This window comes from Dendropsophus ebraccatus, chromosome 1 (assembly GCF_027789765.1).
Source record: "Dendropsophus ebraccatus isolate aDenEbr1 chromosome 1, aDenEbr1.pat, whole genome shotgun sequence".
In the NCBI taxonomy this organism is placed as follows: domain Eukaryota; kingdom Metazoa; phylum Chordata; class Amphibia; order Anura; family Hylidae; genus Dendropsophus; species Dendropsophus ebraccatus.
Genome location: NC_091454.1, coordinates 146,270,808 through 146,380,166, shown reverse-complemented (window position 1 = coordinate 146,380,166; position 109,359 = coordinate 146,270,808). Strand labels below are relative to the sequence as shown.

At 41.4% G+C, this 109,359-nt stretch overlaps 2 protein-coding genes across 3 annotated transcripts; both read left to right on the top strand.

The window, feature by feature from the left end:
- Positions 1–201: 201 nt before the first annotated feature.
- CSK (C-terminal Src kinase) lies at positions 202–60,020 on the top strand. Of its 2 annotated transcripts, XM_069981476.1 has the most exons (13): positions 202–285; positions 28,332–28,408; positions 30,243–30,356; positions 33,901–34,013; positions 45,089–45,308; positions 51,362–51,455; positions 51,759–51,824; positions 53,169–53,268; positions 54,808–54,898; positions 55,012–55,085; positions 56,373–56,568; positions 57,091–57,177; positions 58,107–60,020. In XM_069981476.1, exons 2-13 carry the CDS (start codon positions 28,394–28,396, stop codon positions 58,287–58,289), a joined length of 1,353 nt encoding a protein of 450 aa, XP_069837577.1. In that variant the 5' UTR covers positions 202–285; positions 28,332–28,393; the 3' UTR covers positions 58,290–60,020. The 2 variants fall into 2 exon arrangements, with proteins under 2 accessions (XP_069837577.1, XP_069837587.1); XM_069981486.1 differs by lacking the exons at positions 202–285; positions 28,332–28,408; positions 30,243–30,356; positions 33,901–34,013 and adding an exon at positions 39,822–39,926.
- Positions 60,021–68,734: 8,714 nt separating this feature from the next.
- On the top strand, positions 68,735–105,757 carry LMAN1L (lectin, mannose binding 1 like). The gene is made up of 13 exons (XM_069956434.1): positions 68,735–68,927; positions 71,000–71,154; positions 71,920–72,027; positions 73,182–73,243; positions 79,119–79,218; positions 80,820–80,943; positions 81,694–81,749; positions 86,946–87,063; positions 88,192–88,379; positions 89,819–89,886; positions 91,328–91,469; positions 92,146–92,267; positions 104,560–105,757. Exons 1-13 carry the CDS (start codon positions 68,765–68,767, stop codon positions 104,594–104,596), a joined length of 1,443 nt encoding a protein of 480 aa, XP_069812535.1. The 5' UTR covers positions 68,735–68,764; the 3' UTR covers positions 104,597–105,757.
- The last annotated feature ends 3,602 nt before the right edge of the window (positions 105,758–109,359 follow it).

The following is a 109,359-nucleotide window of genomic DNA, read 5'->3' as shown; positions in this document are numbered from 1 at the left end:
TACGCTCCGTGCACGCCCTCTGACCCACACGCACCCTCTCCCCTGCCTGCTATTAACTCCTGCCTCCCCGTTCTTGTACAGCCTACATCTGGAGCAGGGACGGTGGGCTCTCCCCCTGCTCTGCATGCATTGTCCCTGTGCTCTCCTGCATGGTGCAGGGCTCCCCTGGCTCAGCCCACCCCGTCCTCTGTGATCCCATCCCTCCCTGGTCTCTGCCTCACCCCCCAGCGCTGCTCCACACGTCGCCCCAATTCAATGGGAGATCGTGGACATCTGTCCCTCCAGGTGAGACTGCATGGGTGTGTGTCCGTGACTGACAAGTGCCATCTGCGTGTGACACGGTGCTAAATATAACCCCTGGCAGTGTGATGGTATATAGCATCTGATGTGTATATATATATATGGATACATTGTATAGGCACTGCCATGCAGGCTGATCCCCTCTCCTTACACTCTGGAACAGCCTGATGGCAGGAAAGTTTACACTCAGGTTGTCAGTTGTCAGGTCCCATTACATAGTTGTCAGGTCAGACAATGGTCCCTGCTCTTATTATAGAATATTCTCTCCTCTGTCGCGGCTGGTACGTGTTGTGTGTGCGGACCACATAGGTGAGGCTTGTCCCGTATGTCAGGAAGCGATCACAAAGCCAAATCTATAAACTGTTTCTTTAATACAATGGTCTTTCTGGTGCTAACACCTTTGGCTGAATCCAAAATAGAAAAGTACATCGTTCTTTGTTCCAGAATGCAGCTTTATGCCCGGGTCTGACAGCGTTCTCTCGTCCTGATCTCAGTTGGGATCACTACCGTGTCAGTAAGCCCAGGGGGGATTGGAAATTCGCCCATAGGTATCATTTCTATATGCAGCACAGTGATGGCTAGAGTTCCCATTGGGGTTCTAATATTATTTTTTTCTGATTTTAAGGCCGGGTTCACACTACTGTTCATTATGTTGTTTTGCTTTGTAATTGGAGCAGAAAACCAGGTATCAGTAGGCTTGTTGCTTACTGGATACCCAATGGACCCACTGGTTTTCAATGGGGGCCTGTCAGGTGTCTGGCTAGGTGTCCACCATAAGGGGAACTACATTAAAATATTTGCAACAGTGTTAATGATTGTATATGTTGTGTTGATGTGCGGTGCTGTATATGGGCCTCTTATCTTAAAGGGGTTGTCCAATATACCCTATAAGGGCAAAAATAACTCCTTGAGGGGGGCCCACACCCAGTATGCCCCTTCTTGAGGCCAGAATGGAGTATGATTGGCTCCTTCACTGGCAGATAAGAACCATTCTAACATACAATGACATCCATGTGTATGTATGTCCAGAAGCCAGACCTGCAGTGATCAGCTGATCCCTGGACTGGATTCAATTTCCAAAGGCATTCTCTTGGTTGTACCTCCTATTTAAGTTCCAGCATTGTAACATTTCTTCTAGCATTTCCATTGCCCGTTTGCCAGTGTAAATGTAACCTCAATGTAGCCTCTGTCAGGGTGGTCCATGTCGAGGTTTACATTTGTTTGCGTTATTGGGTAGCCCAGCATGGAGTGTATAAAGTAAGCCACACATTATAAGTGAGCATAGATCCAGGGCTGTTCATGTACCAACCAGTGGAATGTCCTAGACTAACCCGTTACCCATCACCATTGCCACTTATGATTGCATTGCAAGGGTTGGCTGCCTGTAGCCACATGTAGTGATGTATATTAAAGGGGTTTTCCGGGATTTTATTATTAATGACTGATTTTTAGGACAGGCTATCAGTAGCAGATTGAGGGTCCTTCTCCGAGCACCCCTGCTGATCAGTTGATTGAAGGGACAGCTTTTCTGCAAATACTACGGCCACCTTATTCCTCTCCGGGCAGTAGGGATAGGCCATTAATATTGACCTTCTAGAAGGCATTGTAATCCCAGTTACTTGTCTTGGGAACCTTGGTGACAGGGAGTAAATTACTTTTGGAACCAGTAGTTGTCAGTACAAATAAATTAACTTTTTGTTGTTAAAAACACCTAGATAAACACATGCATTTTAAAAAGGTTTTGATGCATTTATAAGAACAAAACACATATTTATTATTTTTTTTTATACTGTACTAGCCTACATTTAGGGTATACGTCAGCAGCATTTTGGCCGAGCAGTACACTGATGCATATTACCCGTGCCATGTGCATTAAATTCTGTGGACTGAACATAGTCTACTTGTGGTTGCGTTCTGTCCGGTTTCATGCATATACTATAATTTAGCGGCACTCCAAGGTACAGACAAAACACTATACACTTGGGAATGGGCCAAATGTAGTCACTAGTAGACCACTTTCAGTTCATTACACTCAATAGACCCTGCAGAAGTACGCCACGTCTGCTGTATGCTTATGTATCCTTTGGATGTAGACTAGTTAGTAGATTTGATATGCAGCAACAAACTAAAAGCATTAGTTTGGGTCATCAGAGGCGCGATCAGGACCTAAAGCTGGAATAAGGACACAAAACTGTGGCTGTATGAATCCGGCCTTAGGCTATGTGAATACAAGCATAGGTTTCCGCTGTTATCTGCTGTGTTATCAAATACACGTTGAAAATTCCAAAGGTTGCTCTGGATTTTGACAATGTTTTCCACATTCAATGTACCTATGTGCCCCTGTGACTGGCGCATTGGTTTCTGCAAACCCTGTAGGGACCGTTATAGCAATTTCTGCAACAAATCTATGGTATGCAAATATACTGTTGGTGTTGTAGCTGGTATATAGTTCTATATCAGCTCTGTGCCTCTTACTTGGAGTACTAGACAGGGGCTTTTTGCGATATGTGAATAGACCCCTTAATTCAGTTAGATACCATATTCACACCGGAGACTTTTGATGCTTATTTTCAGAAGTGGATCGTAAGTACAGGAAAATATACATTGTAAAATATTCAATTACTTATATATCAGATGTGTGACTATGATAAGGTTTGATAGGAGTGTTATTTTTCATCCTGCCTTTTGTAAAACTTTTTTGGGAAATATCATGAATTTCAAGTCTTTTTGTGGATTAAATTTTAAATGTACATTTTTATATTTATTTATATATATTTTTGATGAAAAGACTATTGAAGAAACGCCAGAAAAGAATGCCATACCAGTAGCATGTTGCATAACATACGTTATATTATAAGTTTGATGCATCCTTGGACATTGTTGTCTAACTTTATACCACCTTTTGGTTGGCTTACTTTATGCAAATATTTTAAGCTAAAATTTTCACAATTTTCATGTGCAAACTTGCATTTAAAGCCATACAGTGCTTTCCAATGAGATTACAGGCAACTTGACAGGAGTTCAGAAAACCAGATCACCTTCCTCGGCTTATGGTCAGCAATGTAGTTTCTGGGATGAGATGACAGTATAGTCAGTCCTTATGTAATAAACCTGGCTGCGTTACAAAAGCTCAGCAATGCCAATTGGGTTCCAATATTTTTGCCAGAACAGACAAATTTTGGGGGTGATTTTTTTTTTTTTTTTTTAGTAGAACAATTTTACTAGCTCACTATGTAAGATGTGGGAGCTTTTCTGCATAGTCTATAACCTTTGACAGATTCCAGAATTGAGGTCTGACTAGCAGTGCACACAATCTCCTACCATTTGTCCTTGTGCTGAGATCTGTTCTGCACACTATCAGGTATCCAGTTGTGTAGTAATGTTTGCTTGCCATTCAGGGAACATTTGCACTTTGTATTATCTTATCGCCAGTAATTCTGAAATCCTTACATAGTTTGTTATATTGTGTCTCTATTTTATTGCTACGGTGTCGCAGTGGAAAGAGGATTGTAGAAGTGATGTGTCTACACATGCATGGAGCTTGCGTCTAGTAGAATGGATCTTGTTACTGTGTCCCTTACCATAGACACACCCTGGGCTCTGCTGTAACTCCACCAGTATCCCCCATTACTTTGTGATCGAATGTTCACCGTTCCTTGCAGATACCTCCTCCTTAGTATCCCCAGAATGCAGGCAGAAGGCCTCCTGGGTCGCCTCGGGCAGCCTTTTTCAGCCTTGCTTCATGCGATTACCACAATGGCAGGACAGTGTTTTATCTTGAGAAAAGAGGAGGTCTGTGGCTGTCAGTGTGCTCTCCCCGGGGATGTGTATGTCACTCACTAGCCGGCTACTCTCTGAAATTCCAGCTGTCCAGCTTGGTTGAGGCTAGAAAGGCTGTCATTTTTGTTGAGTTATTTTTGCTTCAGACTCTCTCTGTATTTTTTTTCTATTCTCCAGTTTCTGGCCTGAAACATTTTATACTACATGAGTGTGTTACCATCCTGTTCCAGTTTGCAGCGTGGTTTGTTTTCAGTACTTGTATAGGACAATCATAGTCGTAGGGTTGTATGGAGGGTCTCGCGGCTCATTTCAGTCCTTGCCTCAGACTGGTTCACAGTCTAACTTCCCCTATTTCTCCCACACGTTCACTAAGGCCAGTCTCATAAGGAGTCATTGTAAACCCCCTTCACTGTAAGCTGGTCGGGTCCAGAAGAGTGAAGGTGGCAGTGCATGGCAGCACCATTATACTTCTTAAAGTGTCCCTGTCATTTAGGAAAAACTGACATGCCAGACAAACCAATCTCTACAAATTTCTGAGAGAGTGTGGTAGCATACTTCACTTTCCGACTCCATCTAGCTGCGCTGGACAAGCTCCATTGTAAGCCTATCGAGCATGTCTTGTTGAGCGGGATGGAAATCATGGCCAGCTGGGAAGTTGAAGTATGCTTCTCCCTATGGTATCCCGATGGAGATTGGTCAGCGTCTGAACTAGGGCTCGGTGATTAATCATAAAAAAACTAAACGGAATATGGCCTCAATAAACCGACTTGATCTTCTGTATGATGTCTATTATTTTGTAATCATTCCCCATTTATTTATAGCCTCATTATAACGCTTTCCCAATTGTCTCATAATATTTCTGCATACAGTCTATTTACAAAAAGTAGCAGTGACCTCTAACCTGTCACCTGACATTCCTTGTCTATGTATACTGTACATCAGTGCCCCCAACCTGAGGTTCTCCAGCAGCTGTGAAGCTACAACTCCCAGCATCTCCTTGCGGGCATGCTGGGAGTTTTAGTTTCATAACTGGTGGAGAATGTTGTTCTATAGAATGTATTTATTGGATATAGCCTCTGCTTCCCCTATGTATACAGCACCACGACTGGGCTTTGTAGATACTGACCCCTCTCATCTGTTATCTGCAGTTTGCTATGCCCAAAGGGTGTGGCTTGCAAAAGGGGAGTGGCTTATAAAAGTGGATTGGTTTGATAATCATTCAATAATCGTAATCAAGGTTACATGTTCAATCAATTGCGATATTGCTTTAAACCATAATTCCCCAGCCCTGGTCTGAACACTCAGACATGTCAAAATTTTTCTAAATGACACAGGGACACATCACTTTTTGTGGTTCTGTCTGTGCAGAACCAAAATATGCTGAAAAAAAGCAGCGGCATAAAGGTAGTACTACTAGTTGACCACTCCATACAATAAGGGCCCTATTACACGAGACGATTATCGTGCCAAAAATCATTATATCGTTCAAATTTAAACAATAGTTTAAAATCGTTTGTATATAACCTAAAATTATCGTTAATCGTTTGCTGTAATTCCACATTCGTTCGCTCAAGTTCCGCAGTTGTTCACTAATCGTTCAGTGTAATTGCACATTGTCCATTGTTTTGCTGGGATCAGAAGGAGTAAACAACCATAGTAACAATCGCATTAACGATCATATTAACGATTATAGTAACAATCGTAACTAACGACTATTGTTCTGTGTAATATGGTGAACGATTTTAGGTTAACGATAAACAATCTTGTTTGCGATCGTTAATCATTAAAAATCGCTCCATGTAATAGGGCCCTAAGCTGATCACAAAGTGCCTCCCTGCTCAGACCCCCAGCAATCTGCTATCTGTGCTTTCCTGCAGCATGACCACATGGAAAATGAAGCATTGCAGTGCACATTCATATCTATGGGTTGTCTGTGTAATGCAGGACAGGACAAGATTTCCAGAGAAAGAGGTCCTCTCTGCAACCACTACAAGAGATAAGGATCCCCTATCTGTTAACTGAGGCTTCCCTTATATAATAAGGACAACCCTTTTAAATAAGCTGGAGGCATTTTGGAATCGAGTATACTTTTCCTTTCTTACATCCACTGCTGCGTTAGGTGACAAAAGTGCTCTGAAATGGTGGTGCGATCTTAGCTTTAGGCTGCTTTAACAAGTCGTGATATATGGTCTGTAAGTTGGCTGTATATCATGGACTGGACTGTTCAACTCTTAGGGAGCTCCCTGCATCATAATTCATTATAATACAGTGAGCTCCGAAACAGCTGAAGCTCTACGCTACTGAAATGATACCGCTGTATGAGTTCAGTAGTGGAGTGCCTTAAAGCGACTCTGTACCCACAATCTGACCCCCCAAACCGCTTGTACCTTCGGATAGCTGCTTTTAATCCAAGATCTGTCCTGGGGTGCATCAAGAGCAGCTCTGTGTGGTATGAATTCTTCAAAGGTCACAGAGCACGCTCAGTAATGTTTCAAATACATCTCAAGGGGACAGATTCTGTCTATTGTCATCTATGTCCATGAGTCTTGCTGTAAAGCATGTGACTAAATGCTAAGAACAGCCCAGGCAATATGCCAGCCCCCATAACAATGTACAAAAAGTTAAATAAAAAGCTTACAGTCAGAAAGTAGAAACAGATTAGAATAAATAAATAACTTTTAATATCTGGCTCTAATCAGTCAAAGAAAATCTGAGAGACACATGCTCATTAAAGGGGTTATCCAGCACTACGAAAACATGGCCACTTTCCTCCCTACTGTTGTCTCCAGTTCAGGTGTGGTTTGCAATTAAACTCCATTTACTTCAATGGAACTGAGTTTCAAAACCCCACCCAAACTGGAGACAACAGTAGCACTGGATAACCCCTTTAATTGTTTCAGAGCTCACTGCATCATAAAGAATCAAAGCACGTGTGAATATACTCTATGCTGCACTGGTTTCATTTTGAAATCCCTTCCCATTGATTTTAATGGAGAACTTGCTAAAATATTCTTTTGGTCCCACCCCCTTGAAAAAGTGACATACATGTCACTTTATTTAGCGAGGTTCTGCCTGTAAGCATAACTGTTTTAGCTTAAAGCTATAAAATCCACATCCCATTTAAAGTTTTGTGCATTTCAGCAACGTTTTTTGTCATAATGCTCAAATTAAAAGGCATAAAAAAAACCCTCCAAAATGTAAAAACAAAACAAAAACCACAAACCAAACTAAAATCGAATTGTTTATTGAGTTGGTAATGCTGATCACATTGCAAAGTCCAGACAGACAGTTTAGGTTCTGATTATATAAGGAAAAATGTCTGCCACTGTGTGACTGTGCAGCAGTGCTAGTCTTCTCCTCTTGTACCCCATTATAAGTCAGCATGGTCTGTCTGCATCACTGGTTTCAGCGGTCTGATGGATCAGACCCATAGGGCCTTGGGGTCCTATAGGGATTTGGATGGATTCTTATGAAAATGTGAGATTTGGGCTGCTGCATGTTTTCATGTCCTAATAGAGAAGAAGAGAACTCCACACCAGTATTCCCTCACAGGCCATCCATTTCATCATACTAAGAAATAAATGAATGAAGTAAAGGGTGGAAGGGGTTTTAAGAGGAAGTAAAGAAATTCAATTCAATGGGCAGAACTTGGATATAAACAGGAACGGACTAATGAGATTACCAGGTTTCCCCTATAAATAGTTAGTAATGCACAAATAGGTGTAATATGACAGGAATGCAATTGGTCACGTCACAGGATTTCAGGATTTGCATTTTCACCAGGTACTAAAAGGGTGACCTTGGCCTCAGAAACTGTGCAGATTTCTGTTGCAAAAAAACATCGGAAACCCCACTACCTTTAAAATTAATTGAATTCGGGGCTTTGCTTACACAATGCAGACCATGATTAATACAGAGCAGAAATATCTGTTCATCCAGTACATATCATCTGCTGTTTGTCCTGCAGGAATTAGTGTTTTCTTTCCAGTCTGACAGAGTTCTCTCTGCTGCCACCTCTGTCCATGACAGGAAATGTCCAGAGCAGGAGAGGTTTTATATGGGGATTTGCTACTGCTTTGTACAGTTCCTGTCATGGACAGAGATGTCAGCAGAGAGCACTGTGTTAGACTGGAAAGAAAACACCACTTTCTGCAGGACATACAGCAGCTGATAAGTGAAGACTTGAAATTTTTAAATAGAAGTACATTACAAATCTATATAACTTTCTGACACCAGTTGATTTGAAAGAAAAAGATTTTCAGTGGAGTACTCTTTCATATTGTGAAGGAACCCAAAGACTGGAGACCAGAAGTTGTACTGTGGAGCCCTTTAAGAAAAGCTTTTCTTGTGATGTAAAAACATCAGACATAATGAATCACACGCGGGTGTGCTGCACACGTACTGCAGTAACATTATCGTAGCGTGGATGGTGAAAATGCCACTGGTATAGGTGGGCCTCAGTATGACAGGTTTTAGGTATGTGACAAACAAAGGCTAGTTATAGAGCAATGTGCAAGGTGTGGGGCCAGGAAAGTAGGCCATGAGAATGCTGGTGCCTTGGAGGCACTGTGTAGGCTGTGTGTAATACTTCAGTAGCATTAAAGGGGTAGTGCGGCGTTTAACATTTATTTACTAAATAACACATATTACAAAGTTATACAACTTTGTAATGTGTGTTATTTAAGTGAATGGCCCCCTTCCCCGTGTTCCCCCCCCCCACCCCGGAAGTGTGGTGCGGTATACTTATGTATTCGCTGTCAACCCTGGCCGCCATCTTGGGTTGACGACGTTGTGTACGGGAGGCCGGCTGGAGCAGTCCGGCCGGACTCCCGAAGATGACGTTGTTAACCCAAGGTGGCAACCGGGGTCTACAGCGAATACGTAAGTACACCGCACCACACTTTCGGGGTGGGGGGAACATGGGGAAGGTGTCCATTCACTTAAATAACACACATTACAAAGTTGTATAACTTTGTAATATGTGTTATTTAGTAAATAAATGTTAAACGCCGCACTACCCCTTTAAACCTAAGGACCACATTTTAAAGAAGTACATGGCACAGCAGGAAATGGTATAATTTAAACAAAATAAATAAATTTCCTGTTATACATAAATAGTTCAACATTTTCTGAAAGAGTAGACGATATATTAGATTTAGATGGAAAAAAAACTGCAAAGCTATGGGACCTTTTTTAATGGCAAGAACAGAGACCCGACTCTTCCCACTGAATTGCCCAGTGGGTCGTCAGGAACACTCAGCCTCCTTTTCATTCTCCATGGATCTTGAGAGATAGTAAAGTACAGTGTCTGGCTTAGAGAATGAATGAACGGATAGAGCATGGGCTAACCCATTGCTCCATTCAGGGTGCGAGAGTCAGGTCCCTCCTTCTGTCAGGCACTTATCTCTCCGTCCTAGCTCCTACTTCTAAGGAGTTAATTTATTGATGACCTATTCTTGGCTGGTGGGTACAAACACCTGGCCCATCCGCTGTTAGCTAGAGCTGCTGAGCCAGTACACAGAATGAGCTGGAAGCACACCTTTCTGTACACTGGTACCACTATTATAAGTCTCTGTCACAGTCAGTTTTCTGGTGGTCTTATCCGTCAGTTTTGGCGCACATGATGTTCACTATATATTTGTAGTGTAGATAGAAAAGCAGGAAAGAACACAGATATGTGGTCCAATTTTATGGTCTGTGGATTGTTGAATGTGCCAGAAAATTTTGTGCCGAATTGGCACACTTGTTTGCCATAAGTCACTGGCTGTGTGCCACATAAATAAATCCATTTGGAGATTTCAAAGAAGTCACTGCTCCACCGTGAAACGGTGCAACCATTTTAGTAATCTGGGCCAATATGTAGTGGCTCTGCTTAAAGTGCATGTAAGCAGAGTGGCAGTCACCTAGTGTAGGGCAGCACACTGGCTGAGCAGGGTGTCAGGAAGCCAGCAGGAGAGCGGCCAGGTAACTATTAGCCGAGCAGCGGTGGGTTAAGTGGGACAGGGCTTTACATATTCGCAGTGAAATGAAAAATCCGCTGCGAGTGTGTAAAGCCATAGAAAATGACAGGACACAGGATCGCAGCGGATTTTGCTGTTGAAGTTGCAGTGAAATCCGCTGTCATACAGTACATGTAAAGGCACCCTTAAATCTTATGATCCCCTTAAAGTGTTCACTTTTTGGGTGTTATTTTTAGAAGTAAATTTTTCTTGTATGCAAAGAACCTCTGTACTGATAGAAGCAGTTCCTCTTTTTTTCTGTTTCTTTTTCTATAATTTGCATCTCGAGGTTCTCACCATCCAGCCCCTACTTCCTCCTCCACTACCCTGCTCAGTGGTGAGAAATACCAGAGGACACATCCTGTGTCTGTCTGTACAATAAAGGCCCCACCTAGACTTCTCTACATTGCTTTCTGCCAATAGCCTTGTCACTTGTGTAAGGCCTTCATTTTTTTTTCTGTGGTGCTGTCAGAAAGGAAAAAAACACTTCGGAAGTAGTATGCGTTTTTAATTTAACCAAAAGCATTAACAGTTATGAACTTTCCTTGCCTATGAACCTGACTGACCTTTCACATGCTACTATGTTTGCATGGTTTAAAGAGGATGTACCACCAGGTACATCCTCTTTAACCTGAAGCCACAGATCGAACGGCGCCGGCACGGGGAAGCCGGTGCCGCGGTCCGTTTTCCGGACAGAGGCCCGGTTCCCATGCATGGCGCCGTTCTATGCACCGGAACTGGCTGGTGCTCAAGCACTGGAGGTAGGCCTGCCCGTCTCCAGTGGGAGGGAATTACCTCCCCTGTATGACACGGCTCCCTTAGAATGAATGGAGCCGCGTCATACAGGGGAGGGAATTCCCTCCCACTGGGGTAGGCCGGCCTACCTCCAGTACTTGAGCACCAGCCGATTCCGGTGCATAGAACGGCGCCGTGCACGGGAACCGGGCCTCTGTCCGGAAAACGGACCACGGCACCGGCTTCCCCGTGCTGGCTCAGTTCGATCCGTGGCTTCAGGTTAAAGAGGATGTACCTGGTGGTACATCCTCTTTAAGCATGGGTCTTCAAACTGTGGCCCTTCAGCTGTTGCAAAACCACAATTCCCATCATGGCCGGACAGCTAAAGCTTTGGATTTGGCTGTCCAGGCGTGTAGGGAAATGTAGTATTGCAACAGCTGGAGGGCCGCAGTTTGGAAACCCATGGTTTAGTTTATGGTACAAATTTGCAGTGATGTATGCTGGCACACAGAACACATTTGAAATGTATACTCGAGTTAATACAATCCCTGTTATATACATAAATTATTAGGACGTGTTTAACTGAAGGAGAAGGTCCTCTATTTTTCTCTCCCCTTAATAGGTGGTAACTGCTCAGGTTTAGCTGTCAGATCTGGAAGACCTTAGGCATCCATTGAGGAAAATAGATGCTCGCTTCATGGTAAACTAGTGCTGACACTGATGTTCCCCTGGCAATATTAACAAGTCAAGGGGTCTCCAAGGAAGGAGACTTTATGTGATCAAATCTAACAGTACCTTCTGCACTGGAGGCAACCTTTACAGTATAAGTACAAGAAGTCGGGTATAAACCTATTTTTGCATCTTCTGTATGATAAATATGGCAGGAAGCACAGGATGCTGAGCAGACAGACAGACAACTATGTTTTCACTCGCTGAGCTGTGACAATGACACGCTGTGTTCTGCTCTCTCAACCAGAAGCCTGGCAGATTAAATTGTGCACTGTGACTAATAATGGAAATATGACCCCGTTCAGCTCCTCGCCATTGAATGTGTATATGGATCCTTATAAGTGGATTTCGTTCCTTTCACTACGTTCTAGTCTAAATTACACACCTTGTTTCATGCGTTCTCTCCAGCTGTCTTATCCAGTCTAACAAAACTTTGAAGATTATGTAGTCTAATACTTCCTTCTGTAGTTCTTGTTCGCCATGGTAGGCCTCCTGGGGCACATTTATGAAAATTGTACCGTGATCTTTAAATTTACAGCGTCAGATTACCAATGAACACATCGCATTTAGGCCTGTAGTCCTGAAGCTCGGAAGTAGGAATGAGCGAGTCTACAGTAGAAATAAAGTGAAGTGGTTCGTTCCTATGTGTATTCTGCTGATCGGGCTGTGGACTTTGAGGTGTGCCCCGCTCCCTGCTGCTCCTCCTCCCTGGGTGCTGGAAAAAGATGGATCCAGTCCTGGGAAGCTAGGGCCAACTCCTTGCAGTACACTACAAAGCTAGAGGTACTGCGCTGCTCTCTATCTGTACTCCATGTACAATGCTTTTTACCTGTCTGTTGGGGTCCATTGTCTGATGTCAGGACCTTCTCTACGCCCCAGATAACCCCTTTAATCTCTGCAGTACGTTCCCACATAATTCCTCACCTCTCAGTAGCCCTAAGCATCAGGGCCCGGGCTCTGTCAGAACAGCAATAGTGGGAGATTGCTAATAAGCATGGGGCTATGGAGGAACAAAGCACTGGTCATTCACGGGTTAATGGACTTCTGAAGAGCATTTGTACATTAACCAGATTGGCCCTAAGGGGGGGACACCTTTGTAAGGATATAGCATATGTCATCAAGTTATACGTATCTCTAATATACTGATAGATTTACAGCTTCCATTAGGGAATGACTATGGCAGAAAAGAGACACAGAATAGTAGTTGATCAGATTGCAGCTGCTGTCTCTTTCTTTGCATAAAAGGGTATAATCACTGAATGTTACCACCGCTATCACACCCTAACTTTTCTCCATCTCAGGGGTAGGTGGCATGGCTTTAATTTCAGAGCTGGGGCTTGCAGACATAGGGCAGCCAGATTACCATATTATTGTCATAGACTTTTTATTACAGTGTCTGCTCTTCTAAGCTTTCATGGTGCAGAGCTTTATGAGCATATACAATACAGTAGGGCTTCATTCTCATGTCCGTACGCATGTACGGAGCTGTAATCCATGCCGAAAAAGGCACAAAACAGGTCCTAGGGTGAACCTCCAATTGCAGCACGGATCACTATCTTCTATACAGTGTTCTGTGAATCGGGAAGCATTACGGATACACATCCATAATGCGATCCACAATTACGGGCCAGGCTAAAGACGTGTGAAAGACCCCTAATAGCCAATGCCAGAGATAGCACCACATATCACATGATCTCTAGGTGCTGGCTAAATGCAAAAGCTGCTGGATGGAAAGCCATGTATGTAGGGAGTTATGTCACCCCAGGTATTCTACATGTTCCATGGGGCCTGCAATGTCATATGGTGCAGAATATAGTGGAAACATTTACCACAACACAAAGGTGCTACAAATTGCAGTGAATAAATGGGATTCTATAAGATGCAGCATATTCACATAAGGAAAAATCTGCATGAATTTCAAAACATGCGGTAGATTGCAGGTTTACCGCTGTGGAAAAATCCACAACATAAAAATTGCTTCATTTGACTATACCCTAAGGCTGAGTTCACACGTGTTACTTGATCAGTATTTTTAGAGAAAATCAGGAGTGTGTCCAAACTGCAGAAAGAAAAATACTAATCTTTCAAATATTCACAGTTTGTTCCACTGCTGCTGATTTAGGCTAAAAATACTCACCAAATACTATGTGTTTGTGCACACAGGCAGAAACCTCACCCACCTGCACTGCTGTGGCATGGCTTTCTCCCAACCACAGTCAGCAAGCTCCAATAATTTCATTGGGAACTTTAGGCTATGTGTACTCACCATCAAAATGACAGTGGATTTTGGTGGACGGCCGTCATTTTAACTGCAAATATCGGCCATTATTTCAAAAACAGCAGCCATTGGTTTAAAATAATGGCTGTTATTTGCAGTTAAATGATGGACCTCCACTAAAAATGACCGTCATTTTGAACACAGCCTTTGGGTGGGGTCCCACATAACGAATCCGCAGCGGGTCCCTTCACTGTCACTTTCAATAGGATTACATACTCTCAACGGAATTATCATCCCAATGCGAGTATGCAAAAGGCAGCCTCCTTAACCCTCTGTGGCCCAGTGTGCTCCGGCATCTGGATGGGCGGCGGGCAGCACACTGACTGGCTGAGTGGGACGTCGGGGAGCTGAAGGAGTAAGCCAGAGTGCAGACGGGTAATGTAATAACAGGGCAGCGGTGGGTTAAGTGGGTAGGGGCAAAAATTGAGTACATAGGAAACGACAGCACACAGTATCGCAGTGGATTTTGCAGCATGAAATCTGCTGCGATACTGTACGTGTGAAGGCACCCTTAGCCTCTGTTCACAGGGAACAAAACTGGCGGCCCAAAATTCCGCCAGCCTCCGTGTCATAATGACAGTCCGCCAGTTTTGCTCTGTGTGAACGGAGTCTTAGAGTGGAACCGGTCCGAAAGAAGTGACATGTGAACGTGAGATGTATTCTTTTTTGGAAGTGTTTTGTTTTTTTAATCTGAAATCAGAAATCTGCATGGCTTCCATGTCACAAACCGCATGATTTACACCTTTGTGAACATACCCTAAAGACTTTCTTCTTTACGTTGCTACTTTACAGTGCCTTTTTTGGTTCGGAGCTGGAGCTGTAATATGGCAGTATGTTTCTGATTTTTACGTATCCTGTAAGTTTAACATTCGTGTGATTTTGTGTAAGTGAAAGCCATATGCGACAACATGAAGTAGAATTCGCTAAGAAATTATAGGATGTTAATAGAACAAGTGAAGTTTTCCAGCTAGATACTGAAGCAGAGGAGGACCGGTGTGCAGTAAGCAGTGAGAAGACCATTGCATATGTTTAAGGGATGTATTAGGGGCAATAGTAACCATTATAGACATCCAGAGAAAATAAACCACAAAATTACCCATGAATAATAAAATGACTTGAACCAAGGTGAATGTCATGTATTTGTAATATATATATATATATATATATATATATATATATATATATATATATATATATATATATATATATAATAGAGAGAGAGAGAGGGAGACATGCAAAATAAATGCTACATTTTCTCAGATGCATGGTGCTCCATTTTTATTGCACATTAAGGGTACGTTCACACTTACCGAATCCGCTGCTTATTTTCTGTTGCGGATCTGCAGCAGATCCGCAGCAGATTTCATTTAAATAACCGAACACGGCATCAAATTTGCTGCGGATCCTGTAGGTGTGAACGCACCCTAATACAGAATTTTGTGGTCTTTTACCTAGTAGATATTTTGTATTAGCTTTATAGGTCTTTTTCTGCTGTAGAAGGTAAGATGGCGGGCATCAGTTAGCTGCAGGAAGTAGTGGTTATGATATCCGTCACTTGTCTGCCCTTAGAGAACTGGTACATATGTTTCTGTAGGAGTAGAAGCACAATGGGTGAGTGTAGGCTTGGGAGCAGTCATAGGGGAATGCAGTTAGACCAGACCATCTCACACCTCGCTTCCTTAGGGCTTGTACATAATCTTTTCTCTTTTATGACTGCTGTACCATAGACATTACTTAGCGATTACTTTTCTAGACGTAAATTGCCTCTGAGTTGCAGTCAGTGACTTCATTGACTTCATGTCTTTACATGATGTTAAAGGTTTCCCTTTAAGCATCTTGTATTGTGTATTTCTGGAGTGTGACTGGCAGTGTACTAATAGGAAGAAACATGAAGAGAAACCAGTGTATTTTTATTTTTAACTTTGTTGGCTGTTTATGGTAAGTTGTGATTTATGTGACAGGAAATGGCTTGGGCTAAGGGGAAGCATTGCTTCCCCCCATAAAGTTTAGCAGAAGGTTCCTCACATCTATTAACATATTTTTACATTTTTTTGCAAGTAAACAATATTATTGCTCAGTCTATATGCTGGATTAAAAACAACATGCTTACAACATATGTAATGATTAGGTGCCACCAGCGTGAGATCACAATTTTGTGGCCTTTAGTGGTGTAACAATCCTACCGATGAACTTTGAGGTTAGGGGTGAATACTATTCGTGTAAAAGGGGAAAGTAGTTTTGGCAGATGCCAGAAAAAAAGCTTTCTGCCTAAAAGCATTGTGCAAACTGTAAAGTCTAGTGATGGAGGTTTAGTGGACTGTGGGGGGGAATATTTTTAGTGCTATGGCATACAATAATACACTTGGCTACCTTTGGACCCAAAATTGTTCCTTCAAACACCATAAAATGCTCCATTTTGTACAAATTTGGCTGAGCCCTACATCTGTTTTTATGTGCTGGCGTTTAGAACCACTCTGAGATAATTGGGAATAACATTCAATCATTTTTCAGAAAAGTTTGGAGAAGGTTTGTTCCAGTTTCAGTATGAAGGGGTCCCTGTGCCGAAAACGAGATCCACAGAAAATGGTGTGATGTGAAAGAACTGGACTGGTGTGTGCGCCAATTCTCAACCACAAGCCGTGTAGCGCCTTAGAAGTGATCAACTGATTAAAGAGCATAGCTCTATATTTTTTGTTAGTGGCCACTGCTGGTTATTGCAGTACAGTCCAATTCAAGTGAGTACGACTGAGCTGTAACACCAGGTGCAACCAGAACAAAGGAACAGACTTGTGCCTAGTAGACAGTGATGCCATCATGATGCTTGCTGGAGAGCTGCAGCCCCTTCATTCAGCTGATTGGTGGGAGGGCTTCTAGTCAGACCTTCACATATGTGTTATTGATCCCAATTTTAGTAAAAAGCCTTTACAGAAGAAACTGTGAATGGGATCATGCATATGGATATGATGAGTTGATGGCCATGTTTGTATTGCTGTACCTGGTTATGCAGTACTGCTAGACTACTTCTAGATTTTTCTCTGTAGGGTGATCAAAACCTCAGCAAGTGATTTTATTGTTTTGCTTCAGTATAGTAGCTACCAACATTTATTTAAAATCGCTAAAAAATCCTCAAAATTGTATTGCTGGCAATACGCTTGCCTAGCGCACCTTTTGGCCTGCATTCTTATGGGCTGGTATTTCAGAACAAGAATTTTTATTTTATTTTTAGCCTGTATGGTTGTAGCCATAGTCTTAATATACATTTTGTTTTAGTATTCAAGCTGAGCCACAACTAGGGAGATTTGTGATTGGGAAAAGGTAGGAGTATTTAGGAATAAATGCTCTTAAAGGAATGTATTTTCCTGTCTTTTCTTCCTAACCTTTTATTGGCTTTTTGGAGGTAATATGTCCCAGAAAAACTAAAAACTAAAACTAGACGGCCAGCCTCCTGGTTTTGCTCTACTTAAGAGCAGTCAGGGCTAGATTCCAGTGTGGGACAGTCCTTATAAAGATGACTAGAGATGAGCGAACCCGGTTCGAGTCCGTCCGAACCCGAACGGTTCGGCATTTGATTAGTGGCGGCTGCTGAACTTGAATAAAGCTCTAAGGTTGTCTGGAAAACATGGATACAGCCAATGACTATATCCATGATTTCACGTTCACAGCATAGGAGGACCTTATCATGACCGATTGTGGTCTGCGTACCTTTATTGTGTAAATTGGTCACCAGTTTGGTGCGCACACTGATATACCTTTGTAGTGATCTCCTGATGCAATGTTGCTTATAGTGGAATAGTCACTTCTCGTTCATGATTTTTAAGACGCGGTCTCTTTTTATTGCATATCTAATCAACGTCAAGTTTTAGTTTTTCTGTGACATATTTGTTTTACACTAAAAGAAGAACCACCTAAAACTGATCATTTTGGGGGAATTATTGGAATTTATTTTTAATCATATTCACAAGTAGAAATTCGTAAAAGAAAAGTGTTGATGTGATCCTCTTGTGGTTTCTTTTTATAGCAGAGATATCAGTCAGAGTGTACATATATATCGGTGCCTGTGCGCTAAGTAACTGGTAAATGTAATTATGCTGGGAATGTGCTCTGATGGCTGTCTGTGTCAGCTGCTCTAAAACCAGATTACACAGGCTTTCATAGACTGCAGCTAAATTGTCAGGCCTGATACAACAAGGAGTGGCCCTACCCTACACTCCTTGTCTATTCTTGTAGAGTAGACCCACTTATATCATGGCAAATCATGGGCCTGAAATCTTGTGCATGCTAGACGTTTGAAATGCTAAGTTCTCTAGGCTCCCACCTGTCCGTATATTAAGAGCAGGAATTGCTTAAAGTTAGTATCTAATGAACCCCAATGGCTCATGCCAGCCACAAGTAGCACTTGCTGCTTTTTAAACTCTCCCTTCTTAGCATTTGGATTGTTGGGCTTAGTGTGCCCTTAGTGGTCATCATCATTGCCTTAGTAAGTAACCTTTTAAAGAGTTCTATTGATATTCAGTCATCAGAAAAGCCCTTTTCTAAAGTTTTGTTGGGGATTTTCCCAGTTACCTTCATATAGAGAAATCTAAGTCTGTAACAGATCTGCAGTGTATCTGCCATGTGCGAACATAACCTTGCTGAACACATGACATGAACAATCCTCTTAGGTTTGTGTCTTCATTCTGTCTGATGACCAAAGTGCCTAGAAATAGTCTTCTACAGCAGGAATGGGGAACCTTCGGCCCGCCAACTGTTGCACGACTATCATTCCTATCATGCCTGGACAGCCAAAGCTTTAGCTTTGGCTGTCCAGGCAAGATGGGGATGGTAGTTTTGCAACAGCTGGGGGTCAACGGTTCTCCATATCTGTTCTACAGCTTGCCTTATACTTGAATGCCTCTTAAAGGGAATCTGTCACTAAGTTTATGCTGCCTTAAATGAGGGCAGCATATACTAGTGACAGAAATGCTGAACAAATAGGTGTATTACTTCCAACATTCTGTTCAGCCGTTCTCCTAATATGCAGGAGAATAGGTTTCTTGTCAAACCCCTCCCCTGCCCTCCAGCTGTTGATTGGAAGTTAACTGCCTATACACAGCATGGATAGATAACTGCCAATCAGCAGCTGGTGGGCGGAGTTTCTGCTCATGAATATTAAGGACTACTGGGCTTATGCACATAATGGAGAGGACTACTTATTGTCCCTGTTATTCAGGAGGATCTCTCTGGATCAGCTGCACAGAACAATGTAAGTGATACATCATTCTGTTCAACGTCACTGTCACTACTTTATGCTACCCTGAGAATGGACTGCCTAAAACTGCTGACAGAGTCTCTTTAACAGCTGAACAACCTCCCATCTCCCCGTATACAGGAAAATCCGCAAGTGGCGAGTAAGGTTATCAAAAGTATAAAGTGTATGGGGACCTTACTCTTTATTCCTCAATAACCAAAATGAATGGGTCATATTGTTCTTTGGCCACTAATATCACAATTTATCACTAATCCCCTATTTGCAATACTTTTTAATCATCATTCAGAAATAAGATACTAAGTCAGTCCACCCTAGTGTATTCATATTGGATGTTAAGTGGAATGGTTGAGAACCCAGGGCACGTGGTAATAGAATGTCACACGTTTCCTTTTTGTAGCTCCATGAAAAGAAGTAGATGTTGCATATGTAGGGATGGCTTGAAGCTGGTGCAGGGAAAGCACAGGTTAAAGAATAAATTATTGCATGTGTGTTATGTGGGTTAGATCATAATTTGGATTGCTGAAAGTTATGATTGTCCAAAAGTCTGTTTGATTCTTCTCAGTGTTTCAGGAAGACAAAAGGTTAAAGCGTTGTTCATGTCACAAGGATGACCTTCCATCTCTTGCTGTGTTGGCACACAAGGCATGTAATTGTTGTGACTTCCTACTCATGATGGCTATTTCATACCATTAGTGGGTGAAGTATTTCAGTATGAAATGCAACGATGGCTGCTCTTCTGGCTTACTATGCTTATGCAAGATTATTATCAAAGCAAATGTTCTCTAGTTAGGGATATTATTAATAATAACAATGTGGGCTAGACACGTTGCAGAACCCAGGTAACCCATGTTTACAAAGCTGGCTTGTTTATTCTGGCTATGTTCATTATGTTCATGTTACCTACATTTTTTAAATTAAGTCATTTGTGATCCAATTTTTATGCACATCTTAATTATAAATAAGCACAATCTAATAAAAATAATACACCTTATCAATGATACAGGTCATGTCTTATTGAGTACACATCTACAGTGCAGGGAGAAAAGATGTTTTTCAAGAGAAAACATTTAAGAGCCTATCCACAGACTGTCATACACAGGATAGGCTATCAATCGTTCATGCTGCCAACATTTCAAAAGTTACCGATCACATTGGGTCTCACTTTTGAGATCCCAAGATACAGCCTCCTGGAGTACGTGGCAGCATGTGTCTCTCCCCAGCTGTCAATCAAATTGGACTTCGCTCCTTAAAGTCTATGGAGGGAAAGAGTCGGATGGTCTCTCAGCCAGGTAGTGGACCGTATCGCTGCATGCTCCCCCTGACTGTTTCTTGAGATCACAGCTGGTCAGGAGTGAGACCCAAGTGCGATCAGTAACTTTTGACATGTCTGATGACATGTCAAAACTTACTCCAAATGACAGTAACACTTTAAAGGGAACCAATACCCCTTTAATGCAAAGCGGAGCGCTCAGGCTGCCAATCAAGCGTGAGTGGCTAGGAAGAGGGGGGAGGAAGTGTGACTGCATGCCACTGCTTTTTCACCCCCATGTCTAGTCGCTGGGGTGGAGCATTAAAGATGATTTTTTTTTTCCAATTGCCGCTCCATACGCGGAAAGTATTTAAATCTTCGTGGGACTGTACTGTTACAGCCATACGGCTATGTCAGTACAGTCTCTCTAAGTTTTTAATACTTTTGGCGCTCCCAGCATCATAATACTACATGCAATTCCACTGTGCAACTTCACGGTTCGCGCAGTCTGTGATTCACTACACATGTGCATGAGGCCTCATAGCTGATACATTTTTTTTCTACCATTAGGCCATGTTCACATGGCGTAAGACACCGGCCGTTACGGGACCCAGCTAGGTCATGAAACGGCCTGTGTCAGAGAAGATCATCCCTGCAGTATCGGTTGGATGATCTTCACCTCAGATGCATCCGTGTGCGCCCACATCCCAATTCACTGCTGCACACGATGGAGCATGCGGCCAGAGCACTGACAGGTTCCTGCAGGCGCTATTCAATGTATAGCGGCCACAGAAAAACTGACATGTTAGTTTCTTGCGGCGCCGCTAGGGATCCCGGCCGGAGTATATACTACGTGTATACACTCCGGCCGGGATTCCATAGACTGCAGCACTACGTAAGTTCTATAGTAATCACGGCTGTTGTTGCAAATCGGCAACATCGGCCATGATTATTACGTAACTGACGTAGTGTGAACATAGCCTTACAGGGTATGTTTCTTCTTGAGGTTTGTGTAGAGGCCATGTTTCCTTCTGCTATTGCTTTCCCCTGTTCTTGTTGCCAAAATTAGCTGAATTAGGAACATAGATTTACCATGGCATGATCATTTTACTGGGAAGTTACTGTGAACCCAGAAGCTATTGAACTGCTTCTGCTTAGACAGCTGTAGGAATTTAAGGAATGGAGAACATCCGCCCCTACTAGCTGACCCTTCAAGCTTCTATCTACAGTATGCTTGAGAAAGTACGCCGAATGTTGTATTTTCTGTAGCTTAATGGAGAAAAAAAGTTTTTCTTTTTATTTATTGAACTGCAGATGTTATTTATCATTGAAAACACTACCTGGGCATTATGTAGAATCTTTTCTAAGAAGAATGGAGCAGACAAGACTATACCCCTATCCTATTCTATGTACTGCCCGCCATTCTTTTAGTCTCTAAATAGGTGCAGCTACTAGAGGTGCTACTGGCGTCTATCAGATGTAAATGTTTGCAGTGGGAATACCCCTTATAGTATTTCACTAGGTCAGTTGATAGCATCTTATACTTCTTCAACTTTGAGGTATATATCGATTAGAGGTGCGGCCAATTTTTATATATTGATTAAGATGAAGATTTGTGCAACTTTTCTAGGATCTTTGTGTTTTCCTACATACCATACTATTTTGGTGTATGAAGCCACTGGTAAAGATCTTCGCAGAGGGATGGCTGTGTCTATTTTTGTAGTTATCCATAGTCTATTGTACTCTATATTGTTTACTGTTCTCTCAATGACGTGTTCTACTACAACCATACCTGTCTAGAGGTTTGCCATTTGTATTAGCTGATAGTGGGTTTATTTTCTCCACGTGTTCAGAGACTGCTTTGATTTCAATACAATGGGCCTGATATAAAACAGAGCGATTGTACGTAAATGTCAGACAGCATAACAAACATATCACAAGCTCCATTTAGCAGCTGTTTGATGTCTTTATCAATTAGAAATATCACTTTCCATGGTTTATAAATATGACAAGTAAGGAGCAGAGCAGTTAACCTTTCAGAAAGTGGTGTGCGAGAGCTCAAAGAGAAATGTTTCTACTTAACAAAAATGAGAAAAAAAAACATTCTACCTGATGACCACTTAGGATTATGGTGCGTTTACACAGACAGATTTATCTGACAGATTTTGGAAGCCAAAACCAGGAGCAGATTATAAACTGGGAACAGGTGATAAAGGTAAGACTGAGATTTCTCCTGTTCTCAAATCCATTCCTGGCTTTGGCATCCAAAATCTGTCAGATAAATCTGTGTGTGTAAACGCAGCATTAGGGGGAAAATGTCTCCTATTAAGGGCGGATGGGTTTATACCTTAAATATTTGTTACGTTACTTTGGATCAACAGTGGAGAAACAAAATTTGAAGGTTTACCCATACCTCTTCCCTCATGTCCTTCAGTGGCTGAGATTGATCTATAGCTGTATTTCAGACATACTATATAGCCTTGCACATGTCTTTGCTCTATTTTTATGTTTACATTCCACCAATACAAATCTTTATTCATCATCTCCAAATGAGACCTATAAAACCCATTGACCCGGCTACCACTGGCCTGCCATGGCATATTTATATCCAAGGTTAAATAGCATGGCATCTGTCTCCTTTTAATTCCACCCGTTCCACTTCTGCCTGTTATTTACGTGATTACTATCCCCTCCATGTCACATTTCCTGCTATGGCCATCTGTAGTCTGTGTTACTTTCCTTTTTTTCCCATCAATCCCTCTTGTCCTCCTCTTTGGTGTATGCCAGCATTTTCTTCATCCACTTTTTTCCTGGTCTCTTTCCGGCTTCCACAGTATTCAAATAATGTCCTAAAATAGCATCAAACAGCTGGGACTCTTAAATATTACTCTTTGCGCCTCAAATGTCTGCCGAGTCGGGGGAGGGGTAATAATTATCTGCTGTGCAGCTGAGCTTTACTGTGTCTTGTCCTTTGCATATAGGACTCTCTGGGGAGCCTCTTGCTCGGTCATCAGCCTCTCTTATTAATAACCCCAGATGACATCTCAATCCATGCTTTTAGTTCATGCATCATGTGTTCCTTGCAGGGTTGGACAAACGGGGCTAGTGGGTGCCTGAAAACTCAGCTCAGTTATTGATGCCTTGTTGCATGAAATGGTAGCCGTCCTTCAAACCATCTCCTTCCATTGGTAACATCTGTGTAGGACATTTGAGCAGGTTTGCGTTTACACAGGCAGATTTCTCTGACAGATTTTGGAAGCCAAAACCAGGAATGGATTTGAAAAAAGGAGAAATCTCAGTCTTTCCTTTATGACCCCTTCCCTGTTTATGGTCTGTTCCTGGCTTTGGCTTCAAAAATCTGTCAGATAAATCTGCCTTTGTAAACGCACCATTATCCTCTTCAATATTGGTGAATACTATAGACAGGTGACATAACAGGTTAGAAACAATTCCTAATGTGTCACTGTTTTTATACCTTTTAACCCTTAGAGGACCCGGCCAATTAAATTTTTTTTCGTTCTTTCCTCCTTGTGCTTAAAAGCCCATAACACTTGCATTTTTTCACCTAGAAACCCACACAAGCCCTTATTTTTTGCGCCACTAATTGTACTAATTTGCAATGACAGGCTGAATTTTTTCATAAAGGACACTGTGAAACCAGAAAAAAATTCAATGTGTGGTGAAATTGAAAAAAACAAACAAAACGCATTTCTTTTATTTATTTATTTTTTTTTCGTTTTTACGCCGTTCGCCCCGGGGGTAAAACTGACTTGTTATATATGTTCCTCAAGTTGTTACGATTACTATGATATATAACATGTATAACTTTCATTGTATCTGATGGCCTGTAAAAAATTCAAACCATTGTTAACAAATATATGTTCCTAAAAATTGCTCCATTCCCAGGCTTATAACGCTTTTATTCTTTGGTCTATGGGGCTGTGTCAGGTGTCATTTTTTGCGCCATGATATGTTCTTTCTATCGGTACCTTGATTGCACATATGCGACTTTTTGATCGCTTTTTATTACAATTTTTCTGGATTTGATGCGACCAAAAATGCGCAATTTTGCACTTTGGGATTTTTTTTGCGCTTACGCCATTTACTGTGCGAGATCAGGAATGTGATAAATAGTTCGGGCAATTATGTACGCGGCGATACCAAACATGTTTGTTTATTTATTTGTTTATTTTTATTTATAACATGGGAAAAGGGGGGTGATTCTGACTTTTATTAGGGGAGGGGGCTTTTTATTAATAGTTCATATAATGTAGCCAGCTCAGCACCTTTGTATAGCAAGCCGCTCCGCACGAGCCCCCACTCCAACACCGTGTAAGGAACAATGAAGAAAATTCACCTGGGCTCAGCGATGCAGTGCTTCAATATACTTGCTTTATTTGAGTGATCCAAAAAACAACGGAGACATGTAATGCGCTCTCTCAGACCCACACTTTTTATTAATAACACTTTTATTTTTACTTTTACACGTATACTAGAAACCCCCTGGGGGACTTCTAGTATAAGTGCACTGATCTCTCATTGAGATCTATGCTGCATTAATATGCACCATAGATCGATGAGAGAGGCACATCGGCAATTGAGTGCCGAGCTGGGATCAGCGCCGTTACAGCGCTGACCCCGGACGGGGTAAAATGTGTGGATCGCTCCGAGGAGCGATCCTCCCCACTAGACACCAGGGAAGTGCTGCAGTAAGTAATCGGATGCAGCTGTCAACTCTGACAGCTGCATCCGATTACTTAATTAGCGGGCACGGTGATCAGACCGTGCCCGCTAATAGCCATGGTCCTGGGCTACGAGTGGCACCCGGGACCGCGGCAGGTCAGAGCGCGGCCCCGCTCTGAGCACGTGGAGGCGGCCCTGGACGTACTCAACAGTAGATGTGATATAAAGCAAGTTTGCAATTTACATTTACATTATTTTTTGTTGTTGTTATCATGCTGTAAAACAAAGCTGAACTTACCAGAAACCCAGGTCCAGTCTCCAGAAGGCAGATTTTCTGCTGGTTGTAAAAAACAGACTAAACTCAAGAAGTCCTGGCCGGTACAGAGAGTCACAGCTTTATATCACATCTACTGTTGATATCGAATTTGAAAGTTACAACGACAGTGATACTTTAAGGCCCTATTACACACACAGATTTATCTAACAGATTGTTAAAGGGGTATTCCAAGAAAAACTACCACAGGGTAGGGAACAAGTAAGAGATCGCAGCAGTCGTTATGAAAACAGCTGTGGGTACGGCATATGACCCGCGGCTCCATAGGAATGAATAGAGCTGTAGGTCATGTGCTGTACCTGCGCCTCAATTCATAACAAAGGAGCCACAGGCTGATATAGGGATTTTTTTTTTGGCGGGGGGGGGGGGCAAAAAAAAGTCGTCAAGGTGTAAGAACCATGCTACCGCTGGACACCCAAGGTTCTGAGGGGTGATAAATAACACTACTGGCAGTCTGGTTGTCTAGTCTGGGTTTGGTGAATGTCAGGTAGACATTACCTGTCTGGATGATTTATGCAAACTGTAAAGTTTAGTGCAGGAGAGACAATGCAGTGGTAGTGGGGATGGCTGTTTCAGGGGTTGGCCTTGGTCCCTTGGTTCCAGTGAAGGAAAATCCTAATGTGTCAGGTAACATACCAAGACCATTTGGACGCTTGTATGCTTTTAACTTTGTGGGAACAGTTTAGGTTCAGCCCTTTTCTTTTCCAGCCTGACTGCTCTGCTGCACAAAGCAAGGTCTGTAAGGCATGGTTGGGCAAACTTGGTGTGGATCAACTTGGCAGGTCCACACAGACCCCTGACCTCAATCCCATCAAAAACCTTTGAAATGAACTACAATGGACAATGTGAGCTAGGTCCATTATTGTCTCGCCCCACTAGCACGCCTTGAAAGTCTTCCCAGAAGAGTGGAAGCTGGTATAGCCACAGAGGGGAGAAACATCTTTAGGTCTTCATAGTGACAGCTTGGCATTGGAGGACGTATCAATTAAGTATACCTAGTAAATAGGTTTTATTTGAACGGGGGGATCATAGATAATGGCAACTAAGAGGAATTATAGAAATTTGAGTATTGGCAATCTGTTCAGTCTTATTTTGATATTTTAGCCTTTAATGTTGTTTTTATCCCTGGAAAAACCCCTTTAGGTGGACATTTTTACCTTTCTGTGTCAGCTTTAGCAGCAGAATGTGTACACATAGCGTATCACTAGATGTAAAAAGTAACCGATCTAAGATTTTCACAGTAATCCAGTAAACTGTGTGATTTAACATTTTTATGTCCCTGGCGTCTGTCTTTTGTGCTGTATTTTATTCCTAGGAGTCATTTATTCCTAACTGCGTTAACTAAGCTTTTAGTCATGTAATATATTTTGGTTTTGTACTTGTTACCATGACCAGACGTATTCATGTATGCACAATATATACAATGGTCCAGTAATGAGATATAGTCATGTATCAGTCAACAATATTTTATTTTTTTACCTCTACATAAAAGAAAATCTGTTTTTGGATGAAACTAGTTTTTGTTGTCTTTAAAGGCAACCTGTAACATTGAAAATCTGACGCCATCTTGTTATAGAGCAAGATGAGCTGAGCAAATAAATGTGTAGTTTTAATAAGTTCTTGTAAAACTTGTCATTTATCTCTTTAACATTTGTTACTTCTGTTCTTATTTGTGAAGTGGGCGGTGCTACTTTTCCCCAGTATGTGTGTCAGTCACTGAGTAGGACCACCCACTTGACTACAAACCTCAGAATGACAAGTTATCCTTGAACAATATGTCGACCTGCTCCGCTCCTCCTGCTCTATAACTTAATACTGGTAGATCAGACTGCATGCACAATGTGACATGTTCCCTTTAAGAATACCCACTATTGTAATACAGTATGTGTGGGTTGCTATAATGTTCATTTTACTGGCTGTCAGGCATGTCATAGCGACTGATTTACCTAATCACTAACTCTACTACCAGATCAATAAGCCTGGCTATACTTAGATATAATATTGCTAAGAATACTACAAAATCAAACTGCCATCTATGTGGGTGTCTGCTAACTTTCCACACTGTGTAACAAACCCACTTCCTGTAATGTGGCTGTAGCTAAGTAGTCTGAAGTGTTTGGTGATGGTAATAATGTGCAACCTTTTCACCTTGTGCTGCATATCTTCTCAGCTTTATCCTATTTCATGTAATGTTAATACCTTTACCTATGGGCATAGTGATGAATAGTTTGTTATTCTATACATCTGATATAAGTGGAGAGACCGTTGCAGAAGACAGATTTGATATATCATGTTCTCGAGTATTTGTCCAGCACTAGGCTAACCATATGTATGAGAGGGTGTATGAGTTTTTGAGGTGTAAGTTATGTTCCCTTGTTTAATAATGATCTAGCCGATTTGCCAGGTAGCCATGGAGGCCCCATGTGATCAGGTATGTGGCACCATAAAAAGCAGGAGGAGATGCTGACGTGCAGGGGAGTCACTGTGCGGGGAAGGACTGCAGTTGGTGGAAGATTTTGGAGGTTGGGGGAACTTTGGTGTCTGGTGCCTCAGGACCAATCAGTACTGCTCCTGAGGCAATCCACCCACACATCTTCCTTACCCCAGCATCATCACCAAGCACCACCCTGCATGCGCTGTTGTTGGGCCAGAATGTTTCTGACTGCTATAGATATGATGTTGGGAGAAGGAAGGTGGGTGGTGTCTGGAGCTGCGTTGATTGACACTAAAAGCAAGAGTTTTTGTTGTTTTTTAAACTCCTTGCACATACCCCCTCAATGTGCGCCGCGTACTGCATATTCACAAACACTGGTTTAAGGGATCGACTAGTGCTCTGGGGTTGTTAACTTATTTTGCCTTAGAAGCTACCTAGAAAATACTAATAATTTTGTTGTCTTTGGAAATCATATGGAAACTAAATTTTTGTAGTTGATGATACTGTGTTAACTTACTTTTTGTGTTTTTTGTTCGTTTTTTTTTTTTTTTTTTTTCCTTAGGTCTGATGATACTCTGCAGAATACCGTCCCTGTGAGTCTCCTTTACAAACATCACTCGCAAAATGTCTGTGGTGCAGGTGAGTTTGAGGGTCTGAAATAAAGACCACCTAACTAAACCTCTTTTTTATTTATAATTTTTCCCCCTCAATATATAGTAGTCTGCAGGAATTACCAATGATCTTATTGGATCAGATGAATCTTGGCTCTTTTACCCCAGAGGGAGCCAATCAGCATTATTGTGCTTATATAGTCCCCAGCTGCACATTATAAATCTTCTGTGCAGCTCCCTTATCATACCAGTCGCAGCTGCAGCAGTAGGTCAGTCATGGCTTTGTGTGGATGATTTACAGGCAGAGAGACTCGTTAGTGGCCTCTCGGCCTGTCAATCATCCCCACACTGCGTGCTGACAGGCAGAGAGCCATGACTAGTCACAGGCAGCTCCCCAGCCCAGATGACTAGTCATCTAGACTAGACCCCTCTCCCAGCCTTGCGCACAGGACTAAAACTACCTTTTCCCTTTGTAAAGCTAGAGCCGCAGACGTGGCTGGTATTCTCCGCGAGCTGCACAGTAGAACTACACTGTGCTGCTGGGAACCATATTAGCACAATTCTGCTGATTAGGTTCCTTTAAAAGAACCTTATTTTCAACATTAACTATTAATATACACTCACCGGCCACTTTATTAGGTACACCATGCTAGTAACGGGTTGGACCCCCTTTTGCCTTCAGAACTGCCTCAATTCTTCGTGGCATAGATACAACAAGGTGCTGGAAGCATTCCTCAGAGATTTTGGTCCATATTGACATGATGGCATCACACAGTTGCCGCAGATTTGTCGGCTGCACATCCATGATGCGAATCTCCCGTTCCACCACATCCCAAAGATGCTCTATTGGATTGAGATCTGGTGACTGTGGAGGCCATTTGAGTACAGTGAACTCATTGTCATGTTCAAGAAACCAGTCTGAGATGATTCTAGCTTTATGACATGGCGCATTATCCTGCTGAAAGTAGCCATCAGATGTTGGGTACATTGTGGTCATAAAGGGATGGACATGGTCTGCAACAATACTCAGGTAGGCTGTGGCGTTGCAACGATGCTCAGTTGGTACCAAGGGGCCCAAAGAGTGCCAAGAAAATTTTCCCCTCACCATGACACCACCACCACCAGCCTGAACAGTTGATAGTAGGCAGGATGGATCCATGCTTTCATGTTGTTGACGCCAATTTCTGACCCTACCATCCAAAGGTCGCAGCAGAAATAGAGACTCATCAGACCAGGCAACGTTTTTCCAATCTTCTACTGTCCAATTTCGATGAGCTTGTGCAAATTGTAGGCTCAGTTTCCTGTTCCTAGCTGAAAGGAGTGGCACCCGGTGTGGTCTTCTGCTGCTGTAGCCCATCTGCCTCAAAGGTCGGCGTACTGTGCGTTCAGAGATGCTCTTCTGCCTACCTTGGTTGTAACAGTTGGATATTTGAGTCACTGTTGCCTTTCTATCAGCTCGAACCAGTCTGCCCATTCTCCTCTGACCTCCGGCATCAACAAGGCATTTCCGTCCACAGAACCGCCGCTCACTGGATGTTTTTTCTTTTTCGGACCATTCTCTGTAAACCCTAGAGATGGTTGTGCGTGAAAATCCCAGTAGATCAGCGGTTTCTGAAATACTCAGACCAGCCCTTCTGGCAACAACAACTATGCCACGTTCAAAGGCACTCAAATCACCTTTCTTCCCCATACTGATGCTCGGTTTGAACTGCAGGAGATTGTCTTGACCATGTCTACATGCCTAATTGCCGCCATGTGATTGGCTGATTAGAAATTAAGTGGTAACGTGCAGTTGGACAGGTGTACCTAATAAAGTGGCCGGTGAGTGTATTTTATTTAATTAAACTTTCTTGATTCCGTAGACACCCTGGCAAGCTGGTACAGAATGTGTCGCTAACTATGACTTCCAGAGGAGAACAGAACAGGATCTTCCATTTACGAAAGGAGAAGTCTTGACAATTGTGGCTGTGACCAGGGTACAGTAAAATCCTGTTATTGCTATAAGAGCAACTAGATCTAATCTAAATCCTCCTCACATTATGCTGAACAGAGCTGTGTACACTGGGCCGACAAAATGCCAAGTAAAAACTGCTATTGCCTTTATAATAGAGGCGGCTAAAAAGTTATGTAGATGGCACAAAATGTGTGTTTGTGCAGAAATGTCAGACTTTTTGCTGGGGCACCAACTAGTGTCAAATGGACAGGCAAGGGACACTACGTAGCATGGAGGGAGCATCCTCTCCTTCATCCTCACATGTGCCAAATTTATTGATATTAATAAATCTGCCACAGGGCACTTTTGTTTATGACCAGCATACACATATGCTGCTCTTAATAAATGCCTTCTCCAGAATGTACAGCCTTTTTATAGGCTTGCCCAGAACAGCTTACATAATATGTATAATTTCAGTAATGTTCTATGTAGGATATGTTGTTAAACACTGCAGTTTGGTAACTACATAGTTTATCAAATCATATCAAGTATATCAAGTATAGCCTAAGCAAGAAGTTAAAGGGGTACTCCGGGCGGGGGCTATTTTTAGGGTATGGCCGGGAAAGGGGTGGATAGAGGCAGTCGGTCACTTACCTCCCCGATTCCAGCGCCGGGTCCCGGATCGTGACGCTCCGTTCTCCCGTCCCGCATTCTTGTCTGAGCTGCGGCTTGAGACATGACGTCTTAAGGCAGCTCATCCATTCAGTTGTCTGACCTCTAGCACCTGAGATCTTATATTTCCCCTATTCACTTAAAGCGACTCTGTACCCACAATCTGACTCCCGCAAACCACTTGTACCTTCGGATAGCTGCTTTTAATCACAGAGAGGTTGTGCCAGCCTAATGCACGCACAATCTAGGCCACTCTCGTAGGGCACAGGCTGCCGGTTTTAAAGTGACTCCGTACACGCAAACCACTTGTACCTTCAGATAGCTGCTTTTAATCCAAGATCTGTCCTGGGGTCCGTTCGGCAGGGGATGCAGTTATTGTCATAAAAACAACTTTTAATCCGGCAGCGCTGTGTCTAACGGCCGGGGCTTACATTTGTATATGCATTAGGCTGGCACACCCTCTCTGTCCTTCCTCCCCACCCTCCTCATCATTAGGAATGCTTCAGGCAGATTGCTTCCTATTCCCCAGCTGTGTGTATAATGAACATGGGCTGGATCGTTAATACACCTGTGCAAAGCTCAAACAGCAGTAAATGTTCCTTGATCATTCCTAATGATGAGGAGGGTGGGGAGGAAGGATGGAGAGGTGGTGCCAGCCTAATGCATATACAAATGTAAGCCCCGGCCGTTAGACACAGCACTGTAGGATTAAAAGTTGTTTTTAGGACAATAACTGCATCCCCTGCCGAACGGACCCCAGGACAGATCTTGGATTAAAAGCAGCCATCCAAAGGTATAAGTGGTTTGGGAGGGACAGATTGTGGGTACAGAATCGCTTTAAAGTAATTTCAGCAATTTCGAACAGCACTTGTGAATGAGGCCTAAGATCCTAATACTTGCCTAGCGAGACTATTACTGTCTAATATACGCACCCTTTGACCAGTGTCATAGTAATGAAATAATCAGAGCTATACACTTTAACCGCTTTGATCAAAAGCCTTTTAGAAAAGGTCTCTATGACCACAGGTAACAAGGCATAGGACATTTTGTTCCACGCGGTCTGTAAACAAGTCCTAATGGGGAGGATTGATTAGGGTCCATTTACACAGAAAGATTATCTGCCAAAAATTTTAAGCCAAAGCCAGAAACAGACTATAAACAGAGATCAGGTCATAAAGGAGATTTCTCCTCTTTTCAAATCCATTCCTGGCTTTGGCTTCAAATCTTTGGCAGATAATCTGTGAGATAATCTTTCTGTGTAAATGGACCCTTATGCTGGGTTTACACGGAACAATTATCGTGCGAATTTGCACGATAACGATCGAATTCGAACACAAATCGTACGTGTAAACGCAGCGAACGATCGAATGACGAGCGAGAAATCGTTCATTTTGATCTTTTAACAGGTTCTTAAATCATCGTTCGTCGTTCGCAAAAAATTCGCCGATCGTTCCGTGTAAACAGTCGTTCACTGATTTTTCCTATGTGCGAGATAGGCTTAAGCGATCGCAAAACGATCGGAAAACGAACTTTCTGTACGATATATCGTTCCATCTAAACGCTGATCGTTATAAAAGAAAAATCTTTACTTAGAAATCGTTAATCGTACGATTGGGTGAATTATCGCTCCGTGTAAACCCAGCATTACTCCTCCCAATTATTAACCAGGAACCAGGGGTCTGAGCAGTAATAGATAGGGATTTAGAGGATACAAGGGTTACAGAAATAGGTAAAGAATGCCAGGTATGTGAGGAATATCTGGGGAACTCTCATGACTGCTACTAGCTCACTTAAAGGGGTAGTGCGGCGCTCAGAAATTATTCACAGAATAACACACATTACAAAGTTATACAACTTTGTAATGTATGTTGTGTCTGTGAATCGCCCCGTTCCCCGTGTCCCACCACCCCCACCCGTGTACCCGGAAGTGTGGTGCATTATAAATTACCTGATCCGTGTCGAGGGCCGTCCGCCATCTTGTGCCAAACGTCATCTTCGGACGGAGTCGCTGCCGCCCCCCCCCCCCCTCCGCCGCGTCACAACTGTGCTCAGCCGCGATTGGCTGAGCACAGTTATGCTCAGCCAATCGCGGCTGAGAATCGGATAACGCTGCAGAGGGCGGCCGGCATTCGGGACAGTCGGAGCTGTTTGCTGTACGCCCAAAGAAGACGTCACTCGCTGAAGATCAGAGACGGGTGTTGGCATGTGACAGGTGAGTATAGCGCACCACACTTCCGGGTACACGGGTGGGGGTGGTGGGACACGGGGAAGGGTGCCATACACAGACATAACACACATTACAAAGTTGTATAACTTTGTAATGTGTGTTAGTCTGTGAATAATTCTTTACCGCCGCACTACCCCTTTAAACTCCACCTTTGCAACCATATTTTTGTTCCAGTGTATCTGAAATGAGAACTGAAGCAATTTTTTCAGAAAGTACTGCATTGTTTCATACCTACAGCTCCTCTTTAGACCTGTGTGTCAGCTGAAACAAACTCTGATCCTCAAATAATGCTCTCCTCTCTGTTCCCTTACTTCTTACTGACTTGCATATTGTTGGTTAGTAACATGTTGGGGATATATGGAAAGTGTCTGACTGCAGGCTAAGACTATATACAGTGTACTATACTTTAAGGGCCTCCTTAGGGGCAGTGCACAAAATGATGGATGTGATATATTAAGCCCTTTTGCAAAGTTTCTTAATTTAGAATTTTTGATTTTGAACAATAAAACTTTTTTTTTAGGTAGATCTTCCATTTTAAGCTGTGAACTTATGGCATAGATATGGAGCAAATAGAGCAGTGTCATACAACCGGACCCTTGTTATATGTAGCATAAATAGCCACCCATATACAATAGACTGTTCTGGGTTTGTGATGTGCTGTATTATGATTGTGTATGTTTTCATGCAGGATCCTAACTGGTACAAAGCAAAGAATAAAGTTGGCCAAGTTGGCTTTATACCTGCTAACTATGTACAGAAGAGGGAAGGAGTAAAATCTGGAACAAAGCTTAGTCTAATGCCGTAAGTATATCCAGCATATGGTGCTAATATTTTACAATAATTCTTGTACTATGAATAGTATCCCATCATTAAAGAAGAAGTCCAGGCACAGACTTTGTTTTCAAAACTGCCGGGGAGGTGGTGGGGGAACGTAACAACATGCACTTACCTTCCTGGCTACAGCACTGGGGTCCTCTATCCTCCGCTCCAGCTCCCGATCCCTGACCGCTTCTAGGTTTAAGTGGGGACCTGGGACATGGACAGAGGACCCCAGTGCTGGAGCCTGGGAGGTAGGTGCATGTTATGTTCACCCACCTCCTCCCCTGCATTCCTGGATTTTTCCTTTAACACCGAACATCATTCCATATCATATCAATAGATTTGTCTATAGTATAAAACAGTATTTTTATTCAATCTCAGACAAGCAAATATATAATACAATATACCGAAAGCAAAAATTGGAGTGGCAACAGTTAGCTGGAATTCTATAATTTACTGAAATATGTTATTTTCAACCAAAAACAGGGTAAATCTATTTTATACTACTAAACTTTTCTAAAGGTCTAAGGCATTGAATGGCTCGAGGTCACTGTCTTTGGTAGTCTAGGATTGAAGAAGGGGTTAATGGTCAGATCTTGGTATCATCATCTTCTGACCACTGCAGTGGTGTGTTACATTTAGCTATCCAAGTTAGGCTGGTTCCATACAAATGTAATATGACTTTTGTCATGGCTATACTAGACCTTTTATAGAACCGTCTGCTACAACGAGGAGAGACACAGGGAGAGAAATGCAACACCTGAGAATATGCCTTGTACGGTCCTCCTGGCGTAGCGCTCCACTTCACGCTTTTTAAACTCTATATTCACTTGGGTCATATAAGAGACTGTGTGTATACAGCACCGAGAATGGAGTGACTGCAGCATACACATTTGGCATGATTTATCAAACGGTGTAAAATTTAGACTGGTGTAAACTGCCCCCAGCAACCAATCACAGCCCAGCTTTCATTTTGCCTGAGCGGAAAGCTGAGCTATGATTGGTTGTTGTGGGCAGTTTGCACCAGGGCTGTGGAGTCGGAGTAGTAGAGTCGGAGCTAGTTTTGGCTGGAGTCTGAGCTAGTTTTGGCTGGAGTCGGAAATAAATGTTCCGATTCCAGCTTCAAAAAAATCTTTTGGAATTTTACAAGTTTTGCTCATGAATATATATTATGAGCAACATTCTAATAGGACACTGGCCCTTTTACATAAGGGGGGTCATGGAAAAGTTGGAAGAGTCCATTGTGTGGGGGGGAGATCTGTGCCCGTCTCTTCCTGGATGCTGGATGACTGTATATGAGCAGCAGTGTAATATGAAGATATCCTGTGTAATAATGAGGAGGAGGAGGAGACATAAGTAGTGTAGCTGTAACCTCTGTCCTCAGTGTGGTGTTTTCTCTCTGGGAGAAGATTGTGTGTTTTTCTTCAGTGTTCTATGGCTGTGTGTGTGTGTGTGCACGTGCGCGCGCTCGCTCGCTTTGGCTGCAGTAGGCTGTGTGTGTATGCTATGGCTGCAGCAGGCTGTGTGTGTATGCTATGGCTGCAGCAGGCTGTGTGTGTGCGCGTGCTATGGCAGCAGTGTGTGTGTGTGTGTGTGCGCGCTATGGCTGCAGCAAGGTGTGTGTGCTATGGCTGCAGCAGGCTGTGTGTGTGTGTGCGCGCTATAGCTGCAGCAGGCTGTGTGGGTGTGTGTGTATGCTATGGCTGCAGCAGGCTGTGTGTGTGTGTGCGCGCTATAGCTGCAGCAGGCTGTGTTGGTGTGTGTGTATGCTATGGCTGCAGCAGGCTGTGTGTGTGTTTGTGCATGCTATTGCGTGCCCCCCACAGTGACCTTCTATATCACTATGTGTGACCTCTAAATCACTATAGTTCTGAGTAGTTCAGGACATGGAGGCTGGAGACTGGCTGCATCCACTGCACACACAGGAGAATCTGCTTTATACACAGTATTCCTTTATTCCCTCAGAAGTCGCCCCAGGATCATGTAGGACATTAGGGAGAAGCTGCTGAGCCAGTGTGATAAATAACTCCCCTGGTATATGACCGGCCATTTATGAAGGAGTCTGAGTCTGTTCTGATAAAATTCAGAAGTCTGAGTTGGAGTCGGAGCTGCGGCTTACCCACTGCACAGCCCTGGTTTGCACCAGTGTAGATTTTACACCTTTTGATAAATCTCTCCCATTTGTCTTCTGAATGTTGTTTATTGTAGTCACATACAGGCCCAGGCTGACAAACATTAAGACCATGATGAAGCACACCTGAGTTGGAAAGGACTGTAGCCTTTTTGCTTATAAGCATGGGTCTGTATATGACTACAATAAACAACATTTGGAAGAATGTTTTTCAGTCTCTGTGAAATTTATTATGGGGAGAGAAGTCCTTGTCCCTGCTACTTGTAATGATTGGTGGGGGGTTTGGCACCCAGGCCCTGTCTGATCAAAAAAAGCAATACTATATCTACCATATTGGTGGATACAGTATTGTTTAATATTTCTCCTGTCACATGGTTCCCCCATACGGCACTGCTTGTAATATTCCATTGTCTTGGTATCATATTTTTCTAATTTGATCAAGGTCTGTCCACTGACCACCAATCAGATCCTTATCCTTATCCTTACAACTCCTTTATTGACCGTATACCTAGACATTGACTTTATAGCCTATGTACATCTGTCGGCTAAATGTTATAGACACTGCTGTCTGGTGGTGGTTTTGCAAAATTTATGCAAAAAATGTTTTATTCCACATCGATACTTGAGTCAAGAGGTCATGGTGTAACGTATATCGGGCTCTACTAGTAACACATTTTGACAAATTTGCAGAGAGCCATTGTTGTTCCGTCAAGCACATTACAGTAATGCCTATATTCAATCAAAGTGTAACACTTAGTTAAAAAAAATACTGATTTGTGGCTAAAAGTCTGACCCAAGCAGAACCTGAGATGTCATTACACTTGTGCCTACAGTGTCTTCACAATCAGAACACTTCTAATTGGTAACAAGGATGATCAGATAAACATAGGTTCCTGTATCGCCCTGCTGGGTTCTCTGGCAGGATGTGCAGGGGGAAGAAATGACAGTAACAGACAGTGGTCATTCATTCGGCTGTCATTTGCAGAATTACTCCTCCCTTGCACCTGCAGAATTGGTGTTGCCCTAGATTGAGACATGTCATCTTACCTGGTTTCACTGGGAGTCGCATGTCTTTTTAGCCTTCCTCACCTGGTCAACCTATGATATTAACTTTTTCATCCATCTGCCAACTGTGGAAAGGGTGCGTCATGGGCTCTGTCCACGTGATAAAAATAATAAATACATAAATTATTTTAGCCATCATCTATTGACTAATAAAATGGTCTACAACCTGTATGCTTGCCCTAGTCTCACCTGGATCTTGTTCAGTTCCAGGGAGCAAGTAAATATAAAGTTAAAAAAATATATATTTTTTTTAGTTGGTCAATTGGTCAATTCAAAGTTATTAGAAGTGCAACAGAAATCAGTGACATGACCTCCAGAACAGTGTTCTGGTTTTCCTCAATATCAGGTGGCGGCCATCTATCACATGATCTTCACTGCCATAATGCTGGTCCTCTTCAACTCTCTTAATAGCTTTGACACTGGTTTGCAGCCTCTAGCTTCCATTTCTCCCCACCCGTGGTCCACTTCATAACCTAATATCCTTCCACAGCCCTCTGCACAACAATGCATATTGTTGCAGTACTATTTTGGCACCGACACTATACCATTACATGTACCGTAAATCTATTAAATTGTAGTCAAAACGGTGATGTGCATAACTGCTGTGCATAACGCAGTGTAGTAAAAAGGTTTGTAGGAGGGGAGACATGAACAAATATGAACACAGCCTAATGGGCACAGCACATGATTTTTTTTTTTTAGTGGGATCCAACTTGCCAATGGGATGAGCTGGGCGAGAATACAGGAGGAGGAGTGGAAGAAAGCAGACCAGGGATGCAGGCTGCTAGAAGGAGGAGTGGGGGGGATGCATGTTGCTAGAAGAAGGAGTGGGAGGGAACAGGCCTGGGATACAGGCTGCTAGAAGGAGTGGGAGGGAACAGACTGGGGATGCAGGATCCAACTTGCCAATGGGATGAACTTGGCGGGAATACAGGAGGAGGAGTGGAAAGAAGCAGACCGAGGATGCAGGCTGCTAGAAGGAGGAGTGGGAGAGAGCAGGCTTGGGATGCAGGCTGCTAGAAGGAGGAGTGGGAGGGAACAGACTGGGGATGCAGGATCCAACTTGCCAATGGGATGAACTTGGCGGGAATACAGGAGGAGGAGTGGAAGGAAGCAGACCGAGGATGCAGGCTGCTAGAAGGAGGAGTGGGAGAGAGCAGGCTTGGGATGCAGGCTGCTAGAAGGAGGAGTGGGAGGGAACAGGCCAGGCATGCAGGCTGCTAGGAGGAGTGGGAGAGAGCAGGCTTGGGATGCAGGCTGCTAGAAGGAGTGGGAGAGAGCAGGCTTGGGATGCAGGCTGCTAGAAGGAGGAGTGGGAGGGAACAGGCTTGGGATGCAGGCTGCTAGAAGGAGGAGTGGAAGGGAACAGGCCAGGCATGCAGGCTGCTAGGAGGAGTGGGAGAGAGCAGGCTTGGGATGCAGGCTGCTAGAAGGAGGAGTGGGAGGGAACAGGCTTGGGATGCAGGCTGCTAGAAGGAGGAGTGGGAGGGAGCAGGCTTGGGATGCAGGCTGCTAGAAGGAGGAATGGGAGGGAGCAGGCTTGGGATGCAGGCTGCTAGAAGGAGGAGTGGGAGGGAACAGGCCAGGCATGCATGCTGCTAGAAGGAGTGGGAGGGAGCAGGCTTGGGATGCAGGCTGCTAGAAGGAGGAATGGAAGGGAACAGGCCAGGCATGCATGCTGCTAGAAGGAGGAGTGGGAGAGAGCAGGCTTGGGATGCAGGCTGCTAGAAGGAGGAGTGGGAGGGAGCAGGCTTGGGATGCAGGCTGCTAGAAGGAGCAGTGGGAAGGAGCAGACCTTGGATTCAGGCTGCTAGGAGGAGTGGGAGAGAGCAGATGGGGATTCAGGCTACTAAAAGAAGTGGGAGAGAGCAGACTGGGATGCAAGCTGCCAGAAGGAGCAGTGGGAAGGAGCAGACCTTGGATTCAGGCTGCTAGGAGGTGTGGGAGGGAGCAGACGGGATGCAGGCTGCTAGGAGGAGGAGTGGAAAGGGAGCAAGCTCAGAATTCAGGCTGCTCGGAGGTAAAGAGGCTGGGAACAGGCTGTGGATTCAGCCTCCTCAGAGGAGGAATGGGAGGGAGCAGGCCTGGGATTCAGGCTGCTAGAAGAAGGAGTGGGATATAACAAGTCGGAGAGGCAGGCTGCTAGTATGAGTTGTTGGAGGGATGCAGGCTGCTAGGAGTGGGAGCGTGCAGGTTGGGGGAAGCAGGCTGCTAGGAAAAAGAATTGGAGAGAGCAGGAAGTGTTTCTTTACTATGAGCAGCATATGCTGGGGTAATAGAGGATTACAAGAAAGCACCAAGAACACAAGGAGGTAGTGAAATATCTATATTTATGCATATATCCACATTTTGTAGCACTTTTATACTTCTTAATATCCAAGAAAACCTCTTTAATATTAGTGACTAAATTTCAGGTATTGCCAATCACATCCTTGTTCTTACTGACATTATTTATACCTTCCCTGCATTTGCTCACCTGATTTTATCTTGACATTACATTTGCAGCTTGTCTCACTTTCAGTTTTGCCCTTTGAGCCTCATTTGCATAAATATTGGAGAATATTTTCTCAAATACTTCCTGGTGCTGTATTGTATGTACACTCTTATTGCTGTATGTCCGTGCTGATACATGATACATATACAGGAGCGATAGCAATGTCTCAGATGCCAGTATATTCCTCTACAATTTCAGTATCCAGGTAATTGTTTGGTTTGTTCTTTATGTTTTTGCTGTGTTTGGAAATTGTTTTGAAGTTGTTTTTTTTTTTTATAGCAGTCTGAAACTTCCTCCATCACAATGGTTTGTTGTATATGTGTAGGGAATCATAGGCACAAAAGTAGTCATCTACTTTTTATTTTGGTCTCCTTAGATATTTTGTGTATTTTCCTAATTTTTTAAGGTTTCTGGATCATTGGTAGTGGCAGTTTTGCTTTTGTCCCATTGTAGCGTCTCCTTACTCCCCATTCCATCCCTATCTCTGCTTTATTAACAGGCAGCTGATCTTCATTTCCAAATCTCACACCTGGGCACAATTTGTATGCACAGTACAGTTATGAGATTTGGAAACACGGTTCAGCTTTCAGCTGACTATCAATCAAGGATGGGAGAGGGAGCGAGGAAAAAAAAAAATTCAGCGGAGCACCGCACGTGCGAGGTAAAAAAAATAATCAGCACATTTCATTACCCCAAGAACACTATTCCCATGGTAATGAGCATGGCAATGGATGCATAATGCCATGATGGATAACCCCTTTAAGGAAAACCTATTTTGATTGTAGCAGAGATGTGTTTTTACCTTTTAGGAGGACAAGGACCCTAAACGTATTGCTAAAATGACACTAACGTTTAAAGGGCAACATTGAATTGTCTTAGAATGGCCTAGCTAAAGCCCAAACCGCAGTCTATTTGAGAAACTGCGGCATGATTTATAGACTGCCATACATTAGGCAACACATCTAGCTTAGTGGGGCATTCTTGAGCCTTAATTGTACGTTTAAAAGTGATTGGCTGAGCTGGCATTTCCTCTGTTTTGAGAGAAGTCCAGGAAGCGCTAATCAATATGGTCTGTCACCAGTGTGGGATTGGAGGCAGGTGGATCCAAGTTTTACAGGTTCTTTTTGTTTTGTCTTCATTTTTTTTTGTACAATAAATACATATTGGGATGGACATGTGTAAATCAAATGATACAAAACTCCCAAAAATCCATTATGATTCAAGGAAGCGATGTTACAGAATACCAAAGGGGGTGAATATATTCGCAAGGCACTGTATTACAGTTTTTACACTGATGCTAAAGCACTTACAGTATAAAGTAATACTTACGTGTCCCGGCCCTCCTGGTGTCCTGCTGCCTTTTCTCCACATTCTCACGCTCACCACGGCTGCTGCTGACACTTCTAGCCTTGTCTCTTCGGTGACAGGCCTCTCAGCCGATCACTGGCCTTGGAGCTGTCCCGTCTTGGTCATTGATTGGCTGAGCAGCCTGTCAGTGGCAGCTGTGGTGAACAGGCAATGTGGTGAAAAGGCAGCAGGACAGTGCGGGAGCATGGGTAAGTATACATAAAAGGCTGCACAACCAGAACAAACAGGTGAATTTAGATTGTAAGCTCTAATGGGGACAGGAACTGATTTGAGTGATGATAAACTATGTAAAGTGCTGCAAAATAAGTTGGCACTATAACAAAAGAATTATAAGGTGATACCAGTAGATTGAAAATACAGATGAACCTTACTGCTTAGTCAACCCCTCCGTGGGGAATGACCTTAGCACAGGTCACAGAGCATATTAGAAAAAGAACATATTCTGGATCCAATCATTAAAAACAAATCTATGCAATACATGCCGTTAAAAAGAACTAGAGAAAATACTCTTCTTAATATATCTATGATTATTTACTTTGAAATGAAGAATCCATAAACTATGCTGAGAGCATATAATATAAGCGGTGTTATTCAGACAGTTAATTAAAGTCTGATTTTCACATTTGGCAATGACCTCTGGAAACTAAATGAATTAGGGAGGCATAACATCCAACAGCTTTAAGGGGAATGTGTCATCAGAAAATGGCTTATTGTTTAAGGGTAAATTCACACAGGCAGGTCAGCTGGGAGTTTAATGCACAAAATCCGCAGCTAATCCGCAATACACGTATTACTATTATTATTATTATTATTGTGTGTATGTGCATTGCGGATTAGCAATTGTGTATGTGTATTGCGGATTAGCTGCGGATTTCGTGCGTATAACTCCCAGCATATCCGCCCCTTGTGAATTTACCCTAAATCAACATTATATGTTAAGCTTATTTTTAAGAATTTTTCGTGTGTTTCTATTTCTCCATTTTATGTTTTACTGTCTATATTATAAAATACTGCAGAAATCTTGCAGTTTTTATTCTCACCACTAGGTCTGAGCTGAAACTTCCTGTTCTGTTTGTGGTGATAAGAGAAGGCTGCTGTAAATTGATCTGTACAGCATTACAGCGATAGGTTACTCAGGTAGCTAGATAGGATCAGTAATAGCAGCTCCCTGTGAAATGACCTCTACAGCGGTCACAGACTACGCTCAGTAAGGTTTCACATTCATCTCAATGGGACAGTCTTTGTCTATTGTTGTCTATGTACACTACCATTCAAAAGTTTGGGGTCACCCAAACAATTTTGTGTTTTCCATGAAAAGTCACACTTATTCACCACCATACGTTGTGAAATGAATAGAAAATAGTCAAGACATTGACAAGGTTAGAAATAATGATTTGTATTTGAAATAACATTGTTTTTACATCAAACTTTGCTTTCGTCAAAGAATCCACCTTTTGCAGCAATTACAGCATTGCACACCTTTGGCATTCTAGCTATTAATCTGTTGAGGTAAGCTGGAGAAATTGCATCCCACGCTTCTAGAAGCAGCTCCCACAAGTTTGGTTGGATGGGCACTTCTGGCGTACCATACGGTCAAGCTGCTCCCACAACAGCTCAATGGGGTTCAGATCTGGTGACTGCACTGGCCACTCCATTACCGATAGAATACCAGCTGCCTGCTTCTGCTGTAAATAGTTCTTGCACAATTTGGAGGTGTTTTTAGGGTCATTGTCCTGTTGTAGGATGAAATTGGCTCCAATCAAGCGCTGGCATGGCGTTGCAAAATTGAGTGATAGCCTTCCTTATTCAGAATCCCTTATACCCTGTACAAATCTCCCACATTACCAGCACCAAAGCAACCCCAGACCATCACATTACCTCCACCATGCTTAACAGATGGCGTCAGGCATTCTTCCAGCATCTTTCTATTTGTTCTGCGTCTCACAAACGTTCTTCTTTGTGATCCAAACACCTCAAACTTGGATTCATCCGTCCACACTTTTTTCCAGTCTTCCTCTGTCCAATGTCTGTGTTCTGTTGCCCATCTTAATCTTTTTCTTTTATTGGCCAGTCTCAGATATGGCTTTTTCTTTGCCACTCTGCCCTGAAGCCCCAAATCCCGCAGCCGCCTCTTCACTGTAGATGTTGACACTGGTGTTTTGCGGGTACTATTTAATGAAGATGCGAGTTGGGGACCTGTGAGGCGTCTGTTTCTCAAACTAGAGACTCTAATGTGCTTATCTTCTTGCTTAGTTGTGCAACGCGGCCTACTACTTCTTTTTCTACTCTGGTTAGAGCCTGTTTGTGCTGTCCTCTGAAGGGAGTAGTACACACCGTTGTAGGAAATCTTCAATTTCTTAGCAATTTCTCGCATGGAATAGCCTTCATTTCTAAGAACAAGAATAGACTGTCGAGTTTCAGATGAAAGTTCTCTTTTTCTGGCCATTTTAAGCGTTTAATTGACCCCACAAATGTGATGCTCCAGAAACACAATCTGCTCAAAGGAAGGTCAGTTTTGTAGCTTCTGTAACGAGCTAGACTGTTTTCAGATGTGTGAACATGATTGCACAAGGGTTTTCTAATCATCAATTAGCCTTCTGAGCCAATGAGCAAACACATTGTACCATTAGAACATTGGAGTGATAGTTGCTGGAAATGGGCCTCTATACACCTATGTAGATATTGCACCAAAAACCAGACATTTGCAGCTAGAATAGTCATTTACCACATTAGCAATGTATAGAGTGTATTTGTTTAAAGTTAGGACTAGTTTAACGTTATCTTCATTGAAAAGTACAGTGCTTTTCCTTCAAAAATAAGGACATTTCAATGTGACCCCAAACTTTTGAACGGTAGTGTACATGAGACTTGCCATAAAGCATGTCACTAAATGCTTTTAAAAGCAGCTCCGACAAGATGGCTGTCCCCATAACAATGTACAAAAAATGAAATATAAAAAAATTACAGTCAGAAAATAGAAACATAAAAGAAAATTTCCAGTATCTGGCTCTAATAAGTAAAATAAAGTCTAGGTGATACGTGTTCTATAAGTTATGTTATCTTTCATGCTGTTTATTCCTCTGTGCTATAGTGTTGCATTCCTACCTACTTACTGATATAGCTGAGATAACTGAAACTATGCAATGAAATCATCACCCTTACATTGTCAGCTATAGGGGCTAAAGTGCTAAGAATCACAACTAGTTGTAATGCAGGTTGTCTGAAATGCCTCCAGTGAAATACAGACAATTCTAACTCTTCTACTAATTCTGTTAATAGATTTCTTTCTTTTTAGAAAAAAGAAGAAATGCATGTATTAATTTTTCAATATGTTAGGTCATCTGTTTATTACATAAAAATGATTTACCACTTGCTGTAAGTTCCTCTAACCTTTTGCTCTGTGTATCATCAGAAATTTAACATTGCCATTTATGGTTTAAGCATCAGTAGCACTTCAGTTCCTGAATTAAGAAAAGTATGGCATGCATTTTTCAGGGTGTTGGGTTGTGATTTATACCATTAATTTTATTAAATTTAAAGGAGAAGTCCCATGAAATAGAAAAAAACTGAAGGGCAGGAGAACATAGTATTTAAAGCATACTGTCCTATCCTCTTGCCCCCTCATCACCTCTCCCAGGTCTGGCTGACAGCCGCCAGTCTCCTGCAGCTCTTCCAGCCACAAAGTTACGTACCCGTTGAGCAGCTCCCTGCTCAATCAGTCAGTGACTGAGCAGGCAATCACTCAGCCGTGCCGTGACTTCGAAGCTGGCAGAACTTTGTATGTGGCCTACCCTGATTTCAGCCAAAAATGAGACCCGGCCTGCCTTGCTCTCTCTTTTTTTTTTTTTTTTTTTTTTTATACAGGACTTCCCTTTTAATTGGTAATATAAGACAATGTGTACCTTTTTATTGTCTATCAGCAATTGAGCTTAAATGCTCAATCACCTTATCACCCAACAATGCAGCTGAACTCTTCTTTTCTTTTTTGTCATCGTGCAGATGGTTTCATGGCAAGATTACTAGAGAACAGGCTGAGCGACTGTTATACCCTCCAGAAACGGGCCTGTTTCTTGTGCGAGAGAGCACAAACTATCCCGGAGACTACACACTGTGTGTGAGCTGCGAGGGAAAAGTGGAGCATTACCGAATTATCTACAAATCTGGAAAGCTGACTATTGATGAAGAGGCCTACTTTGATAACCTCATGCAACTTGTGGAGGTAAGGGATTCAGAAAGATAACTCATCTTAAGGGTGTCTGTGCCCTAGGCCTGCAACGGCTCTCCTTTCTTCCTCCTTGCCCTCCTCATCAGGACAACCTCCCCTGGGCAGGAATACACCTATTCATCACTTGTCTAAACAGTGCTCATGTGCCTAAATGATCCGAAGCATCACATGTGCACTGTTTAGACAAGCAATAAATAGGAGAAATTCTGCCCAGGGGCGTTCATAATGATAGGGAGGGAGGGGAGGAAGAAAGGAGAGGCGACAGAGACAATCTAGGCCACCCCACATTGACTCGGCTGCTGAAGATTAAAAGATAATTTTTTTACCCTAACCAACACCCCCTCAACCCCCCCCCCCCCCCCCCCCCAATCTCCATATCGGGCCCCAGCTTCTATATTATGGTTAGACCATTCAGCCCTTATAAGCACTTTTCACCGCAATATGTTATGTTATGTATTATTATTTTAGAATGACTTTCCTATGTGAGATCCTATAATAGGCGCTATAGCTAACTTTAAATTTAGTTGCCCTCAGCCATAAAGGAAGAGCACTCACTAGAGCTCTATACAGCAAGATCACAATATTCCTCTTCCTACTGGTTATACCTCTAGCTATACAGCCCGGCATATGATTTGCTTTCCCTACCGCCTGGTTGCACTGGTGATTCATTTTAAGGCTGTCAGAAATCACTACCCCTAAAACCTTTTCTTCTGAAGTCTTTGCTAACACAGTACTGGAAATCCAATACCTGGATTAAGGTAGCACAAGAAGAATTTTTTTATGGTGTTATCCCTAATGGATTAGTCCGATATACACTATGTAGATAAAATGCAGGTAAATAACTAACAATACAAATACAAGAGAAGATTTCCTTCCCCCGTCTTACAACTGTTCTACTCCTGAAGAAAGGCACAGCAGAATAAATTCTGCAAACCTTTTTCTGCAAGAGCTAGCATCATTACATATAACCATGTGGTGCTAACATCTTCCTGAACATGACTAACCTCCTCACCCAGCTTCCTGTGCCAGGAACTGAGATAGCTGAAACGATAGTGCACAGGCAGTTCCTCTATGTGCTGAGCTCTGCTGCTATCACAGTCTGTTACATAGTTATTATACTTAAAGTCCCAGCTTATTCAGCCAGTCTGTCAAGTGGAAGGGATATAAACTGTATTGTGTTATAGGAGAGCCACATACTTGGCACACAAAAAAGAGAGATATTTCAATATGTGCAGCGAAGTTTCTGTTCCACTTACAATATATATAACTAAATGGAAAAAAAATCCCCAATATGGCAGGTACAACATGTTTTGAAAGGGTTGTTTGCTTTGCACAGTCCGTAACCAGCAAAGAGCTCTTGAAAATTATTTTTTTTTTTATACCAAACAATGCATTTAAGTGGAATCTGTTAGCTTGGTATCATGTTTGGTCACGTCAGCTAGTTGATAGGGCAATAAAACAAATAATACTGGCCGCCTTAGTTGCTTTCAAAGTTAAAGAAAATGTTTTTCCTTCTTCCTTCTAAGTTTGTGTGTTAGAGGGCATTCGAAGCTGCTGCTCATAACTCATGATGCAGGGAATCCTGTTTACAGGGAGGTGTTCAGTGCGTGAAATACGGCCAGCATATGTACAGTGTTTCACGGTCTGAACATAATTGTGTGTAACTGGCCTAAGGGATGAAATGCCCAATTCATTTGTTGCCCGCACCCACTGTCTTTTTGTAATCTTTTGACACTCTAATGTGTATGAGCAGCAGCCTATTTGTCCCTCAGAGCAGTCATTGGAAAGAAGTATTGTTATGTTACCATAAGTTGGCGAGTTTTTAATCGCCCTCTCTTTTTACTTAAACCTTACATACATGCTCATGTGATGAACTATGTTTATGGAGTAGATTGGGGAGATGTCTGCATGGCTTGTGAGCGCGGTGCCTTATAACTTCAGAATGCAGAATGTGTGTGCTCTAGCAATCTGTATGAGCAGAGAAAGCAGAGTACTTGAAAACATTTGTGTACTCAGCCATAACTGTTCTCAAGGACCACACGCAGTAGTTTTACTAGGGATAATTACTAGGTACTAGTAGCCTTAAACTTTATCCCCTTTGCCTGTCTTGGACTTTTAGGCTATGTTCACACTCCGTAAAAGTACGACCATTGTTGCCATCAGCAACAACGGCCGTACCTTTCACGTGTGTGCACATTGCCTCTGCTACTATGGGATCCCGGCTGGAGCGTATACACATAGCATACACTCCGGCCTGGGATCCTGCACGGGGCTGCAAAGAACTGAAATGTCAGTTTTCTGCTGCCGCAATTCAGTGAATCGCGGCCGTAGGAAACCCTGTCAGTGCACACAGTGAAGCGATCGGCCAAAAGATCATCAGGCCGGGATGATCCGGGCAGAGAACGGACGGTCTGTATACGTTGTGTGAACATAGCCTTATTTATAGTGGGTGTTTTACAGGTATAGTTGACTATATTGTATTTTTACTAAGGTGCAGCGATACTGGCTAATATATTGTGCATATGAAAATATATTTATTTCATTTCTGCTTTTTCTGTTGTAAAACAAATGGCACAACTTTCAAATGAAACTTCATCAGCTTCCCTTTTTTAGGGTACAAACCCACTTGACGTATTTGCTGCGTGAATCAGTCTTAAAATAAGCAGGCAAAACGCAGGTTGGCTTTATACGATTGTTCTGCGTTAAAATACGCAATTGCGTATTTTTGAAGCGTGAAGCTTGTTGTTAGCAAAGCATCAGTTGTTAACAACCTGTGCGAAAAACGCATGTAGCTTCACACTTCAAAAATACGCAATTGCGTATTTTAACGCAGAACAATTGTATAAAGCCAACCTGCGTTTTGCCTGCTTATTTTTAAGACTGATTCACGCAGCAAATACGTCAAGTGGGTTTGTACCCTTAAAGTGCAATGAGGTCATTGTGATGAAGGGACTTATAACAGAAAATTCAACTGTATTTTTTAAAGCGTCACCGTCATTTAAAAATAGAAAATAAAAAATTTAAACATGTCATTGAGATGTTATCATTGGTCAGGGTAAAAGGTTTATTGGTCGTGGTCTGGATGCTGCAATCCCAACCTATCACTAGAGCGAGCAGGGTGTAGTGCTCCACCGAGTGCTTTTTTCCCCCCTATTTTTCTCCTCCGTGCAGGAAATGGGGAAAATCCATAGTGGATATGGTATGTGTAAATGAAGTTTTAAACCCTACCTGTCATGATGATTCCCCACCCAATCGGAGTGCAGTTGCTCCTGCCACCGGAAGTTTGGTTAACATTGGATAATCCCCATGACAGGTCTGTTCTGTGCACAAGCCCTATTAGATCAGACAGGCAGACAGAATCTGAAGCAAGATTATCATTAAGCTCTCATGAAAAGGACTGTGGCCCATATTATTGCATGGTCTAAAAATTAAATATAGGCCTTAGGTGTCCTGTCCAGGAGGGATTTTCCATAGATAAACTGGACATCATTGCATACAGTTTTACTTAGTTGACTGCCCTGGAAGTGAAAGAGGATCTACCTATAGTTTTGCCCAAATTCACTTTAGTTGGGAAGTCTCTTGAAGGGAAGATTGAGAGACTTCTTGCAAATCTGACTATGGTTTTGAGAAGCTGAATTTTAAGCTTAGTGTAGCTTTTACAAAAATAGGCAGAAGCAATAACCACAATCTGTTGAAAAAGTGAAAATGTGAGAAAAGCTAAAAAGGAGCAGCAACTCGCTTTGCTCATCCCCTGTTCTTGCACTGGTTGACACCCTTGTACTCCTCCTGGTGCAGAAGTCACATGAAATCTGCTGCCAATGGGTGGCATCAAAGATCACAGGCCATGCTCCTGGTATTACCGATTAGTGATGTGAGCCATAATGCCAAATGTGTGGCCTGTGACCTCTTTTGACATTAATTGTCTCTAACAGTCTTGTGATGTCTGGTTTTTCTTGGAAAAAAAAGTATAGAAAGCCTGTTTTTTTTTGCCATCAGTTGTGCTTAGTTTCTGATAAAACTAAGCCAGATGCCTCTGATATATGTGCACCCAGCCTTATTCTCAGTTCAAATTAGGGAAGTGCATCCACATATAAAATGTATATAATACAATATGAGCAAATAGCCCCTATTATGGAATATCCATACACATGGCTAATACTTAGATCCTATACTATGATGACAACTTGCCCGTTCTTAAAGAACTCTGATCTGTGATTGTTGCCCCCCTGACAGATCTGTATAACCAATCCCTGCTAACAGATGTCCCCAATGATTGGAGAACGGACAATGTTATACCAATCCACAAGAAGGGGAGTAGAGAAGAGCCCAGTAACTACAGGCCAGTGAGCTTAACATCTGTAGTAGTGAAAATGATGGAAACTCTTGTAAAAAAGAAGATAATGGATCACCTAAGAATCAACAATTTGATGGATCCAAACCAGCATGGCTTTACTGCAGGCCGATCATGTCAGACTAATCTCATTGATTTCTTTGATTATGCCACAAAAGTGCTGGATGAAGGTGGTGCTGTGAATATTGCCTCAGCAAAGCTTTTGATACAGTTCCCCATAAAGAGCTGTTAGAGAAGTTGTAGAAAATTGGACTTAATCCCTGGATAGTTCGGTGGATTCAGTGGGTTGTTGTTAATGGTATATATTCCGAGCAGAGACTGGTTACAAGTGGTGTGCCACAAGGGTCTGTTCTGGGTCCTATTCTTTTTAATATGTTTGTAAGTGACATAGGAGAAGGGTTGGTAGGTAAAGTTTGTCTGTTTGCTGATGACACAAAAGTGTGCAATAGGGTTGATATTCCTGGAGCCAGTAATATGGAAAATGATTTAGCTTTGCTAGATAAGTGGTCCAAACAGTGGAAATTGAAGTTCAACGTTTCCAAATGTAAAATAATGCACTTGGGGAGGAGGAATCCTCTATCAGAGTATCACATCGGCAGTACTGTGTTGGAAAAGACTTCAGAAGAGAAGGATTTAGGGGTAGTGATTTCTGACAGCCTTAAAATGAGTCACCAGTGCAACCAGGCGGTGGGGAAAGCAAATCATATCCTGGACTGTATAGCTAGAGGTATAACCAGTAGGAAGAAGGAGATTGCGATCCCACTGTGGTGAGGCCACATCTGGAATACTGTGTCCAGTTCTGGAGACCTCATCAAAAAAAGATAAAATAGAACAGGTCCAAAGACGGGCTACAAAAATGGTGGAGAGTGTGAGGCATAAACCATATCAGGAAAGACTTAAGGATTTGAATTTGTATAGTCTGGAGGAAAGAAGGGAAAGGGGGGACATGATTGAAACCTTTAAGTATGTTAAGGGATTAAATAAGGTTCAAGCGGGGAGTGTTTTTAGTAAAAGACTAAGCTCAAGAACTAGAGGACACAGTGAGAGGTTAGTCGGGGGGAAAGATCAGAAGCAATGTGAGAAAATATTATTTTACTGAAAGAGTAGTAGATACCTGGAAAAAACTTCTAGCAGAGGTGGTTGGTAAATCTACAATAACCGAGTTTAAACATGCCTGGGATAGACATATATCTATCCTAAGATAATAAGAAAGAAAATACTAAAATGGCAGATTAGATGGACCCAGTGGTCTTTTTCTGCCGACAATCTTCTATGTTTCTATCCTGGACAACAACATTTGTAAACAAAAAATACATATTTTTATTGTTTGAAAAATGTAAAAAACAATACAAGAGAGGAATAGAGAATTCAGGCTCCCTGGAGGTGGAAAAAAAATAATAATAAGCAACTATGTGTTTAAAAATAGGCACTGGTAGACCAACTATATAAATATATCAGTAAATATATGGACATTAAGTAACGTGATGTAAAACATATTAGTAATATTTTATCTATCTGAGTGACTAAACAAATTTGCACCAACAAAAGGTGCATAAATGCCAAAGTAACACACATGCCCCCAATTATCTCTTCCCCCTCATATATAATACTGTATGATACTATGTTTTGTCGGCCTCTAGTGGATGTATAAAGAACTATCAGGAGTCACAATAACCTTCCATGTTCCCATTTGCAGCACTACACTAATGATGCCGACGGCCTCTGCACCAGTTTAATGAAGCCCAAATTGATGGAGGGAACAGTGGCTGCTCAGGATGAGTTTTCTCGGAGTAAGCTTAACAGATAAATTTGCACATGTGTAATAAAGTAATCTCCAGTTAAAGAATAATTGAAATTAGGAATTTCTGTATTTTTATTTTTTTCCTGTGAGCTTCTTCTGCACTTTCATGCTCTTTGCTAGCACCTTTGTTTTCCAAGAATTCTTGGCTAAGCTTTGTTTTTTCACTTTTGTATTGTGTGAAATTCTGCTCAATCTCCTAATTATTTTGTTTTTTTTTTCTGGCTTCTACATCTTTATTTCTTTGTTGTGTACACTGCCTTCGTCCTCATCACTTAATGTATTTTTTATTTAGGTGGTTGGGCTCTGAAGATGAAAGATCTCACACTTTTGCAAACCATTGGGAAAGGAGAATTTGGAGGTACTTCTCTTTTCATTAAGGGTCATTGAAAAAGCAGTGTGACCCTTAAAGGGGGTTTTGGCACCATCTTTTTTTGTCTTAGGCTGTCTTAAAAATGAAAAAGAACTAACCTGCCCTGATGACCACAGCCGCTGTCCCCAGTCCCTGCTGCCCAAAACTCTTTGAAACACAAACCTTTTAAGCTATGGTTTACATAGCCATTGCCTCAGCAAGTGGTTGGCTTAGTGGGCATTTTGTGTGTTGGAAAGGAAAGCAGAGAGTATTTAGCTGTGGAAATCAGGGACCATCTGGATGGCAATAACAATGGGTGTGTGGTTCTGTACCATTAACCCAAATGGCACAAAAGTATGTTTTTTTTTTTTGTATTTTCCAGATCCAAGTGATTAAAGAATACAGTGGGCTCATATTTAGGAGACACCTGTATTATACAGTGGAGCGTTTTCCCTGCCTCTCCCCCCAACCAGTGACTGCTGCTATCTGCTTGTACACATTGCAGTCATCAGTTACTGGTTAATGGGGGACAATAGAAGCCAGAGATGCTTCCATCATGTGTTTTTTGGCAAATAGTATGTCAGAGCTGTCACTATAAGATAAGCCCTTTAATAGGGTAGCATTTAATGGTGATAGATCTGCTTTAGTCCTTGTTTCCATGTATTGTCATTGTGGATGACATTGTGCAGATCCAGTGATGGTGTTTGTGTGTCTGCTGCAGTTGTATCTTCTTGTTTTAGCAGACAATACAGGAACATGGTATGCTCATCTGCCTGTAAAGCCCATCTGTGACCAGGTGTGATGAATAGCACATTATCTGTGCTCCACTCTTTTATTGCGCTGCCTTTTTTTGTGGTCTGTTTGCCTGTGATTTATTTTTGTGTCATTTTTCCTTGACTTCTTGAAGTGAGGAGCCGTATTTCTAAATCACATGAATGCATCTGACAAAATCTTTGTTTGCCACAGTTTTCTTTGCAAAGACTACAAATCTGTGCATGAAAAGTTCAGCAGGGTAGCCAACCTAAAACACCTGAAACTATATCCAGCACAAGCAATCCTACCACGCTGAAAAAGCCTTACATCACTCTTAGTGCAGCTTCCCTGAAAGCCTGTAGAAGTGGTATCATGCAGTTACCCATACCTACTGGGAAGACTGAGAGAATTAAGCGGCTTATAGATATTATAGATTAGTTGGTGGGCTCCATTGGCTGTGGCAGCTTTTAGACCCCCATGTGACATTCTGCTTTCTGATTGTGACATGAGTATATGGAGAACTAGCATTTAGTTACTGTAAGAGTGTGTGTTTCTAATATTTTTTGATCTTTTGCATTAATTTTTTTTTTTTTTTTGCAGATGTCATGTTGGGTGACTACAGGGGATCAAAAGTAGCTGTCAAATGTATCAAGAATGATGCAACAGCACAAGCATTTGTTGCAGAGGCCTTGGTGATGACGTAAGTGCAGAAGTCTATATATGAGTGCACAGTTCTTGAGTATTGCTAGTAGTGTTATTAAACATCAGTAAATATTGAGACCTCATTCAGGCAGTGAGAGGAAACAATTCCAGCAATTGTCGGGTTCCCAGTAATTTTACATTTATTATCTGTCCTGTGGATAAGTATTTAATTGTTTTAGGGAATTCCTCTTTGAAACTCTGTTTATAACAGAGACTGTGATGCCTACAATGGGGGCCATGAGCGTTTCCATCAAATAGATGGCTATGAATACCGCTGCAAGCTGTGCTGTTTGACAGTCAAAAGTAATGGAGCTCTTAAAGCGACTCTGTACCCACAATTTTACCCCCCAAACTGCTTGTACCTTCGGATAGCTGCTGAGGTCCGTTCGGCAGGTGATGCAGTTATTGTCCTAAAAAAACAACTTTTAGACTTGCAGCTCCGTGCCCTACGGCCGTGGCCTAGATTGTGTATGCATTAGGCTGGCACAACCTCTCTGTCCCTCCTCCCCGCCCTCTTCATCATTAGGAATGAGATTGTCTCCTATTCATCAGCTGTGTGAATACTGAACATGGGCTGGATTGTTTAAGGCACCTGTACAATGTTCAGACAGGAGAAAAGTTCCCGTGGCATTCCTAATGATAAAGAGGGTGGAAAGGAGGGACGGTGGAGTGGTGCAAAGTTAGGGCACAGATATTTTAATCCCCGGCCGTTGGGCACGGGGCTGCAAGTTTGGAAGTAGTTTTTTAGGACAATAACCGCCTCACCCGCCAAACGGACCCCAGGACAGATCTTGCATATAAAGCAGCTATCCGAAGGTACAAGTGGTTTGGGGGGGGTCAGATTGTGGGTACAGAGTCGCTTTAACAGAGGTTCTGAGCACCAAAGTGAACATTGAGGATAAAACAGTTGCTTCTCCATGCAGGTCCCATTGTGTCCAGGTAAACTACAAACTCAAAAATATCATGTTAAATATATTGGGAATATTTTTTTGTAATTTATTCATATTGGCAGCTCAATGTGATAGCCATGTCCTGTAATTTCCTCCCAGCTATCCCTGCCGCCTAAAATATGTCCAATAGAAAATTCACAAAAGGAAGGAGCAATTCCATTTGATCCTATTTAGCCTGCTATTGGACTTAAAACATGCAAAAATATTACAGTATTAGTCCCAGGAAGTCTTGTCCCTTCCTCCTCACTATTTTATATTTGGTGTAATGACAGCTGACTGCGTCAGGATCCTCCCCCCCCCCCCCCCCCCCCCCCTTCCTCCTTTTCCTGCCCTATCGGCAGTAGGACACTAATTTAACCATTTTGAAAGCTGAGCATTCCAACCCCTCACATACAGACATGATGCGTCCTAGTGTATTTGTATTCTGAATGGTTAGAAATCCATTGCAAGATTCCTGGCAGCAGTTTTTTTTCCTCTGAGAACAAAAAACTGGGCATGTTTTCAGTTAGTTAATGGGGTCGGCCAACATTAATCTTAACATGTATGGCCAATTTAACTGAAGGAAATAACTTTTCTTGTGTTTTCAGACAATTAAGACACAAGAATCTGGTTCAGTTACTGGGAGTGATTGTTGAAGATAAGACCAGTCTGTTTATTGTTACAGAGTTCATGGCAAAGGTAAATGTAAAGCAGACGAAGCTCTACGAATATTGATCTAGTTACTGGTGGCCCATATATTACGTATGTAAAGCATTGTTCTGATTTGGTGTTTGGCTTTCTTTGTTTACTAGGGCAGCTTAGTAGACTATCTAAGATCTCGAGGAAGATCGGTGCTGGGAGGTGAATGTTTACTAAAGTTTTCTTTGTAAGTAAAACCAGTCCCTTATTTTCTGTTGAAGTAATGACAAATATTTGGATTGTTGTAGTTGTGCAAGAGCTTCTAATGGTAATGAAATCAATTTACTTAAAAGGAATGTGTCATGAAAAAATGACTTCTTGTTTAAGGGTGCCTTCACACCTACCGTATCGCAGTAGAAAATCCGCTGCGGATCCGCAACAGATCCGCAGCGGATTTAACTAACTAAATAAATTAACACAGCATTAAATCCGCACTTACAAATCTGCTGCGGATCCGCTGCGGATTTGACAGTGCGTATTTAATGCTGTGTTCATTCATTTAGTTAAATCTGCTGCGGATCCGCAGCAGATTTTCTACTGCAATACGGTAGGTGTGAAGGCACCCTAAATCAAGTTTTTATGTTAAATTTATGTCTTAATGGGATACTCCACTCAAACATAACTTGTAATATGCTGCTGCCCATGGTGAGACAAGCAATTCATTCCATACTTATTATCTATTCAGCCCCCCCCACCCCAATTCTCAGCTGCTGCTTTCTGCTAAAAACACAAAACTTTGTGTATAATCTTTTCTTTCTGTCTCCCCCTCCTTTCTGAGACACATGATGTAATCAAATCCCTGACTGGCTTTATCTGCAACATTGTAGCTTCTCATCATCAACTTGACCTGAGATTAACCCTCCCAGTATTACAAAGAAGCTACAGTGTTGCAGATGAAGCCCACCAGGGACTTGTTTACATCAACTGTCTTAGAAGGTAGGGGGAGGAGGGGAGACAGAGAGAACAGCTCACACACACAGGTTTTTGTGCCTTTAACAGAAAGCGGCAGCTCAGAACTGGGAGAAGGAAACTAAATAGACAATAAAAAATATGAAATTTAAGAAGTCTTTGTGTTCTTCATCTGATTTTTTATTTTACAATCTGTTACAAAATAGTCCTTAAATCTTGCAGTTTTAAGTCTGGCTACTAGGCCTAATTTTAATCTGCCATTTCCTGTTGTGTGAAGATCACTTTCCAGCAGTGCCCTCCTTATCACAAATAGAATTACAGTGAAAGTTGAAACCAGTGGATACCATATGATTCACAATAGTTGTTGCTTACAGTTCAACCACCTTCTCCTTGTAAGCACATGTCATACAGCATGTGAAGGAAACTCATTCTTGTGAACATGGTAATCTCCAGACTTTTGTGTCTGGGACCTGGGGTTTCAAGTAAGGCATATCTGCACCCACAGGTACAACATGTAAAGTCCTTGCAGTGCCTCCTTCACTATAAGAGCTTTTCTCTTTTTCAGAGACGTGTCAGAAGGTATGGAGTATCTAGAAGCCAATAATTTTGTGCACAGAGATTTAGCAGCACGTAACGTATTAGTCTCAGAGGACAATATTGCCAAAGTAAGTGATTTTGGACTTACAAAAGAAGCCTCTGCAACACAGGACACCAGCAAACTGCCAGTGAAATGGACAGCACCAGAGGCTCTGCGAGAGAAGGCAAGTGGAGTTTAAACATGGGCTGCAACTGGAAGGCGAAATATATGGCTGGATATATGCATGTTAGGGGCATACCTATAGAGATGAGGCCCAGTGACGGCGGTGCCCCAAAACCCTTCTGCCACTTAGGTATACAAAAATGCTCAGTACATTCTCTCCCGGCCCTGTGTCACATGATACTGCTGTATAACATAAGTCTATGGGGCCACCTCGCTCATACAGACAGTGAGGAGAGCAGCACATTCATCTCAGCGCTCATTCTCCTGATCGGACACGGTCTGAACACTCCCATATATATATATATATATATATATATATATATATATATATATATATATATATATATATGTCTACTTTAAATGTTCTCTCTCTGTTGTGGGGTTTGCTTCCTTTTGTGCAAAGATGTTGGAAATTTCATTATGAAATATCTATTTTGTAGATTCACGGAAATCATAGAAAGTTGTTAATATCCCTATAATTTATTATTGTTTATTATTTATATTACACTGTATATTTTTACAGCTTTTTTCAACAAAGTCTGATGTGTGGAGTTTTGGGATACTGCTCTGGGAAATATACTCATTCGGGCGAGTGCCTTATCCACGCATTGTAAGTATATTGACTGTTTCTTGTAGGGCTTTTGCCAGCCAGTAGAAGGGATGTTTATCTAGCTTGAAGTAACATAAAATTAGAGAATCCGACATGGAGATAGAGGAGCGGCTGCACATCACACCTATGGCTGATACTAATGCTGCTAAGCCTATTTTAAAAAAACAACTTCAGGATGTTGGAATATGAATTGATCAAGCCATATCGCCCCGTGTACCAACGTGCAGGTCTCCTGGTTCACACGGGTCCCTACGGTAACTCCACACCGTGTCGGTCAGTGACCGCCACCCCCGCAAAGCGTGCACATGCAGGGAAGGGAGGCCATGGAGTGGCCCTGCAACCCCCATGTCACAGGACCAGACCCAAAATGCCCCCCATCAGAAGACCTGCACGTGGCACATGAGGCAATATGGTTTGGCCAAATTATATACTAACTTCTGATGTTGGCTTTAAATGTAGCTGAATAAGCTTTCGTGTCAGCCATGGGTGCGATGTGCAGCCATTTCTGTCTTTTTGGCTTGTACATAAAATTAGAGAGGTTGCATAGCTAAAGCTTTACTTTCTGTAATTACTTGTACTTCTGTAGGTACAATTCTTTGCATAAATACTTACAGTTGCTGTTACAATATGCAACTTGTCCTGCAAAGACAATGCGTTATTTGGCTGTGTGGAGGGGGTTAATGAAAATAAAAATTGCTACAGCAGGAAGGGGTAAAAATTTACATTGAACTGCTGTCTGTTAATTGTAAAACATTTTGTTTGGTGCACAGAGACTCTGCCACCCTGCATTGGTCTCTGCACTACCTGGTTCATGTAGCCTGCCCTTATTTTTATCTTGGGATAGCTATATGTTTTTCCCAAGCATGACAGGCATGGCATGACAGCTTTTATGCCTTGTTTTATCAACATTTTTTCTGTTTGCCACATAGGCCCTAAAAGATGTTGTCCCTCGAGTGGAGAGAGGGTACAAGATGGATGCTCCAGATGGTTGCCCCGCTATTGTGTACGAGTTGATGAAACAGTGTTGGCATCTAGATGCAAACCAGCGACCATCTTTCAGGAAATTACGGGAACAGCTAGAGCATATCAAAGCCAAGGAGCTGTACCAGTGAAGGCAAGGAAAGCCACGTGTAATCACAGCCAGAGAGAGACAGTGACTCAGCCATATCAGAATTGTGGGTATGGGCACAAATCGGGCTTCTGTGAAAACAGTAAATATGTGTTGGGCTCTCCAAACTCCCCTGCCTTGCACTACCTACCACTCTTGTGCCCAGAAACAGGCTGAAGAGCTGTGCTGGTCTGTAGAAGGATTCCGATGTTCTCCAAAAATGGTTTCATTCTTACATTTCACATCATCTTCAGAACCATGGGCACCCCTCAGAGGCTACGTGTTTTGCTTTGGAAGAGAAGGTTACATGGCCAATCTACAGGAGATGTATAGACCAACAATGAAATCTGGTTTGAATTTTAGTGTTTTTTTTTTTTTAAGCTAGAGATGTTACACTCACTGAAACTCATCACAGAGACCAGGGAAATCATTGCTAAATACAATCAGCAATGAGTACTTTTCAAGTCCTTTTAACCTATAATGCCAATAACGATGCATGCTTCAGTCCAGGAACTACTTTTCTGATTCTTCTCTGCCTTACATAATGGGTTAAATGCAAACTGACATGCTGAGCTGATAAGAGACCTCTGCTGGAAAGCAAAACTATGGGGGTTGTACCATTTCATTATAGCTTCTGTCTCTTTCTCATGCAAACCTTCCTGCAGAACGTGTCATAAAACAAGAGGAATCGCTCCCAAATTTGGAATGTACCACCCTTTACACATATGTATTCTTATCCTCTGGGACCCCATTACTTTCTGCAGACCCAATCTATACACCATTTATAGGAGCGCCGACATTTCATTTGGAAGTACATACGGTATTACCGTTATCATTTCAGGTGGGGGAGGTGCTAGCATTCTGCATGCAATCATCACCTGCTACAGTTTTAGGGGTTGGGTGACCTGATCACTGCCAGAGCAGGTGGCAACACATTTCTTTGCACCTTACAGAGAGCAGTGACATTTTGGATGTTCCTTGGTCATCATGCAATTCAGTGTTTTTCCACGTCTGTCTATTAAAAAATGATCCTTTATTTCTTGTGGTACAGTTATCGAGTTTTGCAAAAGAAAATTATTGGCAGGCTCCAGTAATTTCTTTGGGGTCACAGTTTAGCTTCCCTTTTGTAGCAGAGCACATCAACGTGATGCGGTCCCACTGTCCCTTTTTAGCCTACGTGTCATGAGTCCTCTGTCTCCAGGCTCACTTGGGAGGCTTTGTTCAGACTCCTTATGATGGTGTAAATACTATAACCTTTTTAATTAAACATAATTGTAAGATATGCAGCCAGGACCCAATGCGATTTACAATGACAGCGCAATACAGCATGATATATTAAGGTTTATTGGGTTAAAATAACCTAGCTTACATCCAGGTCCATCTGTTGCAGGGTAGGGATTCCAAAGACATGCGCATGAATCTCCACCTTCCCAAGGCTCACAGTCCAGTCTTGTACATTTTAGCAGTGTCTATATTCAATTGAAAGATTCCAGTTTACAGTTTTGTGATCCATATGGTCATTTTGAATTTTCAAGCTTGCTCAGGGAAAGGGTAGATAAAATCCACAATCTGCAGCTGATTTAGGCGATAATGGTAGCATAGTAGCCACAACTCTGTTTACCTTCCCCTCCCGATGTCCATAGGTTTTTACACTGTTGTGTTGACTATGAGCCTTATAAATATATTATTGTCCTAAAATTCCTGCCCTCACAAAAAATTAAGTATCCGTCAAAATTTGCTACAAATTACATTATGATTTGCCTAAACTTTTGTATTCCTTTTGGTTAAAAATAGCCTATTTTTGCAATGGCTAGGTACCCCCATAAGTCTTGAATAGTGAAAAATTTGGGACATACCTAATGCATTTGCCTCCCAAAGCTCTGTTCACACAAGAGGGATAATATTCTCTGTTCTTAACTGAGCTATGGTTGATCCACTTTCCAACAGATCGCAAAAGTCCTGAGACTCTGTTTACTTGGAAAAAAGGAGTCAAGTTTTTGTCTAGATTTGGGTATTTTGACAGAAAATAAAGTGTTACAGGCATTGCCTCTGTTGCTGTCAAAAATAGTGGAACACCATACTGAAACAAAAAATGTGTGAACAGGGCCCAACATTCAAAATTTCAACAGGGCCCAACATTCAAAAAAGTTTTCCTTTTTTAAGATTAGCAATAGTTTTTAAATGGAAGTACACTCTGTATTGAAGGAAAGGATATGGTAGTACTATATTCACTTACAATTTTGGCAGGGGGAGATGGGAATTCTCCCAAGACCAGAACGTCCGTCTCATTGTGTGCTCGTATTCTGTTTATAATTTGCCATATATTTTGGAAGGGGGTGTAGGAGGGTCCATTTTGTCATATATATTTTTTTTACCTTTTTTTGTTTGTTTGTTACAAATCACAAAAATCTGCCTTTACGGTTAAGGAGGTGTTTTACTGGAGTACGAATCTTATTTTTATTGTATACAAAAACAAAAATGGTTTGGGGAGGATGGGTGGGAAAAACATACAATCACGCTGGAAAGGTGAGCTTGGATTTAATCTTGTGGAAATTGTGTGCATGCTGTCTTGTGTCTTCATTTCCAAAGGCCTTTCCTTTCTTCATTCCTGTCCAGTGCTTTAAACACATGTATATGCTGCATTTGGTGGGATTAAAAATGTAATAAACCATTCCATATGGAAATTGTTTCCATTGCCTGTTTGTTTACAGTACTATTTGTCACTGGGTTATTTCTTTTATTGAGGCCTATACACACATTTGCATCTTTTTAGATATAGTAATGTTAACGCTCTTCTGTTTTATTTTAAGTCCATTTCCTGTGTATACAGGAAGCTCAATAAAGTGCAGTTACAAAAATAAACCCACTAAACAGACAGTTTTTCTGGAAACTTTATATGCTAATGATTTGTATTTTGAGAATTCTTAAAGAAACTATCATAAAAATAACCTTTTAGGCCATGTTCACACCCGTTTTTTTTTTTTTTTTTTTTTTTTGTAAAATAACAGCTGTTATTTGGTACTCAAAATAACAGCCGTTATTTTCAGTCTTTAGTGATTGTCACTCAACTAACTGCATTAGTGCACACAATGCATAGAATAACGGCCGCTGTTTGCAGAGTCACATTAATGTTCAGGACATTTATTGGCGTCCTTTATTTAGCGAACAACGGATGTTATTTTAAGTTGTTCATGCAGATATTTTTTATTTTTTTTTGGCTTTCACATTCTTAACAAAACTCAAGCAATCTTTAAAAATAGAAACACTCATGAAAGGCCTTTATTGCAATGACTGCCATCAAAGTACATTAAATTACGTCTGTTATTTGATACTCAAAATAACGGCCGTTATTTTCAGTATTAGATAGCAGGCATTGAAAATTGTGTGAACATAGCCTTAATAACCCGTAATAATAATCATGCCGTGTCATCCACTGCCTGACCTGATCAGCTAATTACAACAATATAAGTCTATGAGGCTACATTGTTAGAATTAGCAAGCAGCCAAAGTGTGTATGGCATGGCCGCCACTCTCTCCCCAGCTATATCTCCAGCAGTAAGACCCACTGCAGTCAATAACTTTTCACATGCCTGATGATATGTCAAGTTATTTTTATTGACAGGTACTCTTGAGACAAAGTTGTTATCAAAATTACTAACTATACAGTTAGGAATGGTTCAAATGTGCAGAACACACTTGCAGGACACAAATACATGATTGGCAGCCTGTATTCTGCAATTAGGGCCTGTTCACACTGAGCAAAACAGGCAGAAATTCCAAACGGAACCCGCGCTGTGGATTCCGCTCAGAATCCCGCCTGCTTGACTGTCTCAATGTAATGTCTGGCGCACTGCCGCTCTCCGCTCAAAGAATTGACGACATTGATCAGTGACATATGAACAATTTTTCGATCGTTGCACAGGATGATTATCGTTTAAATTTGAACGATATAGGGTTTTCCCATGATAATGGTTCTGTGTAATAGGGCCCTTAGTCAGCACTGTGCCACCTACTATCAGAGCCAGGGCCGTTTCTAGGCACCCGACATCGCCCAGCCCCCCACCCCCGCCGAACTCACCAAATCAACAGTGCCTCACGCAGCGCATCAACAGCGCCCCCCGCCAGGCCCCCCCTCCCCTGAGATGATAACATTAGCCAGCACCGACCCTCCGTCCTCCCTCTAGACCAGAGTGCCGCAGGTTGAGGGGGTACGGGCCGGCAGGAGGCATCAGGGACCAGGAGAGGACGTTAACTTAAAAAAATCAAGCCAGGGCTGAGCAGTTAGAGCACTGTCTGCTCCTGTCACATGGAGCCGACAGTGCAGTGTGTGATGAAGTAAAGGGCTCTGGGAGAAAGCGCTGCGGCTGCCCTACTCACTGCCTACTAATCCTGGAGGTGCTCACATTGTACGGTCATCTCTCCTGTCACTCACACCAAAACCACACAGTGACATTATACTGACTGGATTGTTGCATAACAAAGAACATTGTCTCCTGGTGAGCATGCATAGTTAAAAAACATTATTAGCCTACGTTAATTGTCTTCAGTTGATATACAACCTACATGAACAGGAAATGCCTCCCTATACACAAGAACTGTTGCTGTTTTTTTCTCAAAGAGCAAAATGGATTGGAGCGACAAAACTCCAGCACACCTGAACCTTCTCTCCACTGATATCTGTATTATCTAAACTCACCCGAGTGTTCAGCTGACTATAGGCACCTTCAGGAGGAAATTTTAGTCATTTGTTCCTGGTATTAGGCATAAAAGACCCAAATGTTTGTGTAAATGCTAGTTTGTACAATGGTTTCCAACTTTTGGGGATTTTATATATTTTCTGCTCGCACTTTTAAAAAGTAGACTGAGCTTACCAAAAGGAGGACAGAGCCGGATGTGCCCTCTGTCTTTAATTTATGCCAGTGACTGGTCCAGGCAGGTGCAGAAATGCTGAATTTATTCAGAGGCCTCTCCAATGAATCCAGTGTGGCTGACATGAGATTGTGTATAAAATGCCAGTCTTATTAACTCTCCCCTATATATTTCATATGCATGTAGAATTCGGACATGGCATCGTGCTGTTTTTTTTTTTTTTTTTACAAAAGTGTAGGTATAAGAGTGGCCTTGCACCAGTTTTGCTCTAGTCTAGTAGATACCCTGTAAAAAGATTGGTGTTTCTTCCTTACATTTTAAAGTAACAATACATCTTGGCTTAGAGAAGTAAGAAAACCTTTCCTTTGGAGCATATGCTACCACTTCTGCTAAATATAGACGACATTTCCTCTTGTGGCAAGATTTAAAAATGAAATTCTCTGAATCTATACACGGACATTGTTTACTTTTTGCTATGTGACACTAGCATTGGCATTTTTATATATAAATTATATATAAATTAAAATAACATGGGGCTGTGAGCTTTTTCCGTTACTGAAAATGTAATCCATGAACGCTGTCCTAAGGTGGGAGAGCCAGTGTGTGTAACCACCTCACTAAGGGAATACCAAGGGGGCAATAGATCTATCCAGGACGGAATGTTTGACCACAAGATCATTAATTGCGATAGTAGGATGACTTATGACAACCATGTCAAGTTAGGGGATACCCTGATGAAACTCTTGAAAGACTTCCTGAGAGACTATATCTGGTGAAATGATTGTGAGACCATTTGCATAATAGGGACTTTAGATGGTGGACACTTCAAGATGCAAAAGTTGGTAAATACATGAGGATCCAGGTCTTAGTTGGGTTTTGGATGATAAGCCACAGATGATCTTAGCAGAACTGTTTGCTTGCAAAACTAAATATCTGATTACATGGTTGCCTCATAGAACCACATGCATATTCTACTCACCCAGTCACATGTGGCTGCCAAAAAGCCTACATGGGCAAAACCTTGTGAGAACTAAGAAGGGTAGGTGACTATATGGATGACCCATGTAATGACTCCTCGGACTCCTCAATAACACATCAAGTTCAATTAAGTTATTTTTTATTCTGGAAGTGATATGACAACTCAAAAGATCAAAGAATTCTTGGGGAAAAAGGCAAATGGATCCACAGTCTAAAGATGGATGCTGATCGTATTTATTTTAAATGAGCATTTAAAAGAAAAGTCCACCAAAAGTTTTTATTAAAGTATTGTGTTGCCCCCCAAAGTTATACAAATCCCCAATATACACTTGTTACGGGAAATGCTTATAAAGTGCTTTTTTCCTTGCACTTTAATACTACATCAAGGCTTCACTTCCTGGATAACCTGGTGATGTCACGGCCTGACTCCCAGAGCTGTGCGGGCTGTGACTACTGGAGAGGATGATGGCAGGGGGACACTGAGGGACACAGGGCACTGGAGGGACACTGAGCATCCCTCTGCCATCATCCTCTCCAGCAGCCACAGCCCGCACAGCTCTGGGAGTCGGATCGTGACATGGCATGTGCATTTCCTGTAATATGTGTCTATTGGGAATTTGTATAACTTTTGGGGGGGGCAATACAATACTTTTAAAGGGGTTATCCAGCACTACAAAAACATGGCCACTTTCTTCCAGAGACTGCCCCTCCCTTGTCTCCAGCTTGGGCGGGTTTTTACTGCTCCGGTCCATTAAAGTGAATGGAGCTTAATTGCAAACCGCACCTGAACTGGAGACGAGTCGTGTTGTCTCTAAAAGAAATTGGCCATGTTTCTGTAGCACTGGATAACCCCTTTAATAAAATTTTTTGCTGGACTTCTCCTTTAGTGGTAACTTTATTTTATATGCTACTGTATGCCATAATGCATTTAAACAGTATATGCAAAACAATCCTTGATCTAAAATCCCTATATGTGTTCAGTGCTGGACACATGCTCAAAGCTCAGTCTCACCACCTGTTTCCTCTTTGTACACTGGCAGCATTGTGATTCCTGCTATTGTGCAGGGCAGTGAAAAAGAATGAACATCCTTGAAGCGGCCTACTCTTATCAGCACTTTTCAACATTCTCAGAGAGAAACAAGAGAACACCATAGCTGGTGTAATGTGACTGCAGTGTCCAGGTGCATAAGCTTTTGTTTGTTTCAAATAATTATAGTTTTTAAATTGTGCTTTGTGGGCTTTAATGAAGTTATGTTATATTTAGTTGTTGAACAACCCCTTTAAGGCCTTTTTACTGGAGATAATTGGACAGCTTATGCCAAGTGCTGTACTAGGACCATGTGAATAAGGCCTTAATTCAAAGCTTCAGATCTTTTTTTCCATAGCAAGTTAAGCCACATATATTTCCAGAGGGGAGGTATTGAAATATTACTGTAAGCTGGACTGTTACTATGCTAGGGGAAAACCGCTATTGCTTGAGCAAATGGTCAAATAAATTGCATTATCCTAGACAATGGATAAGTAACTGGCTGAGTGACAGAAAAAAAAAAAAAAAAGAGTGGTCATTAATGGGACATACTCTGACTGGGTCACAGTTACTAGTGGGGTACTGCAGTGATCGGTATTGGGTCCACTTCTTTTTAATATATATATATATATATATATATATATTAATGACCTTGTAGAGGGGCTACAGAATAGATTCTCTATTTTTGACGATGACTTTAAACTGGGTAAAGTAATCACAGGAGGAGGAGGAGAATATAATACAGAGGGATCTGGAGAAGCTAGAGGCTTGGGCAGAGAAATGCTAATTAAGTTTAATGTGGATAAATGTAAACTTATGCACTTGGGTAGTAGAAATAATAAGTACAAATATGTGCTAAATAATAAAACACTGGGTAAAACTGCTTCTAAAAAGGCCTGGGGGGATTGGTAGCCAGTAAACTCAACTGTAGTGATCAGTGCCGGGCAGTGGCTGCCAAGGCTAATAAAATAATGGGATGCATCAAAAGAGGCATAGATGCTAAAGATGAGAACATAGTTTTGCCTCTTTATAAGTCACTGGCCAGACCACATATGGAATACTGTGTAAGTTTTTGGCACAAGTACTGTCTATAAAAAGGACACAGTTAAACTGGAGCGAATGCAGAGGAGGGCGACAAAGGAAATGGGTGGGTTACAGTACCAAGACAGGTTGTCAAGATTAGGGCTTTTTAGTTTAGAAAAAAAGATGTCTTAGGGGCGATCACAATGTACAAATATATGAATAGACAGTACAGAGATCTATGTAGTGATCTTTTTACACCTGGTCCTGTAGCCATGACAAGGGGGCATCCTCTACATCTAGAGGAAAGAAGGTTTCACCATCAGAACAAATACAGATTCCTTACTGTACGAGCAGTGAGACTATGGAACTCTCTGCCACATAATGTCCTAATGGCTGATTCATTAAATAAGTTCAAGGGAGGCCTGGGTGCTTTTCATGAAAAATATAACATTACAAGTTATGGGTGTTAGATCTCTGGTGATAGGACGCTGATCCAGGGGTTATTCTGATTGCCATTGGAGTCGGGAATGATTTTTCTCCCTGTGATGGGGCAATTGTCTTCTGCTTCATTATGCGACCTCTGGGTCAGCACAGTAGAGTTTCTCCAGGTTGAACTTGATGGACTCTTGTCTCTTTCAACCTTATTAACTATGTTACTATGTAAATTAAGAAAAAAATTGCACCCAGAAACTGTCTCCAGTCAGTAAAACAAATCTAGGTGATATATTCACTTTAAAGTGTAACTGTTATTTAGAGGGACTTTTCAGGATGCATTGTCCTGGGTGTGTATATGAGGAGATGGACTATATCTGGCCATTTTATCACTAGTATATGGAAAATTTTCCTCCCAATTACCCCCTTGCAAACTTTATTACAGATTTGCTAATTTTATTATAGACTTTCTTATAGTCTCTTGTACTTTTGATTTCTGCAAAGTTCTTTGAAATTACAGTGATTCACTTGAATTTGATCATCAAGTCCTATTTATTTACACCATATGATCAAGCCCAGTTTAGTTTAATTCCAGCATGTTATCAAATAGGATTTTCAGCCAACATTCACCATAACTTGAATAAAGGAGAGAGAGCTGCCCAATGTTCTCTAAACACTGATGGATTGTTGAGTGTGAGTGTAAAAGTCTGTACACAACTGTACTAAAAGAAATTATTATATAAAAGAAGGAATAGTAGGAATATATAATAGCTAAAAATACCTATAAAATTCCATAAATACACACATACATCCCACCTACAGGGTCAAAAGTCTCAGGACACCATTTTATTTCATAAACAAAAGAGAAAATGACATGCTCTATCTGATTACCTAGCAAGTAAAAGATGAGGTGGCCTATCTTGAACCCCCCATATTGCATAAAGGGCAAGTTTTCCAATGGAAAGTTGGTCATGTAGCATATCAAAGAAGACAAGAATTGTCTCAAATTGATTTCCACAACCAAATGTTTAATATCTCATGGTTCAAAAGTTATCAACACATCAGCACCTGGGGAGGAGCGGCACGGAGCAGCAGTGAGTTATAAGGCAGCCGGCTGATGAGCAGATTTCAGAGATGACGATGCGCTTGGTTTTATTACTGTATATTCGCTCTTCTCTACTCTACTCAAAACCCGTAAGCAAACCATAACATTTTTTGCTGGGTTTTCTATTCTAAATATCAGCCATTTCTAGTGTGGCAGGATGGTCAGGTTTTAGTTTTGTCTATTAAAAAAACTTGACAAATTTAGTAGGGCATGAGACACATTAGTAAATTAGATGTGAAATTATGCAACACAAACTACAGCAGAAGGGGGAAAAAGTATGGTATCTTAGTAAATGTGGTAGTGTGTCTTCAGTTCTGTGTTTAAAGCGACTCTGTACCCACAATCTGGACCCCCCCCCCCCCCCCAAACCGCTTGTACTTTCAGATAGCTGCTTGGGGTCCGTTCGGCAGGTGATGCAGTTATTGTCCTAAAAAACAACTTTTAAATTTGCAGCCCCGTGCCCAACGGCCGCGGCTTAGAATGTCTATGCATTAGGCTGGCACAACCTCTCTGTCCCTCATCCCTCCGTGTCAAGTCTGCTCAGATCCCGCCTTCTTCACTGATTGGCTGAGCAGACCTGAGACGTAGCGTCTCGGGCAGCGTCAGACACCAGGAAGAGGCCGGGCACCAGGCACCAGAGCGCCGCGATGCGGGACCTGCCGCTGGAAACGGGGAGGTGAGTGGACGTCTTTTTCCTCAGCCACCCCCTCCCCGGTCCCATCAAAAAAGTGCCCCCCGCCGAAGTACCCCTTTAAATAAGAATGGCATTCTTGGAGTGTAAACTCACATGTACGATCTATGTGTATAGTGTTTCTTCTAGGGAGGCATTCACTACACCTTAGTATTTCAGGAACAATTATGAGCCTTTCCATGTGTGGGAATATCCAGCTGCTCCATTTCTGCTACCTGATCAATGTGTCCTGTACCCAATCAGCAAGTGCCGGGTCTGCTTCAGATCTAATCCTCCTACTTATTCTCACTGCATAGTGTGACTTGTGTGCTTCCCCCTGGTTGTTGCCCACTGAGTGTCCCAGTTGGCTTACAGATGTCTATCCCAGATTGGCTTCTATTGCTTGTGTTCCTTCTTCCCCCTTGTTTCCAAGCAGAGGATGTGCCGGCTCACCGCAGGTTTGAGTACAAGTACAGTTTCAAGGGGCCTCACATCACCCTACCTGATGGATCTATTCCTTTCTGGGAGAGATATGGAGGTAATTCGGTTTTACATTGTGCTAAACTATAAGGATGTAAGGAATATAGTTATAGGATGAAAACAAAGCTCTGCAACAGTAGGTTGTAGCACTATACATGGGTGGTAGCACTATACATGTGCTAATGTAGATTTTAAATGGTGCCAGACCAGTCTGGAGAATTATGGTATCATGGCAGTCATTTACTTCTGATTTGTTCCTTTGACCAATGTCCCCCATGTATCAAGCTCCCTTTTGTCACATTTTGGGTAAAAGTGATGCTGTGCATTTTATTTATTTAGCTTTTGCAGCAAAACAGATGTATCCCATCTTATGACTCAAGATGACACAAGGTGTTTCATATCTTTGTCGCTAAATAAACTTCAAATAAGTGCAGCAAAGTAAAATAAGACTGACACAGAATAATCCAATAGTAATGTGTAAAGTGTGTGTGCCCTGCCTGCAAAATGACATCTGATTATATGAGGTTAGTGTTTGCATATAGTCAGGAAATTCTGCTGCCTCTATATATGCATATGCTGTTCAGCGCTCTTTAAGGCTGAGTTCACACTACATATATTTCAGTCAGTATTGTGGTCCTCATATTGCAACCAAAACCAGGAGTGGATTGAAAACACAGAAAGCATCTGTTCACACAATGTTGAAATTGAGTGGATGGCCGCCATTTAATGGCAAATATTTGCTGTTATTTTAGAACAACGGCTGTTATATTGAAATAATGGCAGTTATTTACTGTTATATGGCGGCCATCCACTCAATTTCAACATTGTGTGAACAGATCCTTTCTCTGTTTTTAATCCACTCCTGGTTTTGGTTGCAATATGAGGACCACAATACTGACTGAAATATACATAGTGTGAACCCAGCCTAAAGGTGAATATATCAGCTTCAATTCACGCCCCAAACTGTTGACACTGTTAGATAGACACATGGTACCTTTCATGTATCTGTCTGTGCTTCCATAATGGAGAAAATGCTTTTATTCTTTGGTGCACAGTGTCAAAGAGGGCTTTTTCAAGTTACTGAAGTGCTAAGAGCTAATCAGTGCTAATCAGGGGCAGATTATATTGTGCACAGTTTGGTTGGCCACTCTGGGCATAAGGCTCCCAGGGTGGGGGGCACGGTCATGGCCATCCAATCCACCCTCATCAAAGGATGGAAAAGACTCACCTCCAACTATTTTGCTGCAGCTGTCCTCTTTTTTTCTTACGGCACAGAAAGCACAGGGGTCATCTATTATAGGGGAACTACACAGGGGGAAATCTACTAAAGGGGACCTACACAGGTGTCGTCTACTATAGAGGGACTACACAGGGGTCCATCTAGTATAGGGGTATACACATGGCAGTGTCTACTACAGCAGGACTACACAGGGGGCAATCTACCATAAGGGGACTACACAGAGGGTCATCTACTATAGGGGAGCTACACAGGGGCCATCTTCTGAAGGAGGAATGACACATGGGGCATATACTAAAGGGGACCTACACAGGGGGCTGTCTACTATAGGAGAATATATACACGGTGGGTGTCTACTATAGGGCAGCTACAAAAGAGGCCATCTACTATAGGGGGACTAGACAGGAAGCCATCTAGGGGACTACACAGAGGGGGCCACCTCCTATATAGGGGATGCACAGAGGGTGCCATTTACTATGTAGACTTATTCTAGGTAGTGCCTCTCTGCACTTCAATAACACCCTTGGGCTGGATTATGTCCCCTTTCACCATACAAATCTTGTCATTGCTAGTGAGATGGCGCAGGTGCACTGACGCCAGTGAGCTCATCACTCTAGGGTCCTTGGTCAGCGCGTCTGCACGGGAAGGGGGGGGGGCAGCCTAGGGCCCAGGCTAGCTACATATAATTTGCCACTGGCTGTAATGCCTCCTTGCGCCCTCTACCATTCCTATTCCTGCTTGATTGACAGCTTCATGTGTGCCCTTGACCTAACAGTTATCTACCAATGTCAGCAGTATGGAAGGTTAATTGCCGATGATATATTCACATTAATAGTTGACTAGCTCTTACTGCTTGTTGTAGGAAAGTGTCTCATATGTATGTACTTCTATAGATGCAATTCCTGGTCCTGATGAAGTTCGCCTTGTTTCATCACTGAAAAACCACAAGGGCTCAATGTGGACTAATAGTAGCTCTTCTTTTCCACATTGGGAGGTGGAGATGTCTATAAGGATCTCGGGTCATGGACGTGAAGGAGCTGAGGGGCTGGTAATAAAATGCTAATATGTTTTATACATACAACTAAAGTTTGCAAGTCTGGCAGTATGACACTGTAGAATGACTTTTGAGGATTTCTCTTAGTAACGTTCATTCACCTTAGTACATTAGTACATTGTGGCAGAGACCTGATGATCCTCTATTCTTATTCACTCTGAATTTCTAGACAAAATGTTAGCATTTGGTCCTGAAGCCACAGATTAAATTGTTTGCAGTTGGTTTACAGTTCAGTCAACTAGCAATAATGTATAGCTGAGAAAAGTAGTACGATCAGCTTCCAGTATTTACCATTAAAGGATAGTTTAAAGTGAAACAAAACTTTTGATGTGTCAAAATTTGGTATCGTTCAGGGGCTGAGTGTTCAGACCCTGTCCGATCAGAGAGTTTGGTCACGCAATCGTCTCCCCACTTTGTGTCAGTGTGAGCAGACGTACCGCATAAACTTTACTTATCTAGCAGCCTCCTCATGTGACACAGAGCTGGGAGAGGACCATGATAAGCACAGACCTCTCCTAGCTTGTTTTCCACATTGGTCGTGGTCTGAACACTTCCGACCGTTCAAGACTTTTGACATGTCTCTGTGACATATCAAGTCTTGTTTTTTTTTTTTTTTGTGACAGTGCCTCTTTAAATTACCATTACCTCTTCAATAATTAAAAAAGACCAGAGGGCACAAAAATGACTTAACTATGCCTGAAGTGGAAAAGAAGTGTCATTGTGTTACCATGCAATTTAGTGATACAACATTTCTCATAGGCTTTTTGGTATACAAGGGAAAAAGGAGAACTGGGCACAGTGTATGGCTCTGCGGATCTTTGGGATGGTGTAGCCATTATTTTTGACACATTTGATCATGATTTTAAGGTAAGTCTAAATAATAACAGGGAATAATTAATATCCTCCATGTCAATATAGCTTCATGCATTTTATTTCTATATACAATATGCTTAATTATATGTCATATGTAAAACACATGATGCTGTGGCAGTTGTTGTATTTTGTGTCACTGTGTTAAACTCACTCTGCCATGCTTCAATGATGTCTTCCCATCTAGTCACCATGTTTTTCACCAGCTGGATAGATGGATGTACAGTGCAGAAAGCCACTCAGCAATATTACTGAAGGGTGGGCTATACATCAATTTAGTTACTGTACATTATTAGTTTCCATTTATAGTGGTGTATACCTGTTATCTTGATTTTTTCCCCCTTGCTATTACCTGTGTATGAGTCTGGCATTCAACTGACTAGGTACTTTAAGTGGTCTCTTTGCATCTTGATGGAATTTTTATCACTATATTTATTGACCATAGCATCATAGATTCAAATTCTGGATGATATGGCTGCAAGGCCATGAATACTGATCACTGAGCCCCCAAAACACCCTACGTATCAGTATCTAAAATTATAAATTTCTTCTATTTCTCAATGCTATTTGAGCAACTCCAAAACATTAGCTTTCTATATGTAAGACATGGAGAGAAAGGAGCTGCACATCACACCTATGGCTGACACTAATGCAACTCAGCTACATTTAAAAATAATACCAGGATGTTGGTATATAATTTGATCAAACCATATTGCCCCATGTTCCACGTGCCGGTCTCCTGGTTCACATGGGTCCCTACACTAACTCCACACTGTGTCGGTCAGCAACCACTAACCCCTCAAAGCGTGCACAAACAGGGAAGGGAGGCCATGGGGTTGCAGGGCCATGTCATGGCCTCCCTTCCCTGTTTGTGCACACTTTGCGGGGTTAGCAGTCGCTGACCGACACAGTGTGGAGTTAGTGTAGGGAGCCATGTGAACCAGGAGACCGGCATGTGCTACATGGGGCAATATGGTTTAATCAAATTATATACCAACATCCTGGCGTTGGTTTGTAAATGTAGCCGAGTGGCATTAGTGTCAGCCATAGGTGTGATGTGCAGCAGCTCATTTCTCTCCATGTCGAGCTTTCTATATGTATTTCATAGATCTGATGCGTGAACAGTCATTTGTCAATTTTTTTTCTTCTAGGGAAATAATCCAGCTATAGTCATTGTGGGCAATAATGGGAAGCTTCAGTATGACCACTTGCGGTAAGTACAGGTTTGAGTTAGAAAAAAATGGTTTGCTTTTCTGATTTTTCTAAATATTTATAGTTAGGAAATAAGGAAAAAATGAAACTTTTCTATTTACAATTTAAAAAGGCAAAATTGAAATGTACAATAAAAGATATAGCAAAGTATAAGTAAAAGTGAACATCAATTTGTCCAGTAAGGAAGCTGGACATGCCATGGGGAATGTTATGCTGGTTGGTGCTGGATTTATGGTAGTCAGTGATGGTTCGGTGAGGCATATCCTTAGATGGCCCCACAAACCTGCTTGTGATACCTAATGGTATCCTGACTGCTGTTTGGTACTAGGATGAAATCCTCAGAGCCATTGTCAGGGTCCTATTATATGACCAGTCATAACTGTAGATCATATCTGCTAGATCGGTGCTCATTTACTTAACATTTAAATGGGCTGACTATTGGGCCTTTAGTGTAAAATAATTAAGTATTAACTAACCTTACCATGTTCCCTGGTATTCTGGGGCCTTCCCCGGTGTCCTCAGGCACAGTCTCTGCACAGTCTCTGCAGAATTGCCTTCTATTCCGGTGTCTGCACTGACAGGCCACTGACCTGTCAGTGCAAAGGCCAGAACAAAAGGGAGCAGAAGGCAGAGCTGTAGGTAGCAGTGAAGGCCTAAGGACACCGGGGAATGTGGTAAGGTAAGTTAATACTTTATTATTTTATACTTTAATCATCAGCCATTTGCCGCTCATCCCTATTACACGTAGTGATGCGCGCCTGATGATTTCAGGTCAGGACCTAAAGAAGTGATCGTTCCCTCTAATTGGCCAAATCAGCGTGATTCGGCTGATTATCGCTCTATGTAATAGGACCCTCAGACTTCATGCTGGTGCAGCAGACTCCTGGTTGCTCCAGTTGCCAGACAAGTCCTGGTCTCATGTGACTTAAGTGTCTTGGAAGTTCCTTGGTGATGAAGACAATGACGCCATTCACTGGCCTTTACATTACCTTCCCCTGAATCCAATTGATAACCTTTGGGATGCTATGTTTCAGTGCATCCAATGCCATCACATAGCACCACAGACTGATGTCCTGATCCAGATTTGGAAGGATATCCCACAGTACACCATCCAGCTGCCTATCATGCCCAGATGTTGTCCTGAGAGCATACAGACACGTGGGTCCATACACAATACTCTCAGTAGGGGTTCCGGTGATGAAATTATTACAGATTGAACCAGTCTCTGATTTAAATTTTTTTCTTTACTTAGATTTTTGGTGCGATTTGGAATCCAGTTATTTTGTTTTGTTCTCAATGAATTATGTAATTTGTATCAGGAAAGATTTTTAACCTCAATCAAAAGTCCATTCAGATCGGATGAGTGATTTGTGTCTTCCCTTCATTTTCTGAGTAGTGTAGAAAAATATTTGACGATTGAAACCATTCTTCTAGCTGCCATATTCAGAGAAATCACCCCGCAGGAAGCAGTAGAGCCATTACTTGGTGTCTATCCAGGGTGGAGAGCTCCTCTGAGGAGGGAGACAGCCGACTGCATATGCTTCTTACCATACATCATCTACCAGGGATAGGAAGTGGCCCAGGGGATTGTACAGTGCACCATGGAGCTCTGCTATTGCCATCTGATGCATGCACAGACTATTATGTTCATTAGCCCACACATATTCCTGCAGACATTATAACATACAAAAAGCTAGAGAATACAACACTGACTTTGGACACACATTATATGAGATAAGACATGACATAGGAAATGAGTCTTTACGGTAGTTTCCCTATAGAGTACAAACATAGCCCAACCTTTCTTGTCATCTACGTAACAGTGTGGTTTCATAGGGTTTCTACATGGCTGCATTTGTGGCCTCTGTTTCCGTTTCTTTTTTTTCTTTCCAAAACAGGATTGGAACTGTTTCAGAACGGTAACTCCCTCCATTTCCTACTGGCTTACAAATTACATTAGCAGCATTCTGAATGCCAAGGGTTGTGCAACTTTTTATTAGTCATAAAAATGGTAAAAATAGAATAAATTGCAGTGTCACCAATGATATAAAAATAAAAGCGGTTCTGGTGAGAACAGAAGTTCCTAGAATTTCAGCAATATTTTCTCCTCCCTTTCTCGCTGTTTATTTGTGCTTATTTGGTAGGTGCTGCTTCATGCCCCCTCTATAGAGAGAAACACACCATATGGCTGTTCCCTTCATTCCCTCCAAGTTATAATGTCCCCACGCACATATGTGCGCAGTGTCTTCCTTGCCTGGAATTAGGAACATCTGTTAACCCTTGGTGAACAGCATTACTGTACTCATAAGATACGGATACATGTAAACTTTCTATTATTTTTTTCCTCTTTTTTTTTTTTATTCCTACATGATAGATCAGTGACCCCGGTTAATATAGCACTTGGCATCAGATTTCTGCCACTATACCGTATGTGATGTATCTATGAATTATATATTATGTTTGTAATCCTAAACTCATTTGCCAGCATCTGAAAACAATTACTGGGAATCTTTGGCTTTGGGAGCTGGGATGTGTTGATACAGATACACTTGCCATACCACTTCCTGACTGCGGGCCAAGAACCCGATCAATATGTAGTTCACATCATAAGCACATTGCACTTCAGTAGCTGCTTTCTATAAAGCTACACTTCTAGTGTAACTACATTATTAACAAACTAGTGCTAGGTGTCTTCTAATGCATGAAACTTTGTAATAGAGACTATTGGGAAAAGAAGTGGCATCATCTCTTTCTAGCAGCCAGTAGGTCCATTTCCCTCCTTGTGTGTTCTCTATTAATAGACATAATAGTCTGCACTCATAAAATATCACTGAAAAGTTAATTTTAGTAATCTAATTCAAAAAGTAAAAATTCTATATTATATTGATTGATTACACAAAGAGTGATCTATTTCAAGTGTTTTTTTCTTTAAATGATGATTATGGGTTACACCTAATGAAAACCTAGCAGTCAGGAAATTAGAACATTGTGAAAAAGGTAAATATTGTAGACTGATGGTGTCACTCTATAATCAACGTATCAACACAAAACACTGGCAATGGTTTCCTAAGCCTTTAAATGGTCCCTTAGTCTAGTTCAGTATGCTACACATGTGGTGGCACTACTCGGCCAGTGATGTTATTTGTCGTGACGCCAGTGCTAGTCCAGCACACAGGTGTGATGTTGGTACCTGCTTGTATGTGGCCGGTAGTGTATTCCACAAAATGGTTAGTAACCTTATGGGTTTGCTGTGGGTCTCTTGGGCTCTTGTCACGGCAACTGACCCCTGGGATGTCGGCACCCCCACCCACAGAAGAGGGGAAATATAACCCAAAGTGTGTGATGATGTGTGCGTAGGTGCAGGTGCAAGCAGAGATAGAGTCCCGTGTGTTTAATATATAAAAATATAGCAAATTTACTGAAGAGCTTTGAGGATACAACAGTACACATTTTGCAGATAGAAATAATCTTGATACAGACTTGAGTGCTTGACTTAGTACTTAAAGTAGGCGCTTGGAAAGAGTAGAAGTAGTAGTGCTTTGTAGAATATAGAAAAAAGAGGAGAGGAGTTTGCCAGAGGAGCCCTATGCTCAATGTAGCCCTTGTACTCTGTCGGAACTTTGCTGAAGATTTTTGTAGTGAAGTGAGACTCATACACATGTTTGTCTGACCGCCTTCTGCCCCCTAGTATCGTAGAACCCATCCCAGGTCAGTAGCATGAGCCCCAGTCGTTGGTTATCTGATTGTAGCTAGGTGTCCGAGGTTTCCCAGTTACCTGCACTGCGCAGTAGGATATGTAGACCTTATTAATATGGTAGCTTTGTCCTACTGGGATCAGCTCCTCTTGTTTCAGGAGTCTGTCCTGCACTTTTTAGGCATGTTCCTGGCATGGGCTAGGGTATTCCTTAGTGGCTGCTCTCCCCTACTGTTGTTTAGCACTGCATTGCGAAAGTAGTTGCTTTTAGAAGAATAGAGTCTTTAGTTGCATTTGAGCTTTGTTTCAGTCAGGGGTCCTGGCATAAGCCAAGCCCTGGCCTAACTACAGCAGGAACTTGGTTTTTGTGTCATATTTCACTGAGAAACTAACCAAGACTAACTCCAACTTCCTCCACCAGTGTAACTCCTCCTACATGAGTGTCTGTGAGTGATCCTGTGAGTGTGTAGAGAGAGAGGCAGAAGAGGATAGGATAGCAGAAAAGAGCACCTGTGATAGGTCAGCACATAACACATGGCACAGTACAAATAACTTAACCCATTACTTCCTTCAGCTGTGCAATAGTAATAATACATATAAGAAATACTGACACCTAGTGGGGAAACTTAAAATACCTCATCCACCACATGTTTAACTTGAGTGAGAACTTTAAGACAGTGTGTACCCAGCCTAATTGACACTTGTCTAGAAGACAGTCATTGACACACTCCACATGGAGGGGATGACACAAAAGGCCATTGCTAAAGAAGCTGCTGTATCCAAGCATATTAATGGAAAGTTGAGTGGAAGGAAAAAGTGTGGTAAAAAAAGGTGCACAAGCAACTGGGATAACTGCAGCTTTCATGGGATTGTAAGGAAATGGCTATTCAAGAATTTTAGGGAGATTCACAAGACGTGGATCACAGCTAGAGGCAGTGCTCAGAGCCACCACACACAGACGTATCCAGGACATGAGCAACACCTGTGACTTTCCTTGTGTCAAGATCCAATATTTAAAAAACCCTCTTCACGGGCCATGTAGATCAAAGTACTTTTAATGGTAGTAGTCATCCAACACAATAAAGCATTTCGAGACAATAACCTGTTCATCAGATTACCAGGACATAATGGATTGAGATCAGCACTCAATGGCAGTATATTACCAGACACAAATAATTGAGTATCCAGGCTGCACGAATGATAACTATATCATTTGTGGCCTACTTTACTATATTGTTGTTGGCCGAAAGCCCAAAAGATGCGATCAGCCGAGGATGAGGCATTTTCCTGCTCCTTAGCTGATGGCTGTCACCTTTACTTGGGGCAATTATCGATCAAAGGAGTATTTATAGCAACACTTTTTGCTGATAATCGGCCCCTTACAATAGGCCAAAGAAAAGCAATTACAGACTATGGAAGTTTGGATGAAATTGATAGGTAGTGGTTAATCACCAATCTGCATTGGCCAATGAGGTGATAGTGAATTCTTTTTCTAGTGCTGTTATAATAAATCATATAATAGTGTGTAATAAAAAGTATAAGGCTATATTCACACCCCAAATTTTTTCTTTATTATTCACGGCTGTTGTGGCAATTTGCAACAATGGCCGTGATTAATACAAAAGATACGTTGAATAGAAGTCAGTGGGAATCCGGGCTGGAGTATATACACATATTTTACCCTCTGGTCTAGATTCCAACCGGTGTTGCCGAAAACTGACATGTCAGTTTTGTGCGGCCATTATTCATTGAATGGCGGCCACACAACACTGACAGCTGAGACAATGGAAAGTACGGCTTTGGCCGTACTCTCCATTGTGTGCTATGGTGAATTGGAATGCGGGTGCACACGGATGTGCCCCCATTCCAATTCAACAAAAATGAAGTTCTGCATACTGCAGTACCAACTGGGTTGAACTCAGAGTTCAGCTTGTCAGACGTCTGCCTTTGAACTCCTCTCCAGGTGCCTGGAAAAGCTGGATCAAGTCCTGAGATCCATTCCCAGTTTCCCAGGAATGGATCCAGCTTTTCTAGACACCCAGAGAACAGGCTGACAATCTGACCACTGAGTCTAGCGAAGCTCTTTGCTAGTACTGTAAATTTGCTCATCCCTAGTTATTAATAACATGTATCATTTGTATACAAAGAAATGTCTAGAAATGTTATTGTCATATGTTTTTAGGGATGGCTCAAGTCAGGCGCTAGGCACTTGTGTGCAACATTTCAGGAACACAATTCGTCCATTCAAGACAAAGATAACATATTACAAAAGAACTCTACGAGTGAGTATGCCACACCATTCATGTATATATGACACACTGCTTGTCTGTATGTTTGCTCTTTTTGAAGGAAAACTAAACTTAGAGGAAACAAAATTTTAAGGGAAACTAAACTTAGAAGCATCTAACCTGCTAATATGTCCCTATAGTGCATGTGGTACTGAGGATAAAGGTTCCTTTTTGCGCTATTTTCATGTACTTTGTAGTTAAATTCATATGCTAATGAGATGGTTTGGTGCACTGGAGGATGGACTACCCCCATAGTGCACCGATTTCCCCTGGCCCGCCCCTTTTAATGAATATTCATTTGGCGCTCTACAGTGATGAACACTGGAGTGACATAACTGCAAAGTGCCACCCCAATTTTCAGTAGAAGGGGTGAGCTGGCCAGGGCGGATAGGTGCACTGAAGGTGGAAGCCCTGCCCCCAGGGCTTGAAGCCACCTCATTAGCATATGCATTAAACTACAAAGTACATGAAAATGGTTACCTTCATCCTCAGCGCCCTGTGTACTATAGGGACATATCAGCAGGATAGATGCTTCTTAAGTTTCTCTTTACGTCTACATTTATGCTCAAACCAAAATAATAAAATCCCCTCTGGCCACCATGGTCTACTACACACTACAGTCATAAAACACAGAGGAGAATTAGTCACTTTTCTCACCTTTTTTCAAGCTTGCACTTTCTCTTTTTCAATTGCACAAACGTGAAACTTTATGATGAATTTACACAATCTTTCAATGCAATTGATTGTTGTGTGACCTGATCGCCACCTTTTGGAGTGGAGGTGTGAAAAAATCTGTGACTTTATAAAAAGTTTTTTTTATATTAATAATAATTAACTCATTTTATAATAAATAACAAACTCACTAGACTTCAACTATGCCCCTTTTATAGCAAAGTCATGCCTCAGAAAAAATGCAAACATATCTGAAACACAGAAAAAGTTTTTTCAACAAATTGAGATACGCACAAAAATAAGCAACTTTTTATGCCAGAAAACTAGCATGTAAGCCTTGATAAATTCTGTCTACACAGCCTAATATCTTCCAGAAATGTTGGATTACTACCTTAATTTCGCTAACGCTTTATTAGACCCTATTCATAGTTAAAAAGAAAATTTACATATTGTTGCTGTAATCCATGCAGCAGCATCCTGTTGTGATACTATTACTTAGTAATATAAAAATGTCTGTAGTTTGCTAACCACATCATTCCGCTTAGCTGTATTGTTGTACATGATGTAATTATTACTTACATATTCTGCCCCCTAGTGGTAACTTTTATGAACGTGTGTTTAATAAACTCTAGTCTTGTAGCATATTATACATCTAGACACAGTATACTTTGTGGCTTTGGATTCTTGTTACACTAAGAGCGCGATATATATACTATTACATTTTTACAGTTTTGCTTCATGTTGATCCAGTTGACGCCACAACTCTTATTCTGCTGATTATCATGAATAAGTTATGTAATGTGCTAGTAACTAAATGTATCACTTTTTATCTCTATTATATGAACTAGCAGTTACAATGTCCTCCACTGATGACTGATAACCTGTGCTTACTCACTCAGCTTGTTTGTGTTTTATTTGTTAAGATCTTTGTACAGGTTGGGTTCTCCCCGAATAACAGTGCGTATGAGCTGTGTGCTGAGGTGGCCAATATGGTGATCCCATCCACTGGATACTTTGGAGTTTCTGCAGCAACATCAGCGCTAGCAGGTAATTTCTCAGTCTACACATGCTGGGTTAGATTTAGGCTTAGAAGTAATATTAAAATTAAGCATTACATATTTAGGCTATGTTCACACACTGACAAAATGATGGCTGTTTTTACTGGATGGCAAACAACGGTGGTTATTTTATAATATTAGCAATTATTTTATTGTTATTTATTGTAGCAATATAATGACGGCCATTAATAATGATCATTATTTACAGCTGCTTTCATAATAGAAGAATAATTTAGATGTTCACAGGGATGAACTGGTAAGAAGGTGGTGTGCCATCATGGTCACTGTCTTGGCAGTTAGCCTGACCCACTTTTTTATAAAGCCATTGCTGCATACAGTTAGTTACAGTACTTGTAGTATGCCCTTGTGGGGTATAAAGTGATGGGAATGCAGGAGCTCTACATGGACCAATAATGATTTGGTCAGTATCACTGGCACATTACAATGACTTGACATAATTATTCACTAGTAATCAGTACTAATATGCCATATGCTAAAAGAACTGAAAATCTTTTGTTTTCCCATATATCAAAGAAGTTAACTTGTAAACATACCCTTTCTTTTAAAAAAAAAAAATCCTAGACTCATTCAGAAGTTTGATCTCCGTGACACTAGGTGGCGCTGTTACACCACAAATTTTAAATTACACAGTAAAGCCAGGATTGTGTGTTAACATTTTTTTTCAGGATTAGCCAAGCACTCACATTTACATGGTATGATGGCTCCTTATATCTTGCAGATGACCATGATATTCTCTCTTTTATGGTATACAGTCTAAGCGCAACTTGGGAGGAGGTAATATAACTTTTTTCTGCCTAGTAGTCCTTTATTATTAACCCCTTCAGGACTGGACTGATTTTGGCCTTCAGGACCAGAGCCCATTTTTTTTAAATCCAACCTGTCTCACTTTATGCGGTTATAGCTACGTGATGCTATAACTTTTCTTTCTAAATCTGAGATTGTTTTTTTTGTGACATATTGTACTTTAGGTTAGTGGTAAATTTTGGCAGATATGCAAATTTTTTTTGTGAAAAATGCAATTTTTTCATAATAAAATGAAAAAATTAGCATTTTTCTCATTTTTAATTTTCTCCCGTCACCGTACAGGTTTAATTATGTAATACATTTATTGCCAGCGTCTTTATGCACGCGGTGATACTAAATATGTGTATATCTTTTATTTTTTCTATATTTAGTATTGTATTGGAGGCTGTGGGGATTATATGTGATTTTTAATTTATATTTTTTGTGTGTGTTTTTTGTGTTTTTTTACACTTTATTTTATTTTCCCACCATGGGGACTTCACTGTACAATTGCCTGGTTACAGGCATATTGCATTGCACTGCTGATCTGCTCTGCAATACAATATGCACTGTAGGTGCTGCAATCACACTGATCTCAGCACCTATAGGCCCGGATCTCGGCAGTTGCCGTGGGTGCCCGGCTATCACTGACAGCCGGGCTCCCATGCAGATGACACAGGTGCAGCTCCTGTGCCCATGATATCCCTGTGACGTGCCGCACGTCCATCTGCCAGAATGGTGTGCAGATTTGGACGTGCTGAAACGTCCATTTGCGGGAAGGGGTTAAAGGGAATCTGTCATCTACAATTCAGGTTCCAGACTACTGACACTGTTATATAGCTGTTAGGTCTAGAAGACACATGCTATCTTTATAGTAGAAATTGCAAAGTGGCACAGAGGATAATCTTTGTGTTTATGTACCATAATGAAATATTACTTTATATTGTGTATTATGTCGTATATATTAGACTGTCACATATGCTTTCCAAAGCTCCTAAAAAGTATGCAAGCTGGAGTGCCTCCTCTCTCTCCCCCTCCCATCCCTATCTCTGCTTGACTGACAGTGAGCTTGAAGCTGAGCTCCAAGCAGGGTCAGGCTAAATGAAAAGTACCATGTGTCTCTTTGACCTAACAGTGTCAGGAGTTTGGAACATGAATTTGAGTTGACAGATTCAAACCCATTTCTCTTTCCTGAATTTAAGATAAAAGCTATGCTTTGTGAGTTCACTACTATTGCTTCTGCAGTACTTATATGTATGGTTTAAAGGGGTTATCCAGTGCTACAAAAACATGGCCACTTTCTTCCAGAGACAGCACCACACTTGTTTCCAGTTTGGGTGGGGTTTTGTAACTCAGTTCCATTGAATTGAATAAAGCTTAATTGCAAATCACACCTGAACTGGAGACAAGAGTCATGCTGTCTCTGGAAGAAAGTGGCCATGTTTTTGTAGCGCTGGATAACCCCTTTAAGTGTAGGATCCCTTTAAGTGGATAACCCCTTTAAGTGTATTTGGGCCTCTTATTTTACTGTCGCAATTTTTTATTTTTTTTTGCAGAAATCAATAGTCCAGGCAATTTTAAGAAACTTTGTAATTGGGTTTATTAGCCACATATGCCATTATCTGCATTTTTTTCCCAGCCCCCCTCCTCTCCTTTCTGTCATCCACTGCAAAATATCAGGAAATTGTGACTTGCATCAGACACACCCCTGTCTGTTCTATAGAGAGGGGAGGAGGGAGGAGGGAGTTATTCAGCAGCAGAGAGCAAAGAACAAAGGATTACACAACACAGAGGCGGGTGACAGCTGTATTCAGAGTCCGAGAGGTCAGTGCTGACTGTCAGAGAAGATAGAGGGTGATGTTGTTGTAGATTAACTATTTGTTGTCCTGTTTTGGTGTTTTATTTTCCTCTCTCCATAGGAGAACAATGAAGACAGGGGGAGAGCTTCAAAGTGCTTTTTCATGATAAAAATTCATTTTTCGGCTAATAAACCCAATTACAAAGTTTCTTAAAATCGCCTGGATTATTGATTTCTGAAAAAAAAAAAAAATTCACGACAGTGACACTTTAAAGCAGCTCATCTGGCAGTAATGGGCAGTGTTAGTGACATTACCTGACATGTCCCCTTTAACCAGAAGGCTGTTGACATTCTCAGATTGGAACATAGCAGATAATGATAATGCACAGATTATGTCTCTGTGTAATAGAGACAATGATCAGCAGATGAAACGAGATCATCGACTGATCGTTTCTTTAGGCCTAGACCTAAAATCACCGACTGCCGACCGCGCATCACTATGTGTGATAGCGATGTGCGACCGACAGCTGACAATTTCTAAACAGTTAATACTTAAAGAAGAAGTCCGTCCAAAATAAATTTTTGATATGTTACTTATGAAAAGTTATACAAATTTCTAATGTACATTAATTATGGGAAATGCACATTTTTCCCTTAATTTAGTAGATCAGGAAGTGTTAGAATTCTCTCAGATCCAGTGACCTCACGACGAAAGGTGTAATTCCTATGGAGTGTCCAGCAGGGGGCGCTCTCTATATAGAAGTCTATGGGACTTTATTGTGTCTATGGATTTCTATGTAATGTAATGTAGTGCAGTGTACAGTGCTTTATTGAATGAATACATCTATGGAATACTTTGGGGAGCAAGTATCGCTGCTCCCCAAAGTATTGCATAAATGTATTCATTCAATACATTAGGATATCACAGTAAGCCCGCCGATCCGCCGCATTCCCGCCACTGATCCGTCGCATTCCCGCCGATCCGGACCATATACACTGAACTACAGCTCCCATCATCTGCTTATAGTATGAACAGGTGATGGGAGCTGTAGCTGGGTAATGGATATCACTTGCCTGTGATGCCACTGCTTATTCCGCTGGGCGCAGGGGGGAGCCGCTCAGTACACAGGAGCGCTCCCCCCTCCTCCTCCTTCTTCCGGGAACCTTCCCCCTACAGCACTGCTGACTCCCCGCCTGGCTGCCGCTCTCCGCTCTCATATACCGGCTCCCGATGCATCAGCGCGGACACCAGGAAGCATCGGGAGCCGGTACGGCCAGGCGGGGAGTCAGCAGTGCTATAGGGGAGAAGGTTCCCAGAAGGAGGAGGAGGGGGGAGTGCTCCTGTGTACTGAGCGGCTCCCTCTGCGCCCGGCGGAATAAGCAGTGGCATCGCAGGCAAGTGATATCCATTACCCAGCTACAGCTCCCATCACCTGTTCATACTATAAGCAGATGATGGGAGCTGTAGTTCAGTGTATATGCGGCGGATCGGCGGGAATGCGACGGAACGGCGGGTGGCGGATCGGCGGGCTTACTGTGATATCTTAATGTATTTAATGAATACATTTATGAAATACTTTGGGGAGCAGGGACACTTGCTCCCCAAAGTATTACATAGATGTATTCATTCAATAAAGCACTGTACACTACACTACATTACATTACATTACATAGAAATCCATAGAAACAAAGTCCCATAGACTTCTATATAGAGAGTGCCCCCTGCTGGACACTCCATAGGAATTACACCTTTCGTCGTGACGTCACTGGATCTGAGAGAATTCTAACACTTCCTGATCTACTAAATTAAGCGAAATAGCCCTATATGTGCATTTCCCATAATTAATGTAAATTAGAAATTTGTATAACTTTTCATAAGTAACAACATATCAAAAATTAATTTTGGCCGGACTTCTCCTTTAACCTGTCCGTGCTCCCAGTGTTCTCCTGCGCTCTGTACGCGTCCGGGCACCATGCCCTGTGGCTTCAGAACGGCCTGTCTGAGGTGACAGACCGTTCTAGCCAGGACAGCTGCAGCCAATAATTAGCTGCACGACCTGTCAGCTCAGACAGGCCTCTCTGAAGCTGCAGCATGCGGTGCTGGGACGCATACAGAGGGCAGAAGAACACCGGGAATGTGGACAGGTTGTCAGGTATAAGGGCAGACTAGATGGACCCAGTGGTATTTTTCTGCTGTTTCTATTTATTAACTGTTTGGGCAAGAGCTGCAAGGACATCGCTAATGATGTCTGTGCAGCCCTTACTAAACGATTATCAGGCCGTTCTAAAGGCCCAGTAAACTAGCACCTATATAGCACATTGGAGCTTGTTTACAGTATTGATCGGGCTGCCATTGGTAATAGGACTCTAAGGTAATCTGTGTAATTTACCGCAAATAAAAAATCTCAGTCTTCCAGTACTTATCAGCTGCTTTATGTTCTGCTGGAAGTGGTGTATTCTTTCCAGTGTGAAGAGCAGGAGAGGTTTTCTATGGTGATTTGCTACTGCTCAGAACAGTTCCTTATATGGACAGATGTGGCAGCAAAGAGCACTGTGTCAGACTGGACAGAATACACCACTTCATGCAGGACATACAGCAGCTGATAAGTACTGGAAGAATTGAAATTATTTTTTTTTATAGAAGTAAATTACAAATCTCTGATTTGAAAGATTTTTTTTTATGTGAACTACCCCTTTAAATTATATTAGTGTCTTCAGTTTACATTGCATACCACAGAACATTGTTTTTCCGCATTGGACAATCCCTTAAACTAATACAATTCTGCAGTCACCATCACCACTGCAGACAGATTTACACAATGAACTCAATAACAGCAATAAGAATCTGCAAGTCAGGAGTTCTGCTTTTTGGCAGCTAAACATATTTTATCTTTGGCCTGAATTGGCCCTCCTTAGCAGAGATGCCACAATGGCTATGTCAGGAACTGCAGGGCTGCTTATGCCCTAGTCCTGGCATGGTCACTCCTGGTCCCAATACAGCTACTCATTGCTTGCACATTGCTGTCATGCACACAGTGCTTGCAATACAGTGTATCCCCCAGCATGTTGTATATTCTAATACTAAAATGCATTTAAATATACAGTATGATAAGATAGGCTCTCTACTGCAACAGCACTAGTGAGGAGTAACTGTGCTGAGACAAGGGCATGAGCAACCCTGCAATTCCTGACACAGACATTGGAGGCAGCAGAGAGCCTTCTTAGTTCTTACTAATGCCACACAATGTATAAAAGTATCTAAAACCAGTAATTTTTTAAAATTATATTATGAAAGAAATGTATTTAAAAATATAGTTGTCTCCAGAAAACCCTGTTAATGGACAATTTACTGTTCCTGTTGGGTGTAAATTAAATATTTTTCATCAAAGTCTCCAGTAAGTAAGATCCCCGAGGAGGAAAAGGAAAGGTTTGAGAAAGAATATGAGGAGTTTCAGAAACAACTGGAAAAGAACATGCAAGACTTCCAGAAGAAACATCCCGTAGAAGGTTTAAATCTTAATTTCTCTCCTTTCCATGTCATATTTTAAGATGCACATCCAATTACATAGATAAATACACTGACTGAACACTATATTACAGACACCCATTTAGTAACATGGTACACCCTTTGGACTTCAGAGCAGCAGCCATTCATCATGGCTCAGATTCTACTAGATGGTGAAAACATTCTTCAGGAATATTGACCCATAATGACAGGGTAGCTACTTTCTTCTTACTATGTAGACATACTGACACACTCTGAATAGTCTGCTCTGCCTGTTGACTGGGAAGGCCAGGGGGGGGTAAGCAAAACTTACTGTCATGTACCTGGAACCAATCCATTACTACAACACCCTTACTGGATGGTACATTGTTCTACAGAAAGTGTTCTGCTGCCATAAAGGTATGAACTTAGATAAACCCTACTGTTAAAACCTCCATTCACTGGTATGTACAATAAGTTGTGCATTTGTATACATTATATTTGGCTGTAATTCAGCTGAAATCTTGGCTCAGCTGGTCTAGTAGCACCCATGACCATGTTTTGATCAGTCATTCAGATCACTACACTTTTACATTCTAATGTGCATTCACGCTGAATCTGAAACTTGCGTACTCTTTTAAGTATAATGTCTGTAAAGGGAATTGTGATTGAGCCAGTGTCTTCATTGAGCCGTGGCTTCATTCATTCCTATAGAGCTGCCGGAAAGAGCTAAGTAAGCGAAAAAGTGTTTACTCTGCTTTTTCTGGCAGCTCTATTCATTCCTGTAGAGCCGCCGGAAAGAGCCAAATAAGCTGGAAAGTGCTTTCTCTACTCTTTCAGGCAGCTCCATAGGAATAAATAGAGCCTCAGGTCACCGGCTTTACCCACGGCTGTATTCATAACAAAGAAGCCAAGGGCCCGATAAGGAGATTGGTGGGGGCTAAGGAGGTCAGATTCCCCATGATCTCTTACTCGGATAGTTAATTTAAGTTAATTTTCCCCCGGACAACCTCTTTAAGGAGCTCTGTTTGCCCTGTAGGATTCTATCTAGCCTGAATATAAAATGCTACAGAGCACTAGAATACGGTCTAAATACTTCTGTGTCATGCTTATCCATAACCTCGTTCCCTTGTGTTGTTCATCATGGTCAGATGAGGATGAATTTGAATCAGACAGTCAACGGGAACTAGAGATGATACTCTTTGGACAGACTCGCTTGCTGGAGGAAATGAGAATACTGAAAACCAGAATGAACATGACTCTAGAAGAACAGGTCAGACACCGGGACATTTTAAGTCGCTTGAAAGCCAATGAGACCACCACTGTTAGCCTGGAACATGTAAGTATAAGGCAGAATTTCCAGTACTACATATACCTATAGATCTGCTTCCTACTGGTTACATATATATACCTGTATAGTGCTTGTCAGGTAAACCCAGAACAAGAGACTGCCAGCAAAGGGGAACTCTTTGTGACTGTTTTCAGATTATGAGCTTCCCCCTCCCATTCCCTTACTCATTCATTCATTACTTAGATGCTGTGGGCTTAAACCGCTTATGACTTCATGGATTAAGAGCTTAGAGAAAGGGTTTTCTGTTCTTGTTTCTATTTTTTTTCCAGCAGGATAAAATGTAACTATGTTCCTGTATGTGCTGCTTGTATTAAAGGGAGACATTACCTCACTCGCTTGTGGCAAAATGATTTGCAAAAAATGATCTTCACGACATACGTATAACGTACATATAGTCTTTGGGGGAATTTATCAATGCTTATACCAAAATATTGATGTAATAAAAACACAATATTTTGCACAACACTGTCAATGTTTGAGAAAAGTTCCAAGGTTTTGAGCAAGGGCCATTTATTGTGGCTTCTTACTCATAGAGAAGCTCCAGGTATCCAATATCCAGCCAAAAAATCATAGGCCCTGGCATTAGTGCTGCTCCTCCATGAATTCCTGGGACGTTCTAAGATGCTCATTCCTCTTGAGACACTCACTTTAGGCCTCAAGCATTAGAAGGTATCATGCAATGTGCTTAGGATTTCTTATATGTATCCAGCTGCAGAGGATATTAAAATCAATAGTTTTAAAGCTTTTGCAAACACATATAGGCTATGTTCACACTATGTAAAAACAACGGCTGTATTTTATAACAACGGCCATAGTTGTGCAAACAATGGCCGTTGTTATGAAATAAGTCAGTCGTTTTACATAGTGTGAACCTGGCCTTAAAAAGGTTTTTCCATGTTGACAAGTTATGCACTGTCCACAGTATCCACAAGAAGGGGCACAACTAAGAGATCAGAGGGAGCCTGACCACTGGGCTCCTGTGATCTCAGAAACAGGGACCCCAAAATCTCTTCTGGATGGAGGTGCAGGTTGCCGGTGTGCACCACCACTTCATTTATTCTCCATGGAGCTGCTGTAGAGGAAGGAGTGCAGTTTTCCAGTGGCTCCACAACGAATGGCGCAGTGTTGTGCATGCATGATGGGCCACTGCCTGGATTTCAGGGTTCCAGTTCTGTTGATTATGTGGGCCCAGCAGTCTGACCCCAGGTAATCTCTTAGTTATGTCTTGTTTCATGGATATTGTGGATTGGGCATAACATGTCAAACCCTTATAAGGGATCTATACTTAGAGAGGATCCTATAAAAACGTGAACCTAGGTTGTGTTAGACTTTCATTTTTTCTATTTTATCACTGACATTGGCAGGAAGCCATTCCACATATTCTTTCAGTTTAATAAAAGGTAAGATTCCTCTCATATGTTTCACAGGTGCACAATAGTCTTGACACTGTCATGAATGGAATGCCAGATCTTCTCGCCATGATAAAGGATCTCAAGTGAGTAATGTCATACTCTTGGCAGTGGCAGAACTGGCAGGTTAGACCATTTTTGGTGGCTGTAAAAGACTATGGGGGAGCTTTATTAAACTGGTGTAAAGTAGAATTGTCTTGGTTGCCCCTAGCAACCAATCAGATTCCATTTTTCAAAGAATCTGTGAGGAATGAAAGGTGGAATCTGATTAGTTGCTAGGGGCAACTGAGACAATTCTATTTTACACCAGTTTGATAAATCTCCCCCTATAACTTCAGAGGGATGAAGATAGATTTATGCGATTTCATATGTATATAAGTATAATACACTGCATTGTAATTACATTGGTGAATTGTGAGTATTTACAGCTTTAAAAACATACAAAAAGCACCTACATTTTTTTAAAGGAAGATAAGCTGATCTTTTGGGCTACATTATAATTGCCTTAACAAATATAACTTTTGCCATATAGGTTGATTGGTATGCTGGGCCTGTGTACCGCATATATTAGTATTTATTGTAGTTATTTAGGGTGCAGAATTATCATATGGTTCAGTCTTCCGGCTGGGTTTTGCTGCCGGCATAGTATTCTATGGTTCATTTACAGAACAGCAGACTATGTAGAAACCCAATTATTTATGAAAATGTAATCTGCATGGGTTCATTAAGCCCTAAGAAAAACATTGTTACTCTTTTAATAATGCTTTGGTGGCAAAATCTGTGTAATGTGTTTTGACATAGGAATGGGTCTCTGACTTTTCCCCTAGCGTTATCTTGGCATACACTGGATTGCCCTTTCCAAGTATCTGGGCATCAGTTGACCCACAGGCCAAAGTGACTCCTAGATGTGGGCAATGAGATCTATGACTTGTTTTGTAGATCCAGCTCTTACTAATGAATCCATACACTGGGGCTTGAGGGGGATTCACAATTTATTGGATTAATGACTTTCAATGCTGACCTTGCGGAACATTATAGTTATATGGGCTTTTTTGTGCTTAATGCTTCTTTTGCAATATTATTACTACAGACCTACATATACTAATACCTGTCTTAATGCCAAGAAATTGCAGCTGATCAATTATTTGATTTTTCTGGCAATAAATATATGAAGTTAAGTCTTGTGGATAAGATGTACACCCTCTAAAATAAGGTTACTTTTCCAACTTAGTGACCTTCACAAGCTTAAAAGATTTTCCATCTGCTTGCCCAGAGGGTGTAGTAACTGGTCTCCTATACATCTGACATAATACATACACTTAATGCATTATTGTGAAGAATATACTTCTTCCACTATTGTTATTGTGGTAGGTTTAACTAAACCATTTAGTATGCACCCCACTACAACATATCAGTTCTAATAGGTCACATAGGTTTTCAGTGTTTTACCATTATAATATTTTCCTTCCATGTTCTATATTATTTTAAAGCTGAATAAATATTACAAATAATATAATCCGTTCACAGAAAAGACATTAAACAAATGGCTAAAGATCTGTCTTCATCTAAGGGGACAGTTAGCATCACGAATAGTCCAAGCCAAGTCAATGAAGTCAAGGATAATTTCAACAAGATTAGGAAAAGCCTACAAGGTCTTGTAAAAAGTCCGGTAAGAAGTTGTTGTCTTTTTATTCTTGCATTGCAAGCAATGGTGATAATATATATATATATATATATATATATATATATATATATATATATATATATATGATGAGCCCTTCCTGGTTACACATTTTATTCATTTATCCTGATTTAAGACTTTATGTATAACTTGTTGCATCTTAAAACTCACACCCAGCAGGCTCCACTATTACCATCAAACCTCACATAATAAACACCTGACATGCTTCTTCTTGAACACCAGTGGTAGAAGCCAGTTTTAATAATTAAATGCAAAACATAAGGCTGGGTGCACACTACGTTTTTGCTGTCTAACATGTACATTAGAAGTAAAAAAATGGATGCAAAAAATGCATCGGCTGCAGCTGTATGCCATACTGTGGAATCTGTTTTCTATTGACTTACATTATAAAAAAACAAAAAAAACAAACTTGAAATGGATCAGCTTTTGTTTTTCTTTACGTACATAGAAATGTGTGTGTGTAGGGGGGTAGGTAAAGTGTAAAACAGCCTTGTGAGTACAAAAGGAAGCTCTTTTGCTTATTAAAATCTATTACAAACTTTCTAATATTCACTTTTTACAAAGATGTTCAAAATGACAGCCACACTTAGCAATGTGTATTGTGTTCTGAATCTGTGGAGACTAACAGCTTTCTTCGTCCTAGACTAACTCGCCTACATCACCATGTTCCTCAAACAATGCTCACTCCTCCTGTTTGTCCAGTGGAGTTTTCCTGACATTTCTCCTGCTTCAGAGTGTGTGCACAGTGGCTTTCATGTTCTACAGGTAAGTTTTCTTTCTTTTAAATACCTTGTTTTGTTATTATTTTTTTTTTTTTTGAGATTTTACTTCTCTAGTTTGTACCTATTTCATTACCTGAAAAGTTTAGGAACTCTAAAAAGATCCCTATAGTCTTAGACCATAATATCACATGGAGGTCTTATGTAATAGTCATTCCATTCCCCCCCCATAAATCAATAGTACGAATGATAAGAAGCTTTATCTGCTGCCTTCATTTCACACAACACCAAATGTGTAAGTAAAAGACTGGTCTAATCTGTGGGTGTGAAATAGACAAGAGTACCTGAGTTGCAGTGCATACACTGTACTATGTGCATAGTCACTTACTTCATTTACTTGGTCAGCAATATATATTGTGCTTACTACAGTACTGTGCCTACAGGAGAAGGTTTTCCAGCATTAGACAGGAGTCCCTTCTCCTATACGTACTTTTTGTGGCACATTATACTGTTAATGTATAATGCCATTGAAACAGAGTAACATGCCACTGATGTGTTTGGCAATGGCTACATCTGTATCCCTGATGTATTGTCTGTGGCAGACATGCACCTGTTTGTGTAATACCCTTGTGTAATACCCTTTCTCCTAGGTAGAATCCCAACTATTGGGAACATCTACTTGAAATTTGTATGTTCACCTATGGGAATTTTATATGACAACACCTATATGCATTTAAATCATTTTTTATTAGACCCCCAATATAACACCATTACCTGCTCAGACCATGTGTCTGTCATGTGGACATGGTGACTTCTAAGTCTCTTCTAATGAACCAGCCCCTACTATGATGACTCAAAAGCATTGCTTGCATTTTAAAAATAACAGCAAATATGTCTCCATCTTGTAAGCATTCTAATCCTTTCAGGCAGCATTAATAAATATTGTTAAGCAAAGCATCCCTAGAAATCAGCAGCGTTACAATCCGCCATATCCAAATAGGAGGAAAAGTTACTTGGCAGCAGCCACTCCATGTCATTCCCAAATGGGCTGTGACAATTATAGCACTTTTCAACGAATACATCTAGTTGTATTTGTAGAGGTTCAAAATATTTGTCAGGTTAGTAGCAAAAGAACCGAAACCTGTATGACTATTACATGTAATAAACCATATTAGGGATTCATTTTTTATAGTATAGATCTGTATTATAGGAGACACAGAAACCTATAGGTCCATTCTGCACCTTTAGTTTCATTTGAAGGCCCACTAGGTTTTTTCTTATTAATTCCATTATTCTGTATATCCTGGCATGGTCCAGTAGAAATATTCTTCCCTAGAAGCTGTGTCTCTTAGTCGGCATATCGAGTACCCTCAACTTTATCCTGCAAAATTACAATATACGTTCAGAATGGAATAGTCACTAATAGACTGCGTTGGGTCTATTGAAATTAGTGGGCATGGCAGTGGCAAGCTGCTGTATATGCTGTCCTGTCAGTATGGCATCCTATATAATTACTGTAGTTGAATAATAAGTATGAACATGGTCTTAGTTTGTTTCAAGTTATCTTTTTATTGTGCAGATTTTGTTATTCAGAATGTGGTGAAAAGTGACAGGAGCATTTCTTGTTGATGAGGAAGAGGCCATATGTTCATGGTTCTTATTTGCTTGAATAAACTTGTAATGATTAATACTAAGCACTCGGAATAATGCAAGGGGATAAATGAGATTAGCCATTGTAGCCTACTGTAACTAATTCAGTCAAAGATTTCTCCTGGGAAATCTCTGCTTCTGGAAATATTCTGATCAAATGCTCAGTAAAAAAAATAAAAAATTATGCATGGTGCAAATAATTCACAGCAAGTTTTTGTGTCTTTTTAAGAGGTAAATTCAGGAAAGTATGAATGAATTGTGAATGCATACAGTATAGCTGTTGGTGACCTTTCGATCATTGATTGCAAAAATACAGCTCTTATTCAGTTTACATTTGCAGCAAGATGTAGGATAGCAACCATGCACTAATCACTCCCAGCTCCATAGCTAAAATGCTTGGCAGTATAGGTCATGCAGGAACCTGTATTGTCCATAGTCAGTGCTGGGGCATGTGTCAATCATTTTTACCTCTTAGACCAGATCCGATCAAAATTTTTACATGCCCGGACAACATGTAAAAAATGTATATAAATGACAGTAAAACACTAGCGTTAATAATGAGGCAAGACTAGTTTCACTGACTGCTGCACAATGCTTTGTGGTGGGGTTTCTATGAACCAACTGTAGGCAGCACTATAAGGCACCATGTATCTTGGTAATGAATATATGGGTGTACTGGTTGGCTCTATCTGTGCACTGTAAAGTATGGCCCTTTCTGGTGCCCATTTAGTATGTAGCACTGAATGGACACAGGTTCTGTGTTTGCAGATTATGTTTTTTTGTTGGAAATGTTTTGCACTCTCAGGAAACAGTTAAGCTCTGTGTAGGCAAAGCTTGGCACCACACAATGTGGGGACTGTTGGCTTTATATTGGCATTGTATGAAGCTAACCTGATGTTGTATTGCATGTGCATAGATGCTGGCAGCTGCATGACTCTTGTTTCCGCACAATATGTTCACTATTTATCTTGCCTTTCAATGAAGTTGGATAACAATAGTTAATAACAAATTTCACCATGATACCCCTGCCACCCACCTAACATTTTAACATTTCTTTTTTTGTTGAAGTCAACTAACTATTGAGCTAACTGTACTTATTTATTTCAAACAATGGTGTACACTGAAGGTTATAAATATGTGACATTTACAGTCCTACTGTTATACATGTCAAAATGTACTGTAGTCCAGAGATGCATTTGCATCTCTAATGTTTGTTGTTAGAAACAGTTAACAAGCTAAAAGGGTTACTCCAGCGGGGGGGGGGCACTTTTGTGCTGGGACGGGGAGGAGGTGGCCTAGGGAAAAGACGTCCACTCACCTCCCCGGCTCCAGCGGCGGGTCCCGCATCGCGGCACTCCGGTGGCTGGTTCACGGCCGCTTCCGGGTGTCTGTTGCTCAGCCACTCAGTGAAGGAGGAGGGATCCGTTTCAAGTCCGCTCAGATCCCGCCTCCTTCACTGAGTGGCTGAGCGGACCTGAGACGTCACGTCTCAGGCCCGCGTCAGACACCCGGAAGCAGTGTCGGACTGTCCCACTAGAGAACCAGAGGATCCTTCGGTGGGCCCCCAGCTTTACAACCTGTAAAAACACTGACTGATGTGTCATTTCTCACTGGTTCTTCATTGGTGGGCCCCCAGGATCATTTCCTCTGGTGGGCCCCAGATACCCCAGTCCGACACTGCCCGGAAGTGGCCGGGAACCTGGCACCGAAGCATCGCGATGTGGGACCCACCGCTGGAACCGGGGAGGTGAGTGGATGTCTTATCCCTAGGCCACCTCCTCCCCGGTCCCAGCACAAAAGTGCCCCCCCCCCGCTGGAGTACCCCTTTAATAACACATACAAATCTAAATGCTTAGCTGAGCTCCTGAAGAGCCTTTTCCACAGGCTAATAACAGCAATTAATGTTCCTAGAAACGCTTGTTTGGGCGAATATCTGCCTGTAAAAAAGTGACATCAATCACCTGAGGAGCTGTGGAACACCTGATCCTCAACCGATCGAATCTTTAGAGCTCACTAAAGATTTATTATCTGCCATAAATATTCCTGTGTAAATAAAGATGTGCAGCAGATAGCAAAAGGGAAACTGACAGCACAGATATGCATATATCAGTGCTGCCAGTTTTTAGATGCCATCACATCGGCAGTGTATACTTACCATCAGCGCTGCTGTGATCCGGCATCTTCACCTTCCTGACAGTGTCACATGTGTCCTGCTCCCGACCTGCTCTCTGGCCACTGTTTCTCCTGTCCTTGCTAACCCAGAGTGATTGACAGCCAGATGAGCAGGAGATACAGTCAGGGCTGATTCTAGCATTTCTGCTGCCTGAGGCACACATACATATGTAACAGCAGTAAATACAATATATCAGACACATAATTATGTATCATCAGTAAATATATTGTGAACATGAGACTCCCTAGTTAGAGAGACTGCTGGAAGTGCCATCTTCACTGATTGAGGCATAGACCACCTAACAGTGTCAGCCATAAGGAACCTATACTAGGGCCAGTCTCAGGGACCCCCTGGTAATGAAAGCTTTAGGGATCCCCTTATAGTGACAACCTCAAGTACCCCCAAATAGTGAAAACCAGCTATGTGTAGTGGCCTGGAGAGCTCCTGCAATATGGACAGGCAATGGTGGATTAGGTAGACAATAGGTCCCAGACTGCTCCCCAATTTTGGACTTTCCCTTTCCCTCTGCTGCAGGGGTATATAATAAGTACAGTATAGTCATTGCATCACCAGCAGGTTTTGCAGGAAGGGGGGGGGGACATTAAAGGAAAATAGATAGATAGTTCGATAAAATACAAATAAAGCAGCACCTTGTGATGAAAATAGATATAGGGTGCCAGCAGATCTAGGTCTTGACCATTGGCCATACTAGATAAATTCAGAAAGTCCACAGCACTCCAGCATGTTGAAAAAGATCAAAGGTACAGTTTATTCAAAAAAGTTCATGTAGCGTATAACAAAAGACACAAAGTTTTGGCGTCTGCCTGCCTCCATTTTTAGATACAAGAGATAGATAAATAAATAGATAGATGGATACATATTATGCAGAAACTCTTGCTGCACTTCCAGATTAAGTAAATCAAAATAAGGCTTGAGAAAGGCTCCAGTGTGTAGCAGAAACGTTGCATGGGATTCCTGCATTGAAGAAGTTAACACATTTTAATATACTTTACCTGGGAGTGCTGCAAGAGTTCCTGCATAATATTGAAGTTTGGGGTCCTCTAGGTCGAGTTCCTGCTTGGTGGCACCCAAATCACCCACCTGAAGAAGTGCTCTACTGTGTGGGAGGATAGCCATATACCCCTACTAGCCATCCCTGTCCTGTGCACAGAAGGAAGTAAGGGAACAGCTTGTATATTTATGTCACAATTGATAAAATTGACAATTTTAGGAGTGAAAAGTGTAAAGTATCACTACAAGATAAGTATTTAAGATAAGATAGGATAATCCTTTAATAGTCCCACCATGGGGAAATTCAGTGTGTTACAGCACCATAGATATTACACATACTAAAAGCTAAAAGGTAAAGTAAAGGCATTACGATTAAAGTAGACAAGGGAAGGTAGAAGAAGAAAAGGTAAAAAAGATACAATAAAAACATAAGACTATTTTAGTTCTTTTTATGGAGTGATCGCTGCTTATGTTGGTGTTGGTTGTACAGGCTAACCGCTGCAGGAAGGAAGGACTTCCAATATCGCTCCTTCTCGCACTTTGGGTGAATTAAACGGTCACTGAAAGTACTGCCCAGTGCTATCACGGTCTCGTGCATAGGGTGGAAGTCATTCTCCAGTATGGAGCTGACCAATGACAAAATCCTCCCCCACCACCTGCACCGGTTCCGGGGCTTCCAAGGACAGAGCTGGCCCTTCTGATCAGCTTGTCCAGTTTGTTCCTATCGCTGGTTGATATGCCGCTACATACTAAATTGAAGTATTTAATAATAAGGCTACAAGAAAGAATATAGCCTGGCAAATCTACACTTTTATCTGACTATATTTCAGAGAAGTTAACTAGTCTTACAAATATGGACATACAAATATATGAGGCTCAGATGACAGATGGCTACTACTGTATGCAGAAAAGTTGTGAAGTGCTACTGCTGTACTGGAATGTATTAGATGCAAGTGTAGGTGTTCAATATGCCACTGCTGTGTGGCAGATACTCGGCTATGTAGGCAATTTCTATTAATTTATTATATATATATATATATATATATATATATATATATATATATATTACAATGCTGGTATATGACATGATTTTTCATCTGTAATTTTGATTTCTCTTTAGGGTACAAACCCACTTGACGTATTTGCTGCGTGAATCAGACTTAAAAATAAGCAGGCAAAACGCAGGTTGGCTTTATACAATTCTTCTGTGTTAAAATACGCAATTGCGTATTTTTGAAGCGTGAAGCTTGTTGTTAGCAAAGCATCAGTTGTTAACAACCTGTGCGAAAAACGCATGAAGCTTCACGCTTCAAAAATACGCAATTGCGTATTTTAACACAGAAGAATTGTATAAAGCCAACCTGCGTTTTGCCTGCTTATTTTTAAGACTGATTCACGCAGCAAATACGTCAAGTGGGTTTGTACCCTTAAATTAGTTTTTTTTTTTATTAGAGAGTAACTTTTTAGGAGCAACACGCAAACACTCAAAGATCAAGCCCATAGTCACTTTTGCATCCATCTGCTATAGGTCACCATGCAGCATAAGCCATAAAGATCAGAGCTATGTTTCTTATTATACCACATGCTCATGTTTTTCTTCTCATGACAGACTGTTCTATTCTATACTACTCTGTGGTGCGGCACAGGAAATGTTACACTGTCGGTTGGCCAGAAAGATGGTGGTATAGCCCTGTCAATAACACACATCTTGTTGGATCCCTGAAACAATCTGTACAAAGTGATAAGTAAGAGACTGTTTAGCATAGACACCTGCCAGAGCTGTCATTGATATATTCTGGTCACAGATGGTGTTTTATTTAGGGGTTCCATCTGGAGAGAGAAATTTCCTGCTCCCTCCCTTTCATCTATCCCATTTTAATTTGAGTCTATGTTAACTACTTCCCTTTAGCACAGTTAACAGTAAGTAAACTGAAGCTACAGCTATTAAATATACTTAAGAGTTGCATAAATAGCCATTTCTATTATATTTCATACATAGAATATGAAATGATATAATCAGTGTTGTTCTGTGTAGCTCCTTGACAATTGTCCTATTAGTCAAAGCGATTTTTTGTTTTAGTCAATTAACATTGGCAAGTGAGAATTTTTGAGAACCTGAAATCCTTCACAATAACACACAGAACGATAGCATGCTCGAGTCCATCCGAACCCGAACTTTCGGCATTTGATCAGCGGTGGCTGTTGAAGTTGGATAAAGCCCTAAGGCTATGTGGAAAACATAGATATAGTCATTGGCTGTATCCATGACAACCTTAGGGCTTTATTCAACTTCAGCAGCCACCGCTACTCAAATGCCGAACGATCGGGTTCGAATGGACTCGAGCATGCTCCAGGTTCGCTCATCTCTAGTCCCATGCAATAGGGCCCTAAATTTCAGATTTCAGATTTCTCATGTGCAGCCACAACAGTGACTGGCAGAGCAGAAAGCCAATGTCTGCTTGTTCTGTCCATCCACTGTATTTAACTATAACAGCCTATTAGGAGCCTCATGGTTATATACATAGGTGCAGGAGCAGACTACCTTCTGCTTAACCCCTTATGTACTGCAGTGTGTAAGGGACCCAGTGTTCTCTTACATGCTGCAACACAAAAAAAGGGTTAATAGGCAGGAGGCAAAAGCTGTCTGCTTTACTACTTCTGCACTGATAACCTCTGACCTCTGCAGGAGCTTAGAGAACAGAGGTCAGAGGTTATCAGAGCAGTGTAGCAGAGAGCTAATTGTCTTTAGCTTATTAACCCTTTTTTTTGTGTTGCAGCATGTAAGAGAACACTGGTTCACTTACACACTGCAGTACATAAGGGGTTAAGCAGAAGGACACAGGAGGCTCTTATCTTCCCTGTGCATCCTGGGGCCCCCCTCCCCATGGGCCCCATAGGAACTGCCTTCCGTGTCTTTATGGTAGCTACAACTGCTAATAACAACAAGTAGATTACACTTGATCTATTCCACCCAAAAATATATCAATGTGCCATACACAAAAACAACAAATCGTGTAAAGAGACAATAATCTTAACTAAACAATTTTTTTTCTTGAATACAATCAGAAAATTAATAAAGTTACATAGAAAATAGAGGAAGGAGAAAATAGCAATTGAGCTTGATACCACCAAGATAACTTACAAAGTTATAGATAACTAGATAAAAATACATTTAACCAATAGGCAATATGAAGTACATTTTACATAAATTAACATATACTCCACAAAGACCTAGTGAAAGTACAATAAGGTCATGAGCAATATTCAGAATGTATTCATGTATCCAGAACCATGTAGTTTGCAATGTAAGTAAACTACTAAACAGTAAAAGACTACGCGAAGAAAAATCCAGCAGAGACTTAGATACTTGCACACTTAGACGTTGAACGAACGCTCTCAGAAGCACTGCAACGGTTCATCCTTTGTCCTTCATCCTTCATCCTAAAGTATTGTTGTAAAAACTAAAAAACTTCAATAAATAAAGATTGAAAAAAGAAGTATGAACAAGGTATGACCTAACAGATATTTATATATAGGCCAGGCCAATTGGCAAAGAGACATAATGGGAGAGATATTATTTGCAACATTGTGTGTAGCGTCCCCATAGCCACAAAACAGAAGTCCAATTGTAAGTGAATGCAGTGACATCTGGAGCATCCAAGACTTGACTGTGTTCCCTCAAGTAAAATGGCTGACCTTGACTTAGCACGCATGCACGGGCATAAAGATTGAGTGCATGTGCACTAATACTGCAATCACTAGATAGAGAGCAGGAAATACTAATGCTTCTGGAAGCAGATGGTCTGGCAAAAATATGGAGCACCTTGTGCATGGATTACAGTGATGGTCAAAACAAGAATCTGTCTTAAAGTTAGGCCGGGTTTACATATGTCCGGCGGTGCGGCGGCATTGAACTGATCCCATTGTTTTCAATGGGATCGTTTAAAATGTGCGGCGGTGAAATAGTGGCCGCCGCATCGCCGGACCGTCGGTGCATTAGGATGCATCTTGCAGCATCCTGACAGACCGGCGATGCGATGCCGCACCAATTCAATCAAATATAGCGGCGTTCAGGCAAATAGCAGCACAGTGTAAAGAAATAAACATATCTCTCCCCCTGTGTGCTCTCCCCTATAGTCCCCCAGTAGCATATCGCCCCCCCTGTTGCTCCTCCAGTAGTATATAGCCCCCCTGTTGCCCCCCCAGTAGTATTTAGCTTCCCTGTGTGCTCTCCCCCAGTAGTATATAGCCCTGCTGTGTGCTCTCCCCCAGTAGTATATAGCCCCCCATGTGCGCTCTCCCCCTCCCAATTAGCCCCCCTGTGCGCTCTCCTCCTCCCATATAGGCCCCCTGTGAGCTCCCCCAATTAGTATATAGCCTCCCTGTGCGCTCTCCCCCAATAGTATATAGCCCCCCATGTGCGCTCTCCCCCTCCCATATAGCCCCCCTGTGCGCCCTGCCCTTGTAGTATATAGCCCCTTGTGAGTTCCCCCAATTAGTATATAGACACCCTGTGCGCTCCCCTGCAAATCCCATTGAAAAGGACAGGAAAACATACTTGGAAAGAAAATGTCAACTGATGAGAGCAACTTGTGACAACTGATGGCAACTGATGGTTTTTAATGAAAAGAAGGATAGAAAAACTGATGGCAACTGATGCATTTTTGGCATCAGTTGTGACATCAGTTGTGGTCAGTTTTTAGACAAAAAACGCAACTGATGCAAACTTATATATGTAAACCCAGCTTTAGAAGTCTTAATCCAATATATAAAGAATTTAAGTTATCAATAGATAATAACATCTTTACACACATAAAAAACATGGATTAAATATGTGCAAAACGTGAATATATGTGAAATAAAATGTGTGTACAATAACGTTTTTTGATTTTATTCAAGGAAAATGTATTGCCCAATAAAAATCAACTCTTTTTCATGATTTATTTTCATGTATAGCACAGTGGTATCGTTTCGAGTGGTATTAACTTGACTGTAAACAAATGTACATTTATGGCTTCTCGCGTTTATAAATAGGAATTCTTACAGTTTCTCTATTGAGCCCTATGGCTACACCATGAGCATACAACAGTATATCTGAAAATACCTTTCTGGCAGTATGCTGTCAGCGACTGCCAAAGCATGATGTCAATAGCCCTTAAACAGACATCCCCTTTGATAAGGCATTATATGTTATTTTCTGCTTACATTATCTTACAGAGCAGCTGCAAAGTGTATCAAAGTTGTGCACAACAAATACAGCACAATGTATTGAGCCAAGAAGAGAAAAGACACAGCAAGGATGGTTCCTGGAGCCACACCTCTGTGGGTTAGGTAGCTTATATTGGCAGCATTATATTTAATCAGTGGAAGAGGTGATTGAGGGTTGGATAAATACAGGCGGAAATAGATTAGTGAGAAATTTCAGTTTAGCAGGAGCTAAGAATTCTAGGTGTGAGAAATACATGGAATGGCTTAAGTGTTAAAAAAAAAAAAAAAAAAGCGCAACACATTTTCACATGCTGGAAATGGAAAATCCAAAATATAGAGGTGGAATTGCTAAGCTGTGTGGTTCCCTTAAGATAAGTTGCACGAAACTTCAAGGGGTTGTTTGGCCATACAATTTTTTGTAAAGGATCAGGTTAACCTGATGCTTTTTAGGGATGGGTAAGTTGATCTACCCAGATCACTGCTGATCTTCATTTGTTGTTCACATCTGGACACAAAGAATTGCTAGTGATTGGATGAGCAGGCATTTCTTGTGTGTCAGGAATGGAACTAGGATGTGGGGACCAATGGGGACAATTGGTAAGTAACCTTTATTTCTTTTCTTCTTTTTTTAAGCCCCCCTGATCCTTTTAAACAATATTTATATCCCTAGACAACCCCTTAAATATTTGTCAAAAAGTCCAGCATAACTGCTACTGTTCAAATAACTAGAGGAAATGAACCACTTGACATAAGTAATGTATTCATGGGGCTGCATATGACACAATGTGACAGATGGTCTTGGAATAACAAGCTAAGTAGACATCAAGACATCTTGAGTGTTGGGAAAGTGAAATCACAGATGTGACTTGATATTTAAGAGCAAAGATAGTCATGAATTGACTCAGCCATATCACGCATTGTACCAAATAAAGAGCAGAACTTATGCATACGCAGAGATAAAAAAATAAAATGTATAGATTAATACCAGTAATTGTATATGGGAACTTAGGAAAATACTGCTACCTTACAATTCGGCTGATTCATTAAAAGGTGTACACCTCTTAACACTTTGTAATAAAGTTAATGTGAGTAATCAACACTTTATTTTAATAGTAGAAAAGAAGTATGCCATTCAGTGAGTATAAAAAGAGTAAACTAGAGTAATTGCCACATGTTACAGGTTAACTGGGCACAACTGGTTTGGTATCTGTTACTAGAAGCTAAGCTGTAAGTCTGACTACTCATAGACATTGGTACCAATAGGGCCCAAAAAGGGTAAAATGTATCTAATATTTATGCTACCCTGCTACTTCTGTTACTACCTTGAGTGGTCTTCTAAGCTGCATCTTGCTACTTATGCTATTACCATGCAGGTCTTCCAAACTCCTGGTGACCACAGCTTTTGTATCTATCACATGTATAGATAGCTTGATTATCATGGTTGACAGTTTGGAGGCTCTTAGGATATGAGTACAATATACATAGGTAATACAGATATTGCAAGGTATATTATTGTTATTACAGTATGGAAAAGAAGATTTGTGAGTGGAGCTAGGCTTTAAAGAATGTGTATTTTTTATATTATGTACCTTGACATTAGTTAAAGCTATATCTTGCAACTTTTACACTAATGATTGAGTCTCCCAATAGTCTGACAGACGACAAATACATTTAATACATCTGGTGATAACAAATACAATTAAAGGGAATCTATCCCTAGAGAATGACAGAAATGCTGAACAGATCAGTGTATTACTTACATCATTCTGTTCAGTCGTTCTCCTAATATGCAGGAGAATAGGATTCTTAGCACACCCCTCCTGAACTCCAGCTGCTGATTGACATATAACTGCCTATACAAAGCATGGATAGATAACTGCCAATCAGCAGCAGGTAGGCAGATTTTTCTGCATCTCATGAATATTGAGGACTACTGGGCTCATGCACATAATGGAGAGAACTACTTATTGTCCATGTTATTCAGGAGGAGATCTCTGTATTAGCTGCACAGAACAATGTAAGTAATACATCATTCTGTTCAGCTTCTCTGTCGCTAGTTTATGCTACCCTCAGATAGGACAGCAGAAACCTGCTGACAGGGTCTCTTTAAAGTTTGAAGCTAGATGCACCAATTATGTGTGCTCAGTCACAACAAAGCCAACAGGTATATCAGACAAAAAGATGAATACATGTTTTAAGTGTTTATACTTTTGATATGCTTTTGATATGTTTTGTGGGATAAAGTAAAATTAATGATTGATAAATTATGTTAACTAATATGTTATGTCTTTAATAGAAGTCAAACAAATACAGCTACAAAGAAATTGTACTGAAGATGGAAGCAAAGCAATGCAGCTCCTTGTGAAAGAGAGAGAAAAAACCCCAGAACCACAACCTAAGCAACAATTTTTTTAATCCCTTCATGGAAAACAGATGTATGCAGCTACAAGCAGTAATATGACTACCTACCATATTGAGGACCATAATGTTTGAACCTGGTAAAATAAGGCCTTATTCACACGTTCAGTATGGTTTTCAAGTCCGTAGAGTCCTCCCGCACAATCTGCTAAAAATGACTGATTGTCCATCCGTATTGCATCCGTTTTTTTTTTTTACTGACAGCACAATACTAGTTAATTAAGTTGAGTAGGTAAAAAAAAAAAAATAGCACCAGTATGCCCAACCCCTAAAAAAAGTCACAAAATCGCATGTCAGCCATTTTACTTTGCCATTTCTGGTTTGCTTTACTGTCAGACAGTTCTGTTATTAGTTAATTCTCTTTCTGTTTGCAGGCACCTGTGCTTCTGCAGCTCCTTCTTCCTGGTTGTGGTTGCTTAGTAACACAACATTATAACCTATGAGTCATCCAGATTTTTTAACGGAAATACGGATGCCAAACAGGTCACAATCCGTAAAAAATAGTGGATCCCATTGATTTCTATCAATCTGGGTCCGCACTAGGACATGTCCTTTTTTCAGCATTGGTTTGCATCCTTGTAATCTACTGATGTGAATAGCCCAATAGACATCAATGTGAACTAACTCGAATACGAAAATACAGATCCGTAGATTATGGGACGTGTGAATAAGACCTTACTATTAACAAATGAGTGAGGCAGATAAAATAGAAAAATGGCCTACAATGTCCATATACTCCATGTAACAAACGAACTGTACTGTGTTTCATTATAGCATACCAAATGGGAACTGTACATTGGTTAATACCTACACACTCTACAATAAATATGGGTCTTCATATTGACCATGCATTCATCCAGATAGAAAATCAACCAGTAATATTAATATTACTTAATATTCAAAATAATCTTGGAAAAATTTGATAACAAACAGGTAACAACTTCTCTGATTGGTCTTGTTCACGTTTTCTTTTCCATCCATCCTGGGTCACATATTTTCCCTGCAGCATTTTCTGTTCCTTGCACCAGAACATATAATAGTTAGTCCCCTCTGTGCCCTCATATAGTAGTTAGGTCCCCACTAGTTCCACTTGTTCCCAAATAGTAGTTAGACATCCATAGTATCTGGCATATTGGTGGACTGGAGCGACTGTGGAAAGATTGTTGGACTGAAGGGAGAAAGCTAGGCCAAAAGGAAGAAAGCATCCCTCCTCCTTTATGAAGCAAATAATGGAAATATTGCATGTTTTTAATATAAATTACAGTTAAATGAGTCATATTAGAGTACTAAGGTGTAGTACTTTAATGCTGATGTTAAAATAAAGAGGTGAGCTCTCCCAAAAGGAATCATAGCCTTGTGCTAACAAGGACTTTGACTAAGACTGTGAGACCATTCTGAGTGGTCTGGGATCATACTCCTGTTGTATATGTCACTCATTTCTCTGCACATTTGCATCTGAAGGTGGTTGAGAGCAGATATCATGAAAGGTAGTCACTTATTAGTTACAAGGACCCAAAGAGCATCCAGGAAAACATAGAGAAAGTGACTTTTTACAATAAATACCACTCTAGGGCAGGTGCCATTGTCAGGAATAATCAAGGTTACTCCTCCCCTTATTCTCATTCATTCTCTCTCTCTCTCTCTCTCTCTCTCTATATATATATATATATATTGACAGTAGGTGGGATATTAATCTGCATCACTCTGCAGTAAGATATATTTCTTAAAGTTCTGCAGCTATGTAGAATTATACATAATTATACATCTGACAACTATTAAAATTATTACTATTATTATTAGCTAAAGATTTATAAAAGATGAAAAGCAGCTGCTTTATACCAGGAAAAGCACCACTCTAGTCCTTAGTTTGTGTGTGGTTTTCTAACTCTGAGGTGAAGGGAGTTGTAATACCACATGCAACCTGAGTACAGATGTGGTGCTGTTTTTTTCTAGTCCTGGATAGCTATTGAAATCACATTTAGTACTGCACTCCCATTTTCTTTGTCACGGAAACAGCACCTAGTCTGCAGCGAATACGATAACCCTTTTGCATAGCAACAATAGCTGCCGGCCCCCCTGGCCCTTCACCTTTGGTCTTGTGTTATTATTTCTCTTAGCAGGGTAAATTTTCATTTGGGAGGATATATCTTCTATCTATATAACCCCCATCTTTAAAATCCTCTTACAGCTTCATTTGCAGTAATCTGTTGTTTAAATCCCTCTTTTTATTGCTTCTCATAATCCATCGGTATAAATTAATGCTCTTACCATATTTAATCATTCTATAGATCTTCCTTCCGTCAAAATAACTTTAAGGAGAAATTCGACCCACATGATATTTATAGAAGTGTAAGTGACGGATAACTAGTTTCTATGTGAGAATGATTACAACACAACAGTGGAACAGGTGACTTAATTCTCTTCACATTCACAACAGTGACACAATAAGTGTGATTGGCAGGGGTTCATGCCATACTCCACTTAGTCTTCCAAGGTTAAAGTTGCACCTGGCCTACAGTGTTGCTGGTGGTTTCTGGGAGGCTTCCCCTTACCATAGGCCGAAAGTTTAGATTTGGAAATAAGTGGTAGACTGAACACTAGGTTTGCCAGTGTCAAAAGGTATTTATTCAGTGAGTATGCTTCTATAAATACAGTGAAACGTCATATAGCATCCATAAGGCTGAGCATAAAACGCAAAGGTTTAAGGAGGGTGTATATCTAGGATAGGTGTAGCTATTACACCCTGCCTAACTCTAAAGAGGCTGCTAAGATAGAGCGTCCCGCATACCAAGCAGAAACTATCCCTAATTATAAATTGGGGAGACAGTATGATTTGTACAGTCGTGCAGTCACTCCCTTAGGTAGGGGTATGTATAACAGGATGGTTTTTACTTGGAATACGTGATGTGCAAAAGTGTTCCAGTATGCAAGGTGCACTTTTGGGTTGACTGATTGTCCGGACTGTCACTTAAACAGAGAATTCGGCTTCTCCATTAGTCATCCAACGCGTTTCTCCCTTCCTGGTATAGATAACTGGGTTCATCAGGGATGTGCGTGGGTATTCAGCCGTGCCAAATGTCATCAGATGGTCTGATAGAGGTAAGTGCAACAGTATGTCATACAAATCGGTCTATATATATGTAAGTGCTAGATGTGGCATGGACGTACTTTCAGCATGTATTTTATTCTTTGCTCTATGGGACAGCCCTTAGGGCCATAGGGAACAGGGACACACTATTATATTATTCTATCAACTTTACTTATAGGCTAGGACCGCATCATCGGACACCTATAGGATCCTATAGTTATCATCCCAGCCATCTGGCTATGTGCGCCTAGGCATAAATCATACCTATCATCACCCTACGAACCAATGAATGGACTCCTGCGCAAGCCTTTACCTGGTTGAGATCTCTTGAGGTAGAACCTACACATATTTTTCTCAATAGCACACCATACTTGACAATATGATATCAAGATTTGTATGACATACTGTTGCACTTACCTCTATCAGACCATCTGATGACATTTGGCACGGCTGAATACCCACGCACATCCCTGATGAACCCAGTTATCTATACCAGGAAGGGGGAAACGTGTTGGATGACTAATGGAGAAGCCGAATTCTCTGTTTAAGCGACAGTCCGGACAATCAGTCAACCCAAAAATACACCTTGCATACTGGAACGTATCATGTATTCCAAGTAGAAACCATCCGGTTATACATACCCCTACCTAAAGGAGTGACTGCACGACTGTACAAATCATACTGTCTCCCCAATTTATTTCCAAATCTAAACTTTCTGCCTGTTTGTACTATATAAGTGGGAACACCTATACCTTAACATTTATTATTTCCCCTTACCATAGTTTGCTCCACCTAGGTGTTGCAGTTTGTCTTGTTATTCGCAGCCCCTCCTTGGGTTCCTGTAACCAACAGGTGACTTCCTTTCAAGGAATACATCTTCATGAACATCACCAACTCTCTGCACAGAGGTCCCAGCTCACTGAGTACTGTCACAGTCTCTATTTAATAGTAGTATTTACTATGTACTTTTTTCTTGCAATATAATACAATACAGTACAGTACAACACTTTTACTTGTTTATTACATGAATCAATAATATTTTCATACAGATCATGTTAACTCAACAAATATCTATATTTTAGCTATGGTTCCTTACCGGGATAAAGTGTCACACGGCCCACACAATCTCTTAGAGCTGGCTCAGTGTCCCTCCATGAAACATTCCAGCCTTGAATCAACTTTTGCAGACCCACTATGTACTTTCCAGAAAGACACAGTGGGAGATCTGATAATGTTGTGTAAATTGCTGGTAACAAATTTCCGTAATATGCTTTAAGGGGCATTCCCATCTAAACTTTTGCAAATATACTGTCATAAAGTTGTCTCACTCTTTTTCTCCCATTGTTAATAGCTTGTTGTCTAGTTTACCGTCTAGTCACAGTTGTCCACTGACCTCATGGTGCATTTATTAGTGACTTTTGTTCAAAAGTTAATGCTGGCACAAATCCACTCCACTTTCGGTCTTATGAAGGTCTATGCACCTTTTTAATAAATTTGGCACAGGGCACTCACTGTCGAACATACAAAGACCACATATGCACCCAAATTAATTTACACTTCCATGATAAATTCCTCCCAAAGTGTATATAC

Bases quoted from the DNA above. Each gene is read 5' to 3' on its own strand.
- CSK (XM_069981476.1), top strand. The intron at 34,014-45,088 runs GTAAGTATATCC...GTCATCGTGCAG, and splicing joins ACAAAGCTTAGTCTAATGCC to ATGGTTTCATGGCAAGATTA. The intron at 51,825-53,168 runs GTACTTCTCTTT...TTTTTTTTGCAG, and splicing joins TGGGAAAGGAGAATTTGGAG to ATGTCATGTTGGGTGACTAC.
- LMAN1L (XM_069956434.1), top strand. From the start codon at position 68,765: ATGTCTATCCCAGATTGGCTTCTATTGCTTGTGTTCCTTCTTCCCCCT. The intron at 91,470-92,145 runs GTAAGAAGTTGT...TCTTCGTCCTAG, and splicing joins AAGGTCTTGTAAAAAGTCCG to ACTAACTCGCCTACATCACC. The intron at 92,268-104,559 runs GTAAGTTTTCTT...TGTCTTTAATAG, and splicing joins GTGGCTTTCATGTTCTACAG to AAGTCAAACAAATACAGCTA.